General features: G+C 46.0%; 4 protein-coding genes and 2 long non-coding RNA genes across 7 annotated transcripts; 4 read left to right on the forward strand and 2 right to left on the reverse strand.

Annotated features, from left to right (window-relative positions):
• Positions 1 to 18,025: 18,025 nt before the first annotated feature.
• LOC112240818 (malate dehydrogenase, cytoplasmic-like) lies at positions 18,026 to 29,889 on the forward strand. The gene is made up of 10 exons (XM_042314707.1): positions 18,026 to 18,159; positions 19,446 to 19,547; positions 20,057 to 20,153; positions 22,938 to 23,113; positions 27,251 to 27,373; positions 27,569 to 27,667; positions 27,781 to 27,858; positions 28,094 to 28,207; positions 28,613 to 28,702; positions 29,018 to 29,889. The coding sequence occupies exons 1-10, from the start codon at positions 18,157 to 18,159 to the stop codon at positions 29,138 to 29,140; spliced, it is 1,005 nt and encodes a 334-aa protein (XP_042170641.1). The 5' UTR covers positions 18,026 to 18,156; the 3' UTR covers positions 29,141 to 29,889.
• Positions 29,890 to 30,000: 111 nt separating this feature from the next.
• LOC112240480 (UTP--glucose-1-phosphate uridylyltransferase) lies at positions 30,001 to 96,874 on the forward strand. 2 transcript variants are annotated; one of them, XM_042314705.1, is made up of 11 exons: positions 30,001 to 30,865; positions 44,155 to 44,282; positions 48,849 to 48,956; positions 65,462 to 65,647; positions 68,990 to 69,123; positions 75,880 to 76,036; positions 78,127 to 78,267; positions 78,904 to 79,101; positions 86,158 to 86,400; positions 89,072 to 89,176; positions 95,990 to 96,874. In XM_042314705.1, the coding sequence occupies exons 2-11, from the start codon at positions 44,184 to 44,186 to the stop codon at positions 96,095 to 96,097; spliced, it is 1,479 nt and encodes a 492-aa protein (XP_042170639.1). In that variant the 5' UTR covers positions 30,001 to 30,865; positions 44,155 to 44,183; the 3' UTR covers positions 96,098 to 96,874. The 2 variants fall into 2 exon arrangements, with proteins under 2 accessions (XP_042170639.1, XP_042170638.1); XM_042314704.1 differs by lacking the exon at positions 30,001 to 30,865 and adding an exon at positions 31,673 to 32,298.
• LOC121844516 lies at positions 75,414 to 75,628 on the forward strand. The gene is made up of 2 exons (XR_006082021.1): positions 75,414 to 75,499; positions 75,582 to 75,628. It is a non-coding gene; the product is annotated as an uncharacterized LOC121844516 (long non-coding RNA).
• A 692-nt stretch (positions 96,875 to 97,566) lies between the features above and the next one.
• Positions 97,567 to 99,027, forward strand: LOC121844515. Its single transcript, XR_006082020.1, has 2 exons — positions 97,567 to 97,726; positions 97,759 to 99,027. It is a non-coding gene; the product is annotated as an uncharacterized LOC121844515 (long non-coding RNA).
• A 4,759-nt stretch (positions 99,028 to 103,786) lies between these two features.
• LOC112240474 (E3 ubiquitin-protein ligase TRIM47) lies at positions 103,787 to 105,489 on the reverse strand. Its single transcript, XM_024408761.2, has one exon. It carries the CDS (start codon positions 105,401 to 105,403, stop codon positions 104,147 to 104,149), a length of 1,257 nt encoding a protein of 418 aa, XP_024264529.2. The 5' UTR covers positions 105,404 to 105,489; the 3' UTR covers positions 103,787 to 104,146.
• A 5,471-nt stretch (positions 105,490 to 110,960) lies between these two features.
• LOC112240471 (E3 ubiquitin-protein ligase pellino homolog 1) lies at positions 110,961 to 126,591 on the reverse strand (the record flags this gene model as incomplete). Its single annotated transcript, XM_042314703.1, is given in 5 exon segments — positions 110,961 to 112,912; positions 114,776 to 114,976; positions 124,226 to 124,414; positions 125,019 to 125,216; positions 126,490 to 126,591. Coding segments are annotated over 5 exon segments (1,110 nt in total), but the record flags the coding sequence as incomplete, so codon positions are not given.
• Positions 126,592 to 130,270: the final 3,679 nt, after the last annotated feature.

Below are 130,270 nucleotides of genomic sequence, written 5' to 3' on the forward strand. Positions count from 1 at the left end.
ATATAGTCTAACAAACAGAACTGCCAGTAGGGGACCCTATACTAGACTATAAATATAGTCTAACAAACAGAACCACCAGTAGGGGACCCTTTACTAGACTATAAATATAGTCTAACAAACAGAACTGCCAGTAGGGGACCCTATACTAGACTATAAATATAGTCTAACAAACAGAACCACCAGTAGGGGACCCTTTACTAGACTATAAATATAGTCTAACAAACAGAACCACCAGTAGGGGACCCTATACTAGACTATAAATATAGTCTAACAAACAGAACCACCAGTAGGGGACCCTTTACTAGACTATAAATATAGTCTAACAAACAGAACCACCAGTAGGGGACCCTTTAGTAGGCTATAGTAGGCTATAAATATAGTCTAACATACAACCTCACAGACTCCAAAACTATCTCGACACAGAATGTTCTCAGCTTAGGGAAACCTGGTGAAGACAGTTGTGAATGAATATTTTAGAAAATAGATTATTCATGCATTTTCCTCAATCTGTGTACCCAGACTAGGCTGTAAATACACCATACATAGCTGGCAGGCCTGGGCAACTCCAGTCCTCAGGGGCCTGATTGGTGTCACCGTTTTGCCCCAGTCCCAGCTAACACACCTGACTCCCATAATCAACTAATCATGATCTTCAGTTTAGAATGTAATAAGTTTAAATCAGATGTGTTTACTAGGATGGAGGGAAAGTGTGACACCCAATCAGGCCCGGAGAACTGGAGTTACCCAGCCCTGCAGGCCAAACCCAGCAACATGCAAGCACAAACACCAGAGTTCAACACAACCCAACACTGACATCTAGTGTTCTCATGAGGTTACTGCATTTGTCTACCAGTCAATAACAGGGGACACATAGATAACCTACTCTATACCAAACAATTGAGCCACTGTCTGTCACTATCTGCACTGCAATACTGGATAAAATAGTGCCTGGTCCAGGGTCTGTATTTAAAAAGCTTCAAGTCCGAGTGCTGATCTAGGATCAGGTCCCACCCCCTGGCTGTCCATAGTCTTATTCATTATGATCTAAAAGAAAACAGATCCTAGATCACCTCTTCGTGGATACAGGCTCTGATCCTGGTCCTCTTCCTAGGGCATCTTCCATCTAATACCTCATCCAATTCAAGAGAATGTGATGACGGAGTGCGTTACATTGTTGAGATGCAGATCAGTAATAATGATGTCTACGATGTCTGGCAGGACAGCGATGGTAATATAAATCAGATCAGTAATAATGGTGATGATGTCTACGATGTCTGGCAGGACAGCGATGGTAATATAAATCAGATCAGTGATAATGTTGATGATGTCTACGATGTCTGACAGGACAGCGATGGTAATATAAATCAGATCAGTGATAATGGTGATGATGTCTACGATGTCTGGCAGGACAGCGATGGTGATATAAATCAGCCATGGGGGATGTAGATAGTTTTTAGAATGATTCTCAAAATGGCACCCTATGGGCCCTGGTCAAAAGTAGTGCACTATATTAGGGCCCTGGTCAAAATTAGTGCACTATATAGGGCCCTGGTCAAAAGTAGTGCACTATATAGGGCCCAGGTCAAAAGTAGAGCACTATATAGGGCCCTGGTCAAAAGTAGTGCACTATATAGGGAATAGGGTGCCATTTGGGATGCAGTCGTGGTGTGTGTGGAAGACTGGTTGCGCTGCTATCAGGACGGTTTATGGAACGCTAGGCTATCTGGGCTGAGAGGGAGATAAGAGTGGTAGCTATAGTCTGCCCTCTATCTGGGCTGAGAGGGAGATAAGAGTGGTAGCTATAGTCTGCCCTCTATCTGGGCTGAGAGGGAGATAAGAGTGGTAGCTATAGTCTGCCCTCTATCTGGGCTGAGAGGGAGATAAGAGTGGTAGCTATAGTCTGCCCTCTATCTGGGCTGAGAGGGAGATAAGAGTGGTAGCTATAGTCTGCCCTCTATCTGGGCTGAGAGGGAGATAAGAGTGGTAGCTATAGTCTGAGAGGATAAGAGTCTGCCCTCTATCTGGGCTGAGAGGGAGATAAGAGTGGTAGCCATAGTCTGCCCTCTATCTGGGCTGAGAGGGAGATAAGAGTGGTAGCTATAGTCTGCCCTCTATCTGGGCTGAGAGGGAGATAAGAGTGGTAGCTATAGTCTGCCCTCTATCTGGGCTGAGAGGGAGATAAGAGTGGTAGCTATAGTCTGCCCTCTATCTGGGCTGAGAGGGAGATAAGAGTGGTAGCTATAGTCTGCCCTCTATCTGGGCTGAGAGGGAGATAAGAGTGGTAGCTATAGTCTGCCCTCTGTCTGGGCTGAGAGGGAGATAAGAGTGGTAGCTATAGTCTGCCCTCTATCTGGGCTGGTTTATGGAACGCTAGGCTATCTGGGCTGAGAGGGAGATAAGAGTGGTAGCTATAGTCTGCCCTCTGTCTGGGCTGAGAGGGAGATAAGAGTGGTAGCTATAGTCTGCCCTCTGTCTGGGCTGAGAGGGAGATAAGAGTGGTAGCTATAGTCTGCCCTCTATCTGGGCTGAGAGGGAGATAAGAGTGGTAGCTATAGTCTGCCCTCTATCTGGGCTGAGAGGGAGATAAGAGTGGTAGCTATAGTCTGCCCTCTATCCCTATAGTCTCTATCTGGGCTGAGAGGGAGATAAGAGTGGTAGCTATAGTCTGCCCTCTATCTGGGCTGAGAGGGAGATAAGAGTGGTAGCTATAGTCTGCCCTCTATCTGGGCTGAGAGGGAGATAAGAGTGGTAGCTATAGTCTGCCCTCTATCTGGGCTGAGAGGGAGATAAGAGTGGTAGCTATAGTCTGCCCTCTATCTGGGCTGAGAGGGAGATAAGAGTGGTAGCTATAGTCTGCCCTCTATCTGGGCTGAGAGGGAGATAAGAGTGGTAGCTATAGTCTGCCCTCTATCTGGGCTGAGAGGGAGATAAGAGTGGTAGCTATAGTCTGCCCTCTATCTGGGCTGAGAGGGAGATAAGAGTGGTAGCTATAGTCTGCCCTCTATCTGGGCTGAGAGGGAGATAAGAGTGGTAGCTATAGTCTGCCCTCTGTCTGGGCTGAGAGGGAGATAAGAGTGGTAGCTATAGTCTGCCCTCTATCTGGGCTGGTTTATGGAACGCTAGGCTATCTGGGCTGAGAGGGAGATAAGAGTGGTAGCTATAGTCTGCCCTCTATCTGGGCTGAGAGGGAGATAAGAGTGGTAGCTATAGTCTGCCCTCTATCTGGGCTGAGAGGGAGATAAGAGTGGTAGCTATAGTCTGCCCTCTATCTGGGCTGAGAGGGAGATAAGAGTGGTAGCTATAGTCTGCCCTCTATCTGGGCTGAGAGGGAGATAAGAGTGGTAGCTATAGTCTGCCCTCTATCTGGGCTGAGAGGGAGATAAGAGTGGTAGCTATAGTCTGCCCTCTATCTGGGCTGAGAGGGAGATAAGAGTGGTAGCTATAGTCTGCCCTCTATCTGGGCTGAGAGGGAGATAAGAGTGGTAGCTATAGTCTGCCCTCTATCTGGGCTGAGAGGGAGATAAGAGTGGTAGCTATAGTCTGCCCTCTATCTGGGCTGAGAGGGAGATAAGAGTGGTAGCTATAGTCTGCCCTCTATCTGGGCTGAGAGGGAGATAAGAGTGGTAGCTATAGTCTGCCCTCTATCTGGGCTGAGAGGGAGATAAGAGTGGTAGCTATAGTCTGCCCTCTATCTGGGCTGAGAGGGAGATAAGAGTGGTAGCTATAGTCTGCCCTCTATCTGGGCTGAGAGGGAGATAAGAGTGGTAGCTATAGTCTGCCCTCTGTCTGGGCTGAGAGGGAGATAAGAGTGGTAGCTATAGTCTGCCCTCTATCTGGGCTGGTTTATGGAACGCTAGGCTATCTGGGCTGAGAGGGAGATAAGAGTGGTAGCTATAGTCTGCCCTCTATCTGGGCTGAGAGGGAGATAAGAGTGGTAGCTATAGTCTGCCCTCTATCTGGGCTGAGAGGGAGATAAGAGTGGTAGCTATAGTCTGCCCTCTATCTGGGCTGAGAGGGAGATAAGAGTGGTAGCTATAGTCTGCCCTCTATCTGGGCTGAGAGGGAGATAAGAGTGGTAGCTATAGTCTGCCCTCTATCTGGGCTGAGAGGGAGATAAGAGTGGTAGCTGTAGTCTGCCCTCTATCTGGGCTGAGAGGGAGATAAGAGTGGTAGCTATAGTCTGCCCTTTATCTGGGCTGAGAGGGAGATAAGAGTGGTAGCTATAGTCTGCCCTCTGTCTGGGCTGAGAGGGAGATAAGAGTGGTAGCTATAGTCTGCCCTCTATCTGGGCTGAGAGGGAGATAAGAGTGGTAGCTATAGTCTGCCCTCTATCTGGGCTGAGAGGGAGATAAGAGTGGTAGCTATAGTCTGCCCTCTATCTGGGCTGAGAGGGAGATAAGAGTGGTAGCTATAGTCTGCCCTCTATCTGGGCTGAGAGGGAGATAAGAGTGGTAGCTATAGTCTGCCCTCTATCTGGGCTGAGAGGGAGATAAGAGTGGTAGCTATAGTCTGCCCTCTATCTGGGCTGAGAGGGAGATAAGAGTGGTAGCTATAGTCTGCCCTCTATCTGGGCTGAGAGGGAGATAAGAGTGGTAGCTATAGTCTGCCCTCTATCTGGGCTGAGAGGGAGATAAGAGTGGTAGCTATAGTCTGCCCTCTATCTGGGCTGAGAGGGAGATAAGAGTGGTAGCTATAGTCTGCCCTCTATCTGGGCTGAGAGGGAGATAAGAGTGGTAGCTATAGTCTGCCCTCTATCTGGGCTGAGAGGGAGATAAGAGTGGTAGCTATAGTCTGCCCTCTATCTGGGCTGAGAGGGAGATAAGAGTGGTAGCTATAGTCTGCCCTCTATCTGGGCTGAGAGGGAGATAAGAGTGGTAGCTATAGTCTGCCCTCTATCTGGGCTGAGAGGGAGATAAGAGTGGTAGCTATAGTCTGCCCTCTATCTGGGCTGAGAGGGAGATAAGAGTGGTAGCTATAGTCTGCCCTCTATCTGGGCTGAGAGGGAGATAAGAGTGGTAGCTATAGTCTGCCCTCTATCTGGGCTGAGAGGGAGATAAGAGTGGTAGCTATAGTCTGCCCTCTATCTGGGCTGAGAGGGAGATAAGAGTGGTAGCTATAGTCTGCCCTCTATCTGGGCTGAGAGGGAGATAAGAGTGGTAGCTATAGTCTGCCCTCTGTCTGGGCTGAGAGGGAGATAAGAGTGGTAGCTATAGTCTGCCCTCTATCTGGGCTGAGAGGGAGATAAGAGTGGTAGCTATAGTCTGCCCTCTATCTGGGCTGAGAGGGAGATAAGAGTGGTAGCTATAGTCTGCCCTCTATCTGGGCTGAGAGGGAGATAAGAGTGGTAGCTATAGTCTGCCTTTATCTGGGCTGAGAGGGAGATAAGAGTGGTAGCTATAGTCTGCCCTTTATCTGGGCTGAGAGGGAGATAAGAGTGGTAGCTATAGTCTGCCCTCTATCTGGGCTGAGAGGGAGATAAGAGTGGTAGCTATAGTCTGCCCTCTATCTGGGCTGAGAGGGAGATAAGAGTGGTAGCTATAGTCTGCCCTCTATCTGGGCTGAGAGGGAGATAAGAGTGGTAGCTATAGTCTGCCCTCTGTCTGGGCTGAGAGGGAGATAAGAGTGGTAGCTATAGTCTGCCCTCTGTCTGGGCTGAGAGGGAGATAAGAGTGGTAGCTATAGTCTGCCCTCTGTCTGGGCTGAGAGGGAGATAAGAGTGGTAGCTATAGTCTGCCCTCTATCTGGGCTGAGAGGGAGATAAGAGTGGTAGCTATAGTCTGCCCTCTATCTGGGCTGAGAGGGAGATAAGAGTGGTAGCTATAGTCTGCCCTCTGTCTGGGCTGAGAGGGAGATAAGAGTGGTAGCTATAGTCTGCCCTCTATCTGGGCTGAGAGGGAGATAAGAGTGGTAGCTATAGTCTGCCCTCTATCTGGGCTGAGAGGGAGATAAGAGTGGTAGCTATAGTCTGCCCTCTATCTGGGCTGAGAGGGAGATAAGAGTGGTAGCTATAGTCTGCCCTCTATCTGGGCTGAGAGGGAGATAAGAGTGGTAGCTATAGTCTGCCCTCTATCTGGGCTGAGAGGGAGATAAGAGTGGTAGCTATAGTCTGCCCTCTATCTGGGCTGAGAGGGAGATAAGAGTGGTAGCTATAGTCTGCCCTCTATCTGGGCTGAGAGGGAGATAAGAGTGGTAGCTATAGTCTGCCCTCTGTCATGTAGAAAATCTCACAGTGTGAAATAGATCATAATCGATGATTATGATAGACTGTTTTTTTCATTCTTATAACACATGCTGTAAATATCCTCACAGCGTGAACAGTATTACGGGTCAGCTGCTCCCACATCTGCTTATCAGTGTTTCTTAGGTGGATAACGTCAGTGCCTGGTTGAAACTGACACTGTAAACAGGAATAAATGAGTAATGATGACTTGTTATATATATTATAGATTGTCTTGTGCTTCTGTCCGGGCTGGTTAAATAGTAGAGAAGCTACTGTGGAGGGTGCCAGCTATCTTGACTGTAGGGTCACTGTGCCCTACTCCTACCTTTCCACCCCATCTTCACGCTCTCCTCCTCATCTTCACACTCTCCTTCTCAAACTGAACAGAGCGTAGGCTATAGGCTAGTAGTTGACCTCTGGTCCTCCTCATCTTCACACTCTCCTTCTCAAACTGAACAGAGCATAGGCTATAGGCTAGTAGTTGACCTCTGGTCCTCCTCATCTTCACACTCTCCTTCTCAAACTGAACAGAGCGTAGGCTATAGGCTAGGAGTTGCACATTTTTTTGGACACTGCCTCAATCAAAGATTTTTTGGACATTGCCTCAATCAAAGATTTGCGGATAAAACCTTTCCCTCTCCTCCTGAACTGCCACCGTAGCCCTACACAGCCACTGCTTAGGCAGCACACGGAAAAACCTTTATCAGCAAGAGCAGAACAGGCCAGGGCTCAGGGTTGGAATATCCTTTGCAGTGTGTAATTCAGCCTAGTTTTATTTACACCATCCCAGCAGCTATCTTGGAAATATAACTTTGCTCTGTGCTTCACTGAGCATGAACTTCATAGCCTAGTATAGCCTATGGATCATTTGATTGAGACCACTATAGGTGCAATTGATATAGCACACCCACAGAGAATCAGAGATGAGGGGCGGCATCAGGAACACATCTATATATAGCCTAATAAGCAACTCATTCAAAAACACTGAGAAATATTGACATTGATACAGTCTCAAAATGTTTTGCATGTCAGCAGTCAAGTTTTCTAAATAGACATTCAAGAAGCAATGTGTCACCGGCCACATCGGGGAGAATTTTTGCATTCCCTAACCTTTTCCCATTAACCTAATTTTCCTAACCTGCTGCGCTAATTCTCCTAACCTGCTGCGTTAATTCTTCTGACCTGCTACGTTAATTCTCCTAACCTGCTACGTTAATTCTCCTAACCTGCTACGTTAATTCTCCTGACCTGCTACGTTAATTCTCCTAACCTGCTACGTTAATTCTCCTAACCTGCTACGTTAATTCTCCTGACCTGCTACGTTAATTCTCCTAACCTGCTACGATAATTCTCTTAACCTGCTACGTTAATTCTCTTAACCTGCTGTGTAAAGTCACTTCTGCATGTAGAGGCACAGAAGACTAAGGGTTGATAGGATGTAACTTACAACTCTGGTCCCTTTGTCCAACTGATGTAATGACCCTGTAATGAGGGTACTATAATATTCATCACTAGGATCGGCTGACAGAGACTGAGATACTATCTGTGCGTGCACCACACACACACACACACAGTACTATACAGGGGGTCCTCTCAGTCTCCATACAATCCAAACAAAATGATGAAATAGAAAGACACAGGAAGGATCCAAGCGAAGGCATACATCAAGATGTTTGAATGTATTCTTGTTGCGTCCTTAACCCAACACCTAGCAACGTCGTCAAGACATTTGAACCTCTTTCGCGTAACGGTTAAGGTGTTGGCTTGACAGTCTCTGGACCCGTGTTTGAGATCTGGTCAGGATTACCCCCAGAATTCGCTACATTGGTGTCAGAAGTGGGATGGCCATCGGAGAGGCATGTACGTGTGAGGGGCATGGTACAGAGAAGCGTGGGATCACGCTTTCCCAAAGGAAGGGGGTAATGTACAATGTAGCGACCTTAACCCAACACTAACCTAGTCAAGAGGTAATGGTTGAGGTGTTGGCTTGACAGTCACTGGACACAGGTTTGAATCCCGGTCGGCGCTACCCACCGAATTCGCTACATTATCAATAAAAGGCTATTCCAATGAGTTAAACAATCTCCATGATACGTTTTGGTGAAAACGGTAAATTGTAGGAGCAGGAATAGTGAAACCAAAGATACGTCCCCTTTCATCTGTGGTGACTTTATCCTAATACTCCTAGCCAATTCAATTCCATCATTAGTTTGGTTTAATCCACTCTTTCATAATATTGACTTTGTGGAGTGTGGTGGATAGGCAACATCCTCTCTCTCTCACACACACAACTTTCAGCTGTCAAAAGCCGACTCAATTTAAAACACAAAAAAATGCAACATGTTGTTTAGGCTACTCACTAACCTCAATCAGCTCTCTTGAATCTGTTTTTAGGCTAAAACAAACCAACTATTTGCTTTGGATTATGCTAAAACTTGCATGCAAACTGTATATGCAAATGCAGCTATATACACAATGCCACTGTTGTCTCAAAGGTTTATTGATATATGCATGCATCAACTTACACTGTGATGATGCTGAAGATTCGATGTTCCCCTGATATGAAATCACAACATGAAGACTGAAGTTCTGGCTAGACAGCTAACACTAGCTAATAACAGCAACTTGTTTTCTAGATATCTGTAACTACAAATTCAGCAAGCTATGGACTGCTTGTGAAGCAGACATATTTCCCGGCTGTAAAGATTTCCCGACGTGTTTCATATAAAGAAAAATGAAAGAAATCTTCACAAACGAACATCCAAGACCGCTTAGCCAGCTTGCTAGAAAGACACCGCTAGCTGTATGTGTTTTGGGGCGGAAAGGAGATTTCAGTGCCGTCTCTAGGCAACCACAAGCTTCACCCTCAACTTTTCAGCTGAGCACAGCTGCTTAGCTTGTAAACAACGACGCTAGCTATCTGGTTCCGTGTACCAAGAGAAAGTCATCTACACATGGGTATTTTGGCCTTTTCCCCGTAATTTGGCTTGTTTGTTACAACACTTTTGGAACATTTTTATAATAATACATTTATTTTCAGCTAAACTGGCCACGTGAAATCTAGATGTTTGTTCTCGCGACACTCGGGAAGGAACGCTGGCCGCCTTCTTCTTCTTCTTCTTCTTCTTCTTCTTCTTCTTCTTCTATGAAGTTTAACGGCAGTTGGCATCCAATTTGTTGCATTACCGCCACCTACTACACTGGAGTACTCCCTTATACTTTGCTTGAAAAATAAAAATGCACTAAATAAATACACTATCATCTAACACTACACTCACTAATTTTAAAATTATATAAAATAAATGAACACCACCCTACTCCACTAATTACATGTATTTATTCCTATCTCATGCCATCATCCTGAAAGGATGGGACAATACCACTTAGCACACCCTGTAACTCTTCCGGTCTTGCACACCCAAATACCTCTCTACAGCTGCCACCACAACCATTTTCTGCAACTTTAGTTCCATCCCTGCAGTACAGTTGATAACCATTGCTATAAATGCTAAAAATCCAATCTTACTGAAACTTATATCACATTTTGTCCTATCCCTCTGTACTGGTATATCTCTAGTACCCTCCCCACTCCTCCCCCTTAATCCATCTTCCTCTACAGTCTTCACCGCCTCAGCATATGACAACTTCTGCACCACTCTAACCCTGGAAACCCCAACCTGCCTCTCTCGCACAGGACATTTCTGATCCCCAGCTCCATGGGCACCCGACAATTAACACATTCCACTACTTTCCCCAATACTACAAATTCCTTTGTCTCATGCCCTTCTGCACATTTCTCACACCTTGGACCCTCCCTCCTACACACTGCTGCCACATGCCCATAAGCTTGACACCTGTAACAACATAATGTATTCGGTACAAACAATCGTACAGGATAACTTATATATCCTAACTTCCCATTGTCGGGCAAAGACTCAACATCAAAACTCAGAAGAACAGACATGGACTCTTCTGTTTCCCCACTCTTGTCACCCTGTCTGCGTCACATCAAACGGCGAGCATCACAAACACCGGGAATATTTCCCCTTAGCTGGTCAACTTTTATATGTACTGTTTCCCCAGTTATCACTCCTTTCATTGGTGCCCTTTTCTTGAGAACGAAACAATTCACTTTTCTTGCTCCCATTCATTTTATTCTGAGCGCATTCTCCCTCTGACCAACAGAAACACAAACAATGATCACTACACCCCTTCTGGTTACCCTCACCGATTCCACATGACCCAACTCTTTTCCACCCACCGTGGAACCACAAATGGATCAGCCAAAAGGCAAGAGTCCACTTTTTCCATAAACTTCACTTCTACTGTCATTTCTTGTCCTGTCTTCAGCTCCCTCTGCTTACACTTTCTACCATTCTTCTTTAACAAACCATCTCCCTTTTCCCACCATTTTTATCCAACTCAAGCTCACCCTCTTCTTCCCTCCCAGACCTCCTCTCCTCTCCCCTCTTCTTCCCTCCCAGACCTCCTCTCCCTCTCTTCTTCCCTCCCAGACCGCCTCTCCCCCCTCTTCTTCCCTCCCAGACCTCCTCTCCCCCTCTTCTTCCCTCCCAGACCTCCTCTCCCTCTCTTCTTCCCTCCCAGACCGCCCTCTCCCCCTCTTCTTCCCTCCCAGACCTCCTCTCCCCCTCTTCTTCCCTCCCAGACCTCCTCTCCCTCTCTTCTTCCCTCCCAGACCGCCTCTCTCCCCCTCTTCTTCCCTCCCAGACCTCCTCTCCCCCTCTTCTTCCCTCCCAGACCTCCTCTCCCTCTCTTCTTCCCTCCCAGACCGCCCTCCCCCCTCTTCTTCCCTCCCAGACCTCCTCTCCCCCTCTTCTTCCCTCCCAGACCTCCTCTCCCCCTCTTCCCTCCCAGACCTCCTCTCTCCCCCCTCTTCTTCCCTCCCAGACCTCCTCTCTCCCCCTCTTCTTCCCTCCCAGACCTCCTCTCCCCCTCTTCTTCCCTCCCAGACCTCCTCTCCTTCTCTTCTTCCCTCCCATACCTCCTCTCCCTCTCTTTTTCCCTCCCAGACCTCCTCTCCTTCTCTTCTTCCCTCCCAGACCTCCTCTCCCCCTCTTCTTCCCTCCCAGACCTCCTCTCCCCCTTCTTCTTCCCTCCCAGACCTCCTCTCCCCCTCTTCTTCCCTCCCAGACCTCCTCTCCCCCTCTTCTTCCCTCCCAGACCTCCTCTCCCTCTCTTCTTCCCTCCCAGACCTCCTCTCCCCCTCTTCTTCCCTCCCAGACCTCCTCTCCCTCTCTTCTTCCCTCCCAGACCGCCTCTCTCCCCCTCTTCTTCCCTCCCAGACCTCCTCTCCCCCTCTTCTTCCCTCCCAGACCTCCTCTCCCCCTCTTCTTCCTCCCTCCCAGACCTCCTCTCCCCCCTCTTCTTCCCTCCCAGACCTCCTCTCCCCCTCTTCTTCCCTCCCAGACCTCCTCTCTCCCCCTCTTCTTCCCTCCCAGACCTCCTCTCCTTCTCTTCTTCCCTCCCATACCTCCTCTCCCCTCCCCTCTCTTTTTCCCTCCCAGACCTCCTCTCCTTCTCTTCTTCCCTCCCAGACCTCCTCCCCCTCTTCTTCCCTCCCAGACCTCCTCTCCCCCTCTTCTTACCTCCCAGACCTCCTCTCCCCCTCTTCTTCCCTCCCAGACCACCTCTCCCCCTCTTCTTCCCTCCCAGACCTCCTCTCCCCTCTTTTTCCCTCCATTCCTCCTCCATTTTCCAAGTATTCGTCTCCTTATGATAATACTGCACTACTCCTAACAACCATCTTGTTCTTGCTTTCTCTAGGGACTCCACTTCCGCCGAAGCATCCGCCCTCCTCCCCCTCCCCCCTCCCCCCCTCCCCCTCCTCCCCCTCCGCCTCCTCCTCCCCCCCCCCCCTCCCCCCTCCGCCCTCCTCCCCCCCTCCCCTCCCCTCCGCCCCCCCCCTCCGCCCTCCGCCTCCTCCCCTCCCCTCCGCCCTCCCTCCCCCTCCGCCCTCCTCCCCTCCTCCCCCTCCCCCCTCCTCCCCCCTCCTCCCCCCTCCCCCCCTCCTCCCCCTCCTCCCCCTCCGCCCCCTCCTCCCCCCTCCTCCCCCTCCGCCCCCCCCCTCCTCCCCCCGCCCTCCTCCCCTCCTCCCCCCTCCGCCCTCCCCCTCCTCCGCCCTCCTCCCCCCTCCGCCCCCCCGCCCTCCTCCCCCCCCTCCCCCCGCCCTCCTCCCCCCTCCGACCCCCTCCTCCCGAACCCTGATACCGTTTTCATTTTCGTCCTGAACACTGGCCATTGTTGCCAACTGTTTTTCAAGGACAGTAGCTGCTGTTCTTCTTCGTCATCTGCTTCTTCTTCAGAGTTTAAGTTCCAATATGTTGCATTACTTCCCCCCAACTGGCCTATTATATGAATTCTTTTTACTTTGTATCTTCTCCTGCACCATGCCAGCGGCCTGTGAGGACAGGACACCAACAACCAACACACCCTATTACTCTTCTGAAGTCAAATAACAGTAGCTATTGGTTCTTCTTCTTCTTCTTCAAGGTTTTATGGCAGACTACCCCTATTGAAATATTGACTCCATCTACGGAACAGGGTCTTTTTTAAAGAGTGTTCCATTACGGGAAGGTGGGGACCTGACATCATACAAACAAAATATTTGAAAAACATAACACTATCAGTCCCCGTTCAAATCCCATCCCTAAACAGACTCAGGTGCCTGTGAGGACAGAGCATTCATCCACAGGCTTCCTTGTAATGCCGCTGCTGTGAAATCCCAGAGGCCCAAAAAACACTCACAATGCCATACTCACAATGCCATACTCACAATGCCATACTCACAATGCCATACTCACAATGCCACACTCACAATGCCATACTCACAATGCCATACTCACAATGCCATACTCACAATGCCATACTCACAATGCCATACTCACAATGCCACACTCACAATGCCATACTCACAATGCCATACTCACAATGCCACACTCACAATGCCATACTCAAAATGCCACACTCACAATGCCATACTCACAATGCCATACTCACAATGCCATACTCACAATGCCATACTCACAATGCCATACTCACAATGCCACACTCACAATGCCACACTCACAATGCCACACTCACAATGCCATACTCACAATGCCATACTCACAATGCCACACTCACAATGCCATACTCACAATGCCATACTCACAATGCCATACTCACAATGCCATACTCACAATGCCATACTCACAATGCCATACTCAAAGCCACACTCACAATGCCATACTCACAATGCCATACTCAAAAGCCACACTCACAATGCCATACCACAATGCCATACTCACAATGCCATACTCACAATGCCATACTCACAATGCCACACTCACAATGCCACACTCACAATGCCACACTCACAATGCCATACTCACAATGCCATACTCACAATGCCACACTCACAATGCCATACTCACAATGCCATACTCACAATGCCATACTCACAATGCCATACTCACAATGCCATACTCACAATGCCATACTCAAAGCCACACTCACAATGCCATACTCACAATGCCATACTCAAAAGCCACACTCACAATGCCATACTCACAATGCCATACTCACAATGCCATACTCAAAGCCACACTCACAATGCCATACTCACAATGCCATACTCAAAAGCCACACTCACAATGCCATACTCACAATGCCATACTCACAATGCCATACTCACAATGCCATACTCAAAAGCCACACTCACAATGATGCCTATTTTCTCAGATGTTCTCTGATAACACCCTTGATAGGCGCCCTACTTCAAAGATCCACACATGATGCATTCCAATCCGATATCTTCTTGAGGCGCAGAGCATGCCCCTTCTATTCCGTAGATACACAAAAAAAACTAAATAAGCCCACTTCTCGTTACTCTCATCGATGCCACCTCATCTGACACATCCACAATTTCTTATAGATACTTAAATTGGATCTCCCAGGTAACAACATTGATCCAAAACCCTTACCCTTACAAAACCCTAGCCCTTACTCAGAACAAGGATTGGATGTATACACTGAACAAATATAAACACAACATGCAACAAATTCAAAGATTTTACTGAGTCACAGTTCATATAAGGAAATCAGTCAATTGAAATAAATTCATTAGGCCCTAATCTATGGATTTCACATAACCGGGAATACAGATATGCATCTGTTGGTCACAGATACCTTTTTTTAAAAAGGTAGAGGCGTGGATGAGAAACCCAGTCAGTATCTGGTGGGACCACCATTTACCTCAACCTGCCTTTCTCTCACCGGACACTTCTGATCTCCAGCACCGTGGGTACTCCTACAGTTTATACACATAGCTTTTTCCACCTATACTACACATTGCTTTGTCTCATGCTCTCCTGCACACTTCTCACATCTAGGAATCTCCCTCCTACACACTGCTGCAACATGATCATAAGCTCGGCACCTTAAACACTGTAAAAGGTTTGGGACAAAAGCTCTCACAGGATAACTGACATATTCTAACCTGACTTTGTTGGGTAAAGACTCTGCATCAAACTTAGCAGGACAGACAGTGTCTTCTCTGTTTCACCACGCTCTCCACCGGGTCTGGGTCGCACAAAACCTCAGTTGATCCTCCTAAACACTTAACGCCACTCTAGGTATCACTCCTTTCAATGGTGCCCTGCTCCTTAGAGAAAAGCAATTCATAGTTATTGACCCTAGTGTCGTGTGGAGTGCCCACTCCTTCTGGACAGTAGAAACTCAAAAAATCTGCACATGTCCACTTTGAGTCATTTTCACCAACCCAAAAGTCCCCATCCTATTCTCCACCCTAAATTCTCACTCCCACTGGGACAGAATCATCTTCATCATCATTGGGACAAGGCTCAAACTCGGCTGTCCTCACCTCACCTGCCACCGCAGGTAATTCATCCTTGCTCCCTACACTGGCCCTCTTTAAGCTTTCTATACTATACACACCACTCCTTTCAGTGTCGCGATCTCTCCTCTTCCTATGTTCTTCCACTACAGACCACTCAGATCCTTGACCCTCATCCTCCCGATCTATATAATCAGAACTGTCAGACATATTGATCTCATTCCAGCACATCTGTTGCTTCTCTAACTTCTCTCCATCACTTTGTCTGCGTGAGGTTCAAACTCGGCGGTCTTTACCGCACCTGCCACCGCAGTTAATTCATCCTCACTATCGCCACGATCAATTTCCTTCTGCAACTCTTCCAGAAGTTCTGTGTAATTCCCCATTCCAAATTCACTCAAAACATATTCTACTTTTCTCCTTTTTTTCTGTCCTCCACCTTCATCAGGTCTTCCAGAAGGTTTGTGCATTTCCCCACTCCATATTTACTCAAATCAAATGTACTCATAATATTACTCATATGTTCCACTTTTCTCCTTTTTTCCTGCCCGCCATCTTATCAACAATGTTCCCTCCACAACACTCATATACCTTTCTCTCTCTTATCACCTCAACCCCTTCTCTCCCTCCTCCTCTTCCATCCCTCCTCCTCTTCCCTCCCTCCTCCTCTTCTCTCCCTCCTCCTCTTCCATCCCTCCTCCTCTTCCCTCCCTCCTCATCTTCTCTCCCCCTCCTCCTCTTCCCTCCCTCCTCATCTTCCATCCCTCCTCCTCTTCCCTCCCTCCTCCTCTCCTCTCTCTCTCCCTCCTCCTCTTCCCTCCCTCCTCATCTTCTCTCCCTCCTCCTCTTCCATCCCTCCTCCTCTTCCCTCCTTCCTCATCTTCTCTCCCTCCTCCTCTTCCCTCCCTCCTCATCTTCCATCCCTCCTCATCTTCCATGCCTCCTCCTCTTCCCTCCCTCCTCATCTTCCATCCCTCCTCATCTTCCATGCCTCCTCCTCTTCTCTCCCCTCCTCCTCTTCCCTCCCTCCTCATCTTCCATCCCTCCTCATCTTCCATGCCTCCTCCTCTTCCCCCCTTCCCCATAGCCGTTTGTTGCTCCATTAATCGCTAGATTACGTCATGGCATAGTAGTTTTTTAAAGGTTTGTTTTCGGCTTATGCTGTCCCTGTCTCTCATGCAATGATACATTCTCAAAAGTAAAACTAAATAGCAGTAGTGTTTATTCATGGATGCCAAGGGAAGTCAGGCTTCCCCAAGAAATTGACCAAGAAATAATAATAATAGTATCTTTCATCTGTCTGTGTTTGATCATTTTCCTTAAATTTTAAAGACGCTGAACGTATCCCTCCAGGAAAAGCATCCGAGCGAGTGAAACAGTACCCCTCTGTATGTGTAGGCCATCTATCTGTCTCGTCAAAAGAGTAGCCTTAAAATATATATTTATAAAGCCAATCAGCGTTGAGGTAAACTGAGTAAGCTTGATTGTGCCCCTGAGTAGGCTAATGCTAACTAGCTGGCCTGGCACATCATTTCCATGAAAGGAAGTTAGGCTAGCGTGCAAACATTTGAGCCAGGTAGACAACACAAACAAAAAGCATGTACTGTATGACAGAGTCATGAAAGAGAGGAGGATGTTGAAATATTGAAGTTGAAATGGTGCTGGAATAGTGGCGGGCAGCTCCTGTTGCAGTAACTCTCCGTGGTTCTAAATCCATAGGTGTTGAGTGGTCCAGAACGGCTGTAAACATGAACTTGCTGTACCATACTGTAGTAGGTCACGTAACTGCTTGTGTACTTCACCATACAGATGTCGCTCACTGGTTTTGTGATGAAACAAAGGTGTGGTTAAATGTATTCTGCCACTGTGTCTTCTAATTGTCTCGGCCTTTAGGCCTGTATATCAGAGTGGCAAGGGATATAACAGGTTATAGACAAAACCACAACACCATTACCACAACACAATTATCTTAATTATCACAACACAATTATCTTAATTATCACAACACAATTATCTTAATTATAACAACACAATTATCTTAATTATAACAACACATGATTTTAATCACACACAGTGATTTTATCCATTCACCACTACTGCTAAATGGAATGTTTGAAGGAGAACAAAATTGAACTAATTAAAAGCACAGAAAAAAAACAGATTAAAGTATATCATTTAAAAAATATTTATTTCGTTTTGCTTTTATTTTTTATCCATTGGAGAGCTGTGGTGTCATTTAACAACAAAGGAACCGATTTAATCAATTAACTCGCTGCTGCAGAGGGGAGAGGACGGAGAGGCTGAAGAGGACATAGAGGTGGGAGAAGGGGCGCAAGTGACACACGCAGCAGCCGGCGGAGGCGCATAGCTGAACTCAGCCGAGAGGGCACACACACAAACAGGAAAGTAGCTAAATCATTAAAAAGTCGCTTGGGGCAGCCTTAAAAAGTAGCTAAATTTGTCGCTATACTCTTTTACGAATAAAAGCCGCTAGAGGGAATGAAAACTGTCTAAATCTAACAACAAAGTCGCTAAATTGGCATCACTTGCTCCGACACCTTTGGCTAGCAGCGGAGCTCTATAAAAAATCTACATAAAAATGATAGCTTTACAACAGAAGTTAAAGTATCCTTATTTCAACTGAATAAATCAATAAAATACAAATATGCAAGAGACAGTTTGGGACTTTATGTAATTAGTAAATAAAAGGGGACTTTAAATGTTAGTACTGAATAATGGGTAAAGTAGTTATTTATTCCCCTGTCAACCTCATTAACTTTAAAAAGGTCATCGTACACAGCTGAAGCATACTGTACTGTCAAAGATGTGTAAAACTAACCCAGCGTACTGTACTGTCTTTGGTACTATCACAGATAGAACAATGAGAGTTAGTTATACAAATATTTGGTACTACTGTCTTTGGCTGAAGGATTTCCGACTACATTTCCCGAGAGCCACCAGCTTTGCGACGCATGCCTATAAACGATTTACTGGCCACCTCGTGACCACTCTGATTTCAAGAAATAGGGGTGACCTCTTGTTGTTAGAACAGTGGGAGAATAGTCCAAGTTACCATACAAAGATGGTAAGTAACAAACAAAAAGTTGTATTAACTTTGTTTACGGAACTTTAGCTTTACTGAAATGATAAATGCGCACACCTGCTATAGTAGTACGCTGACAGCGAGGTGGCTTTTCGTTCGCTTGTTGCCAGCAACCAACGCTTGCTTCTGCAAGTAATTTTGCTAACCTAATTTATACAGTAGCTAGTTAGTTACCGGTAACCAACTTTTGCATCAATTTAAACATGTTTGTAAAATGATTTTTGCTTGTGATATTATGTTTAAAGACAAGTTGGAAGGAGTACAATCTCTAATTCCTTGTTGGCAATGTGCCAGTCAATTTGGCAGGTTCTGCTATAATCTCATTTCGACAGCTGTGTAGTATGCACATGTGTCTACATTTCTTTGACAAGGTCAAATTGGTCAAATGTGTTAATGTGGCCTAACGTTATTTAAGTAAGTTGTCTAATTATTGCATGCGACTTTCTCCCCAGCAAAATGCAATTGCTTGTTTTTGGACTCTACATTTGTGTGAAAGGGAAAAGGTTGAATTAATGTTGACAATTTTCTACAGTAGCTATAAATATCTCGTCTCAGATGGCTCGAGGAGTGAGTTCTATTTTTAAATTCACCGTGGCTTACCTCGTGAGTTAATAAATCCCCACTCCGACATTGTCCGGTCACGGATCCCATATGGAATACTATTGTTGGAGAAGAGCTTCAATTCTTATACAGTTCTCTCTAGTATTGTCACTGACTGTCAATTTACGAGTGAACTCTTAGCCAATTCCTCAAAGGTATCCCACTCACCTCATTCCCATTTCATGTACACCTCATTTTTACCTGACTGTTGTTGACTGTTTTTCCTATACAAGCCTATTACATAACATTAATATTATTGTAAAACTTCCCAAATGTTTTCCCTAGCTGGATCATTTCCTCACTCAAGTAATGCCTGGTTCACCTCCAATATTTGAAAATGTGCCCCTGAAATTTCAGTGACGAGGACCAAACATTTGTCAGTGCTTGGTTGTGTTCTTTTGTCAACAAATGGAAGAAATTGAACTGAAATGGGGACTTACTTCCTGAACTTGTCCAAAAATAAATACACATTTGTATTCTATTGTGAAACATTTTACTACAGGTTTTTAGGCTAACTCACTCTGGATAAGTGTGTAAATCACCTATGTGTAATGTGCCCTAATGAATAGGACCCAGATCTGTAATGTGCCCTAATGAATAGGACCCAGATGTGTCATGTGCCCTAATGAATAGGACCCAGATCTGTGTTTCTGTGTCTTGTGTTGCAGTCTGCTGAACCTGTTCGTGTTCTGGTGACCGGCGCTGCTGGGCAGATTGCCTACTCCTTGTTGTTTGGCATCGCCAAGGGAGATGTGTTCGGCAAAGATCAGGTAGAGGGAAGGAAGAAGCTTTGGCTTGACTTGCATTACGTAATATCCCAGCTGATCCTGTTAGGGGTTGTCTATTGTCTGAAATTACACCCTATTCCCTATATAGTCCACTACTTACCCTATTTGCTCTGGTCAAAATGAGTGCACAATATAGGGAATAGGGTGCCATGTCAGATACCTCCTGTCAGTTAAATAAATTTAAAATCATGACTGATGGGCAACATGCAGCATCACACACTACCCCTTCAGTCACACAACCTGCAAAGCTTCACTCAAGGCTTTAGTGTCCTTGAATTGCCTGAAATAGAACCACTAGCATACAGCCTACTGGCAGGTTAACATAGGCCTAACACTGTCCCTTCAAATAGTCATAACAAGCAGTGTTGTCAATGTAGTAATCACCATACACATCTGTTCAGTTAGCAATCTACCAGCCTGTAAGTCAACGGAAAGATCAATAGATCCTACTCATTTATCTACTCCTGTCATTTCATGGTCTCTCCTCTCAGCCAATCACCCTGATCTTGCTGGACATCACCCCAATGTTGCCAGTCCTGGATGGTGTGGTCATGGAGCTACAGGACTGTGCCCTCCCACTCCTCAGAGGTAAACCATGGGGCAGACAACACTCACTGGATTGACGTGGCTTTGCTTTAGTTGTGAGGCACCAGTAGTATCTCCATCTCCATTGTGACTGGTATTTTTCTGTTGTCAATGGTGGTGTCCTTGCTTTGTTCTCACCTCGGCTGTGAGGCCCCAGTATTAACGCTCAGGGCTGCAAAGACAATGTTCTCTCTGTGTATGATGTGTTGCAAAGACAATTTTCAATGTGGGGTGGGGGGGAATGTCTGTAGTGTGGTGACGTGACCCTGTGTCCCAACCAGATCTGGCTTCAAGCACTATTTAAATTCTTTCAAATATTTTTAAGGTGTTTGCCAGATCGGTGGAATTGCCAGAATTGCCATAATCTCGCAGTATCCCTTTAAAGCAGTTAACTGGCAACAGTCTATGTCCCACAGATGACAGTAGCAGAACAAAGGGATCCATACAGGGTTTGCTGAAGCTAACCGTAAAAGCAAAAACCGTGTGACTGAGCTGATGAGCATGTAAGGTGTTGTGACGAAATGGGGATTGAAACAGGGAAAACCACACTGAGACAATGTGATGGGTAAAACAAACCCAAGCCTTTGTTTCTCCATAGAGGCCACTTTTATTGTCAAGAGATCACGTCTAAAACATTGTGCTTGAAGGACTGAGCCTAATAAAGCACTCCTTAAAAACAACTTCCTGCTGTCCTCGATCATAGTTACCTTTTTCTTTATTTTTTTCTATTTTTGCCTAAAATGACCAACCCAAATCTAACTACATGTAGCTCAGGACCTGAAGCAAGGATATGTGTATTCTTGCTACCATTTGAAAGGAAACACTTTGAAGTTTGTGGAAATGTCAAATTAATGTAGGAGAATATAACACATTAGATTTGGTTAAAGGAAAAAACATGCTGTTTTTGTACCATCTTTGAAATGCAAGACAAAGGCCATGTTTTATTTCAGCCCAGGTGCAATTTAGATTTTGGCCACTAGATGGCAGCGGTGTATGTGTGAAGTTTGACTGATCCAATGAACATTGCATTGCTGGTCAAAATGTTGTATCAAGACTGCCCAAATGTGCCTAATTGGTTTATTAATACATTTAAGTTCATAACTGTGTGCTCTCCTCAAACAATAGCATGGTATTATTTCAGTAAAAGCTACTGTAAATTGAACAGTGCAGTTAGATTAACAAGATTTGAAGTTTTCTGCAACTATCCAAGATGTCTGTCCAGGGAAATGTTCTTGTTACTTACAACCTCAGGCTAATCACATTAGCCTATGTTAACTCAACCGTCCTGTAGGGGACACACCGAGCCTGTAGAGATTAATTAGACGACATTGTAGTAAAACCTTAAATGATTAAGTAGTCTTTATTATCCAGTTTTTCCTTCTGTTGGTCGTCCATGTGCTGCCCATTGAACCAACCCTGGTCTGTTGTATTGTTGATTCGTCTAGAGGGTGTGTTGGCCGTCCATGTGCTGCCCATTGAACCAACCCTGGTCTGTTGTATTGTTGATTCGTCTAGAGGGTGTGTTGGTCGTCCATGTGCTGCCCATTGAACCAACCCTGGTCTGTTGTATTGTTGATTCGTCTAGAGGGTGTGTTGGCCGTCCATGTGCTGCCCATTGAACCAACCCTGGTCTGTTGTATTGTTGATTCGTCTAGAGGGTGTGTTGGCCGTCCATGTGCTGCCCATTGAACCAACCCTGGTCTGTTGTATTGTTGATTCGTCTAGAGGGTGTGTTGGTCGTCCATGTGCTGCCCATTGAACCAACCCTGGTCTGTTGTATTGTTGATTCGTCTAGAGGGTGTGTTGGCCGTCCATGTGCTGCCCATTGAACCAACCCTGGTCTGTTGTATTGTTGATTCGTCTAGAGGGTGTGTTGTACGCCAAGTCCGTCCATGTGCTGCCCATTGAACCAACCCTGGTCTGTTGTATTGTTGATTCGTCTAGAGGGTGTGTTGGCCGTCCATGTGCTGCCCATTGAACCAACCCTGGTCTGTTGTATTGTTGATTCGTCTAGAGGGTGTGTTGGCCGTCCATGTGCTGCCCATTGAACCAACCCTGGTCTGTTGTATTGTTGATTCGTCTCAGAGGGTGTGTTGGTCGTCCATGTGCTGCCCATTGAACCAACCCTGGTCTGTTGTATTGTTGATTGTCTAGAGGGTGTGTTGGCCGTCCATGTGCTGCCCATTGAACCAACCCTGGTCTGTTGTATTGTTGATTCGTCTAGAGGGTGTGTTGGTGGGTTCCATGTGCTGCCCATTGAACCAACCCTGGTCTGTTGTATTGTTGATTCGTCTAGAGGGTGTGTTGGTCGTCCATGTGCTGCCCATTGAACCAACCCTGGTCTGTTGTATTGTTGATTCGTCTAGAGGGTGTGTTGGTCGTCCATGTGCTGCCCATTGAACCAACCCTGGTCTGTTGTATTGTTGATTCGTCTAGAGGGTGTGTTGGCCGTCCATGTGCTGCCCATTGAACCAACCCTGGTCTGTTGTATTGTTGATTCGTCTAGAGGTGTGTGAACTCCGTCCATGTGCTGCCCATTGAACCAACCCTGGTCTGTTGTATTGTTGATTCGTCTAGAGGGTGTGTTGGTCGTCCATGTGCTGCCCATTGAACCAACCCTGGTCTGTTGTATTGTTGATTCGTCTAGAGGTCATTCCCACAAACAAGGAAAGAAACCTGCAAGTGTCTTATAGGACACGTTCAGATAGTCCCTCCCTTTTCATGCTTCTTTTTTCTGACTACTTGATACTGACTGAACAAGCCCCTGTTTATTCCGTCTGTTTTCAGAGGTCATCCCCACGGACAAGGAGGAGGTTGCCTTTAAGGACCTGGACGCTGCTATCCTGGTAGGCTCCATGCCCAGGAGAGAGGGTATGGAGAGGAAGGATCTGCTCAAGGCTAACGTGGCCATCTTCAAGAGCCAGGGGGCCGCGCTGGAGAAGTACGCCAAGAAAACTGTCAAGGTGAGATAATAGCCAGAGCCCAACAGACAGGGTTTGTTGGCTGTGTGGGGTGTCTGGTGACTGTCAATGTGTCCCTAAATGTCAATGCAGACTTAGCTGTCTGTCAACACTAGCAGGTACCCTGTGTTTGTGGTATAGTGTAAGCCATGTGTCCTTAGACATAGAGAGGACTCGTGATGCTGCACCTCAGAGCTGTTGAAATTCAGTTCACCACGTGTTGGGCTCTTAATTCCTATGGAAAGACTGGCCTGGAATGCCATTGTGTGTGTGCATTGTTTGTGGGTTTGTTTTGTGAGCGTGTGTTTTGATTTAAATCTAACTGCCTGCATGTCTTAACACTACCCCACCTATCTGGTCTGTTTCTGTCTGTAAGCTTAATGTTGTATCCAGTCTGGCTGGGTTCCATCCCAGGAGTTGGTCCACTTCTGTCTAGAAGCCTCACATTGTATCCAGTCTGGCTGGGTTCCATCCCAGGAGTTGGTCCACTTCTGTCTAGAAGCCTCACATTGTATCCAGTCTGGCTGGGTTCCATCCCAGGAGTTGGTCCACTTCGGTCTAGAAGCCTTACATTGTATCCAGTCTGGCTGGGTTCCATCCCGGGAGTTGGTCCACTTCTCGGTCTAGAACCTCACATTGTATCCAGTCTGGCTGGGTTCCATCCCGTGGGGAGTTGGTCCACTTCTGTCTAGAAGCCTTACATTGTATCCAGTCTGGCTGGGTTCCATCCCAGGAGTCAAGGGAGATATTCTGATTCTCTCCTGCTCCCCAAGTGTGCACTTGGACACTCACTTTCATGGATTTACAAAATGCATGGACTGTTGTGAGGAATATGGTGGAAACTATAGAATTATAATGAGTCATTTTAATAGTAGAGAATAGGAACTCCGCCAAGGACTGGAATGTCCCGACTAGTGCCAGTGGAACTGTGGGTGTGTTGAGGAGGCCTTTTGGTGACTCTGGACACTGATCTAGCAACAGGTGTTGGGCTGTCAGACTGACGAGTGTGACTGCTTCTGTGTGTGCTGGCACTTGTCCTGCACCCTTGTCATTTCTTCCCCAAGTGACCTTGTTGCAAAAACTGAACTTGTCTTCAGGCAGCGTGCAAGGCTCAAGCTGCCATGCCTGAGAACATCTTCAACCTTACACTCTGCCTGACTGTCATGGCGCCTTCAACCTTACAGCATGGCGTCTTCAACCTTACACTCTGCCTGACTGTCTAGCGTGGCATCTTCAACCTTACACTCTGCCTGACTGTCTAGCATGGCATCTTCAACCTACACTCTGCCTGACTGTCTAGCATGGCGTCTTCAACCTTACACTCTGCCTGCCTTCAACCTGCACTCTCTAGCATGGCGTCTTCAACCTTGCACTCTGTCTAGCATGGCGCCTTCAACCTTGCACTCTGTCTAGCATGGCGCCTTCAACCTTGCACTCTCTGCCTGCACTGTCTAGCATGGCATCTTCAACCTACACTCTGCCTGACTGTCTAGCATGGCGTCTTCAACCTGCACTCTGTCTAGCTGACTGTCTAGCATGGCGTCTTCAACCTTACACTCTGCCTGACTGTCTAGCATGGCGTCTTCAACCTTGCACTCTGCCTGCCTGTCTAGCGTGCCTTCAACCTTCTTCAAGCATGGCGCCTTCAACACTCTGCCCTGAGCTGTCTAGCATGGCGTCTTCAACCTTGCACTCTGTCTAGCATGGCGCCTTCAACCTTGCACTCTGCCTGACTGTCTAGCATGGCGCCTTCAACCTTGCACTCTGCCTGAGCAGCGTGGCGCCTTCAACCTTGCACTCTGTCTAGCATGGCGCCTTCAAGCGTGGCGCCTTCAACCTTGCACTCTGTCTAGCATGGCGCCTTCAACCTTGCACTCTGTCTAGCATGGCGCCTTCAACCTTGCACTCTGCCTGACTGTCTAGCATGGCGCCTTCAACCTTGCACTCTGCCTGACTGTCTAGCATGGCGCCTTCAACCTTGCACTCTGTCTAGCATGGCGCCTTCAACCTTACACTGGCGCCTTCAACCTTACACTGCCTGCCTGAGCTGTCTAGCGTGGCGCCTTCAACCTGCACTCTGTCTAGCATGGCGTCTGTTCAACCTTCAACCTTGCACTCTGCCTGACTGTCTAGCGTGGCGCCTTCAACCTTACAACTCTGCCTGACTGTCTAGCGTGGCGTCTTCAACCTTGCACGTCAGGCAGCAAGGCCTTGGAATTTCCCCTCTACTCACAGGTGGCTCAAGATTCAAGTAACTTTAAAATATGTTTTTTACTACATGGTAATCAGACACTGCAATACATGGCTATATTGCATTGATAATGGACAAAACATTTAAGTTGGACTGAAAGTGCAAACTATGACGATGTACATTTTATTACATTCATAACAATGTATAGGTCTTTTTTTAATTTAACCAGGTAGGCTAGTTGAGAACAAGTTCTCATTTACAACTGCGACCTGGCCAAGATAAAGCATAGCAGTGTGAACAGACAACAGATTTACACATGGAATAAACAATAAACAAGCCAATAACACAAACAAGTCTACCTGACAGTAGAGAAAAGAAAGTCTATATACAGTGTGTGCAAAAGGCATGAGGAGGTAGGCAATAAATAGGCCATAGGAGTGAATAATTACAATTTTTAACACTGGAGTGATAAATGAGCAGATGATGATGTGCAGGTAGAGATATTGGTGTGCAAAAGAGCAGAAAAGTAAATAAAATAAAACCAGTTTGGGGGATGAGGTAGGTAGATTGGGTGGGCTATATACCGATGGACTAATCTCATGGTATGACCTCTTAGTCTCTCGTTGCCTTCAACGTCTCATCACTCTGTTAACTATTAGGGATAGCCTGGCCAACAGCCAGTGAAATTGCAGCGCGCGAAATTCAAGAACAGAAATACTCATAACTTCCTAAAACATACAAGTGTTTATACATCGGCTTAAAGAGAAACTTGTTGTTAATCCAACCACAGTGTCAGATTTCAAAAAGACTTTACGGCGAAAGCAAACCATGCGATTATCTGAGGACGGCGCCCAGCACAACATTACAAACAGTACCCAGCCAAGTAGAGGAGGAAATAAAGTCAGAAATGGCGATTTAAAATTAATCACTTACCTTTTGATCTTCACATGGTTGCACTCACAAGTCTCTCTCTATGTCCATAAACCTCTTTGTTGGTGCGTTTTGTTCAGTAATCCATTGGTACAAAGCGCCGTCACAGCAGGCAGACAAAATCAAAAGTACCATGAAAGCTTAAATGTCAAACAATGTTTATAATCAATCCTCGGGTTGTTTTTGTCATAAATAATCCATATTTAAACCGGACGATAGCTTCTTCAATAGAAAAGGAAAAACAAAGGCGCACTCCCGGTCACGCGCAGGACACATCTCTGGAAATGTCCACTGTCCTCATTGAAAGTGCTGTATCTCCCTTATTTTTCAGAGTAAAAGCCTGGAATAATGCCTAAAGACTGGTCACATGTTGAGGAAGCCATAGAGATCGTGAACTGGGTCATACGTCGTTTGTATGGTGGATAGGCTTTCAATGGAAAAACAGCCATTTCAATATAATAGCATTTCCTAGATGGATTTTCCTCAGGTTTTCGCCTGCCATTTCAGTTCTGTTATACTCAGACATAATTTTAAGTTTAGGAAACTTTAATGTTTCTATCCAATACTACTATGCATATCCTACCTTCTGGGCCTGAGTAACAGGCAGTTTACATAGGGCACCTTATTCATTCAAACTACTCAATACTGCCTCCGTTCCCAGAAAGGTTAAGTTAAAATGTGTGGTGCATCTCAATCCACCTATGGCAGTGTTCCACATCTGCAGTCATGTTTCAGACCATGAGACACTCTGAAAATAAGTCTTCTCACAAACGGCTGTAGCATCCAAACTGTTTGGAAACTCTCCGGTGAGACTCGCAGGAACATAGTCTCAGTTTTGTTCTACAAGCCTGACGGGACTCGTCTGTACCTTCTGTTTGTAGTGTCTGAACCGTTTGGGCTACAACCTGACCCCAGTGGAAAGGGAAGATTCTCCCCATCACCATGGTGTTTTCTGTCTTGCTCTCTGTGTGTGTGGTGTACGACTGTTTTATAACATGGCCTCTCCTTGTCTCCGTCAGGTCCTGGTGGTAGGTAACCCAGCCAACACCAACTGTCTGATCGCAGCCAAGTCTGCCCCGTCCATCCCCAAAGAGAACTTCTCCTGCCTCACCCGTCTGGACCACAACCGCGCCCGCTCTCAGGTACCTGTGTGGAGAAGTGGGTTTTGTTCCCTTGAACCCCCTGAATGAATAGCTACTCCAATCTCTGACTGAGTCTGTCTGTACTTGAACTGTAGTGGGTGTTTTTAAGTTTCATTGGGGACAAATAAGTGTGTGGATTATCTTAATAGATGGTAATATCATCCTTACACAGCTCTCTTGCCTCCCTCCCTCCAGGTTGCGATGCGCTGCGGCGTGCCAGCCACCCAGGTAAAGAACGTGATAATCTGGGGCAACCATTCGTCCACCCAGTACCCAGACGTCCACCACTGCAAGGTAATATATCATTTATCACAATGTAATAATAATGTATTATTATCCCACTGCAAGGCAGTAGTGAATACTATGTGTAATATTATTTAACGATATGTCATTATTATTTTACCAAGGTCAACATGGCGGGCAGCGACCTGGCCTGCTTCGCCGCTGTTAAAGACGATGACTGGCTCAAAGGGGCCTTCATTTCTGTGAGTTTACTCTACTGTAAAACACATTTTCATCTGGCTGTGTGAACTGTAACCCCCCCCTTCTCATTGGAGATGGTCCAAGGGAAAGTGACCTCTGACCTTCTCCATGTGTTTTGATAAGGAGAGGAATCCTGGAAAGATTAATTGAGACTGCTGAAGAAGACTATTGGAGTAGGGATGAGACATTTTTGTAAGGCATCGCTCTTCCTCCCCCCTCTCTTTTCCTCCCTCTCAGACAGTGCAGCAGAGGGGTGCTGCGGTTATCGCGGCCAGGAAGCTGTCCAGTGCCATGTCTGCAGCCAAGGCTATCTGTGATCACATGAGGGACATCTGGTCAGGCACTCCTGAGGTCAGCTAAGTGGGACAATTCTGTGGCTTTAAGATACAGATTTAGGATTAGTTTACCCTACCCAAATCTCCATTGTAACCATTTTAAGGCTATATTTAATAACTCCTAATCTATAGGGCACTCTACTATTTAAAGTATAGATGAATCTCAATTCTTCTCCCAGAATTCCAAACAGTCATGGATGGTGTAATATTTGGCTGGAGGCCATTGTTACATTGCTGAGATGTGTGCATTTGCACACTTTGGGAAGAGGGTGGAGCAGCCTGTCTTTAGGTTAATGGCTCCTGAACAGTGTGGAGCAGCCTGTCTTTAGGTTAATGGCTCCTGAACACAGTGTGGAGCAGCCTGTCTTTGGGTTAATGGCTCCTGAAGGCAGCCCTAACCTCTGACCTCTTGTGTTTGCAGGGAGAGTTTGTCTCCATGGGTGTCTACTCCAGCAGTAACTCCTATGGTGTCGCTGAAGACCTCATCTACTCATTCCCTGTTCACATCAAGGTGAGACAGATCCCTGACACTCTGCTCTCTACACTCCTCCATACTAAGGCTGCGTTTACATTGGCAGCACAATTCTGATCTTTTGCCCAATTATTGGTTAAAGATCTTATCTGATTGGTCAAAAACCAATAATTGGGACAAAGATCATAATTGTGCTTCATGATCAGCTGTCATCACCACTTAACCAGAGAGCTCTGCTTCTAGTGACTATAAACAGGTGCTTTAGTCTACGACCAACTACCTATTGCAGTGGGAAGTTGATCACTTTGGCCTATTATTCAATATACATTATTCTCCTGTCTTTGTTATCCTCAGGACAAGCAGTGGAAGATTGTGGACGGGTTGGCCATCAACGACTTCTCCCGAGGCAAGATGGACGCCACGGCAGCCGAGCTGGTGGAGGAGAGGGACACCGCCGTCACCTTCCTCAGCGCTTGACTACGCTCCCAGCCACAGCAACCAACCCGGCAACAGCACATGGACGCAGAACCCACACCTCCAGACTCACGTCTGTGATGCTGCATTCACGTGCTACTCGGAACTTAGGAAACTCTGGAATATCCAACTTGGAAGTTCCATATGAACGGTTTAACTTCATATGTTTTACAGCAATTTTTTTTTTTTTTTTAGACCTGAGTTTCTGGTCATTCTGATAGCACATGAACATGGTATGATACACTCACTGCTGCAGCTCTGTGTCCAAAACATTAATGTTACAAACTTCTGAATAGGTTATCCCTGTTTGGATGCTTACCATGGAATGGAGAATTGTTATGGGTAGTTGATGCACTAGTAGTTACTATGACGATCATTGTTAAACTGTTAAATTGTTGCTCAGTCAGAACAATACAATCAGCAAACAATGTTTAGTCCTTAATAGTGTTTCTAGATTTAACTTAATATTTTTGTGAAACTCTTGGTTAAATTATTTACCCTTATTTTTTTGTTTTGTTTACTATTGGGCATTTTCCCATTATGATATTTGACAATCTGAATGTGATCACCACCTGTAATCCTATTTATAATCGTAGCAGGTGGTTATGGCAGTGTCCTGCCACTAGGGGGTAGCACATTCTAATCTGTAAAACCCAGGACAGTAAAGTGTATCTATGGTTAATTGTTTCAAACCTCTGGATATTATCTCCCTGGACTCACTCCTGACGAAACAATAAAACATTAATCCTCAACTGATTCAGTAAATTTCACCATTTCTGCACAAATCAACATTTTATTAGTCCTATGAATAGTGTAAGCTAGCCACAGTATAATGACGTGCTAGCTTGCCTGCTCTCCTTTCAACAGTGCAGCATCTATTATAAAGTATTTAGTAAAACAAATATTAAGATTAGCCGGAGGGAGTGTGATCCATAAATGTTAAATTATATATAGTTTACACCCAGAATGTCCTATATCAGATTTTCCTTGACTTGCATTGCTTTGTCACCTGTAGTTTAAAAAAAAATGTGGTCCTTCCGTTTGAGTCGTAAGGACTTATGTACTTCAATTCAATCGGAACATTATTTAAAATTACTTTTGAGGGACCATGTTCGTAAGCATTCTGTAACTGAAATTTTTACTTACGTTCCATGTTAATAGTCTAGTTTCTAACCCAAATACCCGTAGGCCTAACTCCGGGATGGGAAACTCCAGGCCGGAGTGGGGTTCCCCCCCCTAGCCAACACAGCGGATAACTTTATTTGCGTTTCAAACTGAAGATGATTATTGGAGTCCGGTGTTTTAGCTGGGGGGAAAAGTATGACACTAATCAGGCCTCGAGTTGCCCAGGCCTCTAGCTATGAACCCTTTAGTATGAATGTGTTCATTGACGTGGCATCAATGTCGTGGTTCTGGTATTTGGGGTTCAGGAACGTCGTGAAAAACTGCATTTTCATTGGCCACAGCATTCGGATACAAGCTTTTCATTGGTCCTAGTTTTGGAATGGCATTTCTATATATCGTTTTGATCAAATTAATCTATTATAGTGTTTTTGTGTGAACTAATTACTAAAATATCTGCCCAATATTCAATACAGTGTGTTGCATGTCATTTTAATATAAACTCCCAAGGGGACATTAGTTGCGCTAATTTCACCGCGGTTGTGTCCATATTTGGACAAGCCTATCGCACGATTTTCCTGTCGCCAACATCCTACAAGCCAAACAGTAAGGAAATGCATTTATTAGCTAAATTAAATTGTCCAATACCTTGCTGAGTGCCAATAATCATAACTGTCGTCGTAAAAGAGAAGGTACAAGAGTAGCCCAATAGCACTACGAGTGGTTTGATCTTTGTAGGCCTATTATTGGGTAGGCTATCTACATTGTCATAGCATATTCTGAATGTATTGGAAAACGAATAGAAACAATAGCCAGTTGATCTGGTAATAATGTTGCAATGTTATTTTTTAAATCGTGTATAATTCGTGTTTGATGTGTAGGCTATGCTATACAGTGGAAAAAACGTAATAACCTGTCCCCATCATTTCCGCATCCATCGTTCTGCATTCGGGAATGTAACTGACATTCGATATACCACTAGGCTACATTTATTTTAAGGTTAGGCTAGACCTATAGATCGGTTATTCGTGTGGGCCGGGTCTATGCTGGCTTTAACATGTTACTGATTTACTGTATCTATCTGATTGTCTACGCTAGGCTATCTTAATATATATATATATATATATATACGATATCATGGGGGCGAGGCTAAAGCAAGAGAGGGAGTATATTAGTAGAAGCAAATGCCGCGTTCAAACCCACTGGGAACTTGTGAAATCTCCGCCTTCAGTGCGTTCATGACAACTGGGAACTCGGGGGGGAGAAAACTAGCTTCTACTGGAAAAAAATAGTTTTGAATCGTCATCCAACTTAAAATTCCAAGTGGGAAACTAGGGCATCTTTGTTGAGGTGCGACTTTTTGACCTGAAGATCACTAACGTCATTATTTGGCCTTTTTATATATATATTTTAAAATTATTTTTTAAAGTTCCAAGTTGTCTTGAAAGCACCAAAAGGTCCATAGCCAGTCCGGGAGGAAATGTGACGTGGTTTATTTGCCTGGGAAAGGGGCAGACCTGAAATCCGTACAAGGCATAGGCTAATTGTATTTGTGAAATATAGTCTACATAAATACCAATAGGTAGGCTACAGTCGGGCCGGGGGGTGCGTTTCATTAGGCTGAAGTCAAGTGAGATAAACGATTGATGGAATAAAGGTCGGGTTGTCACGCTTTGGAAAGTGCTGGCGGTGGAGGAATTGCGAAAAGGATTTCATTTGTGAGAGAGGAGTGCTCTAGCAAGTTATGGCTTCAACAGTCCATTCTGCACTGGGGTGGCCATATAGATGAATGACTGAATGACCATTTGGGGTTTTACAACAAAAAACAAAAAAACGTTTTTTTTCTTCTGAAATATGTCTTATTGGACTATTTGACCAATTTCGTTTCAATATAGTTATAGTTGAATATCCTTGATAACTTGATACGCTGCCTAGTGGAAATACCGATTTTGGATTTGTACAGAACATTTGACCTCCATAGGTGATTTCTGATTATTGAGCCTTTATAACATTTTGGAATATGGCACGTTATTTTGAAGGTAAGTGATTGTGTGGATGCAGCCTACTACAATGATGAAGAATGAATACCACAATGAATGCATTGAAAATAAGTTTAACAGCTTCTACTTGTACATTGTCTGGAGACACGATCTAAAGTACCAACTAGTGTTATAATTTGAAGTACTATCCTCTGGGAATACAATGTACACATTGTTGTATATATTTTTTTACCCAAATGATTTCAATGAAATTCAATAACAATGAATTGTCTTAGGCTACTTGGTTGAATGTTGCTATCACTTGAAAGGTACCTTAGTACCATTGGACCTCAGGCTGGGCCTAACAAATTAGCTCCCACTTCTTACTGTCATGTCCAATTCCAAACTTGCACGCTGACAGGTCAAGAATGGGTACCCCCACTAAATCCTCCATACCAGAGATAGCTGTTCTTTCTCCTCTGACATAATTAGAGTAATATAACAATAGTAGCTTATGTTATTTGAGAATGCAATAGTTGGGCTACTCATTGCCGTTGTTGTCCAATCACGGCAGCAGTTTGGTATCCTCGGCCTTTAGTTGGGCTACTCATTGCTGTTGTTGTCCAATCAGGCCAGCAGTTTGGTAGCCTCAGCCTCTAGTTGGGCTACTCATTGCCGTTGTCCAATCAGGGCAGCAGTTTGGTATCCTCAGCCTCTAGTTGGGCTACTCATTGCTGTTGTTGTCCAATCAGGCCAGCAGTTTGGTATCCTCAGCCTCTAGTTGGGCTACTCATTGCTGTTGTTGTCCAATCAGGCCAGCAGTTTGGTATCCTCGGCCTCTAGTTGGGCTACTCATTGCTGTTGTTGTCCAATCAGGCCAGCAGTTTGTTATCCTCGGCCTCTAGTTGGGCTACTCATTGCTGTTGTTGTCCAATCAGGCCAGCAGTTTGGTAGCCCCAGCCTGCCATATACTCATTCATTTTGGTTCTTGGTCTTGGGTATGGGTTTGGCCGCTGTAGGCCGTCATTGAACATAAGAATTTGTTCTTAACTGACTTGCCTTGTTAAATAAAGGTTCAATTGAAAACATTTCCCTGTCAGTCACTCACACCATACAGGAACCACTGCCTGGTGATAGCTTATTAGAAATGACTGTGTCAGATGTCCCAAAACCATAGAACAATTCACAGTGTTGACATGTAGCCTATTCAAAATGGATCTCACCGGTCAAAGTCTATTTCCTGGTAGTGGAATAGAGCTGTTGTATTACTGTTGCACTAGACAAGGCTGTTACTAATCTCATAGATATGTTATAGGGAGATGGGGAGCGAATAGACTGTTACTAATCTCATAGATATGTTATAGGGAGATGGGGAGCTACTAGACTAGACTGTTACTAATCTCATAGATATGTTATAGGGAGATGAGGAGCTACTAGACTGTTACTAATCTCATAGATATGTTATAGGGAGATGGGGAGCTACTAGACTGTTACTAATCTCATAGATATGTTATAGGGAGATGGGAGGGAGCTACTAGAGCCACTAGACTGTTACTAATCTCATAGATATGTTATAGGGAGATGGGGAGCTACTAGACTGTTACTAATCTCATAGATATGTTATAGGGAGATGGGGAGCCTAGACTAGACTGTTACTAATCTCATAGATATGTTATAGGGAGATGGGGAGCTACTAGACTGTTACTAATCTCATAGATATGTTATAGGGAGATGGGGAGCTACTAGACTAGACTGTTACTAATCTCATAGATATGTTATAGGGAGATGGGGAGCCACTAGACTGTTACTAATCTCATAGATATGTTATAGGGAGATGGGGAGCCACTAGACTGTTACTAATCTCATAGATATGTTATAGGGAGATGGGGAGCTACTAGACTAGACTGTTACTAATCTCATAGATATGTTATAGGGAGATGGGGAGCTACTAGACTGTTACTAATCTCATAGATATGTTATAGGGAGATGGGGAGCTACTAGACTGTTACTAATCTCATAGATATGTTATAGGGAGATGGGGAGCTACTAGACTAGACTGTTACTAATCTCATAGATATGTTATAGGGAGATGGGGAGCTACTAGACTGTTACTAATCTCATAGATATGTTATAGGGAGATGGGGAGCTACTAGACTGTTACTAACTAGATATGTTATAATGGGGAGCTCATAGACTGTTACTAATCTATAGATATGTTATAGGGAGATGGGGAGCTACTAGACTGTTACTAATCTCATAGATATGTTATAGGGAGATGGGGAGCTACTAGACTGTTACTAATCTCATAGATATGTTATAGGGAGATGGGGAGCGAATAGACTAGACTGTTACTAATCTCATAGATATGTTATAGGGAGATGGGGAGCTACTAGACTGTTACTAATCTCATAGATATGTTATAGGGAGATGGGGAGCTACTAGACTGTTACTAATCTCATAGATATGTTATAGGGAGATGGGGAGCTACTAGACTAGACTGTTACTAATCTCATAGATATGTTATAGGGAGATGGGGAGCTACTAGACTGTTACTAATCTCATAGATATGTTATAGGGAGATGGGGAGCCACTAGACTGTTACTAATCTCATAGATATGTTATAGGGAGATGGAGGAGTTACTAACATAGATATGTTATAGGGAGATGGGGAGCTACTAGACTGTTACTAATCTCATAGATATGTTATAGGGAGATGGGGAGCTAGACTAGACTGTTACTAATCTCATAGATATGTTATAGGGAGATGGGGGGACTGTTACTAATCTCATAGATATGTTATAGGGAGAGCTACTAGACTGTTACTAATCTCATAGATATGTTATAGGGAGATGGGGAGCTACTAGACTGTTACTAATCTCATAGATATGTTATAGGGAGATGGGGAGCTACTAGACTGTTACTAATCTCATAGATATGTTATAGGGAGCTACTAGACTGTTACTAATCTCATAGATATGTTATAGGGAGATGGGGAGCTACTAGACTGTTACTAATCTCATAGATATGTTATAGGGAGCTACTAGACTGTTACTAATCTCATAGATATGTTATAGGGAGATGGGGAGCTAGACTACTAACTAGACTGTTACTAATCTCTAATAGATATGTTATAGGGAGATGGGGAGCTACTAGACTGTTACTAATCTCATAGATATGTTATATGGGGGAGACTGTTACTAATAGGGGAGCTACTAGACTGTTACTAATCTCATAGATATGTTATAGGGAGATGGGGAGCTACTAGACTGACTGTTACTAATCTCATAGATATAGGGAGATGGGGAGCTACTAGACTGTTACTAATCTCATAGATATGTTATAGGGAGATGGGGAGCTACTAGACTGTTACTAATCTCATAGATATGTTATAGGGAGATGGGGAGCTACTAGACTGTTACTAATCTCATAGATATGTTATAGGGAGATGGGGAGCTACTAGACTGTTACTAATCTCATAGATATGTTATAGGGAGATGGGGAGCTACTAGTTACTAATCTCTAGATATGACTCATAGATATGTTATAGGGAGATGGGGAGCTACTAGACTGTTACTAATCTCATAGATATGTTATAGGGAGATGGAGCTACTAGACTGTTACTAATCTCATAGATATGTTATAGGGAGATGGGGAGCTACTAGACTGTTACTAATCTCATAGATATGTTATAGGGAGATGGGGAGCTACTAGACTGTTACTAATCTCATAGATATGTTATAGGGAGATGGAGCTACTAGACTGTTACTAATCTCATAGATATGTTATAGGGAGATGGGGAGCTACTAGACTGTTACTAATCTCATAGATATGTTATAGGGAGATGACTGTTACTAGCTAGATATGTTATAGAATGGGGAGTAGACTGTTACTAATCTCATAGATATGTTATAGGGAGATGGGGAGCTACTAGACTAGACTGTTACTAATCTCATAGATATGTTATAGGGAGATGGGGAGCTACTAGACTGTTACTAATCTCATAGATATGTTATAGGGAGATGGGGAGCTACTAGACTGTTACTAATCTCATAGATATGTTACAGGGAGATGGGGAGCTACTAGACTGTTACTAATCTCATAGATATGTTATAGGGAGATGGGGAGCTACTAGACTGTTACTAATCTCATAGATATGTTATAGGGAGATGGGGAGCTACTAGACTAGACTGTTACTAATCTCATAGATATGTTACAGGGAGATGGGGAGCTACTAGACTAGACTGTTACTAATCTCATAGATATGTTATAGGAGATGGGGAGCTACTAGACTGTTACTAATCTCATAGATATGTTATAGGGAGATGGGGAGCTACTAGACTGTTACTAATCTCATAGATATGTTATAGGGAGATGGGGAGCTACTAGACTAGACTGTTACTAATCTCATAGATATGTTATAGGGAGATGGGGAGCTACTAGACTGTTACTAATCTCATAGATATGTTATAGGGAGATGGGGAGCTACTAGACTAGACTGTTACTAATCTCATAGATATGTTATAGGGAGATGGGGAGCTACTAGACTGTTACTAATCTCATAGATATGTTATAGGGAGATGGGGAGCTACTAGACTGTTACTAATCTCATAGATATGTTATAGGGAGATGGGGAGCTACTAGACTGTTACTAATCTCATAGATATGTTATAGGGAGATGGGGAGCTACTAGACTGTTACTAATCTCATAGATATGTTATAGGGAGATGGGGAGCTACTAGACTGTTACTAATCTCATAGATATGTTATAGGGAGCTACTAGACTGTTACTAATCTCATAGATATGTTATAGGGAGATGGGGAGCTACTGACTAGACTGTTACTAATCTCATAGATATGTTATAGGGAGATGGGGAGCTACTAGACTGTTACTAATCTCATAGATATGTTATAGGGAGATGGGGAGCTACTAGACTGTTACTAATCTCATAGATATGTTATAGGGAGATGAGGAGCTACTAGACTGTTACTAATCTCATAGATATGTTATAGGGAGATGGGGAGCTACTAGACTGTTACTAATCTCATAGATATGTTATAGGGAGATGGGGAGCTACTAGACTAGACTGTTACTAATCTCATAGATATGTTATAGGGAGATGGGGAGCTACTAGACTGTTACTAATCTCATAGATATGTTATAGGGAGATGGGGAGCTACTAGACTGTTACTAATCTCATAGATATGTTATAGGGAGATGAGGAGCTACTAGACTGTTACTAATCTCATAGATATGTTATAGGGAGATGGGAGCTACTAGACTGTTACTAATCTCATAGATATGTTATAGGGAGATGGGGAGCTACTAGACTAGACTGTTACTAATCTCATAGATATGTTATAGGGAGATGGGGAGCTAGACTAGACTGTTACTAATCTCATAGATATGTTATAGGGAGATGGGGAGCTACTAGACTGTTACTAATCTCATAGATATGTTATAGGGAGATGGGGAGCTACTAGATGTTATAGACTGTTACTAATCTCATAGATATGTTATAGGGAGATGGGGAGCTACTAGACTGTTACTAATCTCATAGATATGTTATAGGGAGATGGGGAGCTACTAGACTGTTACTAACTAGACTGTTACTAATCTCATAGATATGTTATAGGGAGATGGGGAGCTTGACTAGACTGTTACTAATCTCATAGATATGTTATAGGGAGATGGGGAGCTACTAGACTGTTACTAATCTCATAGATATGTTATAGGGAGATGGGGAGCTACTAGACTGTTACTAATCTCATAGATATGTTATAGGGAGAGCTACTAGACTAGACTGTTACTAATCTCATAGATATGTTATAGGGAGATGGGGAGCTACTAGACTAGACTGTTACTAATCTCATAGATATGTTATAGGGAGCTACTAGACTAGACTGTTACTAATCTCATAGATATGTTATAGGGAGATGAGGAGCTACTAGACTGTTACTAATCTCATAGATATGTTATAGGGAGATGGGGAGCTACTAGACTGTTACTAATCTCATAGATATGTTATAGGAAGATGGGGAGATGTTATAGGGAGATGAGGAGCTACTAGACTAGACTGTTACTAATCTCATAGATATGTTATAGGGAGATGGGGAGCTACTAGACTGTTACTAATCTCATAGATATGTTATAGGGAGATGGGGAGCTACTAGACTGTTACTAAACTCATAGATATGTTATAGGGAGATGAGGAGCTACTAGACTAGACTGTTACTAATCTCATAGATATGTTATAGGGAGATGGGGAGCTACTAGACTGTTACTAATCTCATAGATATGTTATAGGGAGATGGGGAGCTACTAGACTAGACTGTTACTAATCTCATAGATATGTTATAGGGAGATGGGGAGCTACTAGACTAGACTGTTACTAATCTCATAGATATGTTATAGGGAGATGGGGAGCTACTAGACTAGACTGTTACTAATCTCATAGATATGTTATAGGGAGATGAGGAGCTACTAGACTAGACTGTTACTAATCTCATAGATATGTTATAGGGAGATGGGGAGCTACTAGACTGTTACTAATCTCATAGATATGTTATAGGGAGATGGGGAGCTACTAGACTAGACTGTTACTAATCTCATAGATATGTTATAGGGAGATGGGGAGCTACTTGACTAGACTGTTACTAATCTCATAGATATGTTATAGGGAGATGGGGAGCTACTAGACTGTTACTAATCTCATAGATATGTTATAGGGAGATGGGGAGCTACTAGACTGTTACTAATCTCATAGATATGTTATAGGGAGCTACTAGACTGTTACTAATCTCATAGATATGTTATAGGGAGATGGGGAGCTACTAGACTAGACTGTTACTAATCTCATAGATATGTTATAGGGAGATGGGGAGCTACTAGACTAGACTGTTACTAATCTCATAGATATGTTATAGGAAGATGGGGAGATGTTGTAGGGAGATGAGGAGCTACTAGACTAGACTGTTACTAATCTCATAGATATGTTATAGGGAGATGGGGAGCTACTAGACTGTTACTAATCTCATAGATATGTTATAGGGAGATGGGGAGCTACTAGACTAGATTTACTAATCTCATAGATATGTTATAGGGAGATGGGGAGCTACTAGACTGTTACTAATCTCATAGATATGTTATAGGAAGATGGGGAGATGTTGTAGGGAGATGAGGAGCTACTAGACTAGACTGTTACTAATCTCATAGATATGTTATAGGAAGATGGGGAGATGTTATAGGGAGATGAGGAGCTACTAGACTAGACTGTTACTAATCTCATAGATATGTTATAGGGAGATGGGGAGCTACTAGACTGTTACTAATCTCATAGATATGTTATAGGGGGATGAGGAGCTACTAGACTAGACTGGGGAGCTACTAGACTAGACTAGAATCTCATAGATATGTTATAGGGAGACCCATCATCTACAACAACCTCTACAACCCCATGTTATAGGGAGACCCATCATCTACAACCCCATGTTATAGGGAGACCCATCATCACAACATCATCTACAACCCCATGTTATATGGAGACCCATCATCATCTACAACCCCATGTTATAGGCAGACCCATCATCACAACATCATGTTATAGGGAGACCCATCATCTACAACCCCATGTTATAGGGAGACCCATCATCTACAACATCATCTACAACCTCATGTTATATGGAGACCCATCATCTACAACATCATCTACAACCCCATGTTATAGGGAGACCCATCATCGACAACATCATCTACAACATCATCTACAACCTCATGTTATAAGGAGACCGATCATCTACAACATCATCTACAACCCCATGTTATAGGGAGACCCATAATCTACAACCCCATGTTATATGGAGACCCATCATCTACAACCTCATGTTATAAGGAGACCCATCATCTACAACATCATCTACAACCCCATGTTATAAGGAGACCCATCATCTACAACCCCATGTTATAAGGAGACCCATCATCTACAACATCATCTACAACCCCATATTATATGGAGACCCATCATCTACAACCCCATGTTATAAGGAGACCCATCATCTACAACATCATCTACAACCCCATGTTATAAGTAGACCCATCATCTACAACATCATCTACAACCCCATGTTATAGGGAGACCCATCATCTACAACATCATCTACAACCCCATGTTATAGGGAGACCCATCATCTACAACCCCATGTTATATGGAGACCCATCATCTACAACATCATCTACAACCTCATGCTTTAGCCACAACCCATCAGAGTGAATAGAAATTGGTGGGCTAAATTATTTATTCCAAATTCCACTCCAGGGCTAGAGGCACAGCTACAATAGCCTACAGAAGGATATCACTAGCCTTGGTCCAAGGCGTTTTACAATAGCCTACATAAGGATATCACTAGCTCTGGTCCAAGGCATTTTACAATAGCCTACAAAAGGATATCACTAGCTCTGGTCCAAGGCATTTTACAATAGCCTACAAAAGGATATCGCTAGCTCTGGTCCAAGGCGTTTTACAATAGCCTACATAAGGATATCACTAGCTCTGGTCCAAGGTGTTTTACAATAGCCTACATAAGGATATCACTAGCTCTGGTCCAAGGCGTTTTACAATAGCCTACATAAGGATATCACTAGCCTTGGTCCAAGGCGTTTTACAATAGCCTACAGAAGGATATCACTAGCTCTGGTCCAAGGTGTTTTACAATAGCCTACAAAAGGATATCACTAGCTCTGGTCCAAGGTGTTTTACAATAGCCTACAAAAGGATATCACTAGCTCTGGTCCAAGGTGTTTTACAATAGCCTACAAAAGGATATCACTAGCTCTGGTCCAAGGCGTTTTACAATAGCCTACAGAAGGATATCACTAGCACTAGCTATCACTACCTCCTGACCCAGGATTGTGTCCCTAGTCTCTCTACACCTCCTGACCCAGGATTGTGTCCCTAGTCTCTCCACACCTCCTGACCCAGGATTGTGTCCCTAGTCTCTCCACACCTCCTGACCCAGGATTGTGTCCCTAGTCTCTCCACACCTCCTGACCCAGGATTGTGTCGCTAGTCTCTCTCTCTACACCTCCTGACCCAGGATTGTGTCCCTAGTCTCTCTACACCTCCTGACCCAGGATTGTGTCCCTAGTCTCTCTCTCTATACCTCCTGACCCAGGATTGTGTCCTTAGTCTCTCTACACCTCCTGACCCAGGATTGTGTCCCTAGTCTCTCTACACCTCCTGACCCAGGATTGTGTCCCTAGTCTCTCTACACCTCCTGACCCAGGATTGTGTCCCTAGTCTCTCTCTCTACACCTCCTGACCCAGGATTGTGTCCCTAGTCTCTCTACACCTCCTGACCCAGGATTGTGTCCCTAGTCTCTCCACACCTCCTGACCCAGGATTGTGTCCCTAGTCTCTCTACACCTCCTGTCCCAGGATTGTGTCCCTAGTCTCTCTCTACACCTCCTGACCCAGGATTGTGTCCCTAGTCTCTCTACACCTCCTGACCCAGGATTGTGTCCCTAGTCTCTCCACACCTCCTGACCCAGGATTGTGTCCCTAGTCTCTCTACACCTCCTGACCCAGGATTGTGTCCCAATTTTCTCCACACCTCCTGACCCAGCCTTTGGGAAACACTCTTTAAGGGAATAAACGTAAACACAAGGGTCAATGGGGTTGAGTTTGGGAGCAATGGGATTTAGTTTCTCTTTCATCTATCTCACTGTTGGCTGAAGCCACTCCATGGCTTGTGGTTAAGTTAGATTTCTCATACACACACACACACACACACACACACACACACACACACACACACACACACACACACACACACACACACACACACACACACACACACACACACACACACACACACACACACACACACACACACACACTACTGTGCTGCGGCAGTGGCACACCTTCTATGATTACTTCTCTCTAAGGAAGGCTTCCCACCCTGGAAAATGAGAGGGTTTCATGCGCCAGATTTATCTGTGCACTCATTTTCTCATTGGACAAGTCCAGGTACTCCCTCCCTGTTTCACAGCTATTTTTCTCAGTTTGTTGCCAAATGAACATGACCCAGAACTCACAACAGGGTCCATGCCAGCTGTTCAGTGACATTTATAGCATACATTGTTGGGAATTAAAGTGGATGACAACATGCAAATCAAACATATGGTAGCTTCTTGGAAATGCACGACATTCCATAACCTGACAGGAGTCAAGTCAAACCACATTCTAGTACCAGGCTTGATTAACGTTGTAGAGTATCTCAGTAGAGCAGGTTCTAAACCATGATGCCTGCAGGATCCGCCCCCTTTGCCTCGGAACCCACATTTAACCAGATTGTAATTATTAATAGATTCATTATCTATTTTTTGTTGTTGCAATTATATGACAAGGGAACAAAATGACCACCTCTTTCATTGTAAATAACTCCATGTAGCTCATATTCTTGATGGCGAATGGTGGCAAGCTCACCGGTTTGAGACCACAAAATCAACCAAATCTGCTTAATAGTGCTGCTGATAACACTTTATTTAACATCTGGCATGTGGTTTTAAAGAGTAGAAAGGGTCTCCCCTGTATTTCCTGGTCCAGGTCTGAGTGACTAAGGTGTCTCCCCTGTATTTCCTGGTCCAGGTCTGAGTGACTAAGGTGTCTCCCCTGTATTTCCTGGTCCAGGTCTGAGTGACTAAGGTGTCTCCCCTGTATTTCCTGGTCCAGGTCTGAGTGACTAAGGTGTCTCCCCTGTATTTCCTGGTCCAGGTCTGAGTGACTAAGGTGTCTCCCCTGTATTTCCTGGTCCAGGTCTGAGTGACTAAGGTGTCTCCCTGTATTTCCTGGTCCAGGTCTGAGTGACTAAGGTGTCTCCCCTGTATTTCCTGGTCCAGGTCTGAGTGACTAAGGTGTCTCACCTGTATTTCCTGGTCCAGGTCTGAGTGACTAAGGTGTCTCTCCTGTATTTCCTGGTCCAGGTCTGAGTGACTAAGGTGTCTCCCCTGTATTTCCTGGTCCAGGTCTAAGTGACTAAGGTGTCTCCCCTGTATTTCCTGGTCCAGGTCTGAGTGACTAAGGTGTCTCCCCTGTATTTCCTGGTCCAGGTCTAAGTGACTAAGGTGTCTCCCCTGTATTTCCTGGTCCAGGTCTGAGTGACTAAGGTGTCTCCCCTGTATTTCCTGGTCCAGGTCTAAGTGACTAAGGTGTCTCCCTGTATTTCCTGGTCCAGGTCTAAGTGACTAAGGTGTCTCCCCTGTATTTCCTGGTCCAGGTCTGAGTGACTAAGGTGTCTCCCCTGTATTTCCTGGTCCAGGTCTAAGTGACTAAGGTGTCTCACCTGTATTTCCTGGTCCAGGTCTGAGTGACTAAGGTGTCTCCCCTGTATTTCCTGGTCCAGGTCTAAGTGACTAAGGTGTCTCCCCTGTATTTCCTGGTCCAGGTCTGAGTGACTAAGGTGTCTCCCCTGTATTTCCTGGTCCAGGTCTGAGTGACTAAGGTGTCTCCCCTGTATTTCCTGGTCCAGGTCTGAGTGACTAAGGTGTCTCCCCTGTATTTCCTGGTCCAGGTCTGAGTGACTAAGTCAGGTCCAGGAATTACAGGTTTTATAGGTTTGAGTAAGGGCTTTTCTAACAGAGTTGACATGGTGTTTCAGGTCTCAGTAAGGGTGTATCTAACAGAGTTGACATGGTGTTTCAGGTCTCAGTAAGGGTGTATCTAACAGAGTTGACATGGTGTTTCAGGTCTCAGTAAGAGCTTGTCTAACAGAGTTGACATGGTGTTTCAGGTCTTAGTAAGAGCTTGTCTAACAGAGTTGACATGGTGTTTCAGGTCTCAGTAAGGGTGTATCTGACAGAGTTGACATGGTGTTTCAGGTCTCAGTAAGGGTGTATCTAACAGAGTTGACATGGTGTTTCAGGTCTCAGTAAGGGTGTGCCTAACGGAGGGATGGCCCAGTTTCAGGAGGAGATGAGGCAGCAGCTGGAGACCTCCATGCACGCAGAGCTGGAGAAACTACTGGACACTGCCACGGGGGTCGACAAGGAGGTACACACACACACACACACACTTCTCCCTCTCCCTGAGTCCGTCTGGTAGTGATTGTGTTCCCAAGATGAGGGGAGGGGAAATCAGGCGAGTGACACATACTACAGCAGAGTGTCAAAGAGAGTCACACACACACACACACACACACACACACACACACACACACACACACACACACACACACACACACACACACACACACACACACACACACACACACACCTATAAGCATTTCACATCAATGCATGTTTATACACATGAAAGCCATGATGATATTGGTTGGCTTTGAACAGAAATGCTGTTTGATGATGTGTTTATAAATGTACTCATCAATAAGTCAACCATATTACACCAACGATGAAAACATTCAGCCTCCGAGATGAGATCTGCTTTTTCATCTATACTATGTAGAACTGGGTTTAAATCTTTAAACATCTTGAGCGTTTGCTTTAGTCTGCCTGGAGTGACAGGAGGACAGAGTTTGTTTTAGTCTGTCTGGAGTGACAGGAGGACAGAGTTTGTTTTAGTCTGCCTGGAGTGACAGGAGGACAGAGTTTGTTTTAGTCTGTCTGGAGTGACAGGTGGACAGAGTTTGTTTTAGTCTGCCTGGAGTGACAGGAGGACAGAGTTTGTTTTAGTCTGCCTGGAGTGACAGGAGGACAGTTTGTTTTAGTCTGCCTGGAGTGACAGGAGGACAGAGTTTGTTTTAGTCTGCCTGGAGTGACAGGAGGACAGAGTTTGTTTTAGTCTGCCTGGAGTGACAGGAGGACAGAGTTTGTTTTAGTCTGCCTGGAGTGACAGGAGGACAGAGTTTGTTTTAGTCTGCCTGGAGTGACAGGAGGACAGAGTTTGTTTTAGTCTGTCTGGAGTGACAGGAGGACAGTTTGTTTTAGTCTGCCTGGAGTGACAGGAAGACAGAGTTTGTTTTAGTCTGCCTGGAGTGACAGGAGGACAGAGTTTGTTTTAGTCTGCCTGGAGTGACAGGAGGACAGAGTTTGTTTTAGTCTGTCTGGAGCCTTAACAGGAGGACAGAGTTTCGTTTTTAGTCTGTCTGGAGTGACAGGAGGACAGAGTTTGTTTTAGTCTGTCTGGAGTGACAGGAGGACAGAGTTTGTTTTAGTCTGCCTGGAGTGACAGGAGGACAGAGTTTGTTTTAGTCTGCCTGGAGTGACAGGTGGACAGAGTTTGTTTTAGTCTGCCTGGAGTGACAGGAGGACAGAGTTTGTTTTAGTCTGCCTGGAGTGACAGGAGGACAGAGTTTGTTTTAGTCTGCCTGGAGTGACAGGAGGACAGAGTTTGTTTTAGTCTGTCTGGAGTGACAGGTGGACAGAGTTTGTTTTAGTCTGCCTGGAGTGACAGGAGGACAGAGTTTGTTTTAGTCTGCCTGGAGTGACAGGAGGACAGAGTTTGTTTTAGTCTGCCTGGAGTGACAGGAGGACAGAGTTTGTTTTAGTCTGTCTGGAGTGACAGGAGGACAGAGTTTGTTTTAGTCTGCCTGGAGTGACAGGAGGACAGAGTTTGTTTTAGTCTGCCTGGAGTGACAGGAGGACAGAGTTTGTTTTAGTCTGTCTGGAGTGACAGGTGGACAGAGTTTGTTTTAGTCTGCCTGGAGTGACAGGAGGACAGAGTTTGTTTTAGTCTGCCTGGAGTGACAGGAGGACAGAGTTTGTTTTAGTCTGCCTGGAGTGACAGGAGGACAGAGTTTGTTTTAGTCTGCCTGGAGTGACAGGAGGACAGAGTTTGTTTTAGTCTGCCTGGAGTGACAGGAAGACAGTTTGTTTTAGTCTGTCTGGAGTGACAGGAGGACAGTTTGTTTTAGTCTGCCTGGAGTGACAGGAAGACAGTTTGTTTTAGTCTGTCTGGAGTGACAGGAGGACAGTTTGTTTTAGTCTGCCTGGAGTGACAGGAGGACAGAGTTTGTTTTAGTCTGCCTGGAGTGACAGGAGGACAGAGTTTGTTTTAGTCTGCCTGGAGTGACAGGAGGACAGAGTTTGTTTTAGTCTGCCTGGAGTGACAGGAGGACAGAGTTTGTTTTAGTCTGCCTGGAGTGACAGGAGGACAGAGTTTGTTTTAGTCTGCCTGGAGTGACAGGAGGACAGAGTTTGTTTTAGTCTGCCTGGAGTGACAGGAGGACAGAGTTTGTTTTAGTCTGCCTGGAGTGACAGGAAGACAGTTTGTTTTAGTCTGTCTGGAGTGACAGGAGGACAGTTTGTTTTAGTCTGCCTGGAGTGACAGGAAGACAGTTTGTTTTAGTCTGCCTGGAGTGACAGGAGGACAGAGTTTGTTTTAGTCTGCCTGGAGTGACAGGAGGACAGAGTTTGTTTTAGTCTGCCTGGAGTGACAGGAGGACAGAGTTTGTTTTAGTCTGCCTGGAGTGACAGGAGGACAGAGTTTGTTTTAGTCTGCCTGGAGTGACAGGAGGACAGAGTTTGTTTTAGTCTGTCTGGAGTGACAGGAGGACAGAGTTTGTTTTAGTCTGCCTGGAGTGACAGGAGGACAGAGTTTGTTTTAGTCTGCCTGGAGTGACAGGAGGACAGAGTTTGTTTTAGTCTGCCTGGAGTGACAGGAGGACAGAGTTTGTTTTAGTCTGTCTGGAGTGACAGGAGGACAGAGTTTGTTTTAGTCTGTCTGGAGTGACAGGAGGACAGAGTTTGTTTTAGTCTGCCTGGAGTGACAGGAGGACAGAGTTTGTTTTAGTCTGCCTGGAGTGACAGGAGGACAGAGTTTGTTTTAGTCTGTCTGGAGTGACAGGTGGACAGAGTTTGTTTTAGTCTGCCTGGAGTGACAGGAGGACAGAGTTTGTTTTAGTCTGCCTGGAGTGACAGGAGGACAGAGTTTGTTTTAGTCTGCCTGGAGTGACAGGTGGACAGAGTTTGTTTTAGTCTGTCTGTTCTGACAGGTGGACAGAGTTTGTTTTAGTCTGTCTGGAGTGACAGGAGGACAGAGTTTGTTTTAGTCTGCCTGGAGTGACAGGAGGACAGAGTTTGTTTTAGTCTGCCTGGAGTGACAGGTGGACAGAGTTTGTTTTAGTCTGTCTGGAGTGACAGGAGGACAGAGTTTGTTTTAGTCTGCCTGGAGTGACAGGAGGACAGAGTTTGTTTTAGTCTGCCTGGAGTGACAGGAGGACAGAGTTTGTTTTAGTCTGCCTGGAGTGACAGGAGGACAGAGTTTGTTTTAGTCTGCCTGGAGTGACAGGAGGACAGAGTTTGTTTTAGTCTGCCTGGAGTGACAGGAGGACAGAGTTTGTTTTAGTCTGCCTGGAGTGACAGGAGGACAGAGTTTGTTTTAGTCTGCCTGGAGTGACAGGAGGACAGAGTTTGTTTTAGTCTGCCTGGAGTGACAGGAAGACAGAGTTTGTTTTAGTCTGCCTGGAGTGACAGGAGGACAGTTTGTTTTAGTCTGCCTGGAGTGACAGGAGGACAGAGTTTGTTTTAGTCTGCCTGGAGTGACAGGAGGACAGAGTTTGTTTTAGTCTGCCTGGAGTGACAGGAGGACAGAGTTTGTTTTAGTCTGCCTGGAGTGACAGGAGGACAGAGTTTGTTTTAGTCTGTCTGGAGTGACAGGAGGACAGAGTTTGTTTTAGTCTGCCTGGAGTGACAGGAGGACAGAGTTTGTTTTAGTCTGCCTGGAGTGACAGGAGGACAGAGTTTGTTTTAGTCTGCCTGGAGTGACAGGAGTCTGCCTGGACAGGAGTTTGTTTTAGTCTGCCTGGAGTGACAGGAGGACAGAGTTTGTTTTAGTCTGCCTGGAGTGACAGGAGGACAGAGTTTGTTTTAGTCTGCCTGGAGTGACAGGAGGACAGAGTTTGTTTTAGTCTGTCTGGAGTGACAGGAGGACAGTTTGTTTTAGTCTGCCTGGAGTGACAGGAGGACAGAGTTTGTTTTAGTCTGCCTGGAGTGACAGGAGGACAGAGTTTGTTTTAGTCTGTCTGGAGTGACAGGAGGACAGAGTTTGTTTTAGTCTGTCTGGAGTGACAGGAGGACAGAGTTTGTTTTAGTCTGCCTGGAGTGACAGGAGGACAGAGTTTGTTTTAGTCTGCCTGGAGTGACAGGAGGACAGAGTTTGTTTTAGTCTGCCTGGAGTGACAGGAGGACAGAGTTTGTTTTAGTCTGCCTGGAGTGACAGGAGGACAGAGTTTGTTTTAGTCTGCCTGGAGTGACAGGAGGACAGAGTTTGTTTTAGTCTGCCTGGAGTGACAGGAGGACATAGTTTGTTTTAGTCTGCCTGGAGTGACAGGAGGACATCGTTTGTTTTAGTCTGCCTGGAGTGACAGGAGGACAGAGTTTGTTTTAGTCTGCCTGGAGTGACAGGAGGACAGAGTTTGTTTTAGTCTGCCTGGAGTGACAGGAGGACAGAGTTTGTTTTAGTCTGCCTGGAGTGACAGGAGGACAGAGTTTTGTTTTTTGAGATGTTTTTATTTATTGGTTCCATTGCAACAGGCAGCTCAATCAAACACCGATACAGTATTTGGTACAAGCAGTAACCCAGCATATCTCTGTCTGTTTGTATGCCTACTGGGGATAAAGTCATGTTGTCGTTCTAACATATACTCCTTGTGTATTCCAGGTCTCCAAGAAGGACTTTGATGGATTCAAGAAGCTGTTCCACAGGTTTCTGCAGGTGGAGGGGCCATCGGTGGACTGGCCCAAGATACACAGACCTCCAGAAGACTCAGTAAGGCTCAAATAAAAACCCTGTGTGTGTGTGTGTGTGTGTACTGTACATTGTGTGTGTATCTGTTAGCTCATCAGTGAGTGATCCAGTAATACGGTGTGATGAAGTGGACTCTCAGGCAGATGGGAACAGTGGGGGCCAGGGGGAGAGCTCACACGGAGAGGCCAGCTTTGGGGTCTCTTCCTCTGGGCATGCAGCCAGCTGGCTCCCCCTGTCTCTGCTAGAGCTCCAGGGCTCCCTCCACAACCCCCAAGATTTCTCTCACAGCTGACTGGGCCCACAAACAGAGACCTGGGGAAGAAAGAGAGAGAGACCTGGGGAAGAAAGAGAGAGAGAGAGACCTGGGGAAGAGAGAGAAACAGAGACCTGGGGAAGAAAGAGAGAGAGACCTGGGGAAGAGAGAGAAACAGAGACCTGGGGGGGAAGAAAGAAGAGAGAGACCTGGGGAAGAGAGAGAAACAGAGACCTGGGGAAGAAAGAGAGAGAGAGAGACCTGGGGAAGAAGAGAGAGAGAGAGACCTGGGGAAGAGAGAGAAACAGAGACCTGGGGAAGAAAGAGAGAGACAGAGACCTGGGGGAAAGAAAGAGAGAGACCTGGGGAAGAAAATAGAGAGACCTGGGGAAGAAAGAGAGAGAGAGAGACCTGGGGAAAGAGAGAAGAGAGACCTGGGGAAAGAGAGAAACAGAGACCTGGGGAAGAAAGAGAAACAGAGACCTGGGGAAGAAAGAGAAACAGAGACCTGGGGAAGAAAGAGAAACAGAGACCTGGGGAGAGAGAGAGAGAGAGACCTGGGGAATAGAGAGAGAGAGAGACCTGGGGAAGAGAGAGAAACAGAGACCTGGGGAAGAAAGAGAAACAGAGACCTGGGGAAGAAAGAGAGAGAGACCTGGGGAAAGAGAGAGAGAGACCTGGGGGAGAGAGAGAGAGAGACCTGGGAAGAGAGAGAGAGACCTGGGGAAGAGAGAGAGAGAGACCTGGGGAAGAGAGAGAAACAGAGACCTGGGGAAGAAAGAGAGAGAGACCTGGGGAAGAAAGAGAGAGAGAGAGACCTGGGGAAGAGAGAGAGAGAGAGACCTGGGGAAGAGAGAGAGAGAGACCTGGGGAAGAAAGAGAGAGAGGGACAGAATAGCGAGAGAGACAGAATAGAGAGAGAGACAGAGACCAGGGAAAGAAATAGAGACATCATAGAGAGAGAGAAACAGAGACCAGGGAAAGAAATAGAGACAGAATAGAGAGAGAGACAGAAGGAGAGAGAGAAACAGAGACCAGGGAAAGAAATAGAGACAGAATAGAGAGAGAGAGACAGAATAGAGAGAGAGAGACAGAATAGAGAGAGAGGGACAGAATAGAGAGAGAGACAGAATAGAGAGAGAGACAGAATAGAGAAAGAGGGACAGAATAGAGAGAGAGACAGAAGGAGAGAGAGTGACAGAATAGAGAGAGAGACAGAAGGAGAGAGAGAGACAGAGACAGAAGGATAGAGAGAAACAGAGACCAGGGAAAGAAATAGAGAGAGAGAGACAGAATAGAGAGAGAGACAGAAGGAGCGAGAGAAACAGAGACCAGGGAAAGAAATAGAGACAGAATAGAGAGAGAGGGATGTGTCATTTTGTTTTGTGGATAGGGAAAGAAATAGAGACAGAATAGAGAGAGAGAGAGGGACAAAATAGAGAGAGAGGGACAGAATAGAGAGAGAGAGGGACAGAATAGAGAGAGAGAGAGGGACAGAATAGAGAGAGAGACAGAAGGAGAGAGAGAAACAGAGACCAGGGAAAGAAATAGAGACAGAATAGAGAGAGAGAGGGACAGAAGAGAGAGAGAGAGAGGGACAGAATAGAGAGAGAGAGAGGGACAGAATAGAGAGAGAGAGAGAGAGAGAGAGGGACAGAATAGAGAGAGAGTCAGAAGGAGAGAGAGAAACAAGAGACCAGGGAAAGAAATAGAGACAGAATGGAGAGAGAGAGAGAGAGAGGGACAGAATAGAGAGAGAGACAGAAGGAGAAAGAGAAACAAGAGACCAGGGAAAGAAATAGAGACAGAATAGAGAGAGAGAGGGACAGAATAGAGAGAGAGAGGGACAGAATAGAGAGAGAGATGGACAGAATAGAGAGAGAGAGGGACAGAATAGAGAGAGAGACAGAAGGAGAGAGAGAAACAGAGACCAGGGAAAGAAATAGAGACAGAATAGAGAGAGAGGGACAGAATAGAGAGAGAGAGAGAGAGAGAGAGAGAGAGAGAGAGAGAGAGAGAGAGAGAGAGAGAGAGAGGGACAGAATAGAAGAGAGACAGAAGGAGAGAGAGAAACAAGAGACCAGGGAAAGAAATAGAGACAGAATAGAGAGAGAGGGATGTGTCATTTTGTTTTGTGGATAGGGAAAGAAAGTGACAGAGGGCACCGTAAGATACATGTTTTGTGCAGTTTTGTTTATGTGTAGGACTGTACATATACATTTGTGTGTGAGGTGGGGCTGGGTGTGGGTGTGTCGTAGTTTGTTCATGTTGAAATGACCTTTGATGGCTTTGTTCCTATGAACCAGCAGTCTTCAAAATGAGTGATGAGTAGTATGTGTGTGTGTGTGTGTGATGATGGATGTTTGTGTGATGATGGATGTTTGTGTGATGATGGATGTTTGTGTGATGATGGATGTTTGTGTGATGATGGATGTTTGTGTGATGATGGATGTTTGTGTGATGATGGATGTTTGTGTGATGATGGATGTTTGTGTGATGATGGATGTTTGTGTGATGATGGATGTTTGTGTGATGATGGATGTTTGTGTGCATGTTTGAGTGATTTATGTTGTGAGGGTGTGTGTTCTGTATACGTGAGGAGAGCAGAACCTAAACATCCTTTAACTCACATGTTCTGCTCTATGAATCAGAGCCTAGTCACGTGGTTCCATACTAACATTCCAAGTGGAGACTAGTGTGAGAGCAGAACCTAAACATCCTTTAATTCACATAATATCACATAGGTTCATTCATTTGGGGCTAATTCACCAACTGAGGAAGTGGTTAGCTAAATGTAGCCTATTAGTGATGGTTAGCCATGTTATTGTTATATAACAGGTCATGTGATGTATAGGCCCATGCAACCACCTTGAATGGCAGTCAGGAGTAGTGCCCTTTGTTCAACAGTAAATACAATTCAGACCAGAAAGCTGGGACCCCCCCAACAGTAAGAACAGTGGTTGCTTTCAACACAGGGTTTTCCCCTGGCGTTCAGCCTCCATTTTGAAACATTGCAATCCGAAAGCATTTCACAAAGGAAAGAGCGAGTGAAACGGCACTGCTTCAGCAAGCAGGAACTCTGTGGTCCAGATGACTGACCAGTGGGCCAGGTGGAAATGTTTTGCGAACCTTACTTATTCATTCAACTAGTTTGAATGCAAAACAGTCCATCCATCCTTGATGGGCGATATGAGTGATGCATTTAAGTAACCCAACCTGATAAGCTGGCGTTGACAACGTGTCAGTATTTGGCCTGTGGATTGGGACTGTCCTGGCTTATTTCCCTTCTTGGCCTCAGTTGCATAAGAATTATTGTTTGCAATGTGTTCCAAGCTGAAGCTAGGGAGGGGCAGAGTGAAGGACAGAGGGATTGGATGACATAGGCTTGCTGGGAAACAGGATTCAGGAACCTTCTGGGAGATAGGAAGAGCTCACTATTCTTTGGAGTGTTGCACTATTATTTGGAGGGTTATACTATTCTTTGGAGGGTTCCACTATTCTTTGGAGGGTTCCACAATTCTTTGAAGGGTTCCACTATTCTTTGGAGTGTTCCACTATTCTTTGGAGGGTTCCACTATTCTTTGGAGGGTTCCACTATTCTTTGGAGGGTTCCACTATTCTTTGGAGTGTTCCACTATTCTTTGGAGGGTTCCACTATTCTTTGGAGGGTTCCACTATTCTTTGGAGTGTTCCACTATTCTTTGGAGGGTTCCACTATTCTTTGGAGGGTTCCACTATTCTTTGGAGGGTTCCACTATTCTTTGGAGGGTTCCACTATTCTTTGTCAATGTAATTTACAAAATAGCCTCCAACACTCTACTCAACAAATTGGATGCAGTCTATCACAGTGCCATCCGTTTAGTCACCAAAGCCCCATATACTACCTACCACTGCGACCTGTACTCTCTCGTTGGCTGGCCCTCGCTTCATACTCGTCGCCAAACCCACTGGCTACAGGTTATCTACAAGCCCTTTCTGCTAGGTAAAGCCCCGCCTTATCTCAGCTCACTGGTCACCATAGCAGCACTCACCCTTACCACGTGCCCCAGCACGTATATCTCACTGGTCACCATAGCAGCACTCACCCTTACCACGTGCCCCAGCACGTATATCTCACTGGTCACCATAGCAGCACTCACCCTTACCACGTGCCCCAGCACGTATATCTCACTGGTCACCATAGCAGCACTCACCCTTACCACGTGCCCCAGCACGTATATCTCACTGGTCACCATAGCAGCACTCACCCTTACCACGTGCCCCAGCACGTATATCTCACTGGTCACCATAGCAGCACTCACCCTTACCACGTGCCCCAGCACGTATATCTCACTGGTCACCATAGCAGCACTCACCCTTACCACGTGCCCCAGCACGTATATCTCACTGGTCACCATAGCAGCACTCACCCTTACCACGTGCCCCAGCACGTATATCTCACTGGTCACCATAGCAGCACTCACCCTTACCACGTGCCCCAGCACGTATATCTCACTGGTCACCATAGCAGCACTCACCCTTACCACGTGCCCCAGCAGGTATATCTCACTGGTCACCATAGCAGCACTCACCCTTACCACGTGCCCCAGCACGTATATCTCACTGGCCACCATAGCAGCACTCACCCTTACCACGTGCCCCAGCACGTATATCTCACTGGTCACCATAGCAGCACTCACCCTTACCACGTGCCCCAGCAGGTATATCTCACTGGTCACCATAGCAGCACTCACCCTTACCACGTGCCCCAGCAGGTATATCTCACTGGTCACCATAGCAGCACTCACCCTTACCACGTGCCCCAGCACGTATATCTCACTGGTCACCATAGCAGCACTCACCCTTACCACGTGCCCCAGCAGGTATATCTCACTGGTCACCATAGCAGCACTCACCCTTACCACGTGCCCCAGCAGGTATATCTCACTGGTCACCATAGCAGCACTCACCCTTACCACGTGCCCCAGCAGGTATATCTCACTGGTCACCATAGCAGCACTCACCCTTACCACGTGCCCCAGCAGGTATATCTCACTGGTCACCATAGCAGCACTCACCCTTACCACGTGCCCCAGCACGTATATCTCACTGGTCACCATAGCAGCACTCACCCTTACCACGTGCCCCAGCAGGTATATCTCACTGGTCACCATAGCAGCACTCACCCTTACCACGTGCCCCAGCAGGTATATCTCACTGGTCACCATAGCAGCACTCACCCTTACCACGTGCCCCAGCACGTATATCTCACTGGTCACCATAGCAGCACTCACCCTTACCACGTGCCCCAGCACGTATATCTCACTGGTCACCCCCAAAGCCTACTCCTCCTTTGGTTGCCTTTCCTTACAGTTCTCTGCTGCTAATGACTGGAACGAACTGCAAAAATCACTGAAGCTGGAAACTCATATCTCCTTCACTAGCTTTAAGTAGCTCACAGATCACTGCACCTGTACATAGCCCATCTACCTACTTCATCCCCATACTGCATTTATTTATTTATCTTGCTCCTTTGCACCCCAGTATCTCTACTTGCACATTCATCTTCTGCACATCAATCACTCCAGTGTTTAATTGCTGTCCTTTGCCACCATTGGCCTATTTATTGCCTTACCTCCCTTATCTTACCTGATTTGCAGGTTCCTTTCTTGTGGAATATTTTTTAATAATTATCCACATTATCATACTAGTTTATATCAGGTATCTGGTAACCTGTTTATCCTGTTTCTGACATATCAGCTTCACTGTGAGATTATTAGAAGGTCAGTACAAATGTAAAGCAACAATCAGCAGTAGAAACAATAACGAAGTGAACTCCCCGCCCCTGTTTGGGTAAAAAGCTGAGGGATGTGGCTGGAGAAATGTAACCACTCTCAACTTCATAGACAGAGCATCCATGATATCAAAAGTATAGCTTTAACCATGTTTTGATGCTATATAGTGTTTGTTTACTTTGATTACAAACATTGGAGTAAAACAAGCTTATATTTTGGGTTCTGATGGGGTACGACAAGCTCATGAGGCATATCATTCATTTGTATGTCCAAAAATGGATGCTGATTGCCCCTTTTTTAAGGAGCATTATGTCATGTAGTAGTGATGACAGGTAATAGGGAGCGAGAGTGTAGAGAGGGCCTCTTCAGCTCACATCCTCATCTTGACACCGTTCAGGACCAGGTTTCTCATTTCTCTCATCTTGACACCATTCAGGACCAGGTTTCTCATTTCTCTCATCTTGACACCATTCAGGACCAGGTTTCTCATTTCTCTCATCTTGACACCATTCAGGACCAGGTTTCTCATTTCTCTCATCTTGACACCATTCAGGACCAGATTTGCTCTGAGACACTACTGCTACTCTTCATCCAGTTGAGCTGATTGAGCTCAGTTCAAAAGCACAGAGTTGAGCTGATTGAGCTCAGTTCAAAAGCACAGAGTTGAGCCGATTGAGCTCGGCTCAAAAGCACAGAGTTGAGCTGATTGAGCTCAGTTCAAAAGCACAGAGTTGAGCTGATTGAGCTCGGTTCAAAAGTACAGAGTTGAGCCGATTGAGCTCGGTTCAAAAGTACAGAGTTGAGCTGATTGAGCTCAGCTCAAAAGCACAGAGTTGAGCCGATTGAGCTCGGTTCAAAAGTCAGCACAGGGCTACTCAAATCAAATCAAATGTTATTAGTCACATGCGCCGAATACAACAGGTGTAGACCTAACAGTGAAATGCCGAATACAACAGGTGTAGACCAAACAGTGAAATGCTGAATACAACAGGTGTAGACCTAACAGTGAAATGCCGAATACAACAGGTGTAGACCAAACAGTGAAATGCTGAATACAACAGGTGTAGACCTAACAGTGAAATGCTGAATACAACAGGTGTAGACCTAACAGTGAAATGCTGAATACAACAGGTGTAGTAGACCTTACAGTGAAATGCTGAATACAACAGGTGTAGACCTAACAGTGAAATGCTGAATATAACAGGTGTAGACCTTACAGTGAAATGCTGAATACAACAGGTGTAGACCTAACAGTGAAATGCTGAATACAACAGGTGTAGACCTAACAGTGAAATGCTGAATACAACAGGTGTAGTCCTAACAGTGAAATGCTGAACACAACAGGTGTAGACCTAACAGTGAAATGCTGAATACAACAGGTGTAGACCTTACAGTGAAATGCTGAATACAACAGGTGTAGACCTTACAGTGAAATGCTGAATACAACAGGTGTAGACCTTACAGTGAAATGCTGAATACAACAGGTGTAGACCTTACAGTGAAATGCTTACTTACGAGACCCTAACCAACAATGCAGTTTAAAAAAAAATACAGATAAGAATAAGAGATAAAAGTAACAAGTAGTTAAAGAGCAGCAGTGAAATAACAATAGCGAGACTATATACAGGGGGTACCGATACAGAGTCAATGTGCAGGGGCACTGGTTATTTGAGGTAGTATGTGCATGTAGGTAGAGTTATTAAAGTGACTATGCATAGATGACATCAGAGAGTAGCAGTGGTGTAAAGAGGGGGTGAGGGGGGAGGCACTGGGTAGCCATTTGACTAGATGTTCAGGAGTCTTATGGCTTGGGGAAAGAAGCTGTTTAGAAGCCTCTTGGACCTAGACTTGGCGCTCCGGTACCGCTTGCCGTGCGGTAGCAGAGAGAACAGTCTATGACTAGGGTGGCCAGAGTCTTTGACCATTTTTAGGGCCTTCCTCTGACATCGCCTGTTACAGAGGTCCTGGATGGCAGGAAGCTTGGCCCCAGTGATGTACTGAGCCGTTCGCACTACTCACTGTAGTGCCTTGTGGTCGGAGGCCGAGCAGTTGCCATACCAGGCAACCAGTGACGCAACCATGCTCTCGATGGTGCAGCTGTAGAACCTTTTGAGGATTTGAGGACACATGCCAAATCTTTTCAGGCTCCTGAGTGGTAATAGGTTTTGTCGTGCCCTCTTCACGACTGTCTTGGTGTGCTTGGACCATGTTAGTTTGTTGATGATGTGGACACCAAGGAACTTGAAGCTCTCAACCTGCTCCACTACAGACCCGTCGATGAGAATGGGGGCGTGCTCGGTCCTCTTTTTCCTGTAGTCCACAATCATATCCTTAGTCTTGATCGTGTTGAGGGAGAGGTTGTTGTCTTAGCACCACACGGCCAAGTCTCTGACCTCCTCCCTATATGCTGTCTCGTCGTTGTCGGTGATCAGGCCTACCACTTGTGTCATCAGCAAATTTAATGATGGTGTTGGAGTCGTGCCTGGTCATGCAGTCATGAGTGAACAGGGAGTAGAGGAGGGGACCGAGCATGTGTTGAAGATCAGCGTGGTGGATGTGTTGTTACCTACCCTTACCAGCTGGGGGCATCCCATCAGGAAGTCCAGGATCCAGTTGCAGAGGGAGGTGTTTTGTCCCAGGGTCCTTAGCTTATTGATGAGTTTTGAGGGCACTATGGCGTTGAATGTTGAGCTGTAGTCAATTAATAGCATTCTCACATTGGTGTTCCTTTTGTCCAGGTGGGAAAGGGCAGTGTGGAGTGCAATAGAGACTGCATCCTCTGTGGATCTGTTGGGGCGGTATGCAAATTGGAGTGGGTCTAGTGTTTCTGGAATGATGGTGTTGATGTGAGCCATTACCAGCCTTTCAAGGCACTTCATGGCTACAGATGTGAGTGCTACAGGTCTGTAGTCGTTTAGGCAGGTTACCTTAGTGTTCTTGGGCACAGGGTCTATGGTGGTCTGCTTAAAGCATGTTGGTATTACAGACTCGGACAAGGAGAGGTTGAAAATGTCAGTGAAGACACTTGCCAGTTGGTCAGCGCATGCTCGCAGTACACATCCTAGTAATCCGTCTGGCCCTGCGACCTTGTGAATGTTGACCTGTTTAAAGGTTTTACTCACATCAGCTGCGGTGAGCGTGATTACACAGTCTTCCGGAACAGCTGGTGCTCTCGTGTATGTTTCAGTGTTATTTTCCTCAAAGCGAGCATAGAACTAGTTTAGCTCGTTTGGTAGGCTCGTGTCACTGGGCAGCTCTCGGCTGTGCTTCCCTTTGTAGTCTGTAATGGTTTGCAAGCCCTGCCACATCCAACGAGCATCAGAGCTGGTGTAGTACGATTCAATCAGTCCTGTATGGACGCGGATTTCTTATAAGCTTCCCGAGTCCCGCTCCTTGAAAGCTGCAGCTCTATCCTTTAGCTCAGTGCGGATGCTGCCTGTAATCCATGGCTTCTGGTTGGGGTATGTACTTACGGTCACTGTGGGGATGACGTCATTGATGCACTTATTGATGAAGCCAATGACTGATGTGGTGCACTCCTCAATGCCATCGGAGGAATCCCGGAACATATTCTAGTCTGTGCTAGCAAACCAGTCCTGTAGATTAGCATCTGCTTCATCTGACCACTTTTTTATAGACTGAGTCATTGGTAATTCCTGCTTTAATTTTTGCTTGTAAGCAGGAATCAGGAGGATAGAATTATGGTCAGATTTGCCAAATGGAGGGCGAGGGAGAGCTTTGTATGCATCTCTGTGTGTGGAGTAAAGGTGGTCCATAGTTCTTTTTCCTCTGGTTCCACATTTAACATGCTGATAGAAATTTGGTAAAACGGAATTAAGTTTCCCTGCATTAAAGTCCCCAGCTACTAGGAGCGCCGCCTCTGGGTGAGCGTTTTCTTGTTTGCTTATAGCATTGAATAAGCTGTATTCTGCCATCTTAGTGCCTCTGACTGTGGTGGTTTGTATAAACAGCTACAAAGAATACAGATGAAAACTCTCTCGGTAGGTAGTGTGGTCTACAGCTTATCATGAGATACTCAACCTCAGGCGAGCAATAGCTTGAGAATTCCTTAGATATCGTGCACCAGCTGTTGTTTACAAAAATACATAGACCGTCGCCCCTTGTTTTACCAGACACCGCTGTTCTATCCTGCCAGTACATCGTATAACCAGCCAGCTGTATGTTGATATTGTCATCGTTCAGCCACGACTCCGTGAAGCATAAGATGTTACAGTTTTTAATGTCCCCATTGGGAGTTTAATCTTCCGCGTAACTCGTCGATTTTATTGTCCAAAGATTGCACGTTTGCTAGCAGAATGGAGGGAGGTGGGGGTGAGTAATCGCAGTCCTGATGTCTAGAAGTTATTTTCGGTCATAAGAGACGGTAGAGGCAACGTTATGTACAAAATAAGTTTAAAAAAAAGTTACAACGCAAATAAACGAACAACAAAACACAATCGGCTGGGGGCACGTAAAACGTCTGCCATCTTCTCCGGCGCCATCTTACTCAATGAAGATCTCTAACATTCAACTTGTTCAGCTGTCATGTTTATTTAACCAGACAAGTCAAGTTAACAACCAATTCTTATTTAGACACACAGACAACAGGGTTTTAAATCACAGGGTTGCATAGTTTTCTTTCAGTATAAAATTACAATATTACCAAATTCTCCCTCAGTTTAAAATCACAGGGTTGCCATAGTTTTCTTTCAGTATAAAATTACAATATTGCCATATTCTCCCTCAGTTTAAAATCACAGGGTTGCCATAGCTTCTTCTCAGTATAAAATAGGTGTTGCCATATTCTCCCTCAGTTTAAAACCAAAGGGTTGCCATATTCTCCCTCAGTATAGAATTACAGTATTACCATAGTTTTCTCTGTTTTAAACCACAGGGTTACCATAGTTTTCTCTGTTTTAAACCACAGGGTTACCATAGTTTTCTCTGTTTTAAACCACAGGGTTGCCATAGTTTTCTCTGTTTTAAACCACAGGGTTACCATAGTTTTCTCTGTTTTAAACCACAGGGTTACCATAGTTTTCTCTGTTTTAAACCACAGGGTTGCCATAATTTTCTCTGTTTTAAACCACAGGGTTACCATAGTTTTCTCTGTTTTAAACCACAGGGTTGCCATGTCTCTAGGGATGTTCTTTGAAGTCCATTCTCTCAGCTGTGTGCGTCAGTTGTACTACTGAGTATTCTGATCCAGCATCAACACTCAACACACAGGCTTGCATCCCAAAGGGAACCCTAATTCACTATATAGTGGACTCTGGTCAAAAGCAGTGCACTATATAGGGAATAGGGTGCCATTTTGGAATGCACACACAGCTTGGAATGCACACACAGGGGGGGTGGTCTGGGTTCCAAATGCACGTCCCAAATGGCACGTGCAGGGTAGCCTAGTGGTTAGAGCGTTGGGCTAGTAACCGGAAGTTCAAATCCCCGAGCTGACAAGGTACAAATCTGTCGCTCTGCCCCTGAACAGGCAGTTAACCCACTGTTCCTAGGCCGTCATTGAAAATAAGAATTTGTTCTTAATTGACTTGCCTAGTTAAATAAAGGTAAAATAAAAAATAAATTATAGCACACTTTCCTTGAGACTTTACCTTGAACTCAGTCACAGTTGGGAAGGGATGGAGAATGAAGGAAAGGAAAGTGAAGGAATCCAAGATGTGTGTGTGTGGAGAACTTCTGAGGAGACACTGTAGTTTGGTTTCAGTGTGTTCTCTCTGTCTGGATGCCTCTGTATCCTCTCTGATGTCTTGTTGCTGTTCTGATAGAACCCCGGCTGTTGGGAAAAAGACTGAGTCACTATCTGGAAGCAGAGTTTACGTTGCGTAGAGAGGGAGAGGAGGCTAAGTGCTATGGATGACCTGATGCTAAATTGGGCCTAGCTAGCGCACACTAACATATACACACACACACACACTGTCACATACACACTGTCACATACACTGTCACATACACACACTGTCACACACACACACACACTGTCACACACACACAACACAAATCCCAGGTTGTTTCCCCCTCAGTAGCAGACCCTCACTGCTGGGCCTTCTCATTTATTAGAGAGAGAGAATCACACTTACACTCACTCCTCTCAAACAGAGTCCATCTTATGGGAGAGGTAGAGGGAGGAGGGGGGAAGGGAAAGAGGTAGAGGGGGAGGGGAAGGAGAGGGGGAGGGGAAGGAGAGGTAGAGGTGGGAGAATTATTTTAAATATTTCACACCGGATAGCTGCAGTGAAATGCATTGTTTTACATGGCCATCAATAGTAGTATGGCTCCCCTGGAGCAATTTAGGAAAAAGCACCAGAAAAGCACATCAAAAAATGACACGTAACAAATCACACAAAGACATGAGGGGGAACAGAGGAATAAATACATGTAGTGTGATTGGGGAATGAAAACCAGGTGTGCAGGGAACAAGACAAAACAAATGGATACATGAAAAATGGAGTGGCGATGGCTAGAAAGCCGGTGACGTCGACCGCTGAACACCGCCCCAACAAGGAGAGGAGCCGACTTCAGCGGAAGTCGTGACGCAAACTTCATCTGAAAGTTTCAATATTGATTATTTTAAACCCAATAACATGTTTTAGAACTGTAATCTTAGTAAGAAATATTCTAACATGATTGCCATTGCTAGCTAGATAGCTAGCTAAAACGATTGCCTAGCAACAAACATCATAAGTAGATTTGTAAGAAGATATGAGAAGTTTGTAAAAACTAGATAAACAAAAAATACATTTTGTAAAACAAAAATACATTGTAGAAACTATAAAGACACTGTCACGACCGTCCGAAGAAATGGACCAAAGCACAGCGTAGTGAGCGTACATTACTTTATTTCTAATGTCGCCAACAATAAACAATACCAACCGACCGTGACGCTTAAGAGGGCTATAGTGCCACTAACAAAGTCAACTTCCCACAAATAACAAAGGGAAAAAGGCTGCCTAAGTATGATTCCCAATCAGAGACAACGATAGACAGCTGTCCCTGATAGAGAACCATACCCGGCCAAAACATAGAAGTACAAAAACATAGAAAACAAAACATAGAATGCCCATCCAAATCACACCCTGACCAAACCAAAATAGAGACATAAAAAGGCTCTCTAAGGTCCGGGCGTGACAGACACCAGCCTAGGAGATGTTGTGGCAGGACTTGAAACAAGCAGTTCAGGCTTAAAAACCCACAAATGTTGCAGAGTTAAACCAGTTCTGAATACAAGAGTGGGCCAAAATTCCTCCACAGCGGTGTGAGAGACTGATTAACAACTACAGGAAGCATTTGGTTTCAGTCATTGGCGCTAATGGTGGCACAACCAGTTATTGAGTGTAAGGGGGAAATTACGTTTTCACACAGGAATTGGGGTTTGCATAACTTTGTTTAACTAAATTAAATATTTGTAAACTCAGGTTCCCTTTATCTAATATTAGGTTTTGGTTGAAGATCTGATAACATTCAGTATCAAAACTGTGCAAAAATAAAGAAAATCAGAAACGTGGAAAATAACTTTTCACGGCACTGTGGGCCGAGGCTACAGTATTCTGCCCATATGAACACGTTTATTTTAGGCCGTAATTAAATCTGTAAGCTACATGTACAGTATTCTGCCCATATGAATGAATATGGGATTGAATGAAAATCAGTAAACATACACATTTAATAACAGACTCATGAACACGATCACGCACTAGTCTACAGCTGGCTTCACAGCTTCCCCTGTGCTTCACAGCTTCCCCGAGGCTTCACAGCTTCCCCTGTGCTTCACAGCTTCCCCGAGGCTTCATAGCTTCCCCGGTGCTTCATAGCTTCCCCGAGGCTTTACAGCTTCCCCGGTGCTTCACAGCTTCCCCGGGGCTTCATAGCTTCCCCGGTGCTTCATAGCTTCCCCGGTGCTTCATAGCTTCCCGGGGCTTCATAGCTTCCCCGGTGCTTCACAGCTTCCCCGGGAAACTCAACGTATTGTCGCCACACGCGGACCAAAGAGCAGTGGAGGAAGGAGTTCGCTTTTGCTGCAGTGTTCACGTTAAAATATTACGTGTTGCAGCGGTGCTTCACACACACACACACACACACACACACACACACACACACACACACACACACACACACACACACACACACACACACACACACACACACACACACACACACACACACACACACACACATTCTCTCTCTTACACACACACACACACCACATTCTCTCTCTTACACATACACACACACACATTCTCTCTTACACATAAGATGAGCTTTAGGATACAGAGGAGAGCGGGGAACAGGTGATTGTTTTATTGTTGTTTTGGTATAGCTATCCTCAGTGAGTGAAGGGATGCTAGAACGAGGAGATCCCCCTCTGTCTTTGCATGTTAAGGGCCAGTATATGGGCTGAATGTCACCTCCCCCTCTGTCTTTGCTAGTTAAGGGCCAGTCTATGGGCTGAATGTCACCTCCTCCTCTGTCTTTGCTAGTTAAGTTAAGGGCCAGTCTATGGGCTGAATGTCACCTCGCCCTCTGTCTTTGCTAGTTAAGTTAAGGGCCAGTCTATGGGCTGAATGTCACCTCCCCCTCTGTCTTTGCTAGTTAAGTTAAGGGCCAGTCTATGGGCTGAATTCTCCTTCTGAAATTAGAACGATGCTATCTACCTGTGGAATCGTGATTTGTCCAGAAGGATTTGCTGGTCTTTAGCTATTGGTGGCCACAGTATAAAGACTGACCTACAGTACCATTTCTGCCCACCAGAGATTAGGTTAGAGCAGCTCCAGCCAACCATATACAGTATCTCCATAATATGTTTTTTCAGGCTGTGTCCAGTGTATTGGTCTGTATCCAGTGTATTGGGCTGTATCCAGTGTGTGTTGGGCTGTATCCAGTGTGTGTTGGGCTGTATCCAGTGTATTGGTCTGTATCCAGTGTATTGGGCTGTATCCAGTGTGTGTTGGGCTGTATCCAGTGTGTGTTGGGCTGTATCCAGTGTGTTGGGCTGTATCCAGTGTGTTGGGCTGTATCCAGTGTGTTTGGGCTGTATCCAGTGTGTGTTGGGCTGTATCCAGTGTGTGTTGGGCTGTATCCAGTGTGTTGGGCTGTATCCAGTATGTTTGGCTGTATCCAGTGTGTGTTGGGCTGTATCCAGTGTGTGTTGGGCTGTATCCAGTGTGTGTTGGGCTGTATCCAGTGTGTGTTGGGCTGTATCCAGTGTGTTGGGCTGTATCCAGTGTGTTGGGCTGTATCCAGTGGGCTGTGTTGGGCTGTATCCAGTGTGTATTGGGCTGTATCCAGTGTGTGTTGGGCTGTATCCAGTGTGTGTTGGGCTGTATCCAGTGTGTGTTGGGCTGTATCCAGTGTGTTGGGCTGTATCCAGTGTGTATTGGGCTGTATCCAGTATGTTTGGCTGTATCCAGTGTGTGTTGGGCTGTATCCAGTGTGTGTTGGGCTGTATCCAGTGTGTGTTGGGCTGTATCCAGTGTGTGTTGGGCTGGCTGTATCCAGTGTGTGTTGGGCTGTATCCAGTGTGTGTTGGGCTGTATCCAGTGTGTGTTGGGCTGTATCCAGTGTGTGTTGGGCTGTATCCAGTGTGTGTTGGGCTGTATCCAGTGTGTGTTGGGCTGTATCCAGTGTATTGGGCTGTATCCAGTGTGTGTTGGGCTGTATCCAGTGTGTGTTGGGCTGTATCCAGTGTGTGTTGGGCTGTATCCAGTGTGTATTGGGCTGTATCCAGTGTGTATTGGGCTGTATCCAGTGTATTGGGCTGTATCCAGTGTGGGTGTTGGGCTGTGTCCAGTGTGTGTTGGGCTGTGTCCAGTGTGTGTTGGGCTGTATCCAGTGTGTGTTGGGCTGTGTCCAGTGTGTTGGGCTGTATCCAGTGTGTGTTGGGCTGTATCTAGTGTGTGTAGGCCTCATATCCAGGCTCTGATGTCTCAAAGCAATGAGCAGGACATGAGTCATCACCTCACAGGATGAGCCATGACCCTATGACACTTCAGTTACTTAGGGTCAATCACACATGCAACACACACACATACTATTGTGCTCATTCACACACACACACACACACACACACACACACACACACACACACACACACACACACACACACACACACACACACACACACACACACACACACAGGACATCTGTTTCAGATTTGATGTCCTGGGTGCTCCTTCTCATTGTGTATAGTTGTGAACCTCCAGCTATCCGTTTGAGATTTCAGACCTTATTGATTCAAGCTGAATGCAGGGCCCTGGGTGTGTTACAGTCCTGTCAAAGATTACACTCTTTCCTTTGTCTTCAGAAATGAACACAAAAAATGTTCTGTGGTTTTATTTCTTCCCTAGTCCTTTTTCAGTCCTTTTTCAGTCCCTGAGTCTCCATAGATTAAATATCAAGATAAGATCCCCCTCCGCCCACATCAGAAGTGTTACAACATACAATACCAAAGGGAACATATTAAATGTCTCTCCTCTGTCTCTCCACAGATCCAGCCCTATGATAAGATAGCAGCGCTGCCCCTGCCGGACAGCCTGGCAGACAGTCTCAACAAGCTGGTGGTCGTCAAGTTGAATGGAGGCCTGGGGACCAGCATGGGCTGTAAAGGCCCCAAGAGCCTCATCAGCGTCCGCAACGAGAACACTTTCCTGGACCTCACCGTGCAGCAGATAGAGGTACCTGTCGTCAATATGTTGTTAGAATGTCATCAGCAGTCATAGACATGTCATGAGCAGTCATAGACATGTCATAAGCAGCCATAGACATGTCATAAGCAGTCATAAACATGTCATGAGCAGTCATAGACATGTCATAAGCAGTCATAAATATGTCATAAGCAGTCATATACATGTCATAAGCAGTCATAAATATGTCATAAGCAGTCATAAACATGTCATAAGCAGTCATAGACATGTCATGAGCAGTCATGGGCATATCTGGCTTCTGAGGCACTGCATCTCAGCGGTCTGAGGCACTGCATCTCAGCGGTCTGAGGCACTGCATCGCAGCGGTCTGAGGCACTGCATCTCAGCGGTCTGAGGCACTGCATCTCAGCGGTCTGAGGCACTGCATCTCAGCGGTCTGAGGCACTGCATCTCAGCGGTCTGAGGCACTGCATCTCAGCGGTCTGAGGCACTGCATCTCAACAGTCTGAGGCACTGCATCTCAACGGTCTGAGGCACTGCATCTCAACAGTCTGAGGCACTGCATCTCAACGGTCTGAGGCACTGCATCTCAGCGGTCTGAGGCACTCCATCTCAGCAGTCTGAGGCACTGCATCTCAGCGGTCTGAGGCACTGCATCTCAGCGCACTCCATCTCAGCGGTCTGAGGTACTCCATCTCAGCGGTCTGAGGCACTGCATCTCAGCGGTCTGAGGCACTCCATCTCAGCAGTCTGAGGCACTCCATCTCAGCGGTCTGAGGCACTGCATCTCAGCGGTCTGAGGTACTCCATCTCAGCGGTCTGAGGCACTGCATCTCAACAGTCTGAGGCACTCCATCTCAACAGTCTGAGGCACTGCATCTCAACAGTCTGAGGCACTCCATCTCAACAGTCTGAGGCACTGCATCTCAACAGTCTGAGGCACTGCATCTCAGCGCACTGCGTCTCAGCGGTCTAAGGCACTGCATCTCAGCGCACTGCGTCTGAGCGGTCTAAGGCACTGCATCTCAGCGCACTGAGGCACTGCATCTTAGTGCTTGAGGCGTCCCTAATGACTCTGGTTCGATTCCAGGCTGCATCACGACCGGCCTTGATTGGGAGTTCCATAGGTCGGTGCACAATTGGCCCAGCGTCGTCCGGGTTTGGCCGGGGTAGGCCGTCATTGTAAAAATAATTTGTTCTTGACTGACTTGCCTAGTTAAATAAAGGTTAAAAATGACATAAGAGTTGTCATAACTGTCATTATATCATTATAACTCATAATGACTTGTTATAACAGATATGTGCCACAAGAGTGTTGTACGCGTGACATAAGAGACATCATAAGAATTGTATAGTGGTTACATTTCATCAACCCTCAGCCTCATTTCTGAAAACGTACCAAACCAAGAGACTGGGCTGTCGGTGGGCTGAAGCAAGGACTCCAGATTATGACTTTAATGAGGGAGAGACGACACACACACACACACACACACACACACACACACACACACACACACACACACACAGAGAGAGAGAGAACCTTTACTCAGGGGAGAGGGCAGAGGTGGGAGTTGGTGAACATTAATGTGAGTTGGTATCCATTTTCTCCCTAAATGGCCTGATTCACAGTGGAGGTAATATGCCTATATCTGGAGGGTAAAATGACTGTCCCAGAACCACTGGGATGTGAGACAGACACAGGACACAGTGTGTGGAGGTGGGGAGAGTGTTCATGATGTGGATGTTGATGAAGGCAACCCCCCCACACCTCTCTGATTCAGAGCGGGTTGGGATACATGTGGAAGACATATTTCAGTTCAATGCTTTCAGTTGTTTCCTTTGCTTGCAGCCGTTACACAACACACACACACACACACACACACACACACACACACACACAGACAACTACACACAAGTCCGCAAACAAATACCGCCTCTCTCTTGCTCTGACACACACACACCTCTCAGTTCCAGCACACTGCGCTCTCTGTCCCCCCTCTGCCTGGCCAAACCCACAGACCTGCCCCATAGAATAACAGCTCTCCTTTCAGTCAGCCTGCCTGAAGACATTAGAGAGCTTTACACAGACCCTCAGCTGATCTTATAATATACTAAATATAATGATCATGATGTTTAATCAACTTGAGAGATACATAATACAACATTTATAATGAGAGAGAGAGAATGTGCTTGTAATTTGGAGAGAGGGTGAGGGAGAGAAGGGCTGTTTTCTTAATCCACAGGACCTCTTTATCCCTCCTCTCTAGCCTGCTGACCTTTCAACTCTGTCCTGGGGTCCTCTGAGGAAATGGGAGTTCATAACTTCCCAAAATTCATAAAACAAAACTTAAAATGGTTGCACTAAATCTAAACAAACATCCTACAGTGGAATAGATCCTGTTATGCCAGTCAGACAGTGTGTGATTTCCTGATAGTTACGTTGTTTGTGTCATATTCTGGTAGTTACATTGGTTGGTAGTGGAGCTGAACTTAACACGACCCACCCACCTCTCCTAGGACAGTCCCACCCTTAATGACCTCATAAAGCCGAGACGAACCTGGACCAGCCTGGTCGCTTCATAAACTCCACCACACACCCACACAGTTTTTTTTACGGTTTACCGTAACAACCCCTCCCTCGTTAAAGTCTGGACTCTGGAGTCTTCGGGCTTGTTCAGCATTGCAGCCGACTGGGCAGCCAGACTGCCGACTAACTGAGCTACAAATCATCTTGCATCATAAATAACTACTCATTATGATTTGTCAATCAGTCAGTCACAATGCATCTCGGATTTGATGCTCTCCAACACTGCCATTGCATTAGCTCCAAACAGCCTGTCACTTGGTTTGCTGTGGCCAATATGCCGGCCAAGCACTCCTTTCACCTGTTCTCAATCCAATATGGCCGCCAAGCACTCCTTTCACCTGTTCTCAATCCAATATGGCCGCCAAGCACTCCTTTCACCTGTTCTCAATCCAATATGGCCGCCAAGCACTCCTTTCACCTGTTCTCAATCAAATGGCCAAGCACTCCTTTCACCTGTTCTCAATCCAATAAGCACTCCTTTCACCTGTTCTCAATCCAATATGGCCGCACTCCTTTCAAGCACTCCTTTCACCTGTTCTCTCAAATCCAAGCACTCCTTTCACCTGTTCTCAATCGGCCAAGCACTCCTTTCACCTGTTCTCAATCCAATATGGCCGCCAAGCACTCCTTTCACCTGTTCTCAATCCAATATGCCCGCCAAGCACTCCTTTCACCTGTTCTCAATCCAAAATGGCCGCCAAGCACTCCTTTCACCTGTTCTCAATCCAATATGGCTACCAAGCACTCCTTTCACCTGTTCTCAATCCAATATCTTTTTCCCTCAGCACTTGAACAAGAAGTACAACACAGACGTTCCTCTGGTCCTGATGAACTCCTTCAACACCGATGAAGACACCAAGAAGATCCTTCAGAAATACACACACCACCGTGTCAAGATACACACCTTCAACCAGAGCAGGTAACACACGCACCACAGTATGTCTCATATCTTGCTTGATCAGAATATATGAGACATACTGGACATAAAACTGGAAATCCTGTCTGTAGCGGTAATGAATGGACTCTAAAGACTCAAAGGAAAAATCCACCCAAAACCACTAATTCCTTTCATTTACAGTGTTAAATAACACTAATATGTGAGTATGTGTGAGAAAAGTAGCTAAACTTGTGAGTATTTAAATATTTAATTTTGCCGTTATAATAAGGTTGGTAGCAACATGGAAAATCATTGTGGAAATCTGTTGCAGTTCAAATCAACTACAAAGTCCACAATGCAACGCTCTCTCTATGGGCTGGCTGGCTAGCTAGCAAGGAAATTTAGCTACACACAATAATACCAAAGATAATATCAGCATGTAAAGTAGATAGTTAGCTGTAAAATTGCCTAAATAAACAGCACTATCAATTGTGACCCATCACCTGGAATCAGTCCTATGTAGCAACATTTTCCTTTTTTTATTTTTATTTACATTGGATAAAAGTAGAGACTGGGCTAGAAAATGGTATATCATACTACTACCAATACAGACATTGTCATTGCTGTAGTATGAATCTGCAGGTAGCTAAAGCTAACCAACTAGGTTCAATGTTAGGCTAGCTAACATTAGGCTATAACTAGCAATGCAAATGGATTTCTGATTCAAATAATATTACTGCATTAGATTATACACGTAACGTTAGATAGCGAGCCAGCATGCTAACGTTCACTAGCTAGCAAACAGTACACTTTAACTTGCAATGAAAACAACTTTCTGACTAAAAGTTAGAAACTTTGAATATCTGAAATTGTCGCTAAACTCTTAACGGTATACACTAAGGAACGCTTCACGGCAGACCGGAACCATTTAACTCAGTTTTGTTTGTAGCTACATCTTGTTTGTCAGCGTTGTGTCAAGTCACTCCGGTTCACACAGACCGGGGTGTATGCAGAAACTGATCTGTCGATAGCGCCTGCTAAAGTCAGGACATTAAAGAGAAAAGTAGCTAAACTTTTATAGTTCTCCATGGCTAACATTGTATCTTTCAAAAACGCTACAGTAGAAAGGACTATCAACATATACAGTATTGAGCAGCTCACGTTATAGACAGAAGTATGCTATATGGCAGACCAATCCAAACTCATCTCCTGGCATGTCCAGCCCATTCATTATGTCAGCCAATCATGGCTGCCAGTTAGGTTCCTGTCTTTTTCTGTGGCTAAACCAACTAGGCTCATAATTTAACAATTTTATTCATATTTACAGATGGAATACAAGTTTGTTATGAATGCAAATCAAATCAAATCAAATTTATTTATATAGCCCTTCGTACATCAGCTGATATATCAAAGTGCTGTACAGAAACCCAGCCTAAAACACCAAACAGCAAGCAATGCAGGTGTAGAAGCACGGTGGCTAGGAAAAACTCCCTAGAAAGGCCAAAACCTAGGAAGAAACCTAGAGAGGAACCAGGCTATGTGGGGTGGCCAGTCCTCTTCTGGCTGTGCCGGGTGGAGATTATAACAGAACATGGCCAAGATGTTCAAATGTTCATAAATGACCAGCATGGTCAAATAATAATAATCACAGGCAGAACAGTTGAAACTGGAGCAGCAGCACGGCCAGGTGGACTGGGGACAGCAAGGAGTCATCATGTCAGGTAGTCCTGAGGCATGGTCCTAGGGCTCAGGTCCTCCGAGAGAGAGAAAGAAAGAGAGAAAGAGAGAATTAGAGAGGGCATACTTAAATTCACACAGGACACCGGATAAGACAGGAGAAATACTCCAGATATAACAGACTGATCCTAGCCCCCCGACACATAAACTACTGCAGCATAAATACTGGAGGCTGAGACCGGAGGGGTCAGGAGACACTGTGGCCCCATCCGAGGACACCCCCGGACAAGGCTAAACAGGAAGGATATAACCCCACCCACTTTGCCAAAGCACAGCCCCCACACCACTAGAGGGATATCTTCAACCACCAACTTACCATCCTGAGACAAGGCAGAGTATAGCCCACAAAGATCTACGCTACGGCACAACCCAAAGGGGGGTGCCAACCCAGACAGGAAGAAAACATCAGTGACTCAACCCACTCAAGTGACGCACCCCTCCTAGGAACGGTATGAAAGAGCCCCAGTAAGCCAGTGACTCAGCCCCTGTAATAGGGTTAGAATCCCAGTGGAAAGAGGGGAACCGGCCAGGCAGAGACAGCAAGGGCGGTTCGTTGCTCCAGAGCCTTTCCGTTCACCTTCCCACTCCTGGGCCAGACTACACTCAATCATATGACCCACTGAAGAGATGAGTCTTCAGTAAAGATTTAAAGGTTGAGACCGAGTTTGCGTCTCTTACATGGGTAGGCAGACCATTCCATAAAAATGGAGCTCTATAGGAGGAAGCCCTGCCTCCAGCTGTTTGCTTAGAAATTCTAGGGACAATTAGGAGGCCTGCGTCTTGTGACTGTAGCGTATGTGTAGGTATGTACGGCAGGACCAAATCAGAAAGATAGGTAGGAGCAAGCCCATGTAATGCTTTGTAGGTTAACAGTAAAACCTTGAAATCAGCCCTTGCCTTAACAGGCAGGAAGCCAGTGTAGCGAGGCTAGCACTGGAGTAATATGATCAAATGTTTTGGTTCTAGTCAGGATTCTAGCAGCCGTATTTAGCACTAACTGAAGTTTATTCAGTGCTTTATCCGGGTAGCTGGAAAGTAGAGCATTGCAGTAGTCTAACCTAGAAGTGACAAAAGCATGGATTAATTTTTCTGCATCATTGTTGGACAGAAAGCTTCTGATTTTTTGCAATGTTACGTAGATGGAAAAAAGCTGTCCTTGAAATGGTCTTGATATGTTCTTCAAAAGAGAGATCAGGGTCCAGAGTAACGCAAGAGGTCCTTCACAGTTTTATTTGAGACGACTGTACAACCATTAAGTGCACATGGAAGTTCACATGTTCCAGAAGGCATTTCTGCCATGCTACATCATTGGGCTCCACGGTGCATTCTGGGAAATTCCTGGACAAGGAGCGCTCTCCTTCAAGGAGGGAATGGGATTCTATTGGGCGCTAGCTCAAAAACCCAACTTTAGCACCAATTTCATTTCAACATTACAATACTTTTCAGAGATGTGAGATAATTCACTTGCTATCTGTAATATCATATAGCTTTAGAATCGTGACATTACGTACTTTTCAGGGAAATTGGCCAGTTTCTTGATATATACACTGACTTTGAAGGGATTGCGCTACAATTAGCTGAGAAACCGCGTGACGCAGCATGACGACGTGAATGTGATTTGTCACAGTCTGCTGGGTGGGGCGTTATATTTTCCTTTATTCATCTTCTTTCTATAGTATCTCAGGCAACAGCACCATGCAATGCACCCTGGGATAAAGAGGCAGACAAACAGGAAAAATGTGCTACATAGACCCTCTGTTAAATTACACATTTCTCGAGGTAGGAATATCCCAAAAATATAATCAAAGTCTTATTTGAGAGAAGACATTCTCCGGAGTTATGACATCGTCCAGTATTGAAATCTGACGTGTATGAGAGACGTTTTGGTGATCTAAAAGTCGTTTTCCTATTAACTTCCAGTGTAGTCAGAGCGACTTTATCACAGTGCTACGTCATAGCGGCCGGAGTGCTGCCTGCTTCAACGCCAATAACTCAGATACACGTAAAAACAGGAATTGACCCGGAGAATCCATAGAACATCCCTCAGAGATGCACAAAGACAATATAACTTTCAACATGGGTGAACCTTTCCTTTTAAGCAGTGGACTGTCTGTTGAATTGGACTGTAGACTAAAAGGCTTGTAGTGTTAATATTTTATCAGCCTCCTCAAGGAGGGCTTTACCTCAGAAGCTCCTACGCCTTTGGAATACAATCAAACACAAAGTGAGGATCAAGCTGGAGTGTGTCAAAAAGCCTGGTCAGATGACAACTTAATTCTCTTTTAATGAGGCCCCTCTCCTCTCCTCTCCTCTCCTCTCCTCTCCTCTCCTCTCCTCTCCTCTCCTCTCCTCTCCTCTCCTCTCCTCTCTCTCCTCCCTCCTCTCCTCTCCTCCCCTCTCCTCTCCTCCCTCCTCTCCTCTCCTCTCCTCTCCTCTCCCTCTCCTCTCCTCTCCTCCTCTCCCTCCTCTCCTCTCCTCTCCTCTCCTCTCCTCTCCTCTCCCTCCTCTCCCTCTCCCTCCCCCTCCCTCCCCTCCCCTCCCCTCCCTCTCCTCTCCTCTCCTCTCCTCTCCCTCTCCTCCCTCCTCTCCTCCCCCCCTCTCCTCCCCTCCCCTTCTCTCTCCCCTCTCCCTCTCCTCCCCTCCCCCTCCTCCCCTCCCCCCTCCCCTTCTCTCTCCTCTGCTCTCCTTTCCTCTTCTCCAATGTTCCCCCTAAGCTGTTCCAGTGTGTGCAGCTCCCCTCGGACTGCCATGCAGAAGAAATATGAGCCCTCTAGAGTTTTCCCCTTTAGTTAACACTATCAATGTTTCCCTTTACTGTGGGAGTTAAGGTCGAATCACTGCAATATTACACACTTTCAATGCAACATACCGAAACTCAACTATGCAAGACTTAATATACAAAACAAAATATGCAAGAGATGTTGTTATAGGCAGAACGCATCAGAGTAGGATTCTGTTGCATTGACAGGCTGTACTCTACACAGACCAGTGAGCCATAACCCCTCACCCCCTAGCAAGACCATCCTCCCCTCTCATAGCCAGGGAGACAGATCTCAGGTCATCCTCCCCTCTCATAGCCAGGGAGACAGATCTCAGGTCATCCTCCCCTCTCATAGCCAGACAGACAGATCTCAGGTCATCCTCCCCTCTCATAGCCAGAGAGACAGATCTCAGGTCATCCTCCCCTCTCATAGCCAGACAGACAGATCTCAGGTCATCCTCCCCTCTCATAGCCAGACAGACAGATCTCAGGTCATCCTCCCCTCTCATAGCCAGACAGACAGATCTCAGGTCATCCACCCCTCTCATAGCCAGACAGACAGATCTCAGGTCATCCTCCCCTCTCATAGCCAGACAGACAGATCTCAGATCATCCTTCCCTCTCATGGCCAGACAGACAAACATATCTCAGGTAATTCTCCCCTCTCATGGCCAGACTGACAGATCTTAGGTCATCCTCCCCTCTCATGGCCAGACAGACAGACATATCTCAGGTAATCCTCCCCTCTCATGGCCAGACCGACATATCTTAAAGGTCATCCTCCCCTCAGGTCAGACATATCTCAGGTCATCCTCCCCTCTCATGGCCAGACAGACACAGGATCCTCCCCTCTCATGGCCATATCTCAGGTCATCCTCCCCTCTCATGGCCAGACAGACAGACAGATCCTCCCCTCTCAGACATATCTCAGGTAATCCTCCCCTCTCATGGCCAGACAGACAGACATATCTCAGGTCATCCTCCCCTCTCAGGACAGACAGCTCAGGTAATTCTCCCCTCTCATGGCCAGACAGACAAATCTCAGGTCATCTTCCCCTCTCATGGCCAGACAGACAGCTCAGGTAATTCTCCCCTCTCATGGCCAGACAGACAGCTCAGGTAATTCTCCCCTCTCATGGCCAGACAGACAGATCTTAGGTCATCCTCCCCTCTCATGGACAGACAGACAGACAGAGACAGACAGATCTCAGGTCATCCTCCCCTCTCATGACCAGACAGACAGACAGACAGACAGATCTCAGGTCATTCTCCCCTCTCATGGACAGACAGACAGACAGACAGACAGATCTCAGGTCATTCTCCCCTCTCATGGACAGACAGACTGACAGACAGACAGATCTCAGACCATCCTCAGCTCTGTAAGGAGACGTTAAACGTTCTCCTTCCTAATCTGCTCTTATCAGCTGATAAACGTTAAGTGATGACGGCTCCTTGATCTGTTCAGTTGGTCTTCCCGTCATTGACCCATTCCTAACAGGATTCACATCATTTAAAAGTAAAACATGAAACCTGGAAGTAGCCTACAACTGGGTTATTTAACTAAATTAATTCACCCTGTCTCTCCCCTCCTGCCCTCCTGCCCTCTGTCCCAGGTACCCCCGTATTAATAAAGAGTCCCTCCTGCCCTCTGTCCCAGGTACCCCCATATTAATAAAGAGTCCCTCCTGCCCTCTGTCCCAGGTAGAGTCCCTCCTGCCCTCTGTCCCGTATTAATAAAGAGTCCCTCTTGCCCTCAGTCCCAGGTACCCCCGTATTAATAAAGAGTCCCTCCTGCCCTCTGTCCCAGGTAGTCCCTCCTGCCCCTGTCCCAGGTATTAATAAAGAGTCCCTCTTGCCCTCTGTCCCAGGTACCCCCGTATTAATAAAGAGTCCCTCCTGCCCTCTGTCCCAGGTACCCCCGTATTAATAAAGAGTCCCTCTCTGTGTACCCCCGTATTAATAAAGAGTCCCCTGCCCTCTGTCCCAGGTACCCCTGTCCCAGGTATTAATAAAGAGTCCCTCTTGCCCTCTGTCCCAGGTACCCCCGTATTAATAAAGAGTCCCTCCTGCCCTCTGTCCCAGGTCCCCCGTATTAATAAAGAGTCCCTCTTGCCCTCTGTCCCAGGTACCCCGTATTAATAAAGAGTCCCTCCTGCCCTCTGTCCCAGGTACCCCTGTATTAATAAAGAGTCCCTCCTGCCCTCTGTCCCAGGTACCCCTGTATTAATAAAGAGTCCCTCCTGCCCTCTGTCCCAGGTACCCCCATATTAATAAAGAGTCCCTCCTGCCCTCTGTCCCAGGTACCCCCGTATTAATAAAGAGTCCCTCCTGCCTGTGGCCACAGACATTGGTATGACGGGTGAGAACGCTGATGTGTGGTACCCTCCTGGCCACGGGGACATCTACGCCAGCTTCTACAACTCTGGTCTGCTGGATCAGCTCATCACAGAGGGCAAGGTACACGCACGCACACACACACACACATATACACAGGAGGAGGCTGGTGGGAGGAGCTACAGGAGGACGAGCTCATTGTAATGGATGGAATGAAATGAATTGAGAGGTATCAAACATATGGAAACCACATGTTTTTGACACACACACACACACACACACACACACACACACACACACACACACACACACACACACACACACACACACACACACACACACACACACAGAGAGAGAGGCAAGGTTCTTTCAAAGTGCTTTCCTCACCATCTTAAATAAGCATGCCCCTTTCAAAAAATCTAGAACTAAGAACAGATATAGCCCTTGGTTCACTCCAGACCTGAATGCCCTTGACCAGCACAAAAACATCCTGTGGCGGACTGCAATAGCATCGAATAGTCCCCGCGATATGCAACTTTTCAGGGAAGTCAGGAACCAGTACACGCAGTCATTCAGGAAAGCAAAGGCTACTATTTCCAACAGAAATTTGTATCCTGTAGCTCCAACTCCAAAAAGTTCTGGGACACCAAAGTCCATGGAGAACAAGAGCACCTCCTCCCAGCTGCCCACTGCACTGAGGCTAGGTAACACGGTCACCACCGATAAATCCATGATATTCAAACATTTCAATAAGCATTTCTCAATGGCTGGCCATGCTTTCCTCCTGGCTACCCCAGCCCCAGCCAACAGCTCCGCCCCCCCGCAGCTACTTGCCCAAGCCTCCCCAGCTTCTCCTTCACCCAAATCCAGATAGCTGATGTTCTGAAAGAGCTGCAAAACCTGGACCCGTACAAATCAGCTGGCCTAGACAATCTGGACCCTCTCTTTCTAAAACTATCCGCCGCCATTGTCGCAACCCATATTACCAGCCTGTTCAACCTCTCTTTTGTATCGTACGAGATCCCTAAAGATTGGAAAGCAGCCGCGGTCATCCCCCTCTTCAAAAGGGGTGACACTCTAGACCTAAACTGTTATAGACCTATATCCATCCTGCCCTGCCTCTCTAAAGTCTTCGAAAGCCAAGTTAATAAACAGATCACTGACCATTTCGAATCCCACTGTACCTTCTCCACTGTGCAATCCGGTTTCTGAGCTGGTCATGGGTGCACCTCAGCCACGCTCAAGGTACTAAACGTTATCATAACCGCCATCGATAAAAGACAGTACTGTGCAGCCGTCTTCATCGTCCTGGCCAAGGCCTTCAACTCTGAAAATAGTTATTTTATTTATACAATTTGTAAATTATATGAAATAATTCAGCCAGCGCTGCTATTGATACTGTGTTTCTTCTCTTGTGTAAAATGTTAATTCCATCACGTTGTAAAACCACAGGGGAGAAAAGTCAAACAATTGAGTTCCAAGGCACCAATATACCACAGGAGGTTGGTGGCACATTAATCGGTGAGGAGGGGCTCGTGGTAATGGCTGGAGCAGAATCATTGGAACGGTATCAAATGGTTTCCATGGATTCCAGGTGTTTGGTGCCATTCCATCTGCTCCGTTCCGGTCGTTATTACGAGCCGTTCTCTCCTCAGCAGCATCCTGTGAAATATAGACTGAGTATACCAAACCTTAGGAACACTTTCCTAATATTGAGTTGCACCCCAGGAAGACTAGCTGCTTTCGCAACAGCTAATGGGGATCCTAATAAAATACCCCCCTCTTCAGGAGTACATCTTTGTGGATCCTGATAAAATACCCCCCCTCTTCAGGAGTACATCTTTGTGGATCCTAATAAAATACCCCCCTTCTTCAGGAGTACATCTTTGTGGATCCTAATAAAATACCCCCCTTCAGGAGTACATCTTCAGATCCTAATAAATTACATCTTTGTGGATCCTAATAAAATACCCCCCCCTCTTCAGGAGTACATCTTTGTGGATCCTAATAAAAATACCCCCCTCTTCAGGAGTACATCTTTGTGGATCCTAATAAAATACCAAAATACCCCCCCTCTTCAGGAGTACATCTTTGTGGATCCTAATAAAATACCCCCCTCTTCAGGAGTACATCTTTGTGGATCCTAATAAAATACCCCCTCTTCAGGAGTACATCTTTGTGGATCCTAATAAAATACCCCCCCCCCTCTTCAGGAGTACATCTTTGTGTCTAACATTGATAACCTGGGTGCTACGGTGGACCTGAACATCCTGCATCACCTGGTGAGCCAGCCCAATGGGAAACGCTGTGAGTTCATCATGGAGGTCACCGACAAGACCCGCGCTGACGTCAAGGTGGGTGGCAGGAGGAGGGAGGCGGCGGCCATGTTGTGGTCTCTGTTAGTGGTTTATTCTGTCTTCTTTATTCACCTCTCACTATTAACACTTTGTCATCATTTTATTCACACTTTATAAACAGTTGATTCAATTGTTGTTAATTCATTCAATTGTTTGTTTAATTCATTAATGTGGAATTGGTATATCTTTTTACTTTTAAAGTAATTATATATAGCCATTTATTTTTAAAGAATATAACGTATAAATAAATAAGGAGCTTTAGTTAAACTGTACTACCCCATCAGAACCCAAAATAACCTCTTTCTCTGTCTCTGTCTCTCTCTGTATTTCTCTGTCTCTCTCTGTCTCTCTCTGTCTTTCTCTCTCTCTCTGTCTCTCTCTGTCTTTCTCTCTCTATCTGTCTCTCTCTGTCTCTGTCTCTCTCTGTCTCTGTCTGTCTCTCTGTCTCTCTCTCTGTCTTTCTCTGTCTCCATGTCTCTGTCTCTGTGTCTCTGTCTCTCTCTGTCTGTCTCTTTCTCTGTCTTTCTCTCCTTCTCTGTCTCTGTCTCTCTGTGTTTCTGTCTCTGTCTCTCTCTCTGTCTCTGTCTCTCTCTGTCTCTCTGTCTCTCTCTGTCTCTGTCTCTGTCTCTCCAGGGCGGTACTCTTATTCAGTATGATAACAAGCTGCGTCTGCTGGAGATAGCCCAGGTCCCCAAGGCCCATGTAGATGAGTTCAAATCAGTCACCAAGTTTAAGATCTTCAACACCAACAACCTGTGGATCTCTCTGGGCGCCATCAAGAGGCTACAGGAGCAGAACGCCATGGACATGGAAATCATCGTTAACCCCAAGGTGAGAGGCCAGACGGGCAGGCATACACACACACACACACACATATACACACACACACACACACCGTGCAGGTTGTGCATAGGTCAACATACACACACACACACAAAACCCACTTAGCTCGGTACAGTTTGATGCTGTTTCGGTCAAGGCAGTCCAGCTCAGGTCAAACCAGCTGAATGTATATATTCTGTCTCAGAATGACTAATAGAATCGACTGAGCCCCTTATCCATATGTTGGATCCACCAAATGGTTAATAGTCCAAATCAAATCAAATTTTATTTGTCACATACACATGGTTAGCAGATGTTAATGCGAGTGTAGCGAAATGCTTGTGCTTCTAGTTCCGACAATGCAGTAATAACCAACGAGTAATCTAACCTAACAATTTCACAACTACTACCTTATACACACAAGTGTAATGGGATGAAGAATATGTACATACAAATATATGAATGAGTGATGGTACAGAACGACATAGGCAAGATGCAGTAGATGGTATCGAGTACAGTATATACATATGAGATGAGTAATGTAGGGTATGTAAACATTATATTAACTGGCATTGTTTAAAGTGGCTAGTGATACATTTATTATATAGATTTTTCCATTATTAATGTGGCTGGAGTTGAGTCAGTGTGTTGGCAGCAGCCACTCAATGTTAGTGGTGGCTGTTTAACAGTCTGATGGCCTTGAGATAGAAGCTGTTTTTCAGTCTCTCGGTCCCAGCTTTGATGCACCTGTACTGACCTCGCCTTCTGGATGATAACGGGGTGAACAGGCAGTAGCTCGGGTGGTTGTTGTCCTTGATGATCTTTTTGGCCTTCCTGTGACATCGGGTGCTGTAGGTGTCCTGGAGGGCAGGTAGTTTGCCCCCGGTGATGCGTTGTGCAGACCTCACTACCCTCTGGAGAGCCCTGTGGTTGTGGGCGGAGCAGTTGCCGTACCAGGCGGTGATACAGCCCGACAGGATACTCTCGATTGTGCATCTGTAAAAGTCTCATTTCAACAGCTGCCAATTTTGAATAAATCAACTGTAAACTTGTCAATGAGGAGGCAGAGAGACGTGGTGCACAATTCCTCTTCAGTTACACTCGACTCAAAAAACCTGCTCTGTTCCCACACCTCTCATCCCGTAAAGTAGGAACAAGTTAAGTATTTGGTCCCATATTCATAACACGCAATGACTACATCAAGCTTTGTGCCCAATAGAAATGAATGGTAAATAATGTATTGTGTCATTTTGGAGTCACTTTTATTGTAAATAAGAACATAATATGTTTTAAACAATTCTACATTAATGTGGATTCTACCATGATTACAGATAGTCCTGAATGAATCATGAATAATGATGAGTGAGAAAGTTACAGATGCACAAATATCACACCCTCCCAAAAATGCTAACCTCCACTGTTATTGTAATGGTGAGATGTTAGCATGTCTTGGGGGTATGCTAACCTCCCCTGTTATTGTAATGGTGAGGTGTTAGCATGTCTTAGGGTTATGCTAACCTCCCCTGATATTGTAAGGCTGAGATGTTAGCATGTCTTGGGGGTATGCTAACCTCCCCTGTTATTGTAATGGTGAGGTGTTAGCATGTCTTAGGGGTATGCTAACCTCACCTGATATTGTAAGGCTGAGATGTTAGCATGTCTTGGGGGTATGCTAACCTCCCCTGTTATTGTAATGGTGAGGTGTTAGCATGTCTTAGGGGTATGCTAACCTCCCCTGTTATTGTAAGGGCGAGATGTTAGCATGTCTTAGGGGTATGCTAACCTCCCCTGTTATTTTAAGGGTGGGATGTTAGCATGTCTTGGGAGGTATGCTAACCTCCCCTGTTATTGTAAGGGCGAGATGTTAGCATGTCTTGGGGGTATGCTAACCTCCCCTGTTATTGTAAGGCTGAGGTGTTAGCCTGTCTTGGGGGTATGCTAACCTCCTAGGGTAGCCTAGTGGTTAGAGAGTTGGACTAGTAACCGGAAGGTTGCAAGTTCAAATCCCCGAGCTGACAAGGTACAAATCTGTCGTTCTGCCCCTGAACAGGAGGTGTTAGCCTGTTTTGGGGGTGTGCTAACCTCCCCTGTTATTGTAAGGCTGAGATGTTAGCATCTTTAGTAAGACCTAAACAGTATTGTAAGGCTGAGTTAGCATGACAGCCCTCCTCAATAAATGATGTCCTACAGTCTCACTAAAGCCCAGAGGACAGCCCTCCTCCATAAATGATGTCCTACAGTCTCACTGAAAGCCCAGAGGACAGCCCTCCTCAATAAATGATGTCCTACAGTCTCACTAAAGCCCAGAGGACAGCCCTCCTCAATAAATGATGTCCTACAGTCTCACTAAAGCCCAGAGGACAGCCCTCCTCCATAAATGATGTCCTACAGTCTCACTAAAGCCCAGAGGACAGCCCTCCTCAATAAATGATGTCCTACAGTCTCACTAAAGCCCAGAGGACAGCCCTCCTCCATAAATGATGTCCTACAGTCTCACTAAAGCCCAGAGGACAACCCTCCTCTATAAATGATGCCCTACAGTCTCACTAAAGCCCAGAGGACAACCCTTCTCTATAAATGATGTCCTGCAGTCTCACTAAAGCCCAGAGGACAGCCCTTCTCTATAAATGATGCGCTGCAGTCTCACTAAAGCCCAGAGGACAACCCTTCTCTATAAATGATGTCCTACAGTCTCACTAAAGCCCAGAGGACAACCCTCCTCAATAAATGATGCCCTGCAGTCTCACTAAAGCCCAGAGGAGAACCCTTCTCTATAAATGATGTCCTGCAGTCTCACTGAAGCCCAGAGGAGAACCCTTCTCTATAAATGATGTCCTGCAGTCTCACTGAAGCCCACATTCTAAAATCTCTTTACTGCAGATAAAGAGTGTTTGTGTGGATGGGTGTGTCCTGAGTCTGCATGTGGGCAGGGGGGGGTTTGAGTCTGCATGTGGGCAGGGGTGGGGGAGGGGGGTGCAGTCTGCATGTGGGCGGGGGGGTGAGTCTGCATGTGGGCAGGGGTGGGGGAGGGGGTGTGAGTCTGGGGGGGTGAGTCTGCATGTGGGCAGGGGTGGGGGAGGGGGGTGTGAGTCTGCATGTGGGCAGGGGTGGGGGGGGGGTGAGTCTGCATGTGGGCAGGGGTGGGGGAGGGGGGTGTGAGTCTGCATGTGGGCAGGGGGGGGTGAGTCTGCATGTGGGCAGGGGGGGGTGGGGTGTGTGTGTGCATGGCTGTATTATCTAAGATTACACTTCTCATTCAAAGTGAATCGATTGAGTGCTCTACGATAAGGATGGCTGGTCGATGAATCACGATCAAATGATTCGTTGAGAGCCACGAGACAAAAGTACAAAGGTCTTTTAAAGCCAAGATACACTCCTTTAAACCTACATGACGAACAACAGATATATAGGATGGGTCACAAGGTTAAGATCTGTATGAAAGATATATATAATTCATAGCAGACAGTATCTGCTGTGTCAACAGTTTTCATTGTATAGACCAGTGTCTGGTCCTCCGACTCCAAACTGGAGCCATCTCTTCCTGGTACGGTATAGACCAGTGTCTGGTCCTCCGACTCCAAACTGGAACCATCTCTTCCTGGTACGGTATAGAACAGAAACATTAACTCATGCTCTGGAATGTTCTTTACAGAGTGGAGCTATCCTGAGACATTACAGAGTGGAGCTGCCCTGAGACATTACAGAGTGGCTCTGCCCTGAGACATTACAGAGTGGCTCTGCCCTGAGACATTACAGAGTGGCTCTGCCCTGAGACATTACAGAGTGGCTCTGCCCTGAGACATTACAGAGTGGCTCTGCCCTGAGACATTACAGAGTGGCTCTGCCCTGAGACATTACAGAGTGGCTCTGCCCTGAGAAATTACAGAGTGGAGCTGTCCTGAGACATTACAGAGTGGAGCTGTCCTGAGACATTACAGAGTGGAGCTGGCCTGAGACATTACAGAGTGGAGCTGGCCTGAGACATTACAGAGTGGAGCTGCCCTGAGACATTACAGAGTGGAGCTGCCCTGAGACATTACAGAGTGGAGCTGCCCTGAGACATTACAGAGTGGCTCTGCCCTGAGACATTACAGAGTGTCTCTGCCCTGAGACATTACAGAGTGGAGCTGCCCTGAAACATTACAGAGTGGCTCTGTCCTGAGACATTAAAGAGTGTCTCTGTCCTGAGACATTACAGAGTGGAGCTGCCCTGAAACATTACAGAGTGACTCTGTCCTGAGACATTAAAGAGTGTCTCTGTCCTGAGACATTACAGAGTGGCTCTGCCCTGAGACATTACAGAGTGGCTCTGCCCTGAGACATTACAGAGTGGCTCTGTCCTGAGACATTACAGAGTGGAGCTGCCCTGAGACATTACAGAGTGAGCTCTCCTGAGACATTACCTGCCCTGAGACATTACAGAGTGGAGCTGCCCTGAGACATTACAGAGTGACTCTGTCCTGAGACATTACAGAGTGGAGCTGCCCTGAGACATTACAGAGTGGCTCTGCCCTGAGACATTACAGAGTGGAGCTGCCCTGAGACATTACAGAGTGTCTCTGTCCTGAGACATTACAGAGTGGAGCTGCCCTGAAACATTACAGAGTGACTCTGTCCTGAGACATTACAGAGTGGAGCTGCCCTGAGACATTACAGAGTGGCTCTGCCCTGAGACATTACAGAGTGGCTCTGCCCTGAGACATTACAGAGTGGCTCTGCCCTGAGACATTACAGAGTGGAGCTGCCCTGAGAAATTACAGAGTGGAGCTGCCCTGAGACATTACAGAGTGGAGCTGCCCTGAGACATTACAGAGTGGAGCTACCCTGAGACATTACAGAGTGGCTCTGCCCTGAGACATTACAGAGTGGAGCTGCCCTGAGACATTACAGAGTGGAGCTGCCCTGAGACATTACAGAGTGGCTCTGCCCTGAGACATTACAGAGTGGAGCTGCCCTGAGACATTACAGAGTGGAGCTACCCTGAGACATTACAGAGTGGCTCTGCCCTGAGACATTACAGAGTGGAGCTGCCCTGAGACATTACAGAGTGGAGCTGCCCTGAGACATTACAGAGTGGCTGCCCTGAGACATTACAGAGTGGAGCTGCCCTGAGACATTACAGAGTGGAGCTGCCCTGAGACATTACAGAGTGGCTCTGCCCTGAGACATTACTGAGTGGAGCTGCCCTGAGACATTACAGAGTGGCTCTGCCCTGAGACATTACAGAGTGGAGCTGCCCTGAGACATTACTGAGTGGAGCTGCCCTGAGACATTACTGAGACTGCTACTTCTATTGGATATACAATGCCTTGGGAAAGTATTCAGATCCCTTGACTTTTTCCATATTTTGTTACGTTACAGCCTTATTCTAAAATGGATTAAATTATTGTTTTTTCATCATCAATCTACACACTGTACTCCATAATGACAAAGCAAAAACAGGGTTTTAGAAATTGAAATATCATATTTACATAAGTATTTACTTTACTCAGTACTTTGTTGAAGCAGTGATCACAGCCTCCAGTCTTCTTGGGTATGACGCTACAAGCTTGGCACACCTGTATTTGGGGAGTTTCTCCCATTCTTCTCGGCAAATCCTCTCAAGCTCTGTCAGGTTGGATGGGGAGCGTTGCTGCACAGCTATTTTTAGGTCTCTCCAGAGATGTTCAAGTCCGGGCTCTGGCTGGGCCACACACAAGGACATTTAGGACATTCAAGCCACTTCTGCTTTGTCTTAGCTGTGTGCTTAGGGTCATTGTCCTGTTAGAAGGTGAACCTTCGCCACAGTCTGAAGTCATGGGCACTCTGGAGCAGGATCAAGGATCTCTCTGTACTTTGCTCCGTTCATCTTTTCCTTGTTCCTGACTAGTCTCCCAGTCCCTGCCGCTGAAAAACATCCCCACAGCATGATGCTGCCACCACAATGCTTCACTGTAGGGAAGGTGCCAGGTTTCGTCCAGACGTGACGCTTGGCATTCATGCTAAAGAGTTCAATCTTGGTTTGATCAGACCAGAGAGTCTTGTTCCTCATGATCTGAAAGTCTTTAGGTGCCTTTTGGCAAACTCCAAGCGGGCTGTCATGTGCCCTTTACTGAGGAGTGGCTTCCATCTGGCCACTCTACCATAAAGACCTGATTGTGGGAGTGATGCAGAGATGTTGTTAGATGTAGGTAACAGAACACTACTGTATATTATAGAACTACTGACCTGATAATGTTAGATGTAGTGAACAGAACACTACTGTATATTATAGAACTACTGACCTGATGTTGTTAGCTAGTAGATGTAGGTAACAGAACACTACTTTATATTATAGAACTACTGACCTGATGTTGTTAGATGTAGTGAACAGAACACTACTGTATATTATATAACTACTGACCTGATGTTGTTAGCTAGTAGATGTAGGTAACAGAACACTACTGTATATTATAGAACTACTGCCCTGATGTTGTTAGATGTAGTGAACAGAACACTACTGTATATTATATAACTACTGACCTGATGTTGTTAGCTAGTAGATGTAGGTAACAGAACACTACTGTATATTATAGAACTACTGACCTGATGTTGTTAGCTAGTAGATGTAGTGAACAGAACACTACTGTATATTATAGAACTACTGACCTGATGTTGTTAGCTAGTAGATGTAGGTAACAGAACACTACTGTATATTATAGAACTACTGACCTGATGTTGTTAGCTAGTAGATGTAGGTAACAGAACACGCTGCAGGTGGTGATGTGTTATCATGACATAACTCACTGTGATATTCTCTCTCTTTGATATTAAGTGGATCATTCAGATCCTAGTGAAGCAGCCTAAAACTTGTCTCGTGACTAGCTCAGAGGTTCTCCATCTGAACCCACTACCTGAGGCCTACAGTACATTCTTCAGTTTGTTTGTGTATGTGTGCGTGTGTGTCTGTATATGAATCCACTACCTGAGGCCTACAGTACATTCTTCAGTTTGTTTGTGTATGTGTGCGTGTGTGTCTGTATATGAATCCACTACCTACATCCTTTAGTGTCTGTGTGTGTTACTAACCACCTGTTCTCCTGCCAGACACTGGACGGCGGTCAGAACGTGATCCAGCTGGAGACGGCGGTGGGCGCGGCCATCAAGAGCTTCGACAACGCCCTGGGCATCAACGTGCCGCGATCCCGCTTCCTGCCCGTCAAGACCGTCTCCGACCTCCTATTGGTCATGTCCAACCTCTACAGCCTGGAGGCGGGCTCTCTCACCATGAGCCAGAAGAGAGAGTTCCCTACCACGCCCCACGTCAAGCTGGGCAGCTCCTTTACTAAGGTAACTAACGTAACCTTACTATAACTACTAACTAACCTTAACCACACCTCACGTCAAGCTGGGCAGCTCCTTTACTAAGGTAACTAACGTAACCCTAACCTTACTACTACTACTATAACTACTAACTAACCTTAACCACACCCCACGTCAAGCTGGGCAGCTCCTTTACTAAGGTAACTAACGTAACCCTAACCTTACTACTACTACTATAACTACTAACTAACCTTAACCACGCCCCACGTCAAGCTGGGCTGCTCCTTTACTAAGGTAACTAACGTAACCCTAACCTTACTATAACTACTAACTAACCTTAACCACACCCACGTCAATCTGGGCAGCTCCTTTACTAAGGTAACTAACGTAACCTTACTATTACTATAACTACTAACTAACCTCCTTTACTAAGGTAAGGCTGGATTTCCACTGCTGAGGGCAAGATTTAATCAAAGGTGCTTTGTTGACAAGCGCATTGCATTTGAGAAACCAATAAATATTGGTTTTAATCTTAAATAGAGCCCCACGGTAGAGGTGTAATAATACCCATAAAACCTAGCAGTCAAACAGGGAAATGGTTCCAATCGTTTTTCCACCATACATTTTTCCCATAGGGGATTTTAGAAACAGCTTACCCTGGGGTGACGTTTTGATGACCATCTCTTGGACAAGGTGACTTTTAAATATATTTGGCTCTATTTACTCTGATTCGATATCATACTGTGGATCTCTATGGCCAAGTCACCTTTATAAAAGCCTCATGCAGCCGTTTTTTTATTTTGTATATCTCAGTATCATATCATTTCTGGGTAACAATTAAGTACCTTACTGTAATAGTTTTAGATTGAAATGGTCAAAAAGAAACAAAAGTAACATTTTAGCCAAAAACTATTTCTCATGCAAAAATTTTGCTTGGACTGTCTGGGAGTGATCTCTGAAAACGGAAAACCTGCAGAGAGGTTTGGATCTCTTTTTCTCATTGGTCTATTTAACTCAAATACAGACTGGTGATGTCACCAGGCAAGCCAAAACTCCACCCATGCAAGACCTGCTGATTAGAAGGGCCTGTGTAGATTATTCTCTACCAGCAACTATCAGGAAATAATACTCATAAATTGTTCACACTTTTACAGTGTTTGTTTCTATAGCTGTTGTACAATGTAAGCTACCACGTTGTTTTGCTACCATGTTGTTTTCATGTTGTGTTGCTACCATGCTGTATTGTCATGTGTTGCTGCCTTGCTATGTTGTTATCTTAGGTCTCTCTTTATGTAGTGTTGTCTCTCTTGTCGTGATGTGTGTTTTGTCCTATATTTCTAAGTTATTTATTTATATATATATTTAAAAAAAATGGATCCCACGTCCCCGCAGGAGGTCTTTTGGTAGGCTGTCATTGTAAATAATAATTTGTTCTTAATTAACTGACTTGCCTGGTTAAATAAAAAAATTAAAATGTAATACAAACAGAGAAAAATATGAATGTTGCCTGCTCTGGGCCTTTAATGCCAAACCAAATATTTAGTTATTTGAGTTGATTTGGCCATAACAAAAAAATGTGGGTTGCCTTCGTCACTCCCTTTGATTGTTTGCTAGCGGTGGCTAATGTTAGGGGCGGCAGGTAGCCTAGTGGTTAAATCCACGAGCTGACAAGGTAAAAATCTGCCTCTGAACAAGGCAGTTATTAACCCACTGTTCCCCTGTCATTGTAAATAAGACTTTGTTCTTAACTGACTTGCCTAGTTAAATAAAAGTTACATAAAAAAAAAAGATGTTTAATGTTGCTGAAGTTTGTAGTGGATGTTTAAAGAAAACTGAAGCATGGATTACAGTTTCTCCTGGCCCATAGACTACTTTCAGGGTGTAGACTACATCAAGTTGTAAAATCCTGGACTTCCCTTTAATTGTTTAATGAATGTCTCTGATTGGTGAAAGATTTCACTCAACATGTGTGCAGTCTGAATCAGTCCCTGATTAGGAGAGAAGGAAAAACAAATGTTTCGTAAGGACCATAGTTGAATAGCCCGTCCAGATGAAACACCTCCTCTTGGTGTTTGTTGGTTCAGATACATCCTCTACATGCTGACCTTTATTCACAGTATATTTGAATGGGGCATGCTGACCTTTATTCACAGTACATTTGAATGGGGCATGCTGACCTTTATTCACAGTACATTTGAATGGGGCATGCTGACCTTTATTCACAGTACATTTGAATGGGGCATGCTGACCTTTATTCACAGTACATTTGAATGGGGCATGCTGACCTTTAGTCACAGTACATTTGAATGGGGCATGCTGACCTTTATTCACAGTATATTTGAATGGGGCATGCTGACCTTTATTCACAGTACATTTGAATGGGGCATGCTGACCTTTATTCACAGTATATTTGAATGGGGCATACGTAGGGAATCTAAGATCCTTGTCCTTTTCTTCTCACTGTATCCTCCTACAGTTGAACTAAAGCTAAACACACCAAACTCTGCATACATGTTGAGCTGGTGCTCTATTGTTGTACTACCATACATTCACCCTCTGTTTATATAGGTCATCCAGTGGGAATAAACATACCAAGATGGAGGGAGAGAGAGAGCTCTCTCTCCTCAAAGTATGTGTTACTGCTCTAAACTCAGCATGACATACCCGTCTGTCTGTCTGTCTGTCTGTGTGTTCTAAGGTCCAGGAATACCAGACGCGATTCGAGAGCATCCCTGATATGCTGGAGCTGGATCACCTGACTGTGTCCGGTGACGTCACGTTTGGAAAACAAGTTTCTCTCAAGGTGAGTTCACAGGCCCCTGAGGTTTTTTCTGGCTAGGTCACATGGTCAGGGAGATTCTTAGTTCTCTATTATCTCAGAGAAACATCTGGGCCCAGATGGAATGAAGGAACTTCACAATAACAATGATACAGTTGAAGTTGGAAGTTTACATACACTTAGGTTGGAGTCATTAAAACTCATTTTTCAACCCCTGCACAAATGTCTTGTTAACAAGCTATAGTTTTGGCAAGTCGGTTAGGACATCTACTTTGTGCATGACACAAGTCATTTTTCCAACAATTGTTTACAGACAGATTATTTAACTTATAAATCACTGTATCACAATTCCAGTGGGTCAGAAGTTTACATACACTAAATAGACTGTGCCTTAAAACAGATTGGAAAATTCTAGAAAATTATGTCATGGCTTTAGACGCCTCTGATAGGTTAATTGACATCATTTGAGTCAATTGGAGGTGTACCTGTGGATGTATTTCAACTCAGTGCCTCTTTGCTTGACATCATGGGAAAATCAAAAGAAATCAGCCAAGACCTCAGGAAAAAAATGTGTAGACATCCACAAGTCTGGTTCATCATTGGGAGCAATTTCCAAAGGCGTGAAGGTACCACATCAGTCAGGAAATGAACACTTAGTCGCAAATGGGTCTACCAAATGGACAATGACCCCAAGCATACTTCCAAAGCTGTGGCAAAATGGCTTAAGGACAACAAAGTCAAGGTATTGGAGTGGCCATCACAAAGCCCTGACCTCAATCCTGTAGAAAATGTGTGGGCAGAACTGAAAGAGTGTGTGTGAGCAAGGAGGCCTATAAACCTGACTCAGTTACACCAGCTCTGTCAGGAGGAATGGGCCAAAATTCACCCAACTTATTGTGGGAAGGCTACCCGAAACGTTTGACCCAAGTTAAATAATTTAAAGGCAATGCTACCAAATACTAATTGAGTGTATGTAAACTTCTGACCCACTGGGAATGTGTTGAAAGAAATAAAAGCTGAAATAAATCATTCTCTCTACTATTTCACATTCTTAAAATAAAGTGGTGATCCTAACTGACCTAAGACAGGGAATTTATACTATGATTAAATTTGGAAAAACTTTGTTTAAATGTACAGTGGGGCAAAAAAAATTTTTTACTTATTTTCCACCATAATTTGCAAATAAATTCATTAAAACCCTACAATGTGATTTCCTGGATTTTTTTTCTCATTTTGTCTATCATAGTTGAAGTGTACCTATGATGAAAATTACAGGCCTCTCTCATCTTTTTAAGGGGGAGAACTTGCACAATTGGTGGCTGACTAAATACGTTTTTGCCCCACTGTATTTGGCTAAGGTGTATGTTAACTTCCCGACTTCAAATATACGTAATGCATAAGATACCTTGGATGGCTGAGGTGGTTCCCTCCAGAATGCCCTTCCCTAAGTGTAAACTTGATTATTTTGGTCCTGGATAGAGCTCTACTGAGGATCAGTTTAACACGGTAGTATTTTGCTCTAGTCTAGGAGAGGTAGATGCAGACTTCCAACAGGGGGAAGGACAGCATAGGGGTCCAAGGTTCTCCTTGTATTTTCTTACTCTGACCTTTCAGCACACAGACCATGTGATCGTACTAACATTCCTTTCTGATTACTATGACTACGATTACTATGACTACGCCTAATTAACATACTCTGGACTCCACATGCTTTATCAGCTGGCACGTCAAAGGAATTAACCAGGTGGTCAAGTGTAGCCGAGTGTTACGCTCATCTTAAGGACTTAAGTCCGGACACTGTTTTTCTCCTAAAAATCAAATCAAATTTATTTGTCACATACACATGGTTAGCAGATGTTAATGCGAGTGTAGCGAAATGCTTGTGCTTCTAGTTCCGACAATGCAGTAATAACCAACAAGTAATCTAGCTAACAATTCCAAAACTACTACCTTATAGACACAAGTGTAAGGGGATAAAGAATATGTACATAAAGATATATGAATGAGTGATGGTACAGAGCGGCATAGGCAAGATACAGTAGATGGTATCGAGTACAGTATATACATATGAGATGAGTATGTAAACAAAGTGGCATAGTTAAAGTGGCTAGTGATACATGTATTCCATAAAGATGCAGTAGATGATATAGAGTACAGTATATACCTATACATATGAGATGAATGATGTAGGGTATGTAAACATTATATTAGGTAGCATTGTTTAAAGTGGCTAGTGATATATTTGACATCATTTCCCATCAATTCCCATTATTAAAGTGGCTGGAGTTGAGTCAGTGTGTTGGCAGCAGCCACTCAATGTTAGTGGTGGCTGTTTAAACTCTAGCGTCGAGCAATCCCATATCCGGGAGCGTAATCATAGCCTCAAGCTCATTAGCATAACGCAACGTTAACTATTCATGAAAATCGCAAATGAAATGAAATAAATATATTGGCTCACAAGCTTAGCCTTTTGTTAACAACATTGTCATCTCAGATTTTCAAAATATGCTTTTCAACCATAGATACACAAGCATTTGTGTAAGAGTATTGATAGCTAGCACAGCATTAAGCCTAGCAATCAGCAGGCAACATTTTCACAAAAACAAGAAAAGCATTCAAATAAAATCATTTACCTTTGAAGAACTTCGGATGTTTTCAATGAGGAGACTCTCAGTTAGATAGCAAATGTTCCGTTTTTCCAAAAATATTATTTGTGTAGGAGAAATCGCTCCGTTTTGTTCATCACGTTTGGCTAAGAAAAACCCCAGAAAATTCAGTCATTACAACGCCAAACTTTTTTCCAAATTAACTCCATAATATCGACAGAAACATGGCAAACGTTGTTTAGAATCAATCCTCAAGGTGTTTTTCACATATCTATTCGATGATAAATCATTTGTGGCAGTTTGGTTTCTCCTCTGAACCAAATGGAAAAATGCACGCAGCTGGAGATTACGCAATAATTTCGACGGAGGATACCAAGCGGGCACCTGGTAAATGTAGTCTCTTATGGTCAGTCTTCCAATGATATGCCTACAAATACGTCACAATGCTGCAGACACCTTGGGGAAACGACAGAAAGTGTAGGCTCATTCCTAGCGCATTCACAGCCATATAAGGAGACATTGGAACACAGCGCATTCAAAATCTGGGGCACTTCCTGTATGAAATTTCATCTTGGTTTCACCTGTAGCATTAGTTCTGTGGCTCTCACAGACAATATCTGTGCAGTTTTGGAAACGTCAGAGTGTTTTCTTTCCAAAGCTGTCAATTATATGCATAGTCGAGCATCTTTTCGTGAAAAATATCTTGTTTAAAACTGGAACGTTTTTTTATCCAAAAATTAAAAGAGCGCCCCCTATATCGAAGAAGTTAACAGTCTGATGGCTTTGAGATAGAAGCTGTTTTTCAGTCTCTCGGTCCCAGCTTTGATGCACCTCTACTGACCTCACCTTCTGGATGATAGCGGGGTGAACAGGCAGTGGCTCGGGTGGTTGTTGTCCTTGATGATCTTTATGGCCTTCCTGTGACATCGGTTGGTGTAGGTGTCCTGGAAGGCAGGTAGGTTGCCCCCGGTCATGCGTTGTGCAGACCTCACTACCCTCTGGAGAGCCTTATGGTTGTGGGCGGAGCAGTTGCCGTATCAGGCGGTGATACAGCCCGCCAGGATGCTCTCGATTGTGCATCTATAGAAGTTTGTGAGTGCTTTTGGTGACAAGCCGAATTTCTTCAGCCTCCTGAGGTTGAAGAGGCGCTGCTGCGCCTTCTTCACGATGCTGTCTGTGTGGGTGGACCAATTCAGTTTGTCTGTGATGTGTCAGCCGAGGAACTTAAAACTTACTACCCTCTCCACTACTGTTCCATCGATGTGGATAGGGGGGTGTTCCCTCTGCTGTTTCCTGAAGTCCACAATCATCTCCTTAGTTTTGTTGACGTTGAGTGTGAGGTTATTTTCCTGACACCACACTCTGAGGGCCCTCACCTCCTCCCTGTAGGCCGTCTCATCGTTGTTGGTAATCAAGCCTACCACTGTTGTGTCGTCCGCAAACTTGATGATTGAGTTGGAGGCGTTCGTGGCCACGCAGTCGTGGGTGAACAGGGAGTACAGGAGAGGGCTCAGAACGCACCCTTGTGGGGCCCCAGTGTTGAGGATCAGCGGGGTGGAGATGTTGTTGCCTACCCTCACCACCTGGGGGCGGCCCGTCAGGAAGTCCAGTACCCAGTTGCACAGGGCGGGGTCGAGACCCAGGGTCTCGAGCTTGATGACGAGCTTGGAGGGTACTATGGTGTTAAATGCCGAGCTGTTCTAGAGACCCATCTCTGGTCCAGCTTTATTTCACTCCAACTTTGGTGCTGAGGCCAGAGGGGCAGCCATCCTGATCAGAAAAGGCACCCAGTTCGTCTCCTCCAAAGTCATTTCAGATACTAATGTTAGATATGTTATAGTGATGGGGAAATGGTTTAGCACACAGGTTATTCTGACTAACCTCTATGGTCCTACTGGGGATGACGCTCAACTGTTCTCTGACGTCATCGCAACACTTCCCGACCTTAACTCTCATCATTGGATGTTGGGCGGATATTTCAATTGTGTATTGAATCCAAGTCTAGACAGATCCAGACCCGAAGCCCAACAATGTCATTTCAAAATCAGGCGCAGTGTTTAACTCCTTTCTAGAATCCTATAATTTGTCTGATTCATGGAGGAGGAGCAATCCCACTGCTAAACAGTACTCCTTGTTTCCTCCAGTCCACAGCTCATACTGTAGGATTGACTTGTTTCCTCCAGTCCACCACTCATACTCTAGGATTGACTTGTTTCCTCCAGTCCACCGCTCATACTCTAGGATTGACTTGTTTCCTCCAGTCCACCGCTCATACTCTAGGATTGACTTGTTTCCTCCAGTCCACCGCTCATACTCTAGGATTGACTTGTTTCCTTCTGGACAATAGAATTCTTCCTTTTGTAACTAATAGCCAATATCACAACATCCTTGTCTCAGACCATAGACCTGTCCTATCTCAGACCATAGACCTGTCCTATCTCAGACCATAGACCTGTCCTATCTCAGACCGTAGACCTGTCCTATCTCAGACCATAGACCTGTCCTATCTCAAACCATAGACCTGTCCTATCTCAGACCATAGACCTGTCCAGCTAGATATCCACTCTCCGGACAGTACTGTGTCACAACTCCCGTGACGACTTGACCCACTACTACTATCCTGTAGTGCCTTTAAAAAATACATATAAACTCACATTGATGTCTTTTTACAGATCAATGTCACCCCTGACATGTCTCATTCTACTGTGTGTGAGATGTTAAAACCTTATCTAAGGGGCTACATTATTTCATACACAGCATATGACAACGAACAGCAAACGCTTAGCGACGCTATAACAACTCATTTTAGATGTGGACAACAGATATGCCTCGTCTCCGATTCCTGAACTCTACAAAGAGAGACTGCTACACCAATTAGAATTTCACAATCTTTCCACCAAACAAACGGAGCAGCTTCTGTTTAAGTCGAGGTAAAGATTCTCTGAACACAGAGAGAAAGCAAGTTGTTATCTCACCAGCTTCAACAATCCACTGCAAGCAGCACCATACCTGATATCTGTGTTGCAGCTGATTTAACTTCTACCAATCCCAAAGAAATCAACAATCAATTTAAGCAATTCTCCTCTTCCTGACACATCTCGTGTGCATTTCTAGACAATCTGGACATCCCCTGTCTACATTCAAACCAACATGGATGCCTCAATAAGTGATGATGAAGCTACTCTGGCAATCCAGTCCATGCAGAGTGGTAAAGCCCCTGGGCCTGATGGCTTCCCTGTTGAGTTTTATAAAGCCTTCTCCTCTAAATGATCCCCATTCTTCAGCTCAATGTACATTGAAATCCTTTCTAGTCAGAAACTGCCACAGACACCCAGGCGACTATTTCGGTTTTGCTTAAAAAAGACAAGAATCCCCTAAGACTGTGGCTCATACCGCCCTGTAAGCCTTTTGTGCTGCGATTATAACATTCTCACTAAGGTCGTCTCTCGCCGTTTAGAGACAGTGATGCCTAATATAATTAACTGTGATTTATCTCAGGTGGACAATCTTTCTATAGTATGAGCCGGCTATTTAATGTTCTTTATTCTGCCCACTCAACTCTACAGCCAGAGGTCGTCAGCTCTCTTGATGCTGAAAAGGCTTTCGACCAGGTTGGGTGGGAATATCTATTTACAGTACTAGAGACTACAGTACAGACTACCTCTCTATTTACAGTACTAGAGACTACAGTACTATCTCTCTATTTACAGTACTAGAGACTACAGTACAGACTACAGTACTATCTCTCTATTTACAGTACTAGAGACTACAGTACAGACTACAGTACTATCTCTCTATTTACAGTACTAGAGACTACAGTACAGTACTATCTCTCTATTTACAGTACTAGAGACTACAGTACAGACTACTATTTACAGTACTATCTCTCTATTTACAGTACTAGACTACAGTACAGACTACAGTACTATCTCTCTATTTACAGTACTAGAGACTATTTACAGTACTAGAGACTACAGTACAGTACTATCTCTATTTACAGTACTAGAGACTACAGTACAGGAGGGAGGGAGGGAGGGAGGGAGGGAGAGATGGGTGGAGGGGAGGGAGGGAGGGAGGGAGGGAGGGAGGGAGGGAGGGGGAGGCGAATGAGGGGTTGTACTGTTTTTGTTGCTATAGCTGAAAATCTAAAATAAAGTTGTTTTTTTTAAATTAAAGAGCAAATAAACTGAACCTGAACTTGCCTTTTTAACCCCTCCTCTCCTCCCTGTAGGGAACGGTCATCATCATAGCCAATCACGGAGATCGTATCGACATCCCGGCTGGAACGATACTGGAGAACAAGATTGTGTCGGGCAACCTTCGCATCCTGGACCACTGAAGCCTTTAACTACTCCTCCAGCACCACATCCACCACCATCATGTGACAAAGCCAGACACATCCACCACCATCATGTGACCAAGCCAGACACATCCACCACCATCATGTGACCAGACACATTCACCCCAATCATGTGACCGAGGCAGACTTGATCCAGACTCCTTTAAATAAACTCCTTAGAGAGGGGTGTCATACCCAACAGATTGTGATGTGATATCCAAGCTATACTATACCTGTAGTATTTCAGCTCCCTGCCCATTAGATTCCCTTACTGGATGAGAATCGTGATAGAAGTCATATGGATGTGATGTCAATGGGAGATTCAATATCTACAGTACATGTCAGTACAGTCTTAGACTGGGATTCAATATCTACTGTACATGTCAGTACAGTCTTAGACTGGGAGTCAATATCTACTGTACATGTCAGTACAGTCTTAGACTGGGAGTCAATATCTACTGTACATGTCAGTACAGTCTTAGACTGGGATTCAATATCTACTGTAAATGTCAGTACAGTCTTAGTCTGGGATTCAATCTGATCGGGGATTTGGACAATGCACCATTTAAAGGTAACTCCTGATTGAGCCGACAGATACAGTGTTTACCGTGGATGTAGTGACCATGAACGTGGGACATTGCCTTTAAAACATGCATTCCAGACAAAGCGGGATCGGATTGCATCCCGGCCCTAATTCACCATTCAATATTATATAATGTCCACAACAATATCGAAGGAATACCAGTCAACAATATTATGAAATACTTGTCATTGTTATTTTGAAGGAGTTTTTTTTTTTTACATCAAAATGATTATTTCACTGTAATCTTATTCCACTTGTACCTTACTGTCTCTTCATCCCTCTCTCCACCCCTCTCTCTCTCCCTCTCTCCACCCCTCTCTCTCTCCCTCTCTCCATCCCTCTCTCTCCCCCTCTCCATCCCTCTCTATCCCTCTCTCCATCCCTCTCTCTCCATCCCTCTCTCTCCATCCCTCTCTATCCCTCTCTCTCTCCATCCCTCTCTATCCCTCTCTCTCCATCCCCCCTCTCTCCATCCCTCTCTCTCCATCCCTCTCTATCCCTCTCTCTCCATCCCTCTCTATCCCTCTCTCTCCATCCCTCTCTATCCCCTCTCTCTCCATCCCCCTCTCCATCCCTCTCTATCCCTCTCTCTCCATCCCTCTCTCATCTCTCCATCCCTCCTATCCCCTCTCCATCCATCCCTCCTATCCCTCTCTCCATCCCCTCTCTCCATCCCTCTCTATCCCTCTCTCTCCATCCCCCTCTCTCCATCCCTCTCTCCATCCCCTCTCTCCATCCCTCTCTATCCCTCTCTCTCCATCCCTCTCTCTCCATCCCTCTCTCTCCATCCCTCTCTCATCTCCTCTCCTCCATCCTCTCTCTCCATCCCTCTCTCTCCATCCCTCTCTCTCCATCCCTCTCTATCCCTCTCTCTCCATCCCTCTCTCCATCCCTCTCTCCATCCCTCTATATATCCCTCTATATATCCCTCTCTCCACCCCTCTCTCCCTCCCTATCCCTCTCCATTCCTCTTTTCAATAGCTCTCTGTCCAGAAAGAGAGAGAACGGTTGCATTTTCTGCTCAAGTGTTGTTCTTACACACAGAGGTCTACTGTAGGAGAGTTGATGACACACAGAGGTCTACTGTAGGAGAGTTGATGACACACAGAGGTCTACTGTAGGAGAGTTGATGACACACAGAGACCTACTGTGAGAGTTGATGACACACAGAGACCTACTGTAGGAGAGTTGATGACACACAGAGACCTGCTGTAGGAGAGTTGATGACACACAGAGACCTACTGTAGGAGAGTTGATGACACACAGAGACCTACTGTGAGAGTTGATGACACACAGAGACCTACTGTAGGAGAGTTGATGACACACAGAGACCTACTGTAGGAGAGTTGATGACACACAGAGACCTGCTGTAGGAGAGTTGATGACACACAGAGACCTACTGTGAGAGTTGATGACACACAGAGACCTACTGTAGGAGAGTTGATGACACACAGAGACCTACTGTAGGAGAGTTGATGACACACAGAGACCTACTGTAGGAGAGTTGATGACACACAGAGACCTACTGTAGGAGAGTTGATGACACACAGAGACCTACTGTAGGAGAGTTGATAACACACAGAGACCTACTGTAGGAGAGTTGATAACACACAGAGACCTACTGTAGAAGAGTTGATGACACACAGAGACCTACTGTAGGAGAGTTGATAACACACAGAGACCTACTGTAGGAGAGTTGATAACACACAGAGACCTACTGTAGGAGAGTTGATAACACACAGAGACCTACTGTAGGAGAGTTGATAACACACAGAGACCTACTGTAGGAGAGTTGATAACACACAGAGACCTACTGTAGGAGAGTTGATAACACACAGAGACCTACTGTAGAAGAGTTGATGACACACAGAGACCTACTGTAGGAGAGTTGATAACACACAGAGACCTACTGTGAGAGTTGATAACACACAGAGACCTACTGTAGGAGAGTTGATAACACACAGAGACCCACTGTAGGAGAGTTGATAACACACAGAGACCTACTGTAGGAGAGTTTATAACACACAGAGACCTACTGTAGGAGAGTTGATGACACACAGAGGTCTACTGTAGGAGAGTTGATGACACACAGAGACCTACTGTGAGAGTTGATGACACACAGAGACCTACTGTAGGAGAGTTGATGACACACAGAGACCTGCTGTAGGAGAGTTGATGACACACAGAGACCTACTGTAGGAGAGTTGATGACACACAGAGACCTACTGTGAGAGTTGATGACACAGAGACCTTCTGTAGGAGAGTTGATGACACACAGAGACCTACTGTAGGAGAGTTGATGAAACACAGAGACCTACTGTAGGAGAGTTGATAACACACAGAGACCTACTGTAGGAGAGTTGATGACACACAGAGACCTACTGTATGAGAGTTGATAACACACAGAGACCTACTGTAGGAGAGTTGATGACACACAGAGACCTACTGTGAGAGTTGATGACACACAGAGACCTACTGTAGGAGAGTTGATGACACACAGAGACCTACTGTGAGAGTTGATGACACACAGAGACCTACTGTAGGAGAGTTGATGACACACAGACCCACTGTAGGAGAGTTGATAACACACAGAGACCCACTGTAGGAGAGTTGATAACACACAGAGACCTACTGTAGGAGAGTTGATAACACACAGAGACCTACTGTAGGAGAGTTGATAACACACAGAGACCTACTGTAGGAGAGTTGATAACACACAGAGACCTACTGTAGGAGAGTTGATAACACACAGAGACCTACTGTAGGAGAGTTGATAACACACAGAGACCTACTGTAGGAGAGTTGATGACACACAGAGACCCACTGTAGGAGAGTTGATAACACACAGAGACCCACTGTAGGAGAGTTGATAACACACAGAGACCTACTGTAGGAGAGTTGATAACACACAGAGACCTACTGTAGGAGAGTTGATGACACACAGAGACCTACTGTAGGAGAGTTGATAACACACAGAGACCTACTGTAGGAGAGTTGATGACACAGAGACCTACTGTAGGAGAGTTGATAACACACAGAGACCTACTGTAGGAGAGTTGATGACACACAGAGACCTAGGGCTGGATTCATCTCATATCACAGAAGTTCAGCGTTAAAGCGCCATTTAAATGAGGAAACGGTGAATGCGGTCTCCGCTAACCCGCTAACGTTGCCTTTACATTTCTATTGCGCTGTAGCGCAGATCTTCAGCACAACGGATTGAATCAAGTCCCTGCTATCAGACGGTTGAATGACAACTCAACGTCTGAGGGGCCTACTGTCTGCAGAACGGGAGTCTGAAAGCAGTACGAGTGTTGTCCTGAGACTGAAAGAAATACGAGTGTTGTCCTGAGACTGAAAGAAATACGAGTGTTGTCCTGAGACTGAAAGAAATACGAGTGTTGTCCTGAGACTGAAAGAAATACGAGTGTTGTCCTGAGACTGAAGGGGAGTCCCAGCTGCAGCTGATGTTATTCTCAAGATGAATAAAGTGCAATATGAAATTAGCTGAAGCCTCTTGTCTGTGTTTAACTGTTTTACAGGACTACTATGGGAATTTAGACTTTAAGGTAATTTACTCGTGAGCCAACATCCGTAGTGTTTGCGGTCTCTGTGAACGTCAGGGAAATTGCCTTTTAAAAGGCACATTTTCAGTGTGTTTGTCGACAACACACCTTTCATTGAACCCAGAGGTTCACTCTTATTACAATAAAGTACAGCACACAGCATCTGTACTGCTCTTTCCTTCTCCAACTCTTTCCTTCACATCAGTGGTTTTCTGGGACATCTGTACTGCTCTTTCCTTCTCCAACTAGGGGTCTTTCCTTCACATTAGTGGTTTTCTGGGACATCTGTTGGTCTTCCCTGTTGGTTACGTAGGGGGTCTTCCCTGGTGGTTACGTAGGGGGTCTTCCTGGTTTTCTGGTTCTGTAGGGGCTCTTCCTGGTGGTTACATAAGGGGTTTCCCTGGGGTTCTGTACTGGGGTCTTCCCTGGTGGTTACATCAGGGGTCTTCCCTGGGACATTACGTAGGGGTCTTCCCTGGTGGTTACGTAGGGGGTCTTCCTGGTGGTTACATAAGGGGTCTTCCCTGGGGGTTACGTAGGGGTCTTCCCACCTTTCACGTCCAAGGGGGTCTTCCCTGGTGGTTACGTAGGGGGTCTTCCCTGGTGGTTACGTAGGGGTCTTCCCTGGTGGTTACGTAGGGGGTCTTCCCTGGTGGTTACGTAGGGGTCTTCCCTGGTGGTTACGTAGGGGTCTTCCCTGGTGGTTACGTAGGGGTCTTCCCTGGTGGTTACGTAGGGGTCTTCCCTGGTGGTTACGTAGGGGGTCTTCCCTGGTGGTTACATAAGGGGTCTTCCCTGGGGTTACGTAGGGGGTCTTCCCTGGGGGTTACGTAGGGGGTCTTCCCTGGTGGTTACGTAGGGGGTCTTCCCTGGTGGTTACGTAGGGGTCTTCCCTGGTGGTTACGTAGGGGGTCTTCCCTGGTGGTTACGTAGGGGTCTTCCCTGGTGGTTACGTAGGGGGTCTTCCCTGGTGGTTACGTAGGGGTCTTCCCTGGGGGTTACGTAGGGGTCTTCCCTGGGGGTTACGTAGGGGGTCTTCCCTGGGGGTTACGTAGGGGGTCTTCCCTGGTGGTTACGTAGGGGTCTTCCCTGGTGGTTACGTAGGGGTCTTCCCTGGTGGTTACGTAGGGGTCTTCCCTGGTGGTTACGTAGGGGTCTTCCCTGGTGGTTACGTAGGGGGTCTTCCTGGTGGTTACGTAGGGGGTCTTCCCTGGTGGTTACGTAGGGGGTCTTCCCTGGTGGTTACGTAGGGGTCTTCCCTGGTGGTTACGTAGGGGTCTTCCCTGGGGGGTTACGTAGGGGGTCTTCCCTGGTGGTTACGTAGGGGTCTTCCCTGGTGGTTACGTAGGGGGTCTTCCCTGGTGGTTACGTAGGGGTCTTCCCTGGTGGTTACGTAGGGGGTCTTCCCTGGTGGTTACGTAGGGGGTCTTCCCTGGGGGTTACGTAGGGGGTCTTCCCTGGTGGTTACGTAGGGGGTCTTCCCTGGTGGTTACGTAGGGGTCTTCCCTGGTGGTTACGTAGGGGTCTTCCCTGGTGGTTACGTAGGGGTCTTCCCTGGTGGTTACGTAGGGGTCTTCCCTGGTGGTTACGTAGGGGGTCTTCCCTGGTGGTTACGTAGGGGGTCTTCCCTGGTGGTTACGTAGGGGGTCTTCCCTGGTGGTTACGTAGGGGCCCTATTTTACATTTTTTCTAAAGTGTAAAGTGCTTCGTGATTGGCCGGTTTGTACTCAACAACACAATTATCCTCTACAGTGGAAACCGTTCAACAGTCTTCGAGATATGTTTTTATTTAACCTTTATGTAACCTTTATGTAACCTTTATTTAACCTTTATTTAACCTTTATGTAACCTTTATGTAACCTTTATGTAACTAGGCAAGTCAGTTAAGAACAAATTCTTATTTACAATGACGGTCTACTGCGGCCAACCCCGGATGACGCTGGGCCAATTGTGCGACTCCAAATCACGGATTCGAACCGGGGACTGTAGCGACGTCTCTTGCACTGAGATGCAGTACCTGAGATAGCTGCACACAATTGAGTGTTTCTGAACACAGTCCATGTCCACAGTCAACATTCTGCAGAAATCTATTTCCACTCTGACGACTCAAGGTCTTTGAGAATCTCCGCAGGCTGAAGGCAGTTATACTGCAGTCACAAGGTAATGCAGAGCCAGTGACCCGGTAAACCTACACTGTTAATGGCCTGAGCCGTGGCAGGAACAGAGCCGTGTGTGTGCAGAGTCCTGGGAACATAAAGATAAGCACTGGTCAGTGGAAATAAGGCCTGCCCAAGCAGTTGGTCAGCGAAAACACAAACACTATTTAGTGCTTTAACCTGTGGTGGGAAAAGTACCCAATTGTCATATTTGTCACGTCTATGTTTTGTGTTTCTGTGTTTTTCTATTTCTGTGTTCGGCCTAGTATGGTTCTCAATCAGAGGCAGGTGTCGTTAGTTGTCTCTGATTGAGAATCATACTTAGGTAGCCTGGGTTTCACTGTTGTTTTGTGGGTGTTTGTCACCACACGGTACTGTTTCGGTTTGTTCACGTTTATTGTTTTGAATTCTTAGTGTTCAGTTAATGTTTTTTAAAATAAACGATATGGACACTTACCACGCTGCTCATTGGTCCTCCGATCCTTCTCGCTACTCCTCCTCAGAAGAGGAGGAAAACCTTTACAGAAACACCCACCAACCAAGGACCAAGTGGCGTGGTAACAGGCAGCAGCAGGAGAGGCAGCGATACCTGGAGAGATGGACTTGGGAGGAGATTCTGGACGGCAAAGGACCCTGGACTCAGCCAGGGGAATATCGCCGTCCCAAAGCGGAGCTGGAGGCAGCGAAAGCAGAGAGGCGACATTAAGAGGAGCTGGCACGGCAGAGCGGCTGGAAGCCCGAGAGACAGCCCCAAAAATGTCTTGGGCTGGGGCACACAGGGAGTGTGGTGAAGCCAGGTAGGAGACCTGCGCCAACTTCCTGTGCTTACAGGAGAGAGAGAGGGACCGGGCAGGCACCGTGTTATGCGGTGGCGGGTGTATAGCCCGGTGCGGTACATTCCAGCTCCTCGTATCGGCCGGGCTAGAGTGGGCCTCGAGCCAGGTGCCATGAAGCCTTACGCATGGTGTCCCCGGTTCGCCAGCACAGCCCAGTGTGGGCTATTCCACCTCGCCGCACTGGCATGGCGAGCGGGAGCATTCAACCAGGTAAGGTTGGGCAGGCTCGGTGCTCAAGTGCTCCAGAGCGCCTGCATGTGCCACCTCCACGCACCAGCCCTCCGGTGGCAGCCCCCCGCACCAGGCTGTCTCTCCGTCCTTTGCCTACAGCTCATCAGAAGAGGAGGAGGAAAACCTTTACAATATTTGAGTAAAAGTAAAGATCCTTAATAGGAAATGACTGAAGTAAATGTCATCCAGTAAAATACTACTTGAGTAAAAGTCTACAAGTTTTTGGTTTTAAATATACTGAATTATCAAAAGTAAAAGTATAAATCATTTCAAGTTACTTATTTAAAGCAAACCAGACGACACCATTTTTTACGTTATTTATTTTTATTTACAGATAGTCACGGTCACACTCCAACACTCAGACATCATTTACAAATGAAGCATTTGTGTTTATTCAGTCCGCCAGATCAGAGGCAGTAGGGAGGACCAGGGATGTTCTCTTGATAAGGGCGTGAATTGGATAATGTTCCTGTCCTGCTAAGCATTCTAAAACTAGTACTTTTGGGTGTCAGTGGAGTAAACAGTACGTTACCTTATCTAGGAATGTAGTGAAGGAAAAGGAAAAGTTGAACTGTGACACACAACAAACACACACTCTCTCCTGCTCCTTTTAAGGGCACATAGTTTATCTACAAGATGAGGATAGTATTATCACTCCTTAATTAAACAATAAACATTTACCCATGGGGCCATGCCTCATTTTTACCTTGCAACAATGAACGCAAATCCCTGAAAGAGTATTTTTGATAATACTCTCCGTGATATTGTGCGACAGATGCTGCTGCTTGAGTGCTTGGCTCTGCTGACTGCAGTATGTGGACAGCTTTCACTGCTGCTGATATCTTCACCACTCCCTTCTTACAGCAGAGCATCAGCTTTTTCTGGAGGTCAGAGGTCATCACCATCTTAAAATCATGACTTTGGTTAAGGATGATGGCAGGCATCTCTTCAGAAACAGGGGGGGCAGTGTGGTCTTTGAACCTCTGGAGGAAGTGGATGTTGTCCTCTGTGTGAGAGAACTGCACCAGCTCAGCATCTCTCCTCCTCAGCTCAGCCACCTCCTGCTCCAGTCGCTCCAGGAGGCCTTCTGCCTGACTCACTTCAGCCTTCTCCTGGTCTCTGATCAGCTCCTTCACCTCAGAGCACCGTGTCTCCATGGTGCGGATCAGCTCAGCAAAGATCTTCTCGCTGACGTCCACGGCTGCCTGTGCAGAGAGCTTCAGAGAGTCCACAGCCCGTCTCAGCTCCTGCATCTCCTTCTCTCTCTCCTGGATTCTCTGCTGAGATTTCTGTTGTTTCTCCCCCACCTGCTTCTGTTTCTCAGTCCTCTCTGCTGCAGCTGAGACTGTATCATGGCCTTTATGTTCATCCATCACACACAGCAGACAGATACACTGCTGATCGGTACGACAGTAAACCTCCAGCAGTTTGTCATGTTGAGAGCAGATCTTCTCCTGTAGTTGTGTGGAGGCTTTGACCAGCATGTGCTTCTTTAAGGCAGGGAAATTATAGTGAGGCTGGAGGTGGGTCTCACAGTAAGAGACCAGACACACCAGACAGGACATGAGGGCTTTGTGTTTTCTCCCAGTGCAGAAATCACACTCCACATCTCCAGGTCCAGCATAACAGTGAGCAGGAGGAGCAGCAGGAGGAGCAGCAGGAGGAGCAGCAGGAGGAGCAGCAGGAGGAGTATGTTTCAGTTTCTCCACCACTTTAGCCAGCAACGTGTTTCTGTTCAGAACAGGCCTTTGGACGAAGGTCTGTCGGCACTCTGGGCAGCTGTAAACACCTTTCAGATCGTCCTGATCCCAGCAGCCCTCAATACAGCACATACAGTAGTTGTGTCCACAGGAAGTAGTCACCGGATCCTTCAGTATATCCAAGCAGATTGAACAGCTAAATGAATCCTGATCTTCAAAAAATGCCTCTGCCATTTTGACACTCACTAACAAACGGCGCAGAGGAGTATCAGAGATAACTTTCGATTTCCTTGTTTGTGCAGAGGAAGAGGAGTGGCCTCCACAAGAGTAATACGAAACTTCCTGGTTCTGTGTGTGTGCCGTGTGCAAATCCTTGCCTGCAGAGGACACGTTGAGAAATCCTGCATCCCTGTTTCTCAGTCCTTTCTGCTCTGGCTGAGACTGGATCATCATGGTCTTTACGTTCATCTATCAGACAGATATAACAGATACTCTGCTGATCAGACAGATATAACAGATACTCTGCTGATCAAACAGATATAATAGATCCTCTGCTGATCAGACATGTAAAACAGATATCTGTCTGATAGAGGATCAGCAGAGTATCTGTTATATCTGTCTGATCAGCAGAGTATCTGTTATATCTGTCTGATAGAGGATCAGCAGAGTAACAGATACTCTGCTGATCAGACAGATATAACAGATCCTCTGCTGATCCTCTATCAGACAGATATAACAGATCCTCTGCTGATCGATGTGATATTAAACCTCCAGCATTGTTGTGATGAGAGAAGATCTTCTCCAGTAGACATGGTTGCTTTGAGCTAATCACAAATCCAATCAGAGGTCCCATTCCTCTCCAGAGCGACTGAATCAAAGCAGAGGTCACATTTCTCTCCAGTGAGACAGAATCAAATCAGAGGTACCATTCCTCTCCAGTGAGACAGAATCAAATCAGAGGTACCATTCCTCTCCAGTGAGAGAGAATCAAATCAGAGGTCCCATTTCTCTCCAGTGAGACAGAATCAAATCAGAGGTACCATTCCTCTCCAGTGAGAGAGAATCAAAGCAGAGGTCCCATTTCTCTCCAGTGAGACAGAATCAAATCAGAGGTCCCATTTCTCTCCAGTGAGACAGAATCAAATCAGAGGTACCATTCCTCTCCAGTGAGAGAGAATCAAATCAGAGGTCCCATTCCTCTCCAGTGAGAGAGAATCAAATCAGAGGTACCATTCCTCTCCAGTTAGACAGAATCAAATCAGAGGTACCATTCCTCTCCAGTGAGAGAGAATCAAATCAGAGGTCCCATTCCTCTCCAGTGAGACAGAATCAAATCAGAGGTACCATTCCTCTCCAGTGAGACAGAATCAAATCAGAGGTACCATTCCTCTCCAGTGAGACAGAATCAAATCAGAGGTACCATTCCTCTCCAGTGAGACAGAATCAAATCAGAGGTACCATTCCTCTCCAGTGAGAGAGAATCAAATCAGAGGTCCCATTCCTCTCCAGTGAGACTGAATCAAAGCAGAGGTCCTATTCCTCTCCAGTTAGACAGCATCAAAGCAGAGGTCCCATTCCTCTCCAGTGAGACTGAATCAAAGCAGAGGTCCTATTCCTCTCCAGTTAGACAGCATCAAAGCAGAGGTCCCATTCCTCTCCAGAGAGACAGAATCCAAGCAGAGGTCCCAATCCTCTCCAGAGAGACAGAATCAAAGCAGAGGTCCCATTCCTCTCCAGAGAGACAGAATCCAAGCAGAGGTCCCAATCCTCTCCAGAGAGACAGAATCCAAGCAGAGGTCCCAATCCTCTCCAGAGAGACAGAATCCAAGCAGAGGTCCCAATCCTCTCCAGAGAGACAGAATCCAAGCAGAGGTCCCAATCCTCTCCAGAGAGACAGAATCAAAGCAGAGGTCCCATTCCTCTCCAGAGAGACAGAATCCAAGCAGAGGTCCTATTCCTCTCCAGTTAGACAGCATCAAAGCAGAGGTCCCAATCCTCTCCAGAGAGACAGAATCAAAGCAGAGGTCCCATTCCTCTCCAGAGAGACTGAACATGTGTTCTCCTAATCGCTGATAGATTCCAGACAGACACTACTGTCCTGTTGTGTACTACATACAATCATTTTTATAGAGAGAAAATCCCAGCCCCATATCCCACTTAGACATCCCACACAAAAACAAACACCTGTCTGATCTCTCTCTCTCTCTCTCTCTCACACAAACACACACTCCTGAATGCTTATCTTTCACTCCTGACGTGAGTAGAAGACTACCGTAATTTCCGGACTATAAGCCGCTACTTTTTCCCACGCTTTGAACCTCGCGGTTTATACAATGACGCGGCTAATTTATGGCATCCACTCTGACATCAGAAGACACTGACATCCACTCCAACAGGACGGAGGCTTTAGTAGTATCTTTATCGACTCTCTGGAGCAGCTTATCTTTATCGACTCTCTGGAGCAGCTGATCTTTACTGACTCTCTGGAGCAGCTTATCTTTACTGACTCTCTGGAGCAGCTCATCTTTATTGACTCTCTGGAGCAGCTCATCTTTATTGACTCTGGAGCAGCTTATCTTTATTGACTCTCTGGAGCAGCTCATCTTTATTGACTCTGGAGCAGCTCATCTTTATTGACTCTGGAGCAGCTCATCTTTATTGACTCTCTGGAGCAGCTCATCTTTATTGACTCTGGAGCAGCTCATCTTTATTGACTCTCTGGAGCAGCTCATCTTTATTGACTCTCTGGAGCAGCTCATCTTTATTGACTCTGGAGCAGCTCATCTTTATTGACTCTCTGGAGCAGCTCATCTTTATTGACTCTCTGGAGCAGCTCATCTTTATTGACTCTGGAGCAGCTCATCTTTATTGACTCTCTGGAGCAGCTCATCTTTATTGACTCTCGGAGCAGCTTATCTTTATTGACTCTGGAGCAGCTCATCTTTATTGACTCTCTGGAGCAGCTCATCTTTATTGACTCTGGAGCAGCTCATCTTTATTGACTCTCTGGAGCAGCTCATCTTTATTGACTCTCTGGAGCAGCTCATCTTTATTGACTCTGGAGCAGCTCATCTTTATTGACTCTCTGGAGCAGCTCATCTTTATTGACTCTCTGGAGCAGCTCATCTTTATTGACTCTGGAGCAGCTCATCTTTATTGACTCTCTGGAGCAGCTCATCTTTATTGACTCTCTGGAGCAGCTTATCTTTATTGACTCTGGAGCAGCTCATCTTTATTGACTCTCTGGAGCAGCTCTGACAGGCCGGAGGGAAGAAAGGAAAGAGGTAGAAATGAAGGGAGGAAAATATGTAGATGTCAGAACTCATCCGGGGGGAAGATGTCCAGGTTTTCATCTCACAGAGAAGTTGAAAGAACTTGTTAATCTCAGAAACCCGGAACTACAACAATTGAGAATAATTGTGTCAGACGTTACTTGAGTCTCTCCACAAGAGATTCTGAATTTATTCATGCTGAGAGAGGGAGAACGACTCTAGTATCATGTGACTATGAAATAACACCGACCATTTCAACCACAAGAGGACAGAGTTGAGCTAACGCTATTCACAATTCAATGGCAACATTTGAGTAAACAATACAAAAGAAAATATAAAACGTGTCATGTTTTAAACTTTATTGTTTAAAGTCGGTAGAAAAACTGTTAAAATCAGAAAACATTCTCAGCTTTTGCCTTAAAGCATCAGAAATTCCAACAGACAGAAGAGATACTCTAGCTCTGGTCCAGGGTGTTACTGCTCAGCCTTCCTTCACTAACGCCCAGGACCAGAGCTAGAGAGAGGGATGGAGAAACAGAGACACCATGCAGACAGTATACAGAGACAGACATGGGCCGAGTCCAAAATGGCACCCTATTCCCTATATAGTAGAGCTGGGTGACGTGGACCAAAATACATATGGTGATAAATTGCCTGAATTGATGCGATACTGATAAATATAATAATCTGTTTATAACATTAATCTGCACCACAGTTTCTATTATTCTCCTTTAAACTACTAGTTAGATGGTTGTAGCAGTCAATTGTCCCATTAACAAACCATATTGGCAAACTTACTTCATTTCAAACTTCACATTTCACACTTCACATTTCTAGTATAAGTTACTGCCTACGATAAGTGATCGGTAATGCCGGTGTCTATAATGATCGGTATTGCCAGTATCGATAATGATCGGTTTAATGTCCCGGCTGTACTATACAATGCACTACTATTGACCAGAGGCCTATGAAGGGAACAGAGTGCCATTAGGGACGACCAGAGGCCTATGAAGGGAACAGAGTGCCATTAGGGACGACCAGAGGCCTATGAAGGGAACAGAGTGCCATTAGGGACGACCAGAGGCCTATGAAGGGAACAGAGTGCCATTAGGGACGACCAGAGGCCTATGAAGGGAACAGAGTGCCATTAGGGACGACCAGAGAGTAAAGCCCTTACTTACACACGTTCCCCAATAAGAGGAACACAGTGCCTTTGACAAGTCCATAGAACAGCTGACAGACAAGATGTTAACAGTATTATACACCCAACGCAACAACACAACATGGTGATCCTGTGTATTTACAAATTGCAGGGCTGAACACGTTTGCATATTTTTGCTACACAATAAACCCTAACAGCCATTTGGCTCGGCGTGTGTTGGGTACTTACATAGAGTATAAACATGAGGCTGTGGACAGTGGGCTGTAGAAGACAAGACAGACACCTTTAACTACCGATGAGGTATCCTCTGAAGTCTGTTGCAAGGAGAGAGTGTCTGATAGGACGTCTATGGGCCAGACAGAGGAGTGTCTGTTAGGACGTCTATGGGCCAGACAGAGGAGTGTCTGTTAGGACGTCTATGGGCCAGACAGAGGAGTGTCTGTTAGGACGTCTATGGTCCAGACAGAGGAGTGTCTGTTAGGACGTCTATGGTCCAGACAGAGGAGTGTCTGTTAGGACGTCTATGGTCCAGACAGAGGAGTGTCTGTTAGGACGTCTATGGGCCAGACAGAGGAGTGTCTGTTTGAATGTCTATACGGCAGACAGAGGTGTGTGTGTGTGTGTGGTGTGTCTATACAGCAGACAGAGGTGTGTGTGTGTGTGTGGTGTGTCTATACAGCAGACAGAGGTGTGTGTGTGTGTGTGTGTGTGTGGTGTGTCTATACAGCAGACAGAGGTGTGTGTGTGTGTGTGGTGTGTCTATACAGCAGACAGGTGTGTGTGTGTGTGTGTGGTGTGTCTATACAGCAGACAGAGGTGTGTGTGTGTGTGTGTGTGTGTGTGGTGTGTCTATACAGCAGACAGAGGTGTGTGTGTGTGGTGTGTCTATACAGCAGACAGAGTGTGTGTGTGTGTGTGTGTGTGGTGTGTCTATACAGCAGACAGAGGTGTGTGTGTGTGTGTGTGTGTGGTGTGTGTGTCTATACAGCAGACAGGTGTGTGTGTGTGTGTGTGTGTGGTGTGTCTATACAGCAGACAGAGGTGTGTGTGTGTGTGTGTGTGTGTGTGTGTGTGTGGTGTGTCTATACGGCAGACAGAGGTGTGTGTGTGTGTGGTGTGTCTATACAGCAGACAGGTGTGTGTGTGTGTGTGGTGTGTCTATACAGCAGACAGAGGTGTGTGTGTGTGTGTGTCTATACAGCAGACAGAGGTGTGTGTGGTGTGTCTATACAGCAGACAGTGTGTGTGTGTGTGTGTGTGTGTCTATACGGCAGACAGAGGTGTGTGTGTGTGGTGTGTCTATACAGCAGACAGAGGTGTGTGTGTGTGTGTGTGTGGTGTGTCTATACAGCAGACAGAGGTGTGTGTGTGTGTGTGTGTGGTGTGTCTATACAGCAGACAGAGGTGTGTGTGTGGTGTGTCTATACAGCAGACAGAGGTGTGTGTGTTCTCCCTGAGGTGAGTATCAGTCAGATTCAGAGAGCAGTGGAGAGACCTCTGTATACAATACAACACACACACACAATACTGTACACTAAATACACACCCATACTGTGAAAACATGATCAAATACCATCCGTAGACAAGTTATACTATGTAATGCCCCCCCCCCCTCCCTCCACCACTGAATTCTGAAGGTTGAAGTTCAGGACTACTTTTTACACTGAGGTATTTTGTCCCTATAAATACTGTTTCATTCAGAATTATCGTGACGTCTAGGATACTTAAGAAGAGAATGACATTCAACATGACCCGTCTGTCTTTACACAGGCAACAGTGTGTGTGTTCAACACTCAATCAAAACTACAGACAGCAATCACATAGCTGTCAATCATACTCACTCATGGGACTACAAACCCCAGGTTGCTCGAAAAGTAGGAAGTCTGCATCCAAATCTATTGCTTCAAATGTGAAAGGTCATGGCAATGCCTTGTGGGAAAAAATGAACAGTTATAACACGGTGCTCTGGTGGAGTTGCCCCTAGAAGCTGATCTAGAGTCAGTTTCACATTTTCCCCACTCATGGTTAAGGTTAGGATTGGGGGAGGAGAAGCAGCTCCTAGATCTGTACTTAGGGGAAACTTCACCCCCTTACACACAGCCAGAACTCCCCATCAGACAGACAACAGAGGTTTCAATATGACAGGACGTTGTCATGGATACTCAATAGATCCATGATGGGGGGGAGGGGCACGACGCATACCACTATACACAAAACTGAACCCCCCCAAAACCCACCTTGGTCGTACTCATTACTGCATACCGTAGCAAAACGTTTTGCAACGGAAAACGTTTCTCATTGGACCAATGGAGGTTGGTCACTTCCTGTTTGCTTCCGTTCAGCTTCCAGTGAATACGACACTTGAACTTGAGATCTGCTATTATTATGGTCTGATAGCACAATAAAAACGTTAAAGGGTATTGAAGTGAAGCACATTGATCAAGAAGAGTAAAGGAGGATAACTAATGTAGCTTTATCTTCATTTTCTGGTTGAGTTACTATGAAGTCTGGGCAGAAATAAAGGACTTGAAGTCTTAAAGATGTATACGGATGGATATCACAACAATAAAGGAGAATAAACCCATGTGTGGTCATATGTTAGTATAATAGATAAATACAGTTCTTTCAGAAAACTAAATGATAATCACCCAGTAGTGTTGGTTTCTTTCTCTTCTTGTTTCACATGAAAATATAGAAATCTTTGTTTTCATTCCCAATAAAAATCTAAAATAGAAAAGGTCACTTAAAAGCACAGAGAGACAAACAGAAACGGAGAGAACATTCCAGAAACCCCCCGCCGCCCCAAAATCCCAGGCAGTTGGAAGTTCTAAGCGTTGTTCCTTTGCGACCAAAACGGAAAGTAGTTCCGACCAAGGACAAATAGTCCCCCTAGTCGAGAGGGCCCTGGAAGATGAGTCTAACGTATCCCTGCTCGCCACTCAGTTGCTGGGCGCAGAAGGGACAGGAGGCGTGGAAGGTGTGTGTTCCGTGCGGCAACGGGATCTGACTCCAGAACACAGCCGTCTTCTCGGAACACACATGACCACACGGTGAGAAGGCGTGGGTGGGCGGAGCCGTGTCCAGATAGAAGCTTGCCTCGCAGCCCAACCAGAGGGGAACGTACGGCCCAGTGGCTCGACACATAGGACACTCCCTGCTCCAGCCCTGCTCCCTCTCCTCCTGGTCCCGGTCCAGCCTGTCTCTGTCCCGGTCCAGCCTGTCTCTGTCCCGGTGGCTTCCCCAGTTGTGGTAACCATGGACGTGGCCACACTGGAGATAGACCCACGGCTGCTTCTCATCTGGGGTGTCCTACAGTAGATGAGATACATCGTAAGTAATCCCATAAGGGGAGAATGGAAGAGTCACCAGCAACACATACAGCAACAACGAAAACACCTGGATACATCAGAAAACATATAGAACAGAAATCCCCTGCTGCCTTCTCTACAACTGGTCTTTCTCTACAGAAATCCCCTGCTGCCTTCTCCACAACTGGTCTTTCTCTACAGAAATCCCCTGCTGCCTTCTCCACAACTGGTCTTTCTCTACAGAAACCCCCTGCTGCCTTCTCTCCAACTGGTCTTTCTCTACAGAAACCCCCTGCTGCCTTCTCTACAACTGGTCTTTCCCTACAGAAACCCCCTGCTGCCTTCTCTACAACTGGTCTTTCCCTACAGAAACCCCCTGCTGCCTTCTCTACAACTGGTATTTCCCTACAGAAACCCCCAGCTGCCTTCTCTACAACTGGTATTTCCCTACAGAAACCCCTGCTGCCTTCTCTACAACTGGTCTTTCCCTACAGAAACCCCCTGCTGCCTTCTCTACAACTGGTCTTTCTCTACAGAAACCCCTGCTGCCTTCTCTACAACTGGTCTTTCTCTACAGAAACCCCTGCTGCCTTCTCTACAACTGGTCTTTCTCTACAGAAACCCCTGCTGCCTTCTCTACAACTGGTCTTTCTCTACAGAAACCCCTGCTGCCTTCTCTTCTCTACAACTGGTCTTTCTCTACAGAAACCCCTGCTGCCTTCTCTTCTCTACAACTGGTCTTTCTCTACAGAAACCCCCTGCTGCCTTCTCTTCTCTACAACTGGTCTTTCCCTACAGAAACCCCTGCTGCCTTCTCTTCTCTACAACTGGTCTTTCCCTACAGAAACCCCTGCTGCCTTCTCTTCTCCACAACTGGTCTTTCTCTACAGAAACCCCTGCTGCCTTCTCTACAACTGGTCTTTCTCTACAGAAACCCCCGCTGCCTTCTCTACAACTGGTCTTTCTCTACAGAAACCCCCTGCTGCCTTCTCTACTCTACAACTCGTCTTCTCTACTCTACAACTGGTCTTTCTCTACAGAACCCCCTGCTGCCTTCTCTACTCTACAACTGGTCTTTCTCTACAGAAACCCCCTGCTGCCTTCTCTACTCTACAACTGGTCTTTCTCTACAGAAACCCCCTGCTGCCTTCTCTACTCTACAACTGGTCTTTCTCTACAGAAACCCCCTGCTGCCTTCTCTACTCTACAACTGGTCTTTCTCTACAGAAACCCCCTGCTGCCTTCTCTACAACTGGTCTTTCTCTACAGAACCCCACTGCTGCCCTCTCTACTCTACAACTGGTCTTTCTCTACAGAAACCCCCTGCTGCCTTCTCTACTCTACAACTGGTCTTTCTCTACAGAAACCCCCTGCTGCCTTCTCTACAACTGGTCTTTCCCTACTAGCTCTGCCTTTACTGATTGCTACTTTATTAAGGAGAAATGTACTGACTATGACTGAGATGTGGTTGTCCCACATAGCCACTAACTGTAGTGACTCTGGATATGAGTCTCTGCTAAATGACTCACTACTGTAGTGACTCTGGATAAGAGAGTCTGCTAAATGACTCACTACTGTAGTATCTCTGGATAAGAGAGTCTGCTGAATGACTCCCTACTGTAGTGACTCTGGATAAGAGAGTCTGCTAAATGACTAAATGTCTGGCTCAGTTGATAGAGCATGGTGCCATCAACACCAGGGTCGTGAGTTTGATTCCCGCTGGGGCTACCAATAGGAAAATGTGTGTAATAACTGTTGTAAGTTGCTTTGTTTGTGCAAACACGATGCTTTGGATGCTTTTTTTTGGGGGGGGCGGGGGGCATATTTTCTATTGTATTGTCATTGTATTAGGGAGGGAACTTGCCTTGCGTCTCATGGAGGGGAAGGCCAGGGTGTTGAAGCCGACGGGACACTGGGGCCGGGCTGCGTTGATTTCCTGACGTAGCGCCTCCAGGTGTTTGATGGTGGGGGTGCGGCTCAGGCCCTCGGCCGTGCGCCACAGGAGCGTGGCTCCACACAGGTCTATCAGAGAGCCATCCACCAGCTCCTGGCTCTCTGCCTCTACCTGAGGGGAGAGGGGACAATCTTCAAAACACGCAACAATATACACAACAATACGCGTCATTTCATCAGGACAGAACATTCGTTAAAGTAAAATCACACATTAAACCTACTTTCAAAACATTCAGATGATTTACACTTTAACAAAATGTAAACTGACTCAGCGATATGACGTTACCACGAATAGCAGAGCAGATATTGAGATGAGCACGATGCATAACTTCCCTCTCTGTCACACTGAGTATCTGTGCATGAATTCACTCTCTGTCACACTGAGTATCTGTGCATGACTTCACTCTCTCAGTCACACTGAGTATCTGTGCATGACTTCACTCTCTGTCACACTGAGTATCTGTGCATAGCTTCACTCTCTCAGTCACACTGAGTATCTGTGCATGACTTCACTCTCTGTTACACTGAGTATCTGTGCATAACTTCACTCTCTCTGTCACACTGAGTATCTGTGCATGACTCCACTCTCTCAGTCACACACACTATCTGTGCATGACTCCACTCTCTCAGTCACACACACCATCTGTGCATGACTTCACTCTCTCAGTCACACACACCATCTGTGCATGACTCCACTCTCTCAGTCACACTGAGTATCTGTGCATGACTCCACTCTCTCAGTCACACTGAGTATCTGTGCATGACTCCACTCTCTGTCACACACACTATCTGTGCATGACTCCACTCTCTCAGTCACACACACTATCTGTGCATGACTCCACTCTCTCAGTCACACACACTATCTGTGCATGACTCCACTCTCTCAGTCACACACACTATCTGTGCATGACTCCACTCTCTCAGTCACACACACTATCTGTGCATGACTCCACTCTCTCAGTCACACACACTATCTGTGCATGACTCCACTCTCTCAGTCACACACACTATCTGTGCATGACTCCACTCTCTCAGTCACACACACTATCTGTGCATGACTCCACTCTCTCAGTCACACTGAGTATCTGTGCATGACTTCACTCTCTGTCACACACTATCTATGCATGACTTCACTCTCTCAGTCACACACAGTATCTGTGCATGACTCCACTCTCTCAGTCACACTGAGTATCTGTGCATGACTTCACTCTCTGTCACACACTATCTATGCATGACTTCACTCTCTCAGTCACACACAGTATCTGTGCATGACTCCACTCTCTCAGTCACACTGAGTATCTGTGCATGACTTCACTCTCTCAGTCACACTGAGTATCTGTGCATAACTTCACTCTCTGTCACACACACTATCTGTGCATGACTCCACTCTCTCAGTCACACACACTATCTGTGCATGACTCCACTCTCTCAGTCACACACACCATCTGTGCATGACTTCACTCTCTCAGTCACACAGTATCTGTGCATGACTCCACTCTCTCAGTCACACTGAGTATCTGTGCATGACTTCACTCTCTCAGTCACACTGAGTATCTGTGCATGACTCCACTCTCTGTCACACACACTATCTGTGCATGACTCCACTCTCTCAGTCACACACACTATCTGTGCATGACTGCACTCTCTCAGTCACACACACTATCTGTGCATGACTCCACTCTCTCAGTCACACACACTATCTGTGCATGACTCCACTCTCTCAGTCACACACACTATCTGTGCATGACTCCACTCTCTCAGTCACACACACTATCTGTGCATGACTCCACTCTCTGTCACACACACTATCTGTGCATGACTCCACTCTGTCACACACACTATCTGTGCATGACTCCACTCTCTGTCACACACACTATCTGTGCATGACTCCACTCTCTCAGTCACACACACTATCTGTGCATGACTCCACTCTCTCAGTCACACACACTATCTGTGCATAACTCCACTCCTTTAGTCACACTGAGTATCTGTGCATGACTCCACTCTCTCAGTCACACTGAGTATCTGTGCATGACTTCACTCTCTGTCACACACTATCTATGCATGACTTCACTCTCTGTCACACACAGTATCTGTGCATGACTTCACTCTCTCAGTCACACTGAGTATCTGTGCATGACTCCACTCTCTCAGTCACACTGAGTATCTGTGCATGACTCCACTCTCTCAGTCACACACACTATCTGTGGATGACTTCACTCTCTCAGTCACACACACTATCTGTGGATGACTTCACTCTCTCAGTCACACTGAGTATCTGTGCATGACTTCACTCTCTCAGTCACACTGAGTATCTGTGCATGACTCCACTCTCTCAGTCACACTGAGTATCTGTGCATGACTCCACTCTCTCAGTCACACTGAGTATCTGTGCATGACTTCACTCTCTCAGTCACACTGAGTATCTGTGCATGACTTCACTCTCTCAGTCACACTGAGTATCTGTGCATGACTTCACTCTCAGTCACACACAGTATCTGTGCATGACTTCACTCTCTCAGTCACACTGAGTATCTGTGCATGACTTCACTCTCTCAGTCACACTGAGTATCTGTGCATGACTTCACTCTCTCAGTCACACTGAGTATCTGTGCATGACTTCACTCTCTCAGTCACACTGAGTATCTGTGCATGACTCCACTCTCTCAGTCACACTGAGTATCTGTGCATGACTCCACTCTCTCAGTCACACTGAGTATCTGTGCATGACTCCACTCTCTCAGTCACACTGAGTATCTGTGCATGACTCCACTCTCTCAGTCACACTGAGTATCTGTGCATGACTCCACTCTCTCAGTCACACTGAGTATCTGTGCATGACTCCACTCTCTCAGTCACACTGAGTATCTGTGCATGACTCCACTCTCTCAGTCACACTGAGTATCTGTGCATGACTCCACTCTCTGTCACACTGAGTATCTGTGCATGCTCTTCACACTGCTACAAGGTGTGAGCTACGAGACCAAAACAGCGGAGAAGTTTAGCCGCGCGCTTCAACGCTCTTAGTTGTTGAGGAAATGGACCGGACAATATTGCTGTTTACTTTGTGCATCTCTGAGTACTTTTAAGGAGCACAGTGTTGAAGGGGTGTAGTGTCTCATATTGCCCTGTAGATGGCAGGCTAGCCCATCTGTTCTCCACATCTCTGTATGGAGGTTGGAGAGCTGGTACACATTACTGACAAACACACACACACACACACACACACCTCACATCCGGTCTCAGTCTCTTACACGACACCCAACTCACATCCTGTCTCTTACACGACACCCAACTCACATCCTGTCTCTTACACGACACCCAACTCACATCCTGTCTCTTACACGACACCCAACTCACATCCTGTCTCTTACACGACACCCAACTCACATCCTGTCTCTTACACGACACCCAACTCACATCCTGTCTCTTACACGACACCCAACTCACATCCTGTCTCTTACACGACACCCAACTCACATCCTGTCTCTTACACGACACCCAACTCACATCCTGTCTCTTACACGACACCCAACTCACATCCTGTCTCTTACACGACACCCAACTCACATCCTGTCTCTTACACGACACCCAACTCACATCCTGTCTCTTACACGACACCCAACTCACACCCTGTCTCTAACACGACACCCAACTCACACCCTGTCTCTTACACGACACCCAACTCACACCCTGTCTCAAAAACGACACTACACCCAACTCACACCCTGTCTCAAACACGACACTACACCCAACTCACATCCTGTCTCAAACACGACACCAAACTCACATCCTGTCTCTAACACGACACTACACCCAACTCACATCCTGTCTCTTACACGACACTACACCCAACTCACATCCTGTCTCTTACACGACACCCAACTGACATCCTGTCTCTTACACGACACCCAACTCACACCCTGTCTCTTACACGACACCCAACTCACACCCTGTCTCTTACACGACACCCAACTCACACCCTGTCTCTTACACGACACCCAACTCACACCCTGTCTCAAAAACGACACTACACCCAACTCACACCCTGTCTCAAACACGACACTACACACAACTCACATCCTGTCTCTTACACGACACTACACACAACTCACATCCTGTCCCTTACACTACACCCAACTCACATCCTGTCTCAAACACACACTAGTACTGGCATCTCCTGCACACACACTCATTAATCATGTCACACTCTCATTATAAATCAAGGCAGACTTTTATCAACACATACTGTAAGGACTCCAGGCCCTGGGGAGGGTGTGAGTGTGTTCTCCTATGGGTCTATCCTTAATTACAATCACTTCAACCCTGAACACTCAGACTGGGGAAGGACAAACAGGCCCACTGGCACTGGGTTCTGGTGGTGTGTGTGTGTGTGAACATGTCTGCATGCGCATATCTGTGTGGATGGTCTGTGCATGTGTGTGAAGGGCATACTGTAGGACACTACGCTGCAGTGTTGACCTCTTCTGTTTTCCCCAGTCACCTGCCTGGTGGACAGAGTCCTCTACTGACCGACCGACGGACACACACACAGAACCAGTCACATCCCATTTAACATAGACACATGCTGTCATATATCCTGGAAATACTACTATCTAAATGTACAACTACAGGCTGGGCCATAGGCTACAGGCTCTAATCAACTACAGGCTGGGCCATAGGCTACAGGCTCTAATCAACTACAGGCTGGGCCATAGGCTACAGGCTCTAATCAACTACAGGCTGGGCCATAGGCTACAGGCTCTAATCAACTACAGGCTGGGCCATAGGCTACAGGCTCTAATCAACTACAGGCTGGGCCATAGGTTACAGGCTCTAATCAACTACAGGCTGGGCCATAGGCTACAGGCTCTAATCAACTACAGGCTGGGCCATAGGTTACAGGCTCAAATCAACTACAGGCTGGGCCATAGGTTACAGGCTCTAATCAACTACAGGCTGGGCCATAGGCTACAGGCTCTAATCAACTACAGGCTGGGCCATAGGCTACAGGCTCTAATCAACTACAGGCTGGGCCATAGGCTACAGGCTCTAATCAACTACAGGCTGGGTATACTGCCATAGGCTACAGGCTCTAATCAACTACAGGCTGGGCCATAGGCTACAGGCTCTAATCAACTACAGGCTGGGCCATAGGCTACAGGCTCTAATCAACTACAGGCTGGGTATACTGCCATAGGCTACAGGCTCAAATCAACTACAGGCTGGGCCATAGGCTACAGGCTCTAATCAACTACAGGCTGGGCCATAGGCTACAGGCTCTAATCAACTACAGGCTGGGCCATAGGTTACAGCCTCAAATCAACTACAGGCTGGGCCATAGGCTACAGGCTCTAATCAACTACAGGCTGGGCCATAGGCTACAGGCTCTAATCAACTACAGGCTGGGGCCATAGGCTACAGGCTCTAATCAACTACAGGCTGGGCCATAGGCTACAGGCTCTAATCAACTACAGGCTGGGCCATAGGCTACAGGCTCTAATCAACTACAGGCTGGGCCATAGGCTACAGGCTCAAATCAACTACAGGCTGGGCCATAGGCTACAGGCTCTAATCAACTACAGGCTGGGCCATAGGCTACAGGCTCTAATCAACTACAGGCTGGGCCATAGGCTACAGGCTCTAATCAACTACAGGCTGGGCCATAGGCTACAGGCTCTAATCAACTACAGGCTGGGCCATAGGCTACAGGCTCTAATCAACTACAGGCTGGGCCATAGGCTACAGCCTCAAATCAACTACAGGCTGGGCCATAGGCTACAGGCTCTAATCAACTACAGGCTGGGCCATAGGCTACAGGCGCTAATCAACTACAGGCTGGGCCATAGGCTACAGGCTCTAATCAACTACAGGCTGGGCCATAGGCTACAGGCTCTAATCAACTACAGGCTGGGCCATAGGCTACAGGCTCTAATCAGGCTGGGCCAGGCTACAGGCTCTAATCAACTACAGGCTCTAATCAACTACAGGCTGGGCCATAGGCTACAGGCTCTAATCAACTACAGGCTGGGCCATAGGCTACAGGCTCTAATCAACTACAGGCTGGGCCATAGGCTACAGGCTCTAATCAACTACAGGCTGGGCCATAGGCTAGGCTACAGGCTCTAATCAACTACAGGCTACAGGCTACAGCCTCAAATCAACTACAGGCTGGGCCATAGGCTACAGCCTCAAATCAACTACAGGCTGGGCCATAGGCTACAGCCTCAAATCAACTACAGGCTGGGCCATAGGCTACAGGCTCTAATCAACTACAGGCTGGGCCATAGGCTACAGGCTCTAATCAACTACAGGCTGGGCCATAGGCTCAGGCTCTAATCAACTACAGGCTGGGCCATAGGCTACAGGCTCTAATCAACTACAGGCTGGGCCATAGGCTACAGCCTCAAATCAACTACAGGCTGGGCCATAGGCTACAGGCTCTCAGGCTACAGCCTCAAAATCACACTACAGGCTGGGCCATAGGCTACAGGCTCAAATCAACTACAGGCTGGGCCATAGGCTACAGCCTCAAATCAACTACAGGCTGGGCCATAGGCTACAGGCCTAATCAACTACAGGCTGGGCCATAGGCTACAGGCTCTAATCAACTACAGGCTGGGCCATAGGCTACAGCCTCAAATCAACTACAGGCTGGGCCTAGGCTACAGCTAATCAATAGGCTACAGGCGCTAATCAACTACAGGCTGGGCCATAGGTTACAGCCTCAAATCAACTACAGGCTGGGCCATAGGTTACAGCCTCAAATCAACTACAGGCTGGGCCATAGGCTACAGGCTCTAATCAACTACAGGCTGGGCCATAGGCTACAGGCTCTAATCAACTACAGGCTGGGCCATAGGCTACAGGCTCTAATCAACTACAGGCTGGGCCATAGGCTACAGGCTCTAATCAACTACAGGCTGGGCCATAGGCTACAGCCTCAAATCAACTACAGGCTGGGCCATAGGCTACAGCCTCAAATCAACTACAGGCTGGGTATACTGCCATAGGCTACAGCCTCAAATCAACTACAGGCTGGGCCATAGGCTACAGCCTCAAATCAACTACAGGCTGGGCCATAGGTTACAGCCTCAAATCAACTACAGGCTGGGTATACTGCCATAGGTTACAGCCTCAAATCAACTACAGGCTGGGCCATAGGTTACAGCCTCAAATCAACTACAGGCTGGGCCATAGGCTACAGGCTCTAATCAACTACAGGCTGGGCCATAGGCTACAGCCTCAAATCAACTACAGGCTGGGCCATAGGCTACAGCCTCAAATCAACTACAGGCTGGGCCATAGGCTACAGCCTCAAATCAACTACAGGCTGGGCCATAGGTTACAGCCTCAAATCAACTACAGGCTGGGTATACTGCCATAGGTTACAGCCTCAAATCAACTACATGCTGGGCCATAGGTTACAGCCTCAAATCAACTACAGGCTGGGCCATAGGCTACAGGCTCTAATCAACTACAGGCTGGGCCATAGGCTACAGCCTCAAATCAACTACAGGCTGGGCCATAGGTTACAGCCTCAAATCAACTACAGGCTGGGTATACTGCCATAGGTTACAGCCTCAAATCAACTACAGGCTGGGTATACTGCCATAGGTTACAGCCTCAAATCAACTACAGGCTGGGCCATAGGTTACAGCCTCAAATCAACTACAGGCTGGGTATACTGCCATAGGTTACAGCCTCAAATCAACTACAGGCTGGGCCATAGGCTACAGCCTCAAATCAACTACATGTTGGGCCATAGGCTACAGCCTCAAATCAACTACAGGCTGGGCCAGGTTACAGCCTCAAATCAACTACAGGCTGGGCCATAGGTTACAGCCTCAAATCAACTACAGGCTGGGTATACTGCCATAGGCTACAGCCTCAATCAACTACAGGCTGGGTATACTGCCATAGGTTACAGCCTCAAATCAACTACAGGCTGGGCCATAGGTTACAGCCTCAAATCAACTACAGGCTGGGCCATAGGCTACAGCCTCAAATCAACTACAGGCTGGTATACTGCCATAGGCTACAGCCTCAAATCAACTACAGGCTGGGCCATAGGCTACAGCCTCAAATCAACTACATGTTGGGCCATAGGTTACAGCCTCAAATCAACTACAGGCTGGGTATACTGCCATAGGTTACAGGCTCTAATCAACTACAGGCTGGGCCATAGGTTACAGCCTCAAATCAACTACAGGCTGGTATACTGCCATAGGTTACAGCCTCAAATCAACTACAGGCTGGGCCATAGGCTACAGCCTCAAATCAACTACAGGCTGGGTATACTGCCATAGGCTACAGCCTCAAATCAACTACATGCTGGGTATACTGCCATAGGTTACAGCCTCAAATCAACTACAGGCTGGGCCATAGGTTACAGCCTCAAATCAACTACAGGCTGGGTATACTGCCATAGGCTACAGCCTCAAATCAACTACAGGCTGGGTATACTGCCATAGGCTACAGCCTCAAATCAACTACAGGCTGGGTATACTGCCATAGGCTACAGCCTCAAATCAACTACAGGCTGGGTATACTGCCATAGGCTACAGCCTCTAATCAACTACAGGCTGGGTATACTGCCATAGGTTACAGCCTCAAATCAACTACAGGCTGGGTATACTGCCATAGGCTACAGGCTCTAATCAACTACAGGCTGGGTATACTGCCATAGGTTACAGCTGTAGCCTATGGCAGTATGTTGTTCTTCTTCCCCATGACATTACTGCACCCTGCAGCTGTGTGGAGGTTTATTTATTAATGTGACTGCACTACTTTATACAGGAGGGAACAGGGGGGCAGGTAGGTGACTGCACTACATTATACAGGAGGGAACAGGAGGGCAGGTAGGTGACTGCACTACATTATACAGGAGGGAACAGGGAAGGTAGGTGACTGCACTACATTATACAGGAGGGAACAGGGCAGGTAGGTGACTGCACTACATTATACAGGAGGGGACAGGGAAGGTAGGTGACTGCACTACATTATACAGGAGGGAACAGGAGGGCAGGTAGGTGACTGCACTACATTATACAGGAGGGAACAGGAGGGCAGGTAGGTGACTGCACTACTTTATACAAGAGGTCATTTTCCTGTGGCATTCTGTAGATCCGTGGTTCCCAACCGGTGGGCCGAGGCCTTGAGGAAGTCTGCGCTGGGAAACTTTATTTTTTAAACACTCACTTATCAACGTGACCAGTGGACTTTTGTCTTGGGAGCACTAGTGGCGGTCAGGTAAAACATTAAACGTCACTTAGTTAGGGGGCGGCTCTCTCACCATCTTGCCCTGTGTGTGTGTGTCTCACCATCTTGCCCTGTGTGTGTGTGTGTGTGTGTGTCTCACCATCTTGCCCCGCTGCTGAGCGGAGCGGGTCTCTCGGAGGGTGAAGACGTTACCGCAGACTGAGATCTCTCTCCAGACGCCCGGTTTGGAGTCCTCCGTGAAGCCGTGGCGAGGGTGCATCACCAGCACGCCGTTGGTGGTCAGTCCGTCCATCTGACCGTCACACGTCTTCCATTTAGCCGCCTTCTCCTGACAGGGGCGGGGGACAGGGGGGGTTAGAGAAGGAAATAGAAAGTAAATTGTTAATTTAGTGTGAAGATTTACTGTACTGTGTGGTATGCATGTACCTTTCTGAACATTTTAACAAATCAAAGAGGGAGGTGAAAATCTCCCCCATTTTCATTTTAGTGACACACACCCCGTCCCACACACACCTCCCCTCCCCCATCCCACACACACCTCTCCTCCCCCATCCCACACACACCTCCCCTCCCCCATCCCACACACACCTCCCCTCCCCCATCCCACACACACCACCTCCTCCCCCATCCCACACACACCTCCCCCTCCCCCATCCCACACACACCTCCCTCCCCCATCCCACACACACCTCCTCCCCCATCCCATCCCCACACACACCTCTCCTCCCCCATCCCACACACACCTCCCCTCCCCCTTCCCACACACACCTCCCCTCCCCCATCCCACACACACCTCTCCTCCCCCATCCCACACACACCTCTCCTCCCCCATCCCCACACACACCTCCTCCTCCCCCATCCCACACACACCTCCCCTCCCCCATCCCACACCCCCCCCCCGACCCACTCACCCCCTCCCCCGACCCACTCACCCCTAGGAAGATGTTCTTGGAGCTGTCGAAGCCGGCAGCGTAGATGCGTGCGGTGTAGGGGGGCGTCCTCTGACACATGACACGGCAGGCGAAGCGAGAGATGGTGCTCTGGACTGACTGGGTGTCTGAGTTACTCTGGCTCCCTGCCACCGTGTCGGTTACCACAAAGTCTATAGGGCTCTCTGTGGAACGACCAATCTGACAGGAGGAGGGAGGGGAACGGTGGGAGAGAAAAGACAATATGTTACAAGTAGGTTGACTTTATGTGGGAGACAGACAGAGAGAAGGAGAGAAATGGGGAGAGATAAAGACAGAGGACGTAAATGTGTTTAGAGACATTGGCTGCACAGGTAGATTTAAATCTAATTCCATTCAAAACAGGTAATATGTTATTTATGCTCATAACTAAATGTCTTATCAAGGGGGTTTACTTATACTTCAGACTGCCTCACAGAAACAGGCTCCTGCCCTATGGGTCATTCTGACTCAGACAATACTTACTAACTTCATACTGTAACTAGTTAACACACAACACATTTGAAAGTACAAACACAAGCCAATACATTCACATAAATATATAAGAATATGGATAGGTCCCAAATGGCGCCATATTCCCTAATAGTCCCTAACAGTCAGCCCCTGGTTGAAAGAAATGCACTACTTAGGGAATAGGGTGCACTACTTAGGGAATAGGGTGCACTACAGGGCCCTATGGGGTTGGGTGACTAAGATTTTATCGTCTATCGATGTGTGACAGGGATCGTTGATGGTGGCGACATTGTGATGTCACAAACTATGGTTTAGCATATTTAAAACTGGACCGCAGCACCAGAGTCTGACAGCACGGCGACATGCCAAATGCCCTTTTTACCGAACTGCCGAAATGTTCAAAATATGTGGTAGTTATTAACATAAAGCAACAGAACAATGTAGAAAGAGTGAAGAGCACCAAAGCAGTGTAAAAATCTCAGATCGGCCCTAACAGGTTCCTCCCCCATCCCCTCTCCAACATGGATGATCTGGGGTCAGGCTTATTGTTTAAAGCAGAAAGGAGCCCAGAAGAGAGAACGTTCCAGATGTGCTTCACCCTGATGATCCAGACTAAATAACACCCTACACTTGATACGACTATAATATATATCTATGCTTTTGAAGGTAGGCTAATTTAACTGATATGAGGATTTTGTATAGACAACAGAAACACTACTAAGTTGAAAATCTGCTGGTGAGCAGATGAAACCAACAGTCACCTCCACAAAACACTGTTTACATTGATATCCATACTGAATGAAGCACTTAAAAAGAGACCTCACGGACAACCTTAACATTTTCACTTCATTTAAGAGGGAAAATTTGCCTTAAAATGTTTTTTTTTGTCTAACTGACTTAAAAGTGAAGGAAAGTTTAAGAGAAAATGTCCTTAAGGATGTTTTCTGCAACTGGGCCCACAGAACGATGAGTTTGTAGTTACCTGGAACATGTCTGTGTTGTTGTCATGAGTATATTCCACCACCACCGTCTGACCTCTGTATAACGTGTAGGAGATGCTGTGTTGGTCCTTGTTGCTGATAGCCTGGAGAGGGGAGGGAGGGACAGAGGGAGGGAGGGGGGGGGGCAGAGACAGGGAAAGATGGGGAGGAATGGAGAAAATAGGAACGTTCAGTATAGAAATGTTGAACAGAGAAGGTTCTGTCCTCAGCTCTTTTTGTTATATTTCTATCTGCTAAGTAGCGTTCTAAACGTCTCCCCCTCACACACACACACACACACACACACACACACACACACACACACACACACACTAATCCAAATGGTCCCCAACAATCCCAGCCTTGTGGTTTAACATGCCTGTTTAATGAGTTAATTAAGAGGATGGAAACAGACATGTGTTTCCAAGGACACACACACACACACTTTGTAGGACATCTCTCTGCTGCCCTTCATTGGACAGTTCACACTCAACTCTGCCGTAAACAGCCAGGGTGTTCCCTGTGTTCGTAAAGGCATGGTTCACATACTTCCACTGTTAACCAAGGCAGTAGTGTTATGGTGTTGTGTGTAGGTTTTTAATTGAATTACAATGTATAATTTTTTACCTTTATTTAACTAGTCAAGTCAGTTAAGAAAAAAAATCGTATATACAACGACGGCCTACCAAAGGACAAAAGGCCTCCTGCAGGGACAGGGTAGAAAGGCCTCCTGCAGGGACAGGGTAGAAAGGCCTCCTGCAGGGACAGGGTAGAAAGGCCTCCTGCAGGGACAGGGTAGAAAGGCCTCCTGCAGGGACAGGGTAGAAAGGCCTCCTGCAGGGACAGGGTAGAAAGGCCTCCTGCAGGGACAGGGTAGAAAGGCCTCCTGCAAGGACAGGGTAGAAAGGCCTCCTGCAAGGACAGGGTAGAAAGGCCTCCTGCAGGGACAGGGTAGAAAGGCCTCCTGCAGGGACAGGGTAGAAAGGCCTCCTGCAGGGACAGGGTAGAAAGGCCTCCTGCAGGGACAGGGTAGAAAGGCCTCCTGCAAGGACAGGGTAAAGGCCTCCTGCAAGGACAGGGTAAAGGCCTCCTGCAAAGACAGGGTAAAAGGCCTCCTGCAAGGACAGGGTAAAAGGCCTCCTGCAAGGACAGGGTAAAAGGCCTCCTGCAAGGACAGGGTAAAAGGCCTCCTGCAAGGACAGGGTAAAAGGCCTCCTGCAAGGACAGGGTAAAAGGCCTCCTGCAAGGACAGGGTAAAAGGCCTCCTGCAAGGACAGGGTAAAAGGCCTCCTGCAAGGACAGGGTAAAAGGCCTCCTGCAAGGACAGGGTAAAAGGCCTCCTGCAAGGACAGGGTAAAAGGCCTCCTGCAAGGACAGGGTAAAAGGCCTCCTGCAAGGACAGGGTAAAAGGCCTCCTGCAAGGACAGGGTAAAAGGCCTCCTGCAAGGACAGAGTAAAAGGCCTCCTGCAAGGACAGGGTAAAAGGCCTCCTGCAAGGACAGGGTAAAAGGCCTCCTGCAAGGACAGGGTAAAAGGCCTCCTGCAAGGACAGGGTAAAAGGCCTCCTGCAGGGACAGGGTGCTGGAATTAAAAATACAAATGTAAGACAAAACACAAATCACGACAAGAGATACTGGTAGGGGTGTGTGTGTGTGTGTGTCTTACCTTAGCTGCCTGTGCGGTGCAGGCAGCGTGCACTGTGCTGGGTTTGACCCCATTAGCCTTGGGTCTCTTAGACAGACTGAAACGGCTTTTCCTCCTGCCTCGATCACCATTGGGTAGAGAGCCATTGTACCTAAAGAGAGAGACAGACCGAGACAGACAGAGAGAGAGAGAGAGAAAAACAAGGGGATAGGATGCCATGTTGGAAGCAAGAAGTGTTCCTAGAGCAGGCAGGAGGACTTGCTGTGAGTTCACAGACATGCCTGTATTGTGTGTGTGTGTGTGTGTTACCATCTTTGTGGGTACTGGAAATCCCCAAAAGTATTTCCCAGGTCCCCATGAGTACAAAGGCTAGATTTAAAGATAGGTTTAAGCTATGAGTGTGTGTGATCCAGCTCTGCTGATATCTCATCACTGTTTTCCATTGGAGACCAGGACCAACACTACTGTTATAATCATCTCCCTGGAGACCAACACTACTGTTATAATCATCTCCCTGACAGCCTGGAGACCAACACTACTGCTATAAATCATCTCCCTGGAGACCAACACTACTGTTATAATCATCTCCCTGGAGACCAACACTACTGTTATAATCATCTACCTGGAGACCAACACTACTGCTATAATCATCTCCCTGACAGCCTGGAGACCAGGACCAACACTACACAACAAACAGTGAGTCAGCACACACAAACATACGCAGGTACACAAACACACACGTGTGTGTATGCCTGTGTGCCTGCATGTGCTTTTAAACACAACCCCCTCCCACAATAACCACCTTGAAGAGAATAAGAAGCAACGTCATCATCAGATCTAGGATGTGTTATTTTAGTGTTCCCTTAATTTTTTTGAGCAGTGTATTTACGTCTGAGTGCCGTCTCAGATTATTGCATGGTATGCTTTTTTCGTAACGTTTTTAAAAAATCTGACACAGCGGTTGCATTAAGAACCAATGTATCTTTAATTATATGTAAAACCTGTATCTTTCTTCAAAGTTTAAATGTTTAATTTGTTCGATAATGTCCATCAGTTATGTCCAAATATCTTCTTTTGTTAGGGCGTTTGGAAAAACAAATTTTCTGAAAAACTTTCAGGTCGCTCCGAACGTCGGACGAAAAGTTCAAAAAGTTCCGTTACAGCCCGTAGAAACATGCCTACCTAAGTATGGAATCAATCTTTAGGATGTTTTTAACATAAAACTTCATTAATGTTCCAACCGGACAATTCCTCTGTCTGTACAAATGAAGTGGAACGTAGCTACCTTTCATGTGAGCGCGCCAGACCGAGGCTGTGGCACTCTGCCAGACCGAGGCTGTGGCACTCTGCCGGACCGAGGCTGTGGCACTCTGGCACTCTGGACCGAGGCTGTGGCACTCTGCCGGACCGAGGCTGTGGCACTCTGCCAGACCGAGGCTGTGGCACTCTGCCAGACCGAGGCTGTGGCACTCTGCCAGACCGAGGCTGTGGCACTCTGCCAGACCGAGGCTGTGGCACTCTGACCGAGGCTGTGGCACTCTGCCAGACCGAGGCTGTGGCACTCTGCCAGACCGAGGCTGTGGCACTCTGCCAGACCGAGGCTGTGGCACTCTGCCAGACCGAGGCTGTGGCACTCTGCCAGACCGAGGCTGTGGCACTCTGCCAGACCGAGGCTGTGGCACTCTGCCAGACCACTCACTCAAAGAGCCCTTATGAGCCCCTCCTTTAGAGTAGAATCCCCAAAACAGGTTCTAAATACTGTTGACATCTAGTGGAAGCCTTGGGAAGTGAAACATAACTAATATCGCCCTGTATCTTCAATGAGGTGAAAAACTACAAACCTCAGATTTCCCACTTCCCGGTTGGATTTTTTTCTCATTTTTTTGCCTGCCAAATGATTGCTGTTATACTCACAGACATCATTCAAACAGTTTTAGAAACTTCAGTGTTTTCTATCCAAATTGACTAATTATATGCATATTCTAGCTTTTACGGCTGAGTAACAGGCAGCTTAATTTGGGCACGTTTTCATCCAAGCTACCCAATTGTAAGTAAAGCATTTCATGGTAAAGTCTACACTTGTTGTATTCCGTGCTGGTAACAAATAAAGTTTGATTTGATCTACATAGAGGAACAACC

The sequence above is a fragment of the Oncorhynchus tshawytscha genome, unplaced genomic scaffold (assembly GCF_018296145.1).
Source record: "Oncorhynchus tshawytscha isolate Ot180627B unplaced genomic scaffold, Otsh_v2.0 Un_contig_14168_pilon_pilon, whole genome shotgun sequence".
NCBI lineage: Eukaryota > Metazoa > Chordata > Actinopteri > Salmoniformes > Salmonidae > Oncorhynchus > Oncorhynchus tshawytscha.

What these genes read in the sequence shown, in the direction of transcription:
- LOC112240480 (XM_042314704.1), top strand. An exon ending in AGCTCATCACAGAGGGCAAG is followed by an intron (nt 76,037 to 78,126) that starts GTACACGCACGC and finishes CCCCCTCTTCAG; the next exon opens with GAGTACATCTTTGTGTCTAA. An exon ending in AAATCATCGTTAACCCCAAG is followed by an intron (nt 79,102 to 86,157) that starts GTGAGAGGCCAG and finishes TTCTCCTGCCAG; the next exon opens with ACACTGGACGGCGGTCAGAA.
- LOC112240818 (XM_042314707.1), top strand. An exon ending in ACGCCAAGAAAACTGTCAAG is followed by an intron (nt 23,114 to 27,250) that starts GTGAGATAATAG and finishes TGTCTCCGTCAG; the next exon opens with GTCCTGGTGGTAGGTAACCC. An exon ending in CAGACGTCCACCACTGCAAG is followed by an intron (nt 27,668 to 27,780) that starts GTAATATATCAT and finishes TATTTTACCAAG; the next exon opens with GTCAACATGGCGGGCAGCGA.
- LOC112240474 (XM_024408761.2), bottom strand. Translation starts at nt 105,403, where the DNA reads ATGGCAGAGGCATTTTTTGAAGATCAGGATTCATTTAGCTGTTCAATC.